The sequence below is a fragment of the Camelus ferus genome, chromosome 7, assembly GCF_009834535.1.
Source record: "Camelus ferus isolate YT-003-E chromosome 7, BCGSAC_Cfer_1.0, whole genome shotgun sequence".
In the NCBI taxonomy this organism is placed as follows: Eukaryota; Metazoa; Chordata; class Mammalia; order Artiodactyla; family Camelidae; genus Camelus; species Camelus ferus.
The window spans coordinates 5745803-5853245 of NC_045702.1; the positions used below are offsets into that span (position 1 = coordinate 5745803).

At 38.9% G+C, this 107443-nt stretch overlaps 4 protein-coding genes and 1 pseudogene across 12 annotated transcripts; 1 reads left to right on the forward strand and 4 right to left on the reverse strand.

The window, feature by feature from the left end:
* Positions 1 to 3028: 3028 nt before the first annotated feature.
* On the reverse strand, positions 3029 to 7640 carry GIMAP2 (GTPase, IMAP family member 2). The gene is made up of 3 exons (XM_014568453.2): positions 7503 to 7640; positions 5923 to 5958; positions 3029 to 5328 (listed from the first exon to the last, which is right to left on the reverse strand). The coding sequence occupies exons 2-3, from the start codon at positions 5948 to 5950 to the stop codon at positions 4322 to 4324; spliced, it is 1035 nt and encodes a 344-aa protein (XP_014423939.1). The 5' UTR covers positions 5951 to 5958; positions 7503 to 7640; the 3' UTR covers positions 3029 to 4321.
* Positions 7641 to 19172: 11532 nt separating this feature from the next.
* Positions 19173 to 19679, reverse strand: LOC102515250 (annotated as a pseudogene).
* Positions 19680 to 28287: 8608 nt separating this feature from the next.
* On the reverse strand, positions 28288 to 34504 carry LOC102516275 (GTPase IMAP family member 7). 3 transcript variants are annotated; one of them, XM_032483163.1, is made up of 2 exons: positions 34387 to 34504; positions 28288 to 30753 (listed from the first exon to the last, which is right to left on the reverse strand). In XM_032483163.1, exon 2 carries the CDS (start codon positions 30718 to 30720, stop codon positions 29827 to 29829), a length of 894 nt encoding a protein of 297 aa, XP_032339054.1. In that variant the 5' UTR covers positions 30721 to 30753; positions 34387 to 34504; the 3' UTR covers positions 28288 to 29826. The 3 variants fall into 3 exon arrangements, with proteins under 3 accessions (XP_032339054.1, XP_032339053.1, XP_032339055.1); XM_032483162.1 differs by having other exon boundaries at positions 34353 to 34468; XM_032483164.1 differs by having other exon boundaries at positions 34361 to 34457.
* A 7155-nt stretch (positions 34505 to 41659) lies between these two features.
* GIMAP6 (GTPase, IMAP family member 6) lies at positions 41660 to 49234 on the forward strand. Of its 2 annotated transcripts, XM_032483165.1 has the most exons (4): positions 41740 to 42015; positions 43636 to 43832; positions 44068 to 44152; positions 46540 to 49234. In XM_032483165.1, exons 1-4 carry the CDS (start codon positions 41955 to 41957, stop codon positions 47184 to 47186), a joined length of 990 nt encoding a protein of 329 aa, XP_032339056.1. In that variant the 5' UTR covers positions 41740 to 41954; the 3' UTR covers positions 47187 to 49234. The 2 variants fall into 2 exon arrangements, 1 of the variants encoding a protein (XP_032339056.1); XR_004321229.1 differs by lacking the exons at positions 43636 to 43832; positions 46540 to 49234 and having other exon boundaries at positions 41660 to 42015; positions 44068 to 45942.
* On the reverse strand, positions 46982 to 90702 carry LOC102507638 (GTPase IMAP family member 7). 6 transcript variants are annotated; one of them, XR_004321234.1, is made up of 5 exons: positions 90627 to 90651; positions 84858 to 85152; positions 80941 to 83824; positions 60801 to 61002; positions 46982 to 47120 (listed from the first exon to the last, which is right to left on the reverse strand). XR_004321234.1 is itself a non-coding variant. In XM_006195789.3 (2 exons), the coding sequence occupies exon 2, from the start codon at positions 86960 to 86962 to the stop codon at positions 86084 to 86086; it is 879 nt and encodes a 292-aa protein (XP_006195851.3). In that variant the 5' UTR covers positions 86963 to 87001; positions 90627 to 90702; the 3' UTR covers positions 85609 to 86083. The 6 variants fall into 6 exon arrangements, 1 of the variants encoding a protein (XP_006195851.3); XR_004321230.1 differs by lacking the exons at positions 46982 to 47120; positions 60801 to 61002 and having other exon boundaries at positions 79991 to 83824; positions 84858 to 84964; positions 85091 to 85152; positions 90627 to 90687; XR_004321231.1 differs by lacking the exons at positions 46982 to 47120; positions 60801 to 61002 and having other exon boundaries at positions 79992 to 83824; positions 84858 to 84964; positions 90627 to 90685.
* Between the last annotated feature and the right edge of the window lie 16741 nt (positions 90703 to 107443).

Consider the following 107443-nt stretch of genomic DNA (forward strand, 5'->3'; position numbering starts at 1 on the left):
ATTCCGAGAGTCTCCTGACTCAGAACAGAGGACAAGATTAGCTATTCTGAACAGCTGTCCAGTGACTGGCCATCTCTTGGGGTCCAATCTGACAGAAAAATCCAGAAGCACAGTCTCACCTGAGAAAGGAATTTCTTCTCAGCGACGGAGGGACTTGAAGCTAGCTGGCCTGTGGAGCATGAGTCCCTTCACACAATTCCTGGTCAGCCGTGTGAGGACCGAGTCTGGTCACCTGTGTTGATGTCACCAACTCTAGTTTTTCTGTCTTCTCTCAAGATGGTCATGAGAACGAGGTCAGCAAAAGAGCCAACTGTGTCATGGACAGGCTACAAAAGGACTGGCCCTAGGACTGGTCATATCACCAACCTAAATCACTTAAACTTTCTGGAGTTGACTGTCCCTATGTGTGGGAAGAAGGGCTGTCCTGAGCCCTAGTCTACTGTCTGGGACCTGATTTTCATCTCTTTCTTTCGGTCCACTATTTTCAGGTAGGGAAGAGACTCAGCCTCCACTATTTCCCATTCTTTTTTTTGGGTACAGAGTCTCTTGAATGTCTGACACTCTAGTTGTTTCCATTCAGCTTTGTTGAAGGCAGGAGTCTCTCATTCTGCCACTAGATCAGAAGGACCAGGACTAGCATGACACAAGTTTGGTGTCCAGGGCACACCATGTAAGGAGGCAATCACCGCCAAGGTCACTCAAGTGCCAACCCTACAGGTGAGTGACGCTGAGGCTGAAGACTGCTTTAAGACTGAGGTGTATATGGCTCCTCACTAGCCACACCCTAGTCCAAGCCATGCAGTTCAGTCTTGACCAAGACTTTGATACCCAACATGTACTGTTCATGAAGATGCTTTCAGTGCCTCTTGCACAGATCCTCACCATTCAGGGTTCTCACGCATGCATGTGGCATCTTCCTTCAACCACTTGTAACTCTTTGCCTGAGGGATTACCTGGTTACCAGAGGATGCTTGGTTCTTGCATGGAGCAGCCTGAAGTCATCAGAGAGCTAATGTCCCCAGGAGCAGACCTCAATTCATGACAGTTAGAAGTTAGTGGATAAATACTCCAATTTCCTTGCTTATTAAATTGTCCACTGCCCACCAAATGAGATTACTCTGAGATGTATTCTGTGCCAATTGCTGAGGTCCCCAGCAGGACGGAGACCCAGATGTCTATGTTGGGAACCCCTCCATCATTGTCTACAGGGGTTATATGCTGCTCAGTACAACCTGGGTTGGCTCCTTTCCCTTCCCTGCCTTACATTCCCACATCCCTACTAGTGCTTTCTGGGATCTCCTTCCTATCCAGAAGTAACTGGTTCCATTTCCCCCAGCATTCCTATTAGTTTTCGATTATTTGCCATTGTCTCTGGGTTTGATCCCCTGTTATTCAGACTTGCCATCCATTGTGGAAACCTATCTAAGGCCAGAAGCCCTGAGACTCTTGGGTCTCAGAACTATCTGGGACTCCTGCTTCCTCTCCTCCCTGCCTCCACTCTTCCTTCTTTCCTTTTCAGAGTTACATGTTCATTGTTTTCTTCTCTACCCTTATAAATCCAGTAAAAGTGACCTAGAATGAAAACATCCTTCCTGAGCAGAATAGTAAGTTCAACCCTTCTGGGATCATTGACATGGGCAGAGCTCAACTATTAGCATCCCCAGAGCCACAAAGGAATAAGAATGATCCAAATATCATCTCAGGAGAGGAGGTTATAGGGAAATAACTTCTTCAATGAAATACTTACTATCTGAAAGACATTGGCCCCACTATGCCCCAGCATTTAGAAGCAATATTTCAGTGTCATATAGATCCTAGCTTCTTTTTTGTGGGGGAGACGAAGGTTGTGGCAATCAAGATTTACTTGTTAGAAGTATCAGCCAAGCAGGTGTTATCCAGGATTCAATCTCACAGGACAAGAACCAGGCAAGCATCCTAGTTTGACAGAATAACATAAAAGGAAATGGAAATTTATAAGCCAAATCAGAAGTTAAATGCTATGTGTTTCATCTTCCAGTGTTATGTACAATGGGACACTGAAGTCAAAGAGAATAAAAGTTCTGAGTGAGAGAGATGCAAACATTAACACAAACCTAGACTTAAGTGAGAACCTAGGATGAATTTCAACTAATAAAAGACAGAGAAAGGACTCTGGTATGGGTATATTTGAAGAAATACCAGCATGACATTAAAGACAAATGAATGGGGAGAAACACTCAGAGAAAATGCGTAGGACATGAAGAAAAGAGGACTGAGAATAGAATTTCAATTACCTCATAATTCTGGAACCACCAAGGGGAAAACAGTGCAAATGTTCAAAAAGTGGGACGATAGCTGAAAATTGTGTTTCTATTAAAGACAAGCTGCAGAAGGTTTGAAAAGAAAAAAAATCAATTAAAATGAGGGATTTTTTTGCTTCTGGTTAAGTTGGAGAAAGATTCAAAAGCTCTCAGTGTCCACACTGACAAGAAGAATTGGACAGAATAAAAACATACTTCTCTAAAAGGGAATCCTCCTACACTGCTGGTGGGAATGTAGTTTGGTGAAGCCATTATGGAAAATAGTATGGAGATTCCTCAAATAACTAAAAATGGACTTACCACATGATCCAGCAATCCCACTCCTGGGCATATATCTGGAGGGAACTCTAATTCAAAAAGATACATGCACCCCAATGTTCACAGTATCACGATTTACAGAAGCCAAGACATGGAAACCACCTAAATGTCCATTGACAGATGACTGGATAAAGATGTTGTGGTATATTTATACAATGGAATACTACTCAGCCATAAAAAATAATAAAATAATGCCATTTGCAGTAACATGGATGGACCTGTCATTCTAAGTGAAGTAAAAGCCAGAAAGAGAAAGAAAAAAAACCATATGATATCACTCATATGTGGAATCTAAAAAAAAAAAAAAAAAAGACACAAATGAACTTATCTACAAAACAGAAACAGACTCACATTGAAAACAAACTTATGGTTACCAAGGGGTAAATGGGGTGGGAAGGGATAAATTGAGAGATTGAGAAGACATTGTTAAAAACAGGCAATAAAATGGAACAGAGAAAACATAAAGGAGAAAAATCAAAGTTAGAGTTTCATAAAATTTAATAAAATTAAACCTCTAGCCAGGCTGATGAAACAAAAAGAAATAATCATAAATTACCAATATCAAAATTCAAAGAGGAATGATCACTATTGTTCTTGTATTTATTAAAGAGATAATAAAAATATTTTATGTTTCTGCAAATAAATTCAACAATTTAAACATAATGGAAAAATCCCTTGAAAAGTACAGCTTACCTAAGATAAGCATAAGAAGAAATAAAAAAATCACAACAGCCAATAGCCTTATATATGTGGTTAAAAAAAGAATTCGTAATATTAGTTTCCTAGGAAAGGCTTAATTTAATATGTGTTTGTGTTTGGGGATCAGAGAGCTCAGAATCTGCTCTTTAACTTTATCGACAACACAAGGTTGAGTTTCTTGATCTCAAGATTGATGTAGGCATTTATTTTGGGGCAGCTCTGCCTTCCATGTTTGCCTGTCCTCATGGCTCTCAACTCCCCTTTTAGCTTCACATCATTTTTAGGTGGATTGTTTGCTTCATCTTTGGAGTTTTCCTTATTTTCTAGTGAGCTTGTCAATCATAGAGATTTTGTTTACTTTTAATAAATTCAACTTCTATTTGCATTTAATGATGCTTCAGGAGATCCAGTCCGCCATCTTGTCTGGAGTGTAAAGCCTCTAGGTATGTTTCAATGCTAACTGTGACTGGGGGCCAGGGATGAAAGCTGGCTGAGCCTCTTTCAGTGGTAAGCAAATTTGATGCACATAAAACAGACTATTGATGTGTGAGTGTATCTGTGTGTGATTGTTGAGCATGAATTTGTTGTGTTACAAAAATTAGCCGTGTGTCTACTTACCATCTGCTGAGGATAAAACCATAGAACAGAATTAGAGATGTGCCCTCAGGAACTTTACAGTTTACTTATTATTGTTATTTTGTTATAGTTAATAGAAATTTTATTATTATTTTTGTTGTATTCAGTAGAAATAGTAGTAGTATAAAGAAGAAAAGGGGTTTTCAGGAACATAACACTGATTTTAGAGATTTGCAAATGAGAGGAAGTTTATGCTTATAACTTTCAAAAGATTTTGGCATTATATTTCAAAACAATAACTTAAAATAATTTGGTTCATCAACAAATAGGATGATGTTAAGATTTAAAGACAACAGAATCGCAAACATGTACTCAGGCACCGTTTTTCACCCCCTCTACAACAGTGAGTAAGGAATCACTATCTGTAACTATAATCTATGAGTCTTGCAGTCCAGTTGCCTGGTTTTTCTAAAAATTATCATTAATTTTGGGGGTATAATTAACAGTAAGCTGCAGAACAAATTGCATATATGAAAGGGTAAACGATAAAAGAAATTGCACATTCTGTGCAATACACAGAAGAACTGAATTAACAATTTGGCAAACACCTGAATACACAATAAAATACACAATAAAATATACATTACTGTTTTGACTAGGGCTTTTCTTAGGCAATTTGCTTTGGCCATGGTTGTGCAATGTCTCAGAATTTCCACATACTTTATAAAGCTCCCTTTGAAATCTTTTAATCTATTCTCTGACTGCAGAGGTCCGGATTGTGACCCAGTCACTAGACTATACAGCCTGTTGGTATAGTGGTCACCCCTTTTCGTCATCACGAAGCTCTCAATCAAGTCCATCAGCTCCTTCACTTGGTCATCCCGATTGCTCCCTTCAGCACGGTTATTAAAGGCACACACTCGCCCCCCACATGCAGCCACCAGTGTGCTTAAGGCTTTGTTATCGGAGCCATGGATGTAATCCATCAAGGAGTCTCCCTTGAGGTCTTCCTTGCGGGTGAAGAGGACAATTGTGTGTCTCATAGCATCCTCTCCAAAGATCTCCTTCACCCTCTGCACAGCCTGCTGATCTTTGGTGGTGAAGCGGCCCAGCTGTGTCACCAGAAGTAGCACGTGGGGTCCTGGTGCAGAGAGTAGGTAGCACCTCTGTACTTCTTTGTACAGAGAATCAGAGTGGTCCTTCTCAGAAAACATATCTGGTGTGTCAATAATGACCATCTCTCTCTCCCCCCAGCTTCCCCGACTTTTACTGCAAGTCTTAGTCAAGGACTGGGCACTCAGCCTGGACTCAAATGCCTGCTTCCCAAGGATGCTGTTCCCTGTAGCACTTTTGCCAGTCCCTGTTTTGCCCACCAGAATGATTCTCAGCTCTGATCCTCTGGTGTGTGGAGCATGTTGACTCTTGGTAGATGGTCCTATTAAGAGCAAGTGTACTTTGTTATTACCATACTGATCATACCAATGGAATATTTGTAATGATAATGAAAGATCTGGGAAAAGATACTCTCACAATGTATTTATGGAATAGAAGCTAACTCTGTTATCAGATAAAATAATGATTTTTAAAACATCTAGAATTCTCTAGGTCTGTGGGCACTGCCCTTTTAGGAGCCTAGAAAAACATACTTGGGGGATGAGATAGACTTGGAAACATATCTTATTACTTAAAGGTTGCCGATACCACCCAGTTCTGGCCCTGTAAAGGACAAGTTTTCTGAGGATCAGAGATGGGTAGCCAAGACTGGGTTCCATCTCCAGGTGGGATAAGTAACCTGCCTCTGTTCCAAGGAGAGATGACTCCTCTGCCCTTGGCTGGCCGGAAGTGTGGTCATGACCACCAATGAAACGGCTGGACCAGGGAAGTGTCGGAATGAGCAGTGTGAAATCATTCTGTCTAATGAAGAAACAGCTAATAGCTTATACTTTGCTTGGAGAGGGTAGCATGATTTTTATATAAAATAGGCCCAGAATATGGTAAAACTGGTGCACACATGTAGTCACTTCCTTACCAGACTGACTGCATTCATTTTGGCCCATTGCTGTTCCTAAGGGACAGAGAGACCAGAGACCAATTAAAAAATATATTATTATCATTATTATTATTATTTTAGGGGCAAATAACTCTATAACTTTATTTTTAACTTTATTTATATTTAAAATTTTTATTCAAGTGTAGTTGATTTACAATGTTAGTTTCAGGTATACAGCAAAGTGATTCAGTTATATATATACATACACATATATATTTTCTTTTCAGATTTTTTCTGTTACATGAAAAATGATTTTTTAAAATTGAAGTATAGTCAGTTTACAATGTTGTGTCAATTTCTGGTGTATAGTACAATGTTTCAGTCATACATGAATATACATATGTTTTCATATTCTTTTTCAACATAAGCTACTACAAGATATTGAATACAGTTCCCTGTGCCATACAGCATAAACTTATTTATCTATTTTATGTATACCAGTCAGTATCTGCAAATCTCGAACTCCCAGTGTATCCCTTCCCACACCCTTCCCCACTTGTAACCATAAGTTTGTTTTCTGTCCGTTTCTGTTTTACATATAAGTTCATTTTTTTTTTTTTTTTAGATTCCACATGTGAGTGATATCGTATGGAATTTTTTTTTTCTCTTTCTGGCTTACTTCACTTAGAATGACATTCTCCAGGGCCATCCATGTTACTGCAAATGGCATTAGAAAAATGATTATTTTTTAGTTCTGACTCATGAAAGACCCTTATATTTCCAGAGCACGTTCACAGTCCTGCTTCGCTTGCTTACAGGAAGCTGACGAGATGGGAGAATGAGGATTACTATCTCTATTTTACAGAGAAATTGAATCACTTGCTCAGCGTCAACCCAGTGAGTAAGAAAGTAGGCTTCATTTGTCAGCTACACCTACTTCTTATTTCCACACCCACCTCATCTAATTTTCTTCCTTCCTTCTCAGGACTCTCCTGCCCCTTCTCTTGCTTTCCTTGGCCACACACCTCTGCTTTCCTCATGTCCTTTCCAGGTCTGCCTTGGATCCGAGGTCCAGACACCTCTTTCCTTTGCTCCTTCCCCTCCTCTTCCCATCTTTCCTTCTCCTTGTCTCCAACCCTCCTCCCTTCATTCTGAGTCCTTGCCCAAGAGACACAAGGAAGTAAGAACATGACTCCGGAAAAGTACGTTATCCTTTAATCCAGAAACACACTTCAGTGGATCCATTCATTACTTGAATTTTCACTCATTCCTCAATCATGAAGAAGTCTTACCGTTTAGTTCTGTTTACTATGCAGAGAGAAGTATCTTAAAACCGCGGCCTCAACCAAAGACACAAGGCCGAAATATGACCAAGTATTGATCGAATTCTTCCCAGTTAGCATTTTTACTGGCTCTATGCTAAGGAAATTCTCTTTGTGAGTAAACTAAATTACATGAAGTTTACATTTCCCATAAACTGGCTTCACTTAAGCAGAAAGTCATCACTCTAAATTGTTCCCCTTAAAATAGGGCACATTTGTTTCAAAAAATTATTTTTTCGGGCATAGTCAGAGAACTGGAAATCAAGACTGCAGAACTTCTTGTGAATGTGGGCTTACCTGATTTACTGTCGAAAGGAACAGATGGCTTCCTGTTGAAACCTGTGACTTGCCAACTCTGCCCCGAAGAGAAAACAAAAAACAAAACACACAAAACAAACACCTAGTCTGCCTTCTTCCTCTCTTCAATCTCCACCGAGCTTCCCCACTGCAAAAGAACCCCACCACATGCCTGTGTCTGAAACTCTCGTTTAAAAAAATAAACAGTTAAAGTGGGAAAACTTAATCAGGAGTTGTTTGTTTACGTGTTGACTGCCTTTTCTAGGCAATAGTGAAAAACCAGTGTTTAAATCCTTTAAACTGGACAGGAAAGCAAGGGCTGCTGGGGCTGCTGGTAGATCTGATTCCTTTCTCCCTGGGCTGTGTCCTTACAGTTATGGGTTTGCCTGAGTACAAACCTCCCTCTTCCCCCACCCGCAGGGGAAATTACATCTCATGAACACTGGTAGCAGTGACTGTTCTCAAGACTAAAGGCCAATGCTGCTGTGGGGGCAGAAAGAGCGGGGGCGGGGGGCGCACAGCACAGGGAGCTGTGCAGGAAGGGGGAGGGTACACAAAGAGGAACCCAAGAGATACTCGTGTTGTCTGAGTCTGTGAGGAACAGTCACGATCACGAACGCATTTTGAAATAACTCACTTATGACTTCCCTGCTTTCCCTTCCGGTCCAGCTCTGCAGTGTCAGGGAAGCACCTCTGGGGAGCAATGATCAGGGCAGTGGCTACAATAACAATCTGAGCGCCACATTAAGGAAGAATGACCCAAAGAGTTAAAGTTGAACTCACTCAAACGCTCTTTTTCCGTATTTATATGACATTCCCCAGAGCCGGGGAGAGAGGATATGGGACTTAGATTGCCTTTAAATATCCCATTTGAATTCTTCCAGATCCGTTACTGCTGCAGTCTCCTGCTTAATACAAGTAATCTCTTCCTAAAAACAAAACATTCTGTCAAAACACTAACAAGACCTATTTCCTATGGTTTTATATGAAAACAAATATAATGCGATATCAAACCCAAAGCCCATCAATTTTCTAAATCACATATAAAATTCAGTAAAGCACCTATATAAAAACATTTTTAATAAAATATTTAAAATATTGTTTTTTAATCCCCCAGATATTTTTGGTTAACAAAAGAAAGTTATTAGAGAATGTAAGTATCCTGACAAATAGTTCCATTTTAAAAATGAGCAAAGGATCTGAATAGATTTTTTCCAAAGAAGACAGGCATATAGCCAACAGGTACATGAAAAGTTGCTCAACATCACTAATTATCAAGGAAAGACCAACCAAAATCACAATGAGATATCACCTCACATCTGTCAGGATGACTGTTATCAAAAAGACAAGTATTGGTGAGGATGGAGAGGAGTCCAATGTTGGTAGGAATGTAAGTTAGGAAAGCCACTATGAAGAATGGTATGGAGGCACCTAAAAAAAAATTAAAAGTAGAACTACTGAATGATCTAGCAATCCTCCTTTCTGGGTAGATATCCCAAGGAAACAAGTCAGGATTTTTGAGGTGATATCTGCTCTCCCATATCCATTGCAGCATTATTCACTAGCCAAGATATGAAAAAAAAAATCTAAGTGTCCATCAATGGATTAATGGAAAAAGAAGATGTATAAGCTGTATAGACTAGAATATTATTCAGCCACAAGAAAGGAGGAAATTCTGTTATTTGTGACTATGTGGATGAAACTTAGAGCATTATGCTAAGTGAAATAAGTCAGACAGAAAAAAACAAATGCTCCACATATAAACTCACTTATATGTGGAGTCTAAAAAATGAAAGTGGAACTCTTTAGAGCTTAGAGAGTATAATGGTGATTACCAGGGGCTGGAGGTTGAGGGAGATGGGGAGATGCTGGTCAAAGAATAAAAACCTTCAGTTATAGGATAAGTAGGTTCTGGGGATTTAATGTACAGCATGGTGATGCTAATGATAATACTGCATTGTATATCTGAAAGTTGCTAAGACAGCAGACCTTGGTCATTCTCACCACATACACAAATAAAGTAACTGTGCGGGATAAAAGATGTGTTAATTAACGTGATTGTGATCATCATTTCACAAAGTATACATATATCAAATCATCACATTGGACACTTTAAAAATACACAGTTTTATTTGTCAACTACATCTCAATAAAACTGGAGGAAAAAATTAAAAATTAAAAAATTAAAAATAAATACAGACAGCAAATGAGGCTGTGGAACAACCAGAACTCTGCATTGTTGGTAAGAGTGTTAAGTGTTACAACATTTTTGCAAAATGGCTGGCAGTTTCTGTGTCATTCACTAGAATATTATGTCTTTCTATATGTAGAGGACATATATTTCTTGTCAACTTTATTTCTGAGGATTTAAGTTTTTGTGTTGCTATTTTAAATCAGAATTTTCTCTTTCACTCTGCTTTCTAAAGCACTTCTATTTTGTACAGAGGAGTACAATAAGGAGTGCTGCATACCAGGAATTAACACATTATAAACCAACTTCAATAAAAAAATTAAAAAAAATTTTAATAAATTAACTACATCTTGCCAATTTACTTGTTTCAGTATTTCTAAAAATAGTTTTAAAACAACCCCATTTACCATCACATTAAAAAGAATAAAATACCTAGGAATAAACCTACCTAAGGAAACAAAGGACCTGTATTCCAAAAACTATAAGACACAAAAGAAATTGAAGACAACACAAACAGATGGAAAAATATACCATATTCTTGGATTGGAAGACTCAATATTGTTAAAATGGCCATACTATCCAAGGCAATATACAAATGCAATGCAATCCCTATCAATCCCTGCCAATGATATTTTTCACAGAAATGGAACAAAAAATTTTTTTTAATTTGTATAAAAACACAAAAGACCCAAATAGCCAAAACAATCTTGAGAAAGAAGAGTGGAACTGGAAGAATCATACTCCCTGACTTTAGACTATACTACAAATCTGCAGTAATCAAAACAGTATGGTACCAGCACAAAAACAGACACATAGATCAGTGGAACAGGATAGAAAGACCAGAAATAAACCCACGCACTTATGGTCAATTAATCTATGACAAAAGAGGCAAAAATATACAATGGAGAAAAAACAGTCTTTTCAACAAGTGGTGATGGGAAAGCTGGATAGCTACATGTAAAAGAAAGTAGAACATTCTCTAATGCTATATACAAAAATAAGCTCAAAATTGATTAAAGACCTAAACGTAAGACCAGATACTATAAAAGAGGCAGCACACTCTTTGACATTAATTTCAGCAATATTTTTTGAACCAGATCCTAGAGTAATGGAAATCAAAGCAAAAATAAACAAATGGGATCTAATTAACCTTACAAGCTTGTGTACAGCAAAGGAGATCATAAACAAAACAAAAAGCAACCTACAGACTGGGAGAAAATATTTGCAAATGACACAGTTGACAAGGGACTGATTTCCAAAACATACAAATAGCTTATACAGCTTAATATTAAAATACCAAACAACCCAATCAAAAATGAGCAGAAGACCTAAACAGACATTTCTCCAAAAAAGACATTGAGATGGCTAAAAAGCACATGAAAAGCTGCTCAGTATCGATTATTATCAAAGAAATGCAAATCAAAACTACAATGAGATATTACCTCACACCAGCCAGAATGGCTATCATTAAGAAGTCTACAAATGATAAACGCTGGAGAGGGTGTGGGGGAAAAGAAACTTCCCCTCCTACACTGTTGGTGGGAGCATAAATTGGTGCAGCCACTATGGAGGACGGTATGGAGGTTCCTTTAAAAACTAAAAATAGACTTGACATATGACACAGCAATCCCACTTCTGGGTATATATCTAGAGAAAAATATAATTCAAAAAGATACATGTACCTCAGTGTTCTTAGCAGCACTATTTACAATAGCCAAGACTTAGAAACAACCTAAAAGTCCATTGACAGATGAGTGGATAAAGAAGGTGTGTATAAGGTGTGTGTGTGTGTGTGTGTGTGTGTGTGTGTGTGTGTGTGTGTGTTGTGTGTGTTATATATATAATGGGATGTGACTCAGTCATAAAAAATAAACTAATACCATTTGCATCAACATGGATGGACCTAGAGGTGATAATATTGAGTGAAGTAAGTCAGAGAATGGTAAATATCGTATAATATCACTTACATGTGGAATTTTAAAAAGATACAAATTCTATTTACAAACCAAAAACAGACTCACAGATATAGAAAACAAACTATGGTTACCAAAGGGGAAAGGGCAGGGAGGGATAAATTAGGGGTTGGGGATTAACAGACACGCATTACTACATTATAAAATAGGTAAACAACAAGGACCTACTGTACAGCATGGGGAACCATATTCAATTTCTTGTAATAACATATAATGGAAAAGAATCTGAAAAGAAAAAAATGTATGTATGTATATGTATAACGGAATCACTTTACTGTACACCTGAAACTAACATTGTAAATCAACTACACTTCAAAAAAAATTAAAAAATTTTTTCACTTCTTTTGATTATCTTGGGATTTCTAGGTTTATCAAAGACTCAGCTGCAAGTAGTGATATTTTATCCCCTTATTTCTCAAAGTGGACCTTTTATTGCTTTTCCTTGTATAATTTCCATTGGTTATTGCCATTTAAAAAAGGTGAGCTAATTTTGTTTCTTACTTTTTATTTTAACTTCATGGCACCTAGTATTTTATCATTAACACTGATGCTAGATTTTGACATTTAATTAGTTTATTTTGAAATCAGTATAGTCTACTTCTTGCAGCCTTATTTCATTAAAGTCTTTTTATCTGAGATGTAAGTTTGTAAAAATGTCTTTTCATGTTGATTGCAATAATTCCACGATTTTTTCTTTTAACCTATTAATATTGTAAATTATGTTAATACATTTCCCAATATAGGTGGTATATGTGTGTGAGTATTAAAGTCTGGGCTCCAAGGAACGCAGACTGCTGAGATGGAGACAGGTATGCAGGGAGTTTATTTGGGAGCCATCTCAGGATTAACACCTGAGCTGGGAGGAAAGAACACAGGATCAGGCAGAGGGAACTTAAACTGTGATGCTGTTACAACAAATGCCCACTCCACAAAGATGCAGAGATCTAAAGTCTGGTTGCACCTTTAGAGTGAAGGTGAGTGGCTGTGCTTTATAATCCCATTTGCCGGTTTTTGGATGAAAACTCCCCCTGGGAAGGACTTACATAAGGCATCTCTCCTCAGCACAAGCCAATTTCTGGACAGAGCTGACAGCTAGCAGCAACCCCTGCAGCTGGAGAAAAAGAACCTTCTGTTTTTATACCACTCCTCTAGGTTTTGAGCGACAAATATTATTCTTCATTACTGGGCCATCTGAAGAGAAGTCCCAGCATACTTTTAAAGACACCCCTGATGAAATTTCTTCTTGGCAATGATGTTCAATTGAATGTTCTGTGATGACAAAAATGTTCAATATCTGCATTGCTCAACGTGGTAGCCACCAGCCACATGCGACTATTGAGCCCTTGAAATGTGGTTAGTGTGGTGGAGAAAATGAATTTTAAATTTTATTTAATTTTAATTCATATAATTCAATGATCTCATGTGGCTAGTGGCCACCATATTGGACAGCACAATTATAGAGTATATCCTTTTTAATAAGATAATACAAAACATTATGTTTGTTGATGGAGAGGGGTGCACAGGTAAAAATATGGTAAGAAAATGCAAAGTAAAAGGAATAAATTGTTTAACACCAAAGAAATTTCTAAAAACTGGAATGGGGAGGTTTTTATTGAGAAACTTAAAAATTGAAGTGGTCTCTTTTAGGCCTGTTGCGATTTTTGCTCTACTAAGCAACTCACTATTTTCAACTCACTATTATGTTTTAATCAGTAAGAATTCAGAGAATGTTTAACTTCAAGTTATCCCTCACCATTCAAACACCCATAATTTGAGTATTTGCTATACACAGCTTTACCCAAATTCATTATTTGGATTGAAAACCCATATAGCAAATCTGACTGTGCATGTAAATCTGACTGTGCATTCAATGACATTGCATGTGAGCCTGGGAAAGAGGATATAGAGTGAACTGTGGGCTTATCTCTGTTGCTTTCTGACAGCATCATGTCTTGTGCCCATGTTGTTTGGATGTGTTTTTAATTATTGGAATCATATTCTCCATATCATTAAGTAAAAATTTATCCTATGAAAGGTTAAATGTACATTATGAATTCAAATTACACTCCCAAATTAAAAGAAAACAAGATAATTTAAAACACATTTATGTACTGATTAGAGTTGCTTGAAAGAGGTTTGATGCTTGAAAAGATATGTGGACCCCAATGTTCACAGAAGCATTATTTACAATAGTCAAGATATGGAAGCAACTTCAGTGTCCATTCACAGATGAATGGGTGAAGATGTGGTATATATATGTGTATATATATATACAGTGAAATATTACTCAGCTATAAAAGGAATGAAATTCTGCCTAGTGAAGTAAGTCAGTCAGAGAAAGTCCAATACTATATGTTTACACTGATATGTGGAACCTTAAAAATAAATAATATAACAAAATATAGATAGAGAGAACAAACTTGTGGTTACCAGAGCAGGGAGGGGTCGGGGGAGGGACAAGATAGGGGAAGGAGATTAAGAAGTACAAACTACTAGGTATAAAATAAACAAGATACAAGGATGTAATACACAGCACAGGGAATATAACCAACAGCTTATAGTAACTTTAAATGGAATATAATCTATAAAAAGTTTGAATCACTGTGTTGTACACCTGAAACTAATATAACATTGTAAATCAACAATACTTCAATCAAAAAAAAAAAGAAGAAAAAGAAAAGAGGTTTGGTGGAGAGAGGAGGGAAATCAAACACCAGTCACAATGGCTGTTCAGTGTGTGGGGTGAACTGGTGAAGGAGGAAAGGAACAGTGGATGCCTGATGTCCAGAGTTTCACGGAATTGGTGGGGGCAAAGCAAAACAAAACAAGAACTCAGTGAACAAATGAATAAACCTCAACAAACAAACAAACAAAACCAACCTGGATCTTTTTAAAGAGGCTGAATTTAGTGACTTGTCCACTGAAAAGTGTGAGGAACTGTTAGCTTTACATGGCAAAGAACTTACTGCCAGAGAACTGGTCCCAATTGATGCTCACAGTTTTAAGAAGGGTCAAACTCATGGAATAATTGTGAAGATTTATGACTAAATTTTTAAATTAGAAAAATTTTCAAGAAAATTTACATCAAACAAATGACACCAACAGAAGCATTCCACTAAAAGATGTGATTACAGCAGTGTTACGTTACCAAAAGAGGTATGTATGCAAGCAAGGGAACACAAAGAGATGTCTATTTTGAGTTTTATTCCATTGCATTGCTTTGTCTATGGTTTTAGATGATGGCTTACAATCATCTCCTTCTGGAGTTAATGGTACGTCACGTCCCATGATGTAAAGATAGTTCCCAGCTCCTCGGAATTGGACCTGGGCCTACCCCAGGGATGGACTGTTTCACCCTCTCCTTTACCAGCTCATCCCCGCACAGTGTCACCCCCACTGAATAACCGCTGTGACTGCTTACCTGCTCTTTGATTGCCCTCCTCTCTTAGTGCACAAAGATGACCAATAACTCCTTTAAATTCCTCTGACTTTACATTACTGTGGTGAACGCTGGAATCAAAACCACCAGGAGTAAAATGCTGTCACCTTGGTGAACAGTGAAGACATTCCACCTCCAACAAATACAACACAGAGAAGAATCGAGGGACACAGCTGACAACCAGAGAGGCACAGACATGTGGCTCTAGTCCAGTGTCCCAGCCATTTGAGCCACTCCTACCGAAGCCCCGGGCTTCATGGAGCAGAGGCACCTGGCACCTTCTGTGCTCTGCTCGACTTCCTGACACACAAAATAATGAGCATAATAAAACTGTTGTTTTATGAGTTTTGGAGTGATTTGTTATACAGCAATAGATAATTGGCTCACCTGAATAGATTCCTAGAAATGAAATTGCTAGACAATTGGTAGATTCATTTGCAATTTTGATAGATGCTACTAAATTGTCCACAATAAAAAAATTTAACCAAATTAGTTATACCGGCATTTTATTAATTCCCCCATATCCTTGCTCATGGTTTTATCTGTCAATTTAATTGATGAAAAATTATATCAGTGTGATTTTTATATGTGTTATGAAGTATGAATGTGGTTGAATCATTTTTCCTCTGTTGAAGATCTATGACTTTTTAAATTAATGTCTGTCTTATAAATCTGTTGCTCATGTTTAAATTCTCTTGTTAGTCTTTTTGATATTGATTTGTTCTTTATGCAGCCAGAAATGATCATCTTATCCTCTTGGATTTTTTTTTTAAATCCAATTTTGTTCACTGTTAGTTTATTGTGACTTGTGTCTAAAAGAATATGAAATAATCACAATATGGTAGGTTTCCTTAACTTGTTCTTAACTTTTGTGGTAATACCACAGTGTTTCCAGTTAAACAAAGTGCAGGCTTTGAGGTTGAGATGGAAATTTTTATTATGGTAAGAAAGTAATCAATTATTAGATGCTGAATTTTACCAAAGCAGATAGGAAGGAATTTTTTCTTTTCATCAGCTAAGGAGATGACAGAATTATGTTTCTCCTTGGCTTTATAAAACATTAAATTATATGAAAGTATTCCTGATACTGAATCATCTTTGCATACTTGGGACAAATCTTTATCATTTAAGGTATTGCTGGATTCTATCTGTTAATAGCTAATTAAGAATTTTTGCATTTCTTCATGAGTGATCTTTCCATTTCTAAAACAAAGTAATTCTTCTTCCTTTGATTTCCCTGGTTCTAGCTGTATCTAGTTTGGGTGTCTCATCTTCCTTCCAAATTTCTCAGTCTGGTGTTTTTCTGAATAGATACTTCCTCTCCAGAAGCATTCTGGTTCTATCTTTTCAGAAAATAAGATTTTTACCATCACCACCTTTCCCCATCACCTCTTCCTTTCTTAGGCAAGCCTGACATTGAACAAAGACTATAGCATGGTGAATGTTATTAAGGAAAATGCCAGGGTGCATTGGGAGTGTGTAAGAGATAAGCTAAATTAACCAGAGGTGGGTAGTCAGAAAAGACTGCTTAGAAAAAGACTTGGGGTTGAACTTTCATGGTCCCAGCTGTGAGCTGTGCGAAAAGCAGATTCAAAAGCCCTGTCCTTTATCCTGTTTTGCATGCTCTGCATTTGGATATCTTTTGCGGGGGGGTGTCCTCCTCAATGTCCTCTTTCACTTCCTTTGCCTCCCCACCCACCCCACCCCCTCAGTGCATGAAAGCAGAACTATTGTGGCTCAAGTGAGCTGTAGAAGGACCCTATTTGTGAAATTTGGGGTGAGCCCACTGAGGTCTCCACCCAATCTATTTCCTGACCCCTCCCCTGGGCTCAGGAAGCCTGTCCACCCTTCATTTCCTTTCCAACCACTTCCCACACAGAACTCTTATATTTTCCAGGTTTGTTCTATGTTCAGCTCTATCTTGAGAAGAATTTGGTTTCCGGGTGTTTTCTTTTTATTTTAACCAAAAGTGAAAAATAACTGTTTCTATCATATCTGTGAAAGGAAACCACAACCCCAGAGCTGCACCTGAGGCAAGCTTCATCCTCTGAGAGGGCAGAAAACCAACTGACTTGGTGTCATCTGAAGGGACTGAAGTCCCCCTGTGCTGAACATGCACCTGCCCATTCTCCCTGAGCTGTCATTCCTCTCTTCTGAGTAAAGCTCTTCCACCAGGAGAGTGGTTAGGTAAAGATAACAACACACAGGGAGAGACTGTCAAAGAGGTCAAAGGGACTGAACATAGATCGAAATAATTCCAGCGAAGAGTTAAAGGTTCAAGTCCTCAAACACCAGGTGTAGGCTGGAAGATTCGTTCGCTGTAGTCTATGACCCATTGCTCTCAGACATGCAGGATCTTTTAAAAGAGGCACCTCAGGTCTCACTTGCTACCAGATCCTGGGTTTGGATATCATTCACAGAAATTGTAGACAAAGCTCAATTTGCTCTAGTTCTAACTTGCCATCTTCCTCCTGCCCCCCACTCCCAGTTTTAATAACCCAGAGCCCATCAGGGACCATAGATGGCCAAAACACATCCTTTGTATATATACACAACAGGGTTTTGGCCCCTGACCACAATGGCCACTGACCAGTTATGTGTCCTTGGGCAAATATGACCCTAATTTCCTTCATCTTAAAATGGGAAAAACTTAAACTACTTATAGGATTGTCAGAATTAAATGGAGAAATGCATGTAAAACCTGTAGCCCCAGTGCCTAGCACAACAGTTTCCAAACCTTAGCCTGCATCAGAATTGCCCGAAGAGCTTGTGAAAACATCTATGGCCAGGCAGCACCCCTGGAGTTTCTGAGTTAGTAGGGTTTGGGTGGAGCCTGAAGAGTGGGATTTCTACAAGTCCCCGGGTGACACTAATGCTGCTGGTCCAAGGACTGCATTTTGAGACCACATGTCATCATTTACATTGTTGAGGTTGGGTTACCATCATGTCTGGGTTCCAGCTGTAGAGCTGAAGCCCTGTACCCAACTGTAAATAGAAGTAAGAGGTTTATCTCTGAGGCACCTTAACTTTCTGGCTTTGCTCCCTACATAGGACATTTAGGCCATTTCTTCATTGTCCAAAACACCCCTACATTTTCTTTCTTTTAGGTCCATCTTAGATGAGAGGGTCCACTGCTGACTTTCTCAACTAAAACATTTACATTTCAGATGTGCTTTGTTTCTCTCCTCTAAGCTCCCCCTCTAGCTGATTTAATCAGAGGTGAAAGACCTTCAGAAAATGCCTTAGCTCAGTGGTTCTCAATCTTTACCGTGCGTCAGCCTCACTTGGATGGTTTGTTAAAACACAGATTGTTGGACTTTACTCCCAGAGTTTCTGGTTCTGTAATGGAGCCCAAGACTCTGCATTTCTAACCCATTTCCAGTTCATGCTGCTGGTCCATGGCCCACACTTTGAACCACTAGTCTAATCACAGTAAGTCTACAAAGTAGCTAGCAGTACTGGTTTCCATGGCTCTGGGGACCATCAGAGTAGGTAGTCATCTACATAAAGTCAGATGTCTCTGATGTGTCTGTCACGTGTCAGAGGATGATGTAAGGGGAAAAAGAAGAAACCAGTGTGGCTTCATCTCTACAGGTGTCCTCATATGTTAATGAAAAGACAAAACCAACATATGTGGAAAAATGGAGTCCAAGAAACAATGTCTGACCGACAGGGGCGGAGGATTGACCAGATCTCAAGCGACCATGTAGGAGGTCATAGAGGAGATTTTCACTAAAGGGTGGGAGGATGGGATGTGTGGAGAGCTTTGGGGACAGACAAATAGACAGGTAGGAGGAATGAAGGCTTGATGGTAGAAGTGTTTCATGGGCGGGAAAAAGTACACAGCTAAACTGTGAAACAGATGCCTCTACCATGTGCTTAGTTACTTCTGGCTAAACACTGTGCTTTATATCTCCCTCTCATTTCATACTTACAGCCATACTGGGAAGTAGAGATTATTAGCTCCATTTTTTTTTTTTTTGACCGACAGATCCTGCCTCAAGTTTATTTGTTCAAACAGCACAGGTAGACATGAGCCCCATGCAGACAGCAGCACAGGGGTCACACTAGTCCTTCTATCCTCACATCAGAGATGAAAGCCTCTACTCTGGAGCCTGTGTAGGGGCCTGGGCACCTTTGGGAGCCTGAGCTGCAGCTGCAGCTGCAGCTGGAGCTGCGGCCTTGGTCTGAGCCTTGGCCTTGGCCTTTGGCCGACAGAGCCTGAGACCCTTGGTGATGCTGCAGACATGAGCACATTTCCTGAGCTTGGGGTGAGCAATGTCGGCAAGTCGACTGAGCTCGCAGCTGCCGCCCTGTGGGATCTTGGGCTTGACCTCCTTAGGCTTTATGAGAGCCTTGACGGCCTCAGCACATGCGCTTGTGGCCTTGGTGTTGTTGGCCTGCATCTCCTTCAGGCCCTTCTTGCTGTGCTTCTTGGCAAAGCGCATGTTCCTCAGGAACTTGGGGTCCACCCCCTTAAGAGATTCATATCGTTGTGGTCAGGGTTTTTTGATGCCATTTCTGTGCCATTTTCAGGACTGGTTGTGTGTGGTGTGGTTCCTCAACTAGGCCATGTCTGCACCGGAGCCGGGAGATCCCGAATCACCTGGGACAGGAAGAGAAAGAGCTATTAGCTCCATTTTAAAATAAGTAAAAACATTATTCAGAAAGTTGAGTAATCGACCAACGTTACTCAGAGAATGAGTGTGGGGCCAGTGCCTGGAAGGGAACTTTCATGACCCCAAGCCTATCGCTTGTCTCTTACTATAAGGTAGCCAAATAGAAAGTCTGCAGCCTGATGTAAATCTGTCAATTCCAGGCCAGGAAGCACAAACTGACCTATAGTTAGGGTCTCTTGAGCAACAGACACATGATAAAGCTGGGTTGCAGGAACCTCAATTTAGTAAATGACGGTCACATTTAAGAAATGAAACTGGTGCTGGGGAAAGGGGGTGGGAAGGGATAAATTTGGGAGTCTGAGATTTACAAATGTTAGCCACTATATATAAAAATAGATTTTTTAAAAGTTTCTTCTGTATAGCACAAGGAATTATGTTCAATATCTTGTAATAACCTTTAATGAAAAAGAATTTGAAAACACATCTATGTATGTATATGCATGACGGGGACATTGTGCTGTACACCAGAAACTGACACACTGTAACGGACTGTGCTTCAGTTACAGGAAAAAAAGAAGTGAAACTGAGGTAAGAGAGAAGTTACCATCTAGCTACACAAAATCCCGTTTTTCTCCCCCTTCCTTCTTTTTTTCTTACTTCCCCAGCCATGTGTTACCCAGTATTAGACTGCGTCTCTCTCTCCCACTTCCTTTCCTTTTTCTCTTTCTTGCACAATGTCTTTTAAACAATCCTGACCCCAGTTCCGTACCCCACTATGTCAGGGATACTAAAGTATGCAGCCTTACAAGAACACACCCTTCCCTTCGATCCTGGCTCGGGGTCCTGATAGATTCCAGAACTGAAGGTCACAGGGAGGAGGGCAAAGGCACTAGCTTTTCTGGAAAGGCTGCTGTAGACTCTGCACAGGCTGCTCCTCAGAGACCTTGCTCACAAAAGTACACACACACACACACACACACACACACACACACACACACCGTGGTCCTCAGCTCCCAGCCTGTTAGCAGCCTCTCCTGCTTTCTGAGGATTAGCACCTCTATGGAGGAATTTGCTTCAGAGGTTAATTTAATCTGGACACTGGGCAATGATTTCCTTTTCCAAGAGATGAAGGACATTTTGGGGAGCAGGCAGACTGTTAGGCTAAGGTGGTCAGAGATGACTGCATGAGCCTCTTCCCTGTAAGTTTGGCCCCCTGACCCTGAGACATGCTCACACAGGGACAGGAATTTGAATTCCTGCCTAGGGAACTGTATTGGTGTTAACAAACCATTGTAGTGTATTAACTCTAAAAGCCCTTTTCTACTGCATTAAAATATATAGGAACTTTTTTTTAGCCTTCCCCTAAAGTCATCTCTGTCTCTCCCTATTAATACATGAGATCGTCCCCCTGAGTATTACCACAGAACGAATTATGACTATGAGTGACTTAAGAAATTTTCCATCAGCACAGTGTTGCTGGTTTCCCCCTGCCAGCCCCCTCAGCTTTGGACTTTCTCGTGTTGCGTCAGCATTTGTGCCTCCTGTTAAGACACAAGGAAGTGAAAAGAACACGAGTCTGAGGGTCAGATGATGAAGGTTTTGGGCATCAGGAAGCCACTGTGCTTTCTGGGCAAGACTCATAAAGCCTCTGAGTGGCACTTGTTTACAGTTAAAGTGAAGATTGTGGCAGAGGATCTAAGGTCTCATCCTACTGGGACCTTAGAGTTCCCCCGGGCTTCTCACTTCACCCTGTGAGCATGAGAGCCCTGCTCACCCAGGAGCTCAAAATGCAGCCCAAGACCCCAACGAGGCTGACTCAATTCTCAAGGAGCTAGGCAGAATGCAGGTGTAACCCTGCAGGGCTGGTTCAGAGGGCTAGCCATCCCTGCTTGGAGACCCTAGAGGGTGACCAGACCAGTGAGGGACAGTGACAAACTGGGAAGCTTGGAGCAAAGGGCTCTGGCAGAGAAATATCAGTATAAGTCATCTGGCCCTGGGGTTTTGACTCCACGTTCATCAGAGGAGTGTTGAGTTGGAGACATTTAAGGATAAATTAAGTCAACTTAATCTACATTTTAGCACAAAATAATCAAGGAGGCAGGGAGTGCACAGCCCATTCCTGGTAGTTCAGGTCTTTTTCTCGTCTCCCTGCAAGGAAGAACATGCATTCAATAGCCCCTGAATTCTTACCTTTCCTCTGTCAGCAGTGGGAGCAAACTCCGTCTAGGAGATACTGGACAGTAATAGAAAGATCAACAGTCAGTGATGTCCCCTCCTCCAAGGTCTCGACACAGGGTTGGGACCAAGTCTTCCAAGGTCTCCATTTCTCCCCTTGGCAGTTTGTTTGATGACGGGTTCTCCATCACTCTCTAAAGTCTGTACACTTAATTAGATATTATCAAAAGGTCAGAAATATCAGAAGTAAAACCAATGAACCACTGAAGTCATAAGCAGTAAAAGATTATCTTGCACTCACCAAAAATATAGTTTGCAAGCTGGGAGCACTCAGATCAAACCATGGGAGAAGCTCAGGGCTATGTTTTCACATAGCAGCTGAGGTAATGACAAGGCAGTGACTATTTATTCTTTATAGCAATAGTCTAGAATATTAGGATTTTCTTAAATGATAGGGAATTTTTTAGTGATTATCTCATATCAGTTTTGGGGAAGTTTAATTTTTGCTTATGGTTTCCAGAAGCATAAGCAAGAAATGGCCCAGTTCGTTAGTCTTGCAAAATAAGCTAAATGAAGCTTTGTTTGTATCACTACTGGTTTTATCTACTCAGGGAGTTTCCAAGCCTGGTCTCTGGTTGTTTTTCACTTTAACAGTGTGATATGAGGTTTTGTTCATGTGCATCTCAGCAAGTCCCTGGAAAGTCTGTGTGTACAATTGAGGTTAGACCAGTTACCAGAACTGCTGTAGGAACAAGACTGCTGGCAATCGACCTGTGTGTGCAGCCACACTGCCTCTTGTCTTTGCCACAGCTGTTTTCTATCTCACCTCCTCTATCGTTTGTCTTTCCTGTCACATAATGTTATGGTCACTTCACAGGAGAGAGTTAGAATGTTGTCTCATGTGTCCATGAGACAGTGCTCAGAATGAGAGAAAGCAGGTGAGCAGGGATGAAGAGAGATCTCACCATGGAGAGATCTGATCTCAATGTGGAGATCTCACAGAACAGTTTTTCCCCCCAAGTCAAGAATGACACCCAAGGAGGGGGATCAAGATGACAGAGTAGGAAACTGTGGAGCTCATCTCTTCCAACAAACACAACAAAAATATATCTAAATAGGGAACAATTAGTTACCATATGATTTGGGATTCCCACTTATGAGCATATATCCAGAAAAGATGAAAACACCCTAATGTTCAATGTTCATGGCAACACTAGTTATAATAGCTTAGACATAGAAACAGCCCATATGCCCATCTACAGACAATTGATTTAAGAAGATGTTGTATACATATATACTCACACACATATATGCACACACAATGGAATATTACTCAGCCATAAAATGAATGAAATATTGCCATTTGCAACAATGTGGATGCTAGAGATTATCATACAAAGAGAAGTAAGTCAGATAGAGAAAGACAAATATTATATGATATCACTTACATGTGGAATCTCAAAAATAATACAAATGAATCTATATACAAGACAGAAACAGACTCACAGACATAGAAAACAAACTTATGGTTACTAAAGGAGAAAGAGAGTGGAGAGGAATATATTATGAGTATCGAATTAACAGATACAAACTACTATATATAAAACAGACAAACAACAAGGATTTACTGTATAGCACAGGGAACTGTATTCAGTATCTTGTAATAAACTATAATGGAAAATAATCTGAAAAATATATCACTGAATCACTTTGCTGTATACTTGAAATTAACAATACTGTAAATCAACTATACTGTAATAAAATAAGAAAAAATAAACAAAGAACAACAAACAAACAAACAAAAAAAAGAATAACACCCAAGATCTCCAAGTGACCTAAGAATATCTTTTGATTAAAAGAAGCAAAGCATTATTGATTAACTTCAATTATTATTAAGTTTATATATTTATATATTTAAAATTTAAGAGTAAACTTTAAGAGAATAAAAATATAACCTATAATTTGCAGCATAAAGGGGGATTAAAACAATTAAGTAATCTAATCTAAAAGGCAGAAAACAGAAAAAAGAAAAGAAAAGAAACAAAAATCAAAGCCCACGCTTATAGTTTAATACTGAAACACCTGAAGTTTTCACTTGAAAGTCAGCAAGGATATCCTGTACCACCACCTTTATCCAATATTACACTAGCTGTCTTAGCCAAAGCAATAAGACAATAAAAATTAGTCATACCATTTAGAAAAGAAAAAAACAAATCTGCTACTACTTACAGATGGTGTAACTGTCTGAAGACTCTCTCAGGCTGGTGCTGGCCTGAGGGTGAAGCAGGAGTGTCTTCCTCTGAGTCTCCAAACTCACACCAGGGCCTCACTCAGAGAAGGCACAGCAATGAGCATTTTGGACTCTCTCTGGAGCAAATAAATGACCACTTACTTGGAACGGGTTCTTCTACCCTCATTCTGCCTGTCAGCCTGAGCTGAACGTGTAACTAGAAGGGCCAGAGCTTAGGTTGTAGACAAGTAGGCTAAACAGGTGGGCATAGTTTGTTGAATGTGCACAACTGTTCATGTTGTGATGGAATCTGTCAGCCCTGTTTCTAGGAGATTACTGCTTACTGGCAATTTGGAAAATAACTGTTTCTTTGGTATGTTTTTAAAAATTCTTGTTCTAGTTTAACCATTTAAAAATGTTAATTGTCCTTTCCATTTCCCAATTAAACCTCACAATATAACACAGTGCAAAAATAGGCAAATACTGAGAATATGGGCAAAACTGGGCAAATACCACTAGAAGACCAGAAAACAGAATCCTTTATAGTCAAGTGGGGCTATACTGCACAAATTCCCCCATTCAGCACCTCACTACTCAACCTTCAACCCTGCATCTCAAGTTTGACTTGAGGGGGTACTGCCTTCATATGATCTCCTTAGGGCCATGTGGGTGGGATGGTTCTCCTATCACTTAGCACAGAAGTGAAAACCTGGCCTCCTCATGTGCATAACACTTTCTCAGGCCCATTCCTTTCTCCTCTCAGATCCCGTGCCTTATTCCCTACAACCATGCCTCAATGTGTTAGTAAATATTTAACATATATTAAACCAGGGGTTTTATGGAGTCATTAATTAATAAAACCCTACATGAGTGATTCTCAAGAGCTAAAAATATAAGTACCAGAGCAGATTTGCAGAAGAGACACATTTGATGGTGAAGAGGGCAGATTAAAAATTTGGCTTTCAAATCCTGCAGAAATCCTATGTTGTCCTAATACTATAGATGACTTACTGCTAGTCTGAAATCAGAATTATAAATTATAAAATGGGAAAGCAAATTAGCATTCATTTATAGAATTCTCCTAAGCAAGCTCTACCTCATTTTACACATGGTTAAAATCATCAAGCTTTATAAGGTCTCTGGTCAAACTGTAAACTTCTCTCAGTGATGGTAGCCTCTTCCATTTTGAACACCTTATTTAGATTTTCCTTTATGGTGAAGAAGTGTTGAAATATGTGCCCATATGCCTGTTTTCTACTTTGCACATCAACAGACAGCAAATTTCTTCAGATCTGCATAACTGCAAAGTGTCTTCTTGAAACTTTTATTCAGTTCCTTCATTATTTTCTGTCTAATTATTTTACACACTTTAAAAATATTTCTAGCTATTCTCCCCTGAACTCTCCAAATTATCAATACCACCCAAGATCTAGTCCCTGGAATTGGCCATCTATTTCTACATGTGGTCTGGTCAACTCAAAGAGTTAGGAGTATTATTTTCTGTCGGATCTGGATTTGTGATAAGAAATCCTGAGTTAAAAGGGCTTATTTTTGATGAGAGCTTTTGTATCATCATGAATGATTTTGCATCATTGGTTCACCTTGAGTTTTAGCTCACTGAAAAGCTCTGGATTATGTCATACTGAAAATATCCTATTAATAACACCTCCAGTCTGTTCATCTAAATTTATTTTTGGAAAACGTATCGTTTAAGAATTTTCAAAATAATTATCCAGCTGGTTTTAGTGCAGGGTTCTAGCTTGGCAATATCATTTTGTTTCCTGGCCTTAAAAGGTCTCATGGCAAATATTATTTGAAATAATAGGGTTTTTTTCCCCTGGAGAATTAAGGAGAACATATGAAAAATAGAAACCTGGACTATATGTCAACTCCATAACTGTGTGACCTTAATACATCACTCAAACCTCAGATTCCTAATATTTTAACAGAAATTTTAGTATCTAATTGAACCATATAACAGGAATCTTGCAAGAGCAATGAAAACAATGGAGATAAGACAATTTTCAAAAATACAAATTTCTTCCTGGAGGAGAATAAATAGGAAGGTGATAAAGATGATGATGGTAACATTGTTGATAATTCATTGCCACCATCACTATCTTTTGAAACATGGCAATTTGTGGATTTCAACACCCAAAGAAAATAACCAAAATTAGAAGAAATTTTTAGGAAATAAAGAGAATACCATTGATCATGGAATAGGACATTATAGAATGTGTTCTATGGCCATGCAGTGAGAACTCCCACATCTTGGCCTGTGGGATAGTTCTTGGGGGAGCTCTTTAGAACTTCTGGCTTATCTTTTCATCCTCCTTTCTGTGCTTCTATTCCTGATGGCAATGTCTCATCTCCCACTCTCCACCACTGAAGGTGCAGAGCTCACAAGCTCTCTTTTGGTGTCTTGGTTGCCAAAGAGAAAGAGCATGGAAACCATTATTGGTGTCTTCTTAGCACACTTGAGGCAGACTTCCTGAGAACAAGGTGGCTCTGGGAGGTAGAGGGAGCCTGGTCCTGAGGGCCTGAGGCTTTGGCCAGAAAATCTTGGATACATGACTCAAATGTCAGTTCCAGAAGCCCTGGGGAACTGGAGCAGTGAGGGGAGAGGAGGCCCAGGAGATTGTGTCAGGAGAGGGGTCCCGGTTAGATTGTAAAGTGGGAGGGATGGGGCATGGATGCAGTGGGAGCAACCCCAAAAATAGGACCACCATTTCTCACCTCACAGTTTTTTGCCCATGGCTACCCTTTGCCGGCAAGTTTATGCCTCATAAAGGACATAAGGCCATGGTGTCAAACACAGAGAAAGTTGCTCCCTGCAGTAGTCAGCGTAAGGTCATGCCTCACAGGCAGGACTGGCTCTGCCAATCCCACCCTAGCCCTCTCCTTTCCATTTTATTCCATCTTATCTCATTCTTTCATACAGCTCTTCATGGGCACCTTCTATGTGTTCAGCTCTGTGTCATAGTGTTTGTAAGAGAAGATCTCAGTCTAACTGGGTGGATGAGTCTCATCCAGGGGACATAAAGAGAGGATAAAACAAAGCAGTAATAAATGTAAGGGCCCAGAATGAGTAGAACAGAAATCAGGGGCTGGGGGAGGGTAGCAGGAGGAAACCAGGTAGCTGGCCTATATCACAGGGATGGGCGAGGTGAAAAGGCAGGAGATGGTCCTTTGGGGAGTAGGGGTCTGCTGGTGGCCCTGAGAACCTCAGACTGAACTTCCCCTTCTCTGCCTTTCTGTACAGCACACTGCTCTGGCCCTGCAAGAAAGGCTGAAGGGAGACAACTCCAGTTAGAACACCTGTGTGCTGTGTGTGAATAAACCAGTGCCTCCACCCCAGCCTGTGCCTCCCCCACCCCTTCACACCCTGTGTATATCCATAAACTACCTTTATGTTTCCTGCCAATGTATAAACTTTTCACTGGAATTTTAAAGATGTATCTGAAAATGGAGTAGAGGGACTTCCTGTTTTGTGAGAAATCAGAGCTGACTGTTTGCTATTCTCTTGATGAATAAAACTATATTTAGAACTGAATAACAATGAAACAATAAAAATTTATGGACTAAGCTACAGCAGTATTTAGAAGAAAATTCATAATCTTAAAAATGTACACTTGAAAATAAGAAGTCAAAAAAAAAAAAAAAAGGAATGGGAGTAAAACCAAAGAACACAGAAGAAAGGAAAGAAAATAATATATTTAGGAAAAGAAATCAATGAAATGTAAAAGAGCACAAATGAGTATATCAAATTTAAAGCTAAAGCTGATACTTTGACTAATTAAGTTCTATTAAGACTGATCAAAATAAAAAAGAGTGAGCACAATAAAAATACTAGGCATAAAAAAACAAATATGACTATATATTAAAAGATTTTTAAATTTTAAGAGAATTTTATGAATAAATTTATGTCAATAAATTTGAAAATACAGATGGATAGATAATTTAAAAAGATAAATAAACTATAGAATTTCAGGTAACAAAGATAAAGCAATGGCCCTATTAATCCCATAAGAAGAAACACTTTCTTCCTATTTACCAAATTGTGTCCTTTAAATACTTGATTCCTTTAAATTTTCTATACATATATAGACCTATTGTAAACAAGACCAATGTTTTAAGAAACATACCAGCAATTATGCATCCATGTTCAACAACTGCTTTATTTTAACAAAGTTTTGTTTTGTTTTGTCAAATTATTACCATTGCTCAAATTTGCCCCCTTTTAGCTAAGGCACTTGTTTTAACACTTTTTTGCCTTCTCACAATATATCTGGAACTCCTCTAGTGGCATTGCCTTTAGGATTAGGAATCCTAAAAGAAAATTAGTCTCTTTATTTTATGGCTACCTATTATAGTTTGCCCATTACTCTAATCACCCAACTGGGGCATGTTGGAAAACTAAAATTCATTCTCAGGTCAAGTTGTGATCCCTGGAAACAGTCAAAAGTTTTGCTGCAGACATACCATAGGCTTGGCATGACAAGTTTCCTACACAGCCATATTTTACTAATAAAACCTGAGCTTTGAGAGCCACTGATGCCTGTGGCTGGACCTTTGATTGGAGGTGGCAGCTGGTCAGATCCAACTAGGCAGAGAGAGATCTAGGAGATAAATTCCTTCATCTAATTCTCTGGCTCCCACACATCTTCTGCTGACCTCCCCTCAGTGGGGACTCAAGTAGGAGTCAAAGGACACTGGACCAATGTGGTCCCTGACCAAAAAGGGAAGAGAGTGGATTCTCAGGGGGAAATACAGAACACTGCTAACACAGAGCTATTTTAATTTAAAGGCAGGGGAATTTTTAGTTCACACTTAGAAAAGGAGAGAGAAGAAAAATAAGAGACTTGGCCATTTTTTTTTGAAATGGGCCATTGGAATTATTGTTTATTGGAGGATATTAAAAATGTTATTGTTTGTCTTTCTGTTCACTTGTTAAATACACTATACTGAAATAGATCAAAGGGTCTATAGTAAAAAGTAAGTTTCCTCCTACCCTTGATCCCCAGAATCTTAAGTTCCCTTCCCCAGTGGCAAGCACAGTGACCAGTGTTTAAAGAAATATATAGTATATATACATAAATAAACATACATCTTGTATTTGTTATCTACTGCTGTGTAACAAATTACCCCAAAAACCTAGTGGCTTAAAACGACAAATGTTTACTATCTCATCTCTCACAAAGCAGAGAGCAATGCTGCTGAGGCAATTGGGTGTTTTATTGACAGTTACAAAATTCTCACAAGGAACCAGGGTAATGTGCTTTGCAGGTGGTGCTAACAATCAACAGAGGATGCATTTCAGCCTTGAAATTCCTTACTTTTTAAAAAAATTAAAGTATAGTCAGTTACAATGTTGTGTCAATTTCTGGTGTACAGCTTAATGTTTCAGTCATACATACACATATATTCATGTTTATATTCTTTTTCATTAAAGGTTACTACCTGAATATAGTTCCCTGTGCTCTGCAGAAGCAATTTGTTTTTCTAATCTACTTTGATATATAGCTATTTCTTACATTTGCACCTTTAAACTATGTACAATGAACTAGCTCTCAAACAGAGTAATTTTGAAATTTCTTAAATTTTTGGTGTTGTGGGGAGGGGCAAGCAAGGAGAGTGGTAGGGAGTGAGCTGGAGACATACTTAACTAATCACAGTAAACTGAGAAGAAAAAAAAAGTTATTTCTTGAACAAATTTGATACTTTTGAAAGCAACTTCCTAATTACATCAAATATATGACAAAAGATATTCTTTTGGGCCTCCTCCCTAACATTTTTTAGTTTTTCATTGTATTCCATCCTGAGTGATTTAATTTTTCTCTCTTTTTCCTGTATACACTTATTGCATGCCTCCACACACTCCTTTTCCACTTTTTGGATTGCTTTTTCTAATTGATCAGCATAGATTTTCTTCAGGACTTCTTCCTTCTTTCTCAGCCTTTCCTCTGTCTCCCTGTATATGGCATCAGAAAAGTAGGTCCCGTCGTTGCTCTGCACCATTTTCTCTATCAGCTCCACCAGCTCCTGCACCTGGGCCTCCTTCTCAGCCTGGGCTGTTTTGCAGCTGTTACTGAAGGCACAGTAGCGGTCTCCACACTCCTGAATGAGGCTCTTTAGCTTCCCATCCACATCTGCTATAAAGTTGCTTAGGTTCTGGTCCTCCAGATCATCTTTGCGCGTGAACAAGATCATCATGTACTTCTTGGCTGAGTCCCCAAACACAGCCTTGATCAATTCCACGGTTTTCTGCTCCTCATCTGTGTGGCGGCCCAGTGGCAGAACCAAGATGATGGCGTGAGGCCCGGGGCAGGACCGGAGGACACATTGGCTGATTTCCCTGCAGGTGGTGTTCAGGCTGTCCTCGGTGTCAAAGAGCCCCGGGGTGTCAACAACAAGAAGTTCTCTCCCCTTCCATGTCCGGGAAGCTGTCTGACATGTCTTGGTGACAGCGTGGGCAGAAACCTTAGATTTGAATTCTTTTCTCCCGAGGATGGTATTTGCTGTGGCACTTTTCCCACTGCCGGTCTTCCCCACCAGCACAATCCTCAGAGTGTTATCTAGGAGGGCAGCCATGTTCACATCAGAGGCTGTGGAGTGTAGGCAACTCTACGATTTACAAAGAAAAGGAAAAAATGTATTTAGATAACGTTGAAACCATTCCCAACACTTCTTTCTTTCTTACCCTCCTGAATATATAAATCATTCAAAGTCTTCTAAGGCAGGTGAAGTTTTATTTCACTTAGGATACACCCTCTGATATCTTCTACTTACTATTCTAGTTCCTATCACATCCTCTTCTTATATTGCTGTGATGAAAACAGTGTTTGCAGTTTTAAAGTCTGGTATTTTACTATTTTTTCCATTTGTGTAACATATACTTTATTCTAAACAGATCCAAGTTTGATTTTTAAGATATGAAATCTGAGAGATTTTGGTGGAAGCAGTTAGCATTCATCCTATGAAAGAGTGTTCATTAAAAAGCACTAACAATCTGGACACAAACAAGAAGAAAGTCATGACTCGGGTAGACAGAAGAGGGAGCACAACTGTTATCTTATTTTGTGCAGCTGCCCTGCTCTGGGGACTCTCAATACAGAAGGAAAAAAATCCATTTGGTGAGACATGTGAAAACTGTCTTTATATTTGTGTATGCTACAGAGAGCACACTTAATCTTATCTTCTCAAACTGCACAGAGAAAGGAAGATAAATTTGATGTCATTATTCTAAAAATACTTTAATATTTAGAAACAATAATGGGTCCTTTATAATCTATAGTAACAAAAATGTTTGAAGTTAGCTTGATGGTCTTCTGGCTTAATATTTAGAAGGTAATCTACATTAGGTGAGAAAATAGATCCTCTAATGTCTAAATTTAAAGTTACATATACCTATTGTAGGTAAATGCAGCTTACCAATATTGACCCTGGTAAAGACATAAAATTGAAATAGACCGTGATGAAAACTCTCTAGAACATACTTCAACATAATAAAGGCCATGTGTGACAAACCCACAGCTAACATCATACTTAACGGCAAAATGCTGAAAGCATTTCCACTAAGATCAGGAACAAGACCACATGTTGGCCCACAAAGCAAACACTTCATCATAAATGAATGCTGATTTTTATCAAAAGCTTTTTCTGCATCTATTGAGATGATCATATGGTTTTTATTCTTCAATTTGTTAATGTGGTGTATCACATTGATTGATTTGGGGATACTGAAAAATCCTTGCATCCCTGGGATAAACCCCACTTGATCATGGTATATGATCTTTTTAATGCATCATTGGAGTTGATTTGCTAGTATTATATTGAGGATTTTTACAACTATATTCATGGGTTTTATTGGCCTGTAATTTTTTTTCTTATATCTTTTTCTGGTTTTGATTTCAGGGTGATGGTGACCTCATAGAGTAAGTTCAGAAATGTTCCTTTCCCTGCAATTTTTTGAAATAGTTTCATAGGTTGATGGACATTCAAACTGTTTCCACATCTTGGCAATTTTGAATAGTGCTGGAATGAACATGGAAGTGCTAATATTTCTTTAAGACCCTGATTCCCATTTTTTGGATAAATGCCCAGAAGTGGAATTCCTGGGTCATACAGTACTTCTAATTTTAATTTTTTGAGGCACTTCCAAACTGTTTTATGGGTAGATCTCATCATAAGTGTTCTTACCACAGTAAAATAAAATAATTTTTAAACCATGATTAATGCAGTGATTATAGCAATGGCTATAGAACCATAGGACTGAGAGGTAAACAGACCACAATACTATATAATAGAAAACAGAAAGTTATCAAGATGAAAAAACCTAATGCATCAATAGGGCAAACACCACTCAAAAATGAAAAGGGAAGAAGTTAAACAAAATGTACACACGTGCACACACGTCTCTCTACACATACCTGTATCTGAATACATAAAATGCAATCCAACCACGGAAAAGTAACCCAAAGTAGGGAACATTCCCACAAGTGCTTTGCGCTATAAAACACTAGAATAGTGTTGGTAGATAGAGATGGTAGAACAAAGAATGAGAAGAAAATGCAGACCCAAAGAAACGAATTGAAGATGAAAAGCATTATCATTACAGGACCAAGAAATGAGTTTGAAACAAAGGGGTCAGAAAAGGTATACCTCAAAAGTAAATTTTTGATTAATAGGCTTAATAACAAACACAACAAATGCAAATCTGAAAGACCAGAAGATACAACAGTTAGAGAAAAACTAAAAAATGAATAGGACCACCAACAAATCCAACTTAAAAATGAGTGGTGTTGCTCAGGTAAACAAATAGATAAATGCAACTCAAGAAGTATAATACAATAAAGAATTTCCCTGAACTGGGAAAACAAACAAACACACAAACAGAAATCTGACTCATTAGTACAAAAGACCACATTTCGTTCCCTGGAAACTTGATACATAATACTCAACACCGAATTCTCATTTAGTATAACATATCACGTTCCAAGCACAAAGAATTCTGAAGTTATCCAAGAAAAAAGAAATAGTGAACTGGGGAGGAAGTAAGGCTAGTTTCCCAGTTTTCCACAAGCAGCATGGAAACAGTAGAAATGGTGGTTTCATAACAAAATATTAACATTCTACACCTGGAAGATGTAAAAATAATACATCACAAAAAGTAGGAGATTGAAGAGAGGAGATTGAAAGATCTTCACATTTTGTTATTGTATAATATATAAGAGAGAATTCTGTTATTAATTTCAACCACTTAGTGTCTTTCATAAGTTCTTAGTCTTAAGACTTTCAGGAATAAACGAATCATCATCAAGGTCTGGCTCTGAGAGTAAACATGTGCATGATACACACTGATCATGACCTTCAGCTTGTTCCCTTGCTTTTAAGTTGCGTTTGCTTCCAGAATATGAATTGGAAATGGACATATTTTCAAGAAAAATACAGTGGAATCACTTAATGTAAATTCATTTATTAGCATTGCATCTATTACTCTTGAACAGAGGTTGGCAAGTTTTAAAAAGACCAGCAGTAAACATTTTAGACTTTACAGTTTCAACCATTCAGCTCTGGTGTTGGAATGCCAGAGCAGCTGTACATCGTAAATGAGGAAATGGGCGAGGTAGCTGTGTTACATTGAAACTTTATTCACAAACAGGTAGCAGGCTGGCTATAGCCCAGGGGGGCCAGTTTGAGCACCTTGCTCTAGAATCACAATTCTGTGTCTATCATGCCAGAAAAAAATCTGTTTTTTCTTTTTAGTTAGTGTCTTTAAGTTTTAAATTTTCTAAAAACACTAACCTTTTGTATACATTTTGCGATAGATGTTTGTCATTAAAATATGTGCACATTGTTGAAAACCCAGTAAAATAGTAAAATGGCAGTTTGAGAAGAGAATAAAAATGATATATAATTCCATTCCAAAATTGGAGGCTATTCCATATGAACTGTTAACATCATCTCTTCTTTTTCTGTCTTATTTTTGCAACAGTAATGTATTTTAGATCCTGATTTTTACATCTAACAATATATTATTAAGAATTTTTATAAAATTTAACCTTTTGTAGACATAAGAAAAAGGTCTGTCCTGTTAAAAATGAGATGTATGGACATCACACAAATGAATCTCTTAGCTTCCCCTCCCACAACCTTTCCACTCCCATGCAGGCCCCCTCCCTAGGGCCCACCCTTCCCGGCCCCCTGGCCCCCAACCCACTCACAAGCTCACTTGTCTCTCTTCTTGGCCAGTCTCACCTTCTCTTGCAGGACTGATGTGCTCTCAAGTTCTCTCTAAGAAAGCTACCAGAATTGTTATTTGCTTTAGTGGGAAGAAAATTATGTTTGCTCCCTCAGAAACCTCTGACCACAGAAAGTTCAGATTGGGTGGGGTCGACAACAGTAACATTTTGTGTTTAAGGAGAAAAAGAAAACACTTCGCAGTCATTTGATTGGTGCCACCGTGTTGCCTAGATGAAATCTTTTCCTCCATGTACCTGCTGTACTACCCAGATTTCCAAAAGCAGTCATTGCTTTGAATTTTAGTGTTGGCTCCAGAAGACCCTGAGAAATGGCCCAATTAAAAAAAAAAGTTGAATTATGGGTGATTTACAAAGTTGTGTTAATTTCAGGTGTAAAGCAAAATGATTCAGATACACATATATATGTTTTCATAATCTTTTCCATTATAGGCTATTACAAGATATTGAATGCAGTCCCCTGTGCTATACAGTAGATCCTTATTATTTATCTATTTTATGTATAGTAGTGTGTATCTGTTAATCCCAAAGTCCTAATTTATCCCTTCCTCCCCTTTCTCCTTTGATAACCATAAGTTTGTTTTCTATGTCTGTTAGTATCTTTGTTTTGTAGATAAATTCATTTGTGTCATTTCTTTAGATTCCACATGTAAGTGATATCATATGGTATTTGTCTTTCTCTGTCTGACTTACTTCACTTATTATGATAATCTCTAGGTCCCTCCATGTTGCTGCAAATGGAATTATTGTATCGTTTTATGGCTAATATTCCATTATACATATGAAATATATATATGAAATATATATACCATGTCTTCTTTATCCATTAGTCTGTCAATGGACATTTATTTTGCTTCCATGTCTTGGCTATTGTAAATAGTGCCGCCATGAACACTGAGGTGCAGATATCTTTTTGATTTAGAGTTTTCACCTTTTCCAGATATATGCCCAGGAGTGGGATTGCTGGATATGGTAACTCTATTTTCAGTTCTTTAAGGAAACTCCATACTGTTCTCCATGGTGGCTACACAATTTATATTCCCACCAACAGTGCAGAAGTGTTCCCTTTTCTCCATACCTCCTCCAGCATTTATTATTTGTAGACTTTTGGAAGATGGTGGAATGGCCCAAATGTTGCTCAGTATAGTGTATGCTGTGGTCTGCCACTGAGATCCACCCTCAACACCATTTCAGGACTGAAGCCCCCAGTCTCCCAGCTGATAGGAGGGTTGATGACTGATAACTCACAGCTGACCTCCTCCCCATAATCTTCAGCCAGCCCCTCATGATCACTGTCAGCAGAGGAGATTCACCTCTTCCAAGATCATCCCCTATTCCCAGGGCAGTCACATCTTATGACTGGTCGATGTTGAGGTAAAAAGGCCTGACCTCTTGCCCCAGGTTGGGACAGCCCTCACCACCATCTCAGCTGGAGCTCCTAGTGAAGCTGATGGCGGCCTTTGTTGTGACTTATCACAGCCCAGTGTCTCCTTCTGCCCAGTCCTGCTTCCTTCACTCTCCCTCAGGTTTTGCTCCCGAGAGTACTCCTAACTAACCTTCATGCGTGTACATCTTCATCTCAGAATCTGCTCGTGCTGAACTCATCCAGTGACTCCCACTGAAGCACACAGTCTATTCTTCCTCCCTGACTTGAATGGGAAGTCAGGGAAGAGCCAGGGAGGAGAGTCCTGACTTAGCATCATGGGGACCCAGGTGTGGGAAGTAGAGCTTGGGGCCTTTCCTTGGTGACTGTATCATATGAGATTATTTTAGTCCTTCTGGAAGCTGGCTATACTTACAGGTGCATTTATATCTGTAATTTAGAACCAACTTCCCTACCCAGTATAAAAGAACAAAATTATAGGGGCTTTTTAAAAAAATCAGCATTCAATTAAGTGGATCCCTACACCTAGGAAGAATGTACCAAAATTTTCATGAGAGATTTCTTTCCAGGCATATTACTTACATTTGCATTTTTTGGTTTATGTCCTTATGTGTGTTCATTAGTTATGTTTTTCTATTATTGTTTTCAATTTTAAGTTTTGGTTGAAGTATAATTGTATACATAGGGTAAAGGGCTCATTTATGTTTACAGCTCACTAAATTGTCCATTTTCACAAACTGAACAGACCTGAGTAACCAGTGCTCAGCTAAAGACACAGAACGTTGTTGGCATCCCAAAGGTCTGCTAAGGGAGACCTGCAGCTGAACTTGCAATAGTAGAGGTTAGTTTCAGCTCTTCTTGTACTCTACATCAGTGGAATCATGCACTGTATGTTCTTTTGTATCTGGCTTTTTTCTTTTGCTTACCATTATGTTTTGAGATTTATCCATATTATAATATGTAGCTATAACTTGAGCATTGAGCATTCTCTTTGCTGTATACTATTCCATTGTAGGAATATAACCTGGTTTATATGTAATTTATAATTATCTAAATTTGTAATTTAAATATCTAAAAATACTTAAAAAATATGAAGATACAATTTATATAACTAATCCCATTAATTTGGACCATACATTTTTGTTTTTTCATTTTCCAGATTACTTACTTATTTATTTATTTATTTATTTATTTATTTATTTATTTAAATTTCCAGATATTTTACTTTCCTGGCTTTTTTGGGTATAATTGACAAATTATAATTGTATTTACTTAAGGTATACAGCTTGGAGCTTGATATAGGCATACATTGGAAAATAGTCACCACAATCAAGCTAATTAATATATTGCCACTTCACATAGTTACTATTTTTCTTCTTTCTTTCTTCTTTGTTTTCTTTCTTTCTTTCTTCCTCTTTCTTTCTTTCTTTCTTTCTTTCTTTCTTTCTTTCTTTCTTTCTTTCTTTCTTTCTTTCTTTCTCTCTCTCTCTCTCTCTCTCTTTCTTTCCTTCCTTCCTTCCTTCCTTCCTTCCTTCCTTCCTTCCTTCTTGTGGTGAGGGCATTTATATTGTTTCTAATTTTTTGCTATTCTGCATATCCCACTATAAATATTGCAGACAGTACCTATTGTTGGCACATGCACACATTTCTGCTGGGTATGCACCTCTGGGTAGAATGGTGAATATTGACTACATGTAATATTCAGGTTTCTGAGACACTACACAGTTTTCCAAAGTGGTTCTGCCAATATACATTTTCATTAAACATGTGAGAGTTCTGTTTGCTTCATATCCTCAGAGTTTCTTAAAGCTTTCTTCATGTAGATTTTTTACACAAGTTTAAAGTGTATTCTTAGGCATTTTTGTTGTTATTTTAAAAATCACAAATTACACCTAACTGGCTGTTGTTTGTACATTAGACAATTTTTATGGCTTTTATTTAATTTTGTATCCATCAACTTATTAAATTCTCCTATTGTTTATAGTAGCTTATTGGTTTATTCTCTTGATTTTCCCAGATATATACTCATAGCATCTACAAATTGTGATCATTTCACATCCACTTTTACATTCTTTATACATGCAGTTTCTTTGTCTTTTATGGTTTCAGTATATATTTCCCCCAGTAAAAAGTTTAAAAGATAAAATGGTGTTAATAGTGAACATTTTAATCAAGATCCCCATTAACCTCCAAAATCTTTATCAAAATCATTTTATTAATAGAATATATTCCCTGGGAAGCATTTTGGTTCCAGCTCTTTACAGCAGTTGCACAGAAAAAAGATGTGATGAAGCATTCAAGTAACTGAAAAGAGTCCTTCGAGGCCAGAGGAATATACAGGAAGAGCAAGACACTGTGGTAAGATGAAGTGGAAAATGTGAAAAGTGACCAAATTCGGCCAGTATCACCTAAAGGAGGAAAAGCTAAAAAACAACTGTGTCTTATCTTATATTTAAGTCTTTAAGTCATTTTGAGTATATTTCTGTGTATGGTGTGATGGAGTGTTTTAACTTCATTGATTTATATGCTGCTGTCCAGTTTTCCCAACACCACTTGCTAAAGAGACTATCTTTTCTCCATTGTATATTCTTGCCTCCTTTGTCTAAGATTAACTGACCATAGGTCTGTGGGTTTATTTGCAGGCTCTCTATTCTGTTCCATTGATCCGTACATTTGTTTTTGTACCAATACCATGCTGTTTTGATTATTGTAGTATTGTCTGAAGTCTGGGAGGGTTATTCCTCCAGCTTCATTCTTTTTCTTCAATATTGCTTTGCAATTTGGGGTCTTTTGTGATTCCATATAAATTTTAGGATTATTTGTTCCAATTCTGTGAAAAATGTCCTGGGTAATTTGATAGGGATCGCATTAAATTTGTAGGTTACCTTGGGCAGCATGGCCATTTTAACAATATTGATTCTTCCAGTCCACGAGCATGAGACATCTTTCTGTTTCTTTAAGTCATCTCCATGTATAATTCTTTCACCTCCTTGGTCAGATTTATTTCTAAGTATTTTATTTTTTTGGATGCAATTTTGAAAGGGATTGCCTCTTTACTTTCTTTTCCTGCTAATTCATTGTTAGTATAAAGAAATGCAACTGATTTCTGTATGTTAATCTTATATTCTGTTACTTGCCAAATTCTTTTATCAGCTCTAGTAGTTTTTGTGTGGAGCCTTTCGGGTTTTCTATATATAGTATCATGTCATCTGCATATAGTGGCAATTTTATGTCTTCTCTTCCAATTTGGATCCCATTTATTTCTTTTGCTTATGATGGTGTGGCTAGGACTTCCAAGACTATGTTGAATAGAACTGGTGAGAGTGGGCATCCTTGTCTTGTTCCAGATTTTAGTGGGAAGGCTTACAGTTTTTCACCATTGAGTATTATGCTTGCACGATAAATCTCCTAGAAAAAAACATAGGCAAAAAATTCTCTGATGTAAATCTTAGCAGTGTTCTCCTAAAGCAATCTACCCAGGCAATAGAAATAAAAGCAAACATTAACAAATGGAACCTAATTAAACTTATGAGCTTTTGCACAGCAAAGGAAGCCATAAGCAAAACAAAAAGACAACCTACAGAATGGGAGAAAGTATTTGCAAATGATGTGACTGACAAAGGTTTAATTTCCACAATATATAAACAGCTCATATAACTTAACAACAACAACAAAACAATCCAAAAATGGGCAAAAGACGTAAACAAGCAATTGATGATCATACTAAACTAAGTGAAGTAAGTCAGACAGAGAAAGACAAATATCATATGATATCACTTATATGTGGAATTTAAGAAAAAAGAAAATTTTTATTTACAAATGAAAAATAGACTCACAGACATAGAAAACAAACTGGTTACCAAAGGGGAAGGAGGAAGGAGGGATAACTTAGGAGTTAGGGACTAACAGATACACACTACTGTATATATAAAATAGATAAACAACAAAGACCTACTGTAGAGCACAGGGAACTGTATTCAATTTCTTATAATAATCTATAATGGAAAAGAATCATATATATAATTGAATCACTTTGCTATACATCTGAAACTAACATTACAAGTCAACTACACTTCAAAAAAAATAAAATTTAAGAAGAGAGAGAGAAAAAAAGAAGGGGTTTTAGGGAATCCCACAGACAGAAGGGGAGACAAAAGAAGGGCACCAGAGAAAACTGAAGCCTCCAGCACCTACAGCTGCAGGAAACATTAAACATAGCCCAGCTCTTAGCCAGATGAACATAAACCTCACACCAGAGGTCTATGTACCTCACTTTTTAATATCTGACCTATCATCTCCAGCTTTATATAAGGTGACAAGGCATGCTAAAAGGCAAGAGAAAACCCACAAAGCAAACATTAGGATTGGACTCAGGTATGACACCGATTTTGAAATATTCAGACACAGAATGTGTGTGTTTATATACACACGTCTATATAAGGAGATTTACTACAAAGAATTGGCTCAGGCAGGATATTCAAATAGCTCATACAACTCAATAACAAAAATAAATAAATAAATAAACAACCCAAACCAAAAATGAGCAGAAGACCTAAACAAACCTTTCTCTAGTGAAGATATACAGATGGCCAATAGGCACATGAAAAAATGCTCAATATCCCTAACTATTAGAGAAATGCAAGTCAATACTACAATGAAGTATCACCTCACACCAGTCAGAATGGCCATCATTCGAAAGTCCACAAACAATAAATGCTGGAGAAGGTGTGGTGAAAGGGAGCCCTCCTATATTGTTGGTGGGAATGTAGTTTGATGTAGCCATTATGGAATACAGTAGGGAGATTTCTTAAGAAACTAAAAATAGACTTAACATAAGATTCAGCAATCCCACTCCTGGACATTAATCTGGAGGGAATTCTGATTTGAAAAGATACATGCACACCAATGTTCATAGCAAAACTATTTACAATAGCTAAGATATGAAAGCAACAAAGTGTCCATTGACAGATGAATGGATAAAGAAGTTTTATATACAATGGAATACTACAGAGCCATAAAACAGAATAAAATAATGCCATTTGCAGTGACATGGATGGACCTGGAGATTGTCATACTAAGTGAAGTAAGCCAGAAAGACAAAGACAAATACCCTATGATGTCACTTATATGTGGAATCTAAAAAAATGATACAAGTGAACTTATTTACAAAACAGAAACAGATTGATAGACATAGAAAAAAAAAACTTATGGTTACCAGGGAAAAAAGGGAGGGTGGGTGGAGAGATAAATTGGGAGTTTGGGATTAGCAGATACACACTAATGTATATAAAATAGATAAACAGCAAGTTCCTACTGCATAGCACAGGGAACTGTATTCAATACCTTGTAATAACCTATTGAAATACCTTGAAATAACCTAGTGAAAAAGAGTATGAAAAGGAATATATATGTATAACTGAATCACTGTGCTGTACACCAGAAATTAACACAACATTGTAAACCGACTATCCTTCTATAAAAAAAGAATTGGCGCATGTGATTATGGAGCTGATAAGTCCCAGGCTGGAGGGTCAGCAGACTGGAGACCCTGGAGAGCCAGTGGCATAGCTCCCATCTGAAGACTCAGGATGACCCCGTGTGACAGTTCAAGTCCAAAGCCCTTGTGTGGAGAGAAAATACATAAAGGAAGGAGGAGTTAGATGAGGCCGAGATACAGTGAATATCTGTGATGTTAGGGAAGGCATGGGATACCTGCAGGAAGTGGCCAATTCTCCAAAAAAGGGAGGAAATCGGTAAAAAATCATTCCCCTGGCACAAAATTTTCTGAAAGATCTGTTGCTTTGTTTTAAGCCTCTAAGTTCTAGTTGTCCTACTTTAGGATAAAAAGAACAATATGCGTGTTCTGTTTTTTCTTGTTGATGTTACCACGGCTGCTGACAAAATGCAACCAGCACAGCTCTCTGACTCGGCGGGGGTGGCGGGGGGAGGTGCCTAGCCCGGGTGTTCCCACCGCTTCCTGTTCCCTCCACCTCACAGCTGACAGTCGCTCTTCAAGGCCAGTTCTTGAGCTGAGCCTTCAGCTCACATTTTGCTCCAAAAATGGAAGCACTGTCCTCTATGTATTCAGCTGCCTGGAGCACTGTAAGCTGTCTCTTCCGTTCAGGGTCCCCGGTAGCCTGCAAGGCATCACCTCTGCAAGGAGAAACCAAGAGCTCGCGAGAATGCGGGCCCCGAGGAAACAGGAAACATGGCCGTTCTTCCTGCCCAACAGGCAGCAGGGTGGTAAGTCCAGTGTGTGGTGGAACTGTGTGTGTGTGTGTCATGTTTAGATGTGTATTGTGTGGGTGATGTGGGTGGTGTGTTTGTATGTACGTATGTCTGTGTGTGTGTAGATGTGTTTTCTGTGTCTGTTCTGTTTGTGTGTGTGGTAGATTTGTTTATATGTGTGTACGTTTGTGAGTGTATGTGTGTGAGTGGCATATGTGTCTTGTGTTTTTGTGTGTGTGCTGTGTATATATGTGTTTGTGTGTTGATGAGCATATATGTGTGCTATGTTTGAGTATATGCGTGTTGATGTGTGTTGTGTATATATGTGTATATTGTTTGTGTGTCTTTGTACGTTTGTGAGTGTATGTGTGTGAGTGGTGTACGTTATGTTTGTGTTATGTTTCTGTGTACGTGTTTATTGTGAGTATATTTGTGTGAGTGGTGTATGTGTTTATGTTTGTATGTGTGTGTGTATGTTGGTGAGCATATGTGTGTGTTATGTTTGTGAGTATATGTGTGTGTCATGTTTGTGAGTCTGTGTGTTGTGTATATCTGTGTATGCTATTTGTGTGTGTGTACGTTTGTGAGTGTATGTGTGTAAGTGGTGTGTGTTGTGTTTGTGTATGTGTGTTTGTGTATTCATATATTTGTGAGTGTGTGTGTGAGTGTGTGTTTGAGGTACAATAGAAAGAGCCAGGACTAAAAAGTCAGGAGAACCTTGTCCCCTTTCTGCTTTGCCTCAAACTCTCTGCTTACTCTTGGGCAAGATGCTTCTGTGAGTTTCACTTTTATCCCGAGAAACCTCACAAGGGTGATGTGTCCCCTCTGCGGTCCATGTTGGAGACAGAAACATGTGGAGCGTGGCAAACACGTGTCACTGTTGGTGGGGAGGCCCAAAGAGCTGGGGTGGAGCACAGGGCCCGCGGATTTCACTCCCCAGGTGCCTCACACACCCTTCCCTGGTCCTGGCCCCGCCTCTACCTTCAGTTACACGTGCCTTCTCTCTAAAGGAGGGATGAGGTTTCACTGGTGAAGGACTCCCTCAGTTTCTATCAAGGATGTAAGGGAGCCAAGGACAAAGAGATTGAGGGTCTACAGTTTGTAGAGACAGAAGCCCCTTTGAGAGGTAAAACCCTGCATCCTTATAAGAATGTTGCTAATCAGGTCTGGGTGAAGATGTTCACTTGGTGGGTCACTCTCTTTCCCTGGGAAGTCCCCAGACTTACTGGGCTGGGCCATGGGTTAGAGCTGACAGTACTGAGCCCACAGACCTGCAGCCACTCTGCCTTCCCCCGCCAGCCCTGGGATCTGGCCAGGACTGCTGTGGGTGGCCAGGTTACCAGAGAGCCATAGATACTGTAGTGATGGGAATGCTGGGTCTATGGAGCGCCCCCACCCCTGCCCTCGTAGTTAGGCTTCCCTTCAACCCACAGCCTTCATCTGTGGCCAAGCATCTAACTGTGAATGTCTCTGAGTCCCAGAAAAACAGTCGTGGGGCCCTGCGATTCCCTCCCTAGAGGGAAAAGATCTCAGGGTCGTTCAGTTCAGGCCCAGGGTTTCCACTTCCAGGGACACTGTGGCCATCCTAGTCAGTGGCCGTGGAGATGAGTACAGAGGTCCCCTGGCTCCCAGCAGGCCTGGGCTCCACACGGAGAGGAAGCCTATGTGCTGCTGTCGTCTCCTCCTTGCCCAGCTCTCGCCTCCATGATCATCACTGCCAGGCTCTCCTACAGATCATTCTGGCCCCAAGAGCCCCTCACCAGCCCCACCAGCACCTTCCTGCTCACACCCTCCCAGCACGTCGGGCCCTGCTCCCGGGACAGTCTGTTGGGGTATGTGTCTCCTCCTCCCAGAATTGCTCCAAAATGGAGACCCCAGTGCAGGGGGAGAGAGGGGGGAAACAGGGTCCCTGAAGGAGGTAGAGGGCATCTCAAACCTTCCTTCCCACACCCAGTCTGCTTCCCACCAAACCAATACAAACAACTTCCTTTTGACAAGAGAACGGCCAAGTCAGGTGCCTCTTAAAACTGGGTGGAAAAATCAGTGAAACATATTCTTTTTTTCTAGATGGAGGAAGGAGAATACAAACTGATTCTCCAGGAGAATCTTGGAGCAGTGCTGTCTCTGGATCCCACACAAGATGTGTCCGGAGGTAGAATGTGAACTTGAGAGAAGCGTGGCCAAGAGAGGCTGTCCAGGGGACATATGAGGGGCACATGGGGCATTGGGAGAGGCAGCGGGGGTCCCACCTGGTAGATGTGCCCACCTGGGCAGCCATCAGAGGGCATTTGGGGGTGGCCTCTCTTCACCCCAGCCAGATAGGAGGGAAGAGCCCCCTGTAGGTGCAGAGAGCACCAACAGCCCCTTCACTGAGTCTCAGGAAGAACGTGGCAAGATGACACCCCAGCCAGAGGTTGGAAGCCAGACAGATCCCTGTGTAGGAGTCAGGTGGCTCAGGTGTAAGAGCCCTCAGGGTCACAAGGGCTGCAAGTCTTTAGCAAACATACAGGGTGTGCTACAGTGCCCGCAGGACTGGGCTCCATCTTCCCAGGTGACTCCTTTCCCCCCCAAAGCTGTTGCATCAGGACCCAGGGGCTTAACTTTTATGGGCTCAACTCTAACCTGGGGAGACAGAATTTAGGAATTTTGGAATGCTGGAAATCTATCCACTTTCCTGGCCAGAAGAATGTATGTGTGATTCAGCACAAATGATTTACTATATGAACTTCAATGGCCTGATCCAGTGAGAATCATATTAATTAGCTGCATAGGAAAATTATAGTGCAATTGCTGACAACTATTTGCCCTTTTGGGCAGCATTCAAGGTTTAATATTACTTTAAAAATCCTCTTTAGGGCTCAAGGGATGTATTTGGCTTTAAAGTTGAGTGATAGGAGTCCTTTAGGCTTGTCCAGATGGGAGACCACTGTCTTCGTCCAGCTTTGCACTGGAGGGAGGAGATGAACCTTTCACCTTCCCTGCTTTTGTGAAACTCCCACCCGTTCACTCCAATTCCTTTCAAGCCACCTGGGGGAAGCTGGAGTGAGCTGATACTATCCAGTCACAATTGGTTGAGGGGTCAGCCAGCTGATGCAGAAAGGTAGCAAGAACATGTCGTTGCCAGGGAGATACAGAAGAAGGCAGTGCCAATCCTGCCTTCAGGAAGCTGAGGGCTCTGTCACTGAGACACATCAGTGTCTTCAACGTGGAACAGACTTGGAAACCAGCTAGAATTTGGCACTTCTCTAGATGCTCTGGGTCTGGGGACCTGCAAGGCCAGGAGAAAGGAGTTCTCTTCCTGCCTCTCCAGCCCCAGTCATACCTAAAAATCTGGGCACTGTGTTTCTCAGTATTAGACAGGCATGACCAAGTCTTCTCTGAGCTGGTGGTTCTGATACTCTGCTGGGTGAGAATGTCCAGCCCAAATTTCAAGAGTGTCATTTAAGAATGTGACCCCAGTATACTTCTGTGCTGTGGAGCTGGAGGGCTGTCTAAAAAGGCCCCATCCTCACAACACTCCCATTTGGGAAAATTGACATGGGGTGATGTGGTCGATCATGTCAGGGAGAGGACAGACACGGAGGCTGCGTCTTTACAATCTCACCACTCTTACTGAGAAGGGTCTCCAATCAGTAGGTGAATAGCTCAGGGTCCCTATGCAGGATGGGATGATTCCCATGTGGATGAGAACAGGTGACCCTGAGAATATGGTTCAAAACCTAAACATAAAATGTGGTCTTCCACCATATGACCCAGCAGTTCCAAAAAAATTGAAAGCAGAGACTCAAGCAGGCATTACACAAATGTATGCTAAGTTTCATAGCAGTGTTATTCACTATAGCAAAAAGGTGGAAGCAACCCAAATGTCCATATAGATGAATAAACAAAATATGGTCTATACCTACAATGGAATATTATTCATTCTGAAAAAGGAAGGAAATTCTGATACTTCCTACAACATGGATGAACCTTGAAAATATTATGCTAAGTGAAATAAGCCAGACACAAAAGGGTAAATATTGCCTGATTCCACTTATATGAGGTACCTGGAATAGTCAAACACACGGAGACAGAAAGTAGAATAGTGGTTATCAGGTGTTAGGGGAAGGGAGGAATGGGGATTGAGTGTTTGATGGGTACAGGGCTTCAGTTTGGGAAGATGAAAAATTCTTGAGATTTATAGTGATGATGATTGCACCACCATGTAAGTGTACTTAATGCTCGTGAATTGTACACCTAAAATGATTAAAATGTTAAATTGTATGTTATGTATATTCTACCATAATAAAAAAAGAAAGGAAAGGAGGAGGGGGGGAGAGACGGGGGGAAGAGGGAAAGAGAAAGAAAGAAAGAAAGGAAGGAAGGGAAAGGAAGGGAGGGAGGGAGGGAGGGAGCAAAGGAGGGAGGAAGGAAGTGAATCCAGGGCAGGTCCCGGGGCTTCCTCTCTCCTGTCCTCACCATGACAGTCTGCCCCTGATGAGGCTAAAGTGGATGTCTGGGCTCTAACCCCAGTCCCCCACCTTCTCTCGGTGCTTCTAGGTTTGAGGGAGGATGAACAGACTCCACAGAGGCTGAGGCTGATCCTGGTAGGGAAATCCGGAAGTGGGAAAAGTGCAACAGGAAATAGCATCCTTGGCCGGAAAGAATTCGAGTCCAAACTCAGTGCTAGACCGGTGACCCAGGAGGTCCAGCGGGGGCGCCGAGCGTGGGCTGGGAGGGAGCTTGAGGTCATCGACACTCCCGACATTCTGTCCCCTGGGGTGGCGCCGCAAGTGGCCAATCAGGGCATCTGCGAAGCCATTGCCTTCTCCTCCCCGGGGCCCCACGCGGTGCTCCTGGTGATACAGCTGGGCTCGTTCACGGAGGAGGATCAGAATGTGGTCCTGCGCCTCCAGGAGGTCTTCGGGAAGGGCGTCATGGCCCACACCATCCTGGTGTTCACGCGGAAGGAAGATCTGGACGGTGACTCACTGGGAGAGTACCTGCGAGAGACCGATAACCGGAAACTTGCCAAGCTGGACTTGAATTGTGAGCGGCGACACTGTGGCTTCAACAACAAGGCAGAGGGGGCGGAGCAGGAGGCCCAGCTAAAGGAGCTCATGGTGGAAATCGATGCAGTCCTGTGGGAAAATGGTGGCCATTATTACAGCAACAAGGCTTACCATTACTCCCAGCAAAACATTTAGGGCAAAGAAGAGCAGGAAAGGGAGGACATCCAGGCGCCCGGCTTTGAGGAAGGGCTCATTGAGGAGTCCCAGCTATAAGCACTGCACCAAATCCAGAAGGACTCTGAGGATGCTCACAGACAGCTCCTGGAGAAGACACCCATCTGAGCATGTGCTGGACTTCAGCGAGGGTTGGCTGCTTCCTGCCGGCCTCCCTCCAACCCAGTCCGGCTTCCAGACCCTCTCTTGCTCTCCATCCCATGGGTCCCCGACCATCCCAGACTCCAAGTCAGTGTCTGGTGTGGCAAGAGGGGTGTGGGCTCCACAGTTCCTGGGTCCTTCATCACACCTTCCAGAAGACATGGGCCCTCTCCTCAACCCCCTTCCCCTCCAACCTCACATCTCATTGGCGTTACATCTCTGTACAAGATTACTGAGAGAACCGAAGCTTCTGGAGGACATGCTTGTGCCTCATTTGTCCATGTAACCCTCACAGCATCCTGGCTGCTGGAGTCACTGGTTAAATGTTGAGATAGCAAATCATGGTGGGATGTTGACCAGTCAATTCTGCATCTCTTGGGCTGTGTCCTTGCCCCCAGTGGGGGCAGGCCTGAGGACTTTTAAAGTATGCTGTGTGTGGTGGGTCAGAACATAGCAGTGGCTTTGTGACATATGGGACAGGACAGGTGCTGGGCTAGGGAGGAGGAAGTAAGTAGAAACAGGGAAGTGGTAGAAGGAGCAGCCCTTTTATTTATTCACTGTGGAAAGAAGCCACCCAGTCTCAGCAAGCAAGCCCTGTGGGAGCCTCCTGGCAGGATGCTGAGCAGAAGGGGGCAGGCCTGATCAAGAAAGTGGAGCCTAGACCTGACATCAGGACATGGAGGCCCAGGGAGGTGCCACGTGGCTTGGGCAGAGGAGAAGCACTTCCCTGAAGCAGGCTCGGACTAGGTTATACACCTGTCACTCCTGCCTCGTGATGCTGGCCCTCTGATGTTAGAGAGCAGAGGTGATTTTCAGCCCTGCCTCTGCCTTACCTGCAGCCCCTTCCCGTCTCCCTTGAGAGTGGGGAGAAAGAGTGGGTGGGATTTGTCTGTAACTGGGTCCCACCGCAAGGCATCTTGGGATATAGAATGGAGGGAAGCAGAGAAAAAAAGGGAGGTTGCAGAGGAAGCAGGTGAATGGTTTAAACATCTAAGGGAGCAGCCTACTGGGCTGATGGGGAGAAGCCTGCAACATGTGGGTGTCTTTCTGGAGAGTTGATGGTTCTGAGGAAGTGAAATGGGACAGGAGAAGAGAGCAGCACGTTGGTCTGGCTCTGGTCTCTGATGGGTGCCATCTGTCTGCACAGGGAGACTGATGCATCTCAGACGCACTTCAGTTTCTTTGAGGTTCAGGATGCTCCTGGGGCATCTGACCAATAATGGAAACAGAGTAGGAGAAAACAGGAGGGAAATTGCCTCCCAGTGTAGCCACCTTTTCCTTCCTTCAAGCTGTGCAGCAGAGGGGTGGGAAGTGGAGGTGAGGGTGGCGTTGCTGGAGAACCATCAGAAATCAGAGGATGCAGCCTCAGGTCTCCCATAATCTGGATGCTCATCAGCTGATGAGAGATTCTCTTTAATCAAGCAGCCAATCTGGAGACCATGGCACCCATGTTCTCCAGACACAGCAGACTCCTAAGAAAGCTTAAGCATTTCTTATGCTAAAAGATTCAGAAAAGTGTCTCAAGGCAGAACAGAACTTATTTTGGTTATGCTATCTTAAATAGCCTCTGTGCCAGACCATTCATTTATTAAGTAGGTGATCCATTTCCTGCTGAACTGCAACACAACATTTATCATATGTTAAATTTTCATATTCCCTAAGATCCAATTCAGGATTTTCAATTCTGTTCTTGTCTTCCTAATTTTCTACTCCTGTATGAATAAAATATTGATTTGATTACAGTGGCTTTGATTATAATATGACACACCAATTCCCTCCTCAGTCAACATGTTTATATTTCCTTTGTTATTCTCAGGCAGTTATTCTTCTATGTGAAAATTAAAGTCACTTGTTTAATTTTCAAAAAATAATCTTATCGGTATTCCAGTTGGAATTGTCTTACACTCGTGTATTAAATTTGGGAGACCTGGAAGCAGGTAAGACAGAGTACTGTGTGATATCACTTAGATGTGGAATCTAAAAAAGTCAAACCTGTTTTAAAAAAAATAGCAGAGTAAAACGGTGGTTATCAGGAGATGCGGGGATGGGAGGATAAGACTGACCGTGTTTAAGGGTACAAACTTGTAAAGAGTACTAAATAAGCCACAGAGCTCTAAGGTACAGTATATTGAATGTAGGCAATAATGTGAGTATGTAATATGATAAATATTGTTCCAACAGCAACCATATTACAATATATAAATTTACCTAAGTAATACCATTTACATTTTAAATTTACACTTCAAATTTATCCCATTATAAGAAAAAGAAAAAGTTACATTAAAAATCTAAAACATAAAACATTGGGAGAGTTGGTAAATATTTCAAGGTTAAGTGAATCAAGGCTATCTTTTTTTCTAAGTGAATAGATTCATAACTTCAGAGCTATTGATGTAAAAGCTAAAATTGTTTGCATTTCCATTAGGATAAAAAGATAAATGTCTTTAATTTAGGTATTACTATTTTACCTCTGTTAGCTTAATTGATTTCATAATAGAAAATACAAGCATTTGACCAAATGATACCCATTCAGTGACTCTTAACTGGCAAGTCACTCAAAACCGTCTTTTGTTAAAAGTTCTAAAAGAATTGTTTTTAATTATATCAGACATGGGGTTTTCTCTCTTACTAGAAATCAGGGAAGATGCCTCCCACAACATTTCTGGGGGAAGAATAGACATCGTTCCACACCATTACTCCCTCAACATCAGAGAACAGGGAGGGCAAGTGTAGGTATGTTCTGGAAATTCCATGGTCTGTATACCAGTAAGAAAGAAGTGGTTTGGGTGGGGGGTGTGCAAGGGGAGGAGACAGGATTGTCTTGGCCAAAGCTGAAAATTGTCAAAGTGAAAATTGTCCAAAAATATCTCTGCACTGGAGCAAAGCATGAAAAGCAGGGATCTGGACAATCTGCAGTGCCCAGTGAGTACACGGCTACTTTTTCTTTGGTGGGTCAAAGCAGTGGGTAAAAACTTCAAGGAAGGTTTCCAGCTCCCAATTCTCCTGTAATAACATTCATAAACTATGTAGAAAATACAAAATAATGAAAAATTTAAAACAACTGTTTGAAGATATTGAGAAGTAACCAAATACAGTCCGACACCATAGGGAAATTGACCCTTAACATGAGGGTACCACACTGCTGCCACATTTATGTGACCTTCCCCCTGAGAGTGTTTTCCTGTCCTGCGGACACAGAAGTAGCACTCAAGCAGAAATTCACAGTGATCTGAGAGTAAGAGAATGGAGTTTGAGGGCAGCCAGAGCAGCTAAAAACTGGAGTGGAACTCCCCGAAAGAGTCACCGAGGGAGTGGGCAGCTTTAGAAATTCTGTATATAAATTCCCTTCAAATCTTTGGCTGACCCATGAACTGCAATTTCTAAAGAGTCCAGGGGAAATTTTTTCTAGAAAAAAGGCTGGAAGGCTAATTAGAGGTGTCTGCGGTTGTGGGCAGCAGCAAAGGCAGAATTGGAGATTCCATTTCTCCAAATATTCTACTGAAATACCAACAGGAGTGAAAATCACACCATGACCAAGGGACTTTCCGTCAAAGAGGAGCAAGACTGGGAAAGTCCCTTGCTAACGACATCTAAAACCAAGCTTTCCCATGTTCAAAGGGATTTGCAGTAATTTAAATGCCTGCTTGAACAAACTCAACTACAATATCCGTAAACTATTAAAAATTCTTCTTTTCTAACATAAGCTATAAAATTTCCCTCTATGCACGTTTATCTAAATGGCACACATTTTTGTGTATTCTGTTTTCATTATTCAATCTACAGTATTTTCCATATTCTTTGTGTTGTCTTTTATCATTCATGGATTATTTAGAAGTATGTGTTTAATTTCCAAGTATTTGAGGATTTTCTAGAAATTGCAGTATCCGATATAGTAGCCACCAGCCACATGTGGTTATTGAGCACTTGAAATGTAGCTGGGGAACCTGAGAAACTGAATTTTAAATTTTATTTAATAATAATCAGTTTTTAGTAAATTGAAAAACTGAAGCACTGTAAAATATTTTACCATGAAACACAGCTTTCTTGTTTGGGTAGAAATACATTTCACTCTAATTGTTGTATCACATATTATTGCTGTATTGCCAGGTAGATTTTGATCACTTTTATTCTTTATAGCACAAGAACATAAGCACATCATTGATCTAGTCAGTGTCAATAGATTGATTCCATTTGAATAATCTTTCTAGTGGAGTGACATAATACTTTTATTTGAATACTTTGTGTAGACAGTGTGAGTTACAGTGACACATATCTACATAGTAGTTGGTTACTAAGTACTGATTATTATTTTTTATAATATAATTAAGTTAATTTTTAGTTTAAAAATAAGTATGGACAAAATTTTAACTTTAAAATGAAGGCACGATTTGCAGCAACAGGGACGGACCTGGAGATTATCATTCTAAGTGAAGTAAGTCAGAAAGAGAAAGAAAAATATATGATATCACTCATATGTGGAATCTAAAAGGAAAAAAAGAGAGCTAGAGAAGGGGGAGGGAATAGCTCAAGTGGCAGAGCACATGCTTAATGTTCACAAGGTCCTGGATTCAATCCTCAGTACTTCCTCTAAAAATAAATAAATAAATAAACCTAGTTACCTCCCCTTCTGCCCCCACCAAAACAACATAAAAAATAAAAGACACAAATGAACTTATTTACAAGACAGACTCACAGACATAGAAAACAAATTTATGGTTACCAGAAGGAAAGAGGGTGAGAAGGGATAAACTGAGAATTCGAGATTTGCAGATACTAACTTCTATATATAAAACAGATAAACAACAAGTTTCTTCTGCATAGCACAGGGAATTATATTCAATATCTTGTAGTAACCTATAATGAAAAAGAATATGAAAATGAATATATGTATGTATATGTATGACTGAAACACTAGGCTGTACACCAGAAATTGACACAAACATTGTAAACTGACTATACTTCAATTTAAAAAAACTTAAGAAACTAAAATGAAGGCATGATACTGATGCAGAATGAATGGAGATAAGCAGGTACTAAACAAGAACAAGGGAGAGAAAGAGACACTGGAAGAAGATATGGTACAACATTTATGATGAATGGCAATAGTAATTTGCTGTAATGCAGCAGAACCAAAAAAAAAAAAAAAAAAAAAAAGCTGTTAGGTATTTCAGCATTTTTCAGCAAATACATAGGGAGTTTGATAAAATACTTCCTCTCAACAATCAAAAGCAGAGGTGACAAAACTAGTAACTGATGCCAGAATTAAATATCCAGCAAAAAACTGTAAATAACTTTTAACAGGATTTGAGCTTGCTAATTTGGGCCAGCTATAAAATAGCTTGAATTATTGCATTAAAAAAAAAAAAAACACTTTTAGTTGAAGGGATGGTAAAAAAAAATTTTTTTTAACTTTGGTTATGGAAAGTTTTGTTGCCAATTTTTAAGAAAAAACTAAAAATTTTAAAGTATACAAAACATGAAAGACCTTCCATTAGGCACCAATTGCCCAGAAAAGACAAGAGACCTTTTTAATAATACCAAAATTCATTGATTTAAAGTTTGAAAATTTGAAAGTATTTTTCTTTAGAGCTATATAAGGAGTGTGATTTAAGACACAATCCAGAGGGGCCAAGATGGCGGAGTAGAAGGATGCTCATAGCTCACCCTCTCCCACAAATACACCAAAACTCACATCCACGGACCCACCCAGGCAACCAGAGCACTTGCTGAACTCCAACAGAACATCACCCTCTTCAAAAGACAAAGACGCCATGAATCTGCTAGGAGAAAAGAAAAAAAAAAAAGAAGAAGAAAAAGCAAAACAGTGTGGGACTGGTCCCGCAGGAAGGGAGAGGCAAAGGAGGAATGGCGCTTGTTCACTGAATCTCCACCTCTCAAACAGAGAGGCCAGCGGGACAGAGGGGAAACCTCTGAGGCTCAGATCTGCAAGGAGCACACACCTTGACTGACAGAACTGAGTTAAACAGGTACAAAGGGTCCCAGCGACACCCAGCCTGAAATGTGAGCCAGCAGCTGTGGCCCGGGACTGGCTGCCTAAGCCAGGCAGAGGACTGGGGCACCTACACTGAGGCAGCCCCAGGGGACTGCAGGGTGCTATGCCGTGGCTGGGAGGAGATACAGAGCAGAACAACCTGGGTCCCCCATAAACTACGAAAGAAGCAAAGCAACACTGCTGGTGTGCCCTGGGGGGAGGGGCGCCATAGTCTTTGTCTCCTCAGACACACGGCACCATTACTGGCACTTCTCACAAGAAGAGAGGTGGGGCGCAGCCACAGCCACCGTATCTTCCTGTGCGCAGTGCCCGGGCGGGGGCAGGGCTGAGACCTGAATCTGCTCCCAGGGGCTCCACAACCTCCTAGGCAGGACTTAGACTTGTTTACAGCCCAAGGCAGAGAGAATCTTTCTGCCCTGGAACCTCAGAGAACTCGCACTGCCAAGACAAACAAGGAGCTGGGTTTTGGCACAGAGCAGGGAGGGGCTGTTATGCAATGTTCCCCGAGACCGCCAACGGAGCACCTGCCCGAGGCGGAGCAGGCAGCTGCACAGAGCAGCAGAATGACTTGCGCTGGGAGACAGCTGGTGGCCACTCGCCATCCTGGCAGGAGCGCAGCACCTGACCATGGTGCTGGGAGGGGGCACAATCTGCCCGCCTACCTTCCCCGAACTCAGAATCTGACTGCGGCATTGGGAGGGGGAGTAACCTGCCCACCCACTGGGTAGGAGTTCAGCACCTGATCCAGTGTTGGCAGGGGGCGCGATCTGCTAGCTGACAGGCGCTGGGAGTAACACAGACAAGGGGGCCAACGGAGGGCATCTGGAAATAGCAAGCTGAGTTCATGAAACAAGGTTAAGACAGAAAGGCCTCTCAATATAATCATTCAGAGCACGCTGTCTCCAGAACACATCCCACCCTCCTTTTTTTCTTTTTTAATGTCTGTTCTATTTTCTATTACATTTTTAATTTTTACTTTTTAAACAATTGTATATGTCTACAGTTTTAATCCCTTTTAAATTTTTCTTTTAAAATATTTTTATTTTTATTACTTTAAAACATCCACCTCATTTCATTTTTATTTCTCTTGGTTTGATCTCCTGTTATTGATTATACACAGGTTTTAAATATTGTTTTCTGATTTTTTCCTCCTTTTTAAAAAGGTTTTTAAAAGATCTCAAATCAATTGCTATTCTGTTTCAATGTGCTCTTCTATTATTGATTATACACTGTTTTCAAACATTTTTTTCTCCATTCTTTTAAAATACTCTCTCTCTCTCTTTTTTAAGTTTGATTCTTGCATGGGCTTTAGATAGATAAATAAATAAACTCCTTAAGGACCACAATAGATAACTGATACATCTTAAACCACAGTGACAGAGAGATATGAGGAATATGAAGAAGCAGAGAAAACACTCCCAATTAAAAGAGCAAGAGAAATCCCCTAGAAGCATGATCAATGAAATAAACATTGATGTCCTACCAGATCTAGATTTCAAAAAAGGAGTGATCAAAGTACTGAAGGAACTAAAAGAGATAGTGTTTAGAGATATAAAAATATGTCAAAAATGAAATTGAAGCTATAAAGAAGAACCAAGTAGAATTAGTAAACTCATTTGCTGAGATGAGAGCTGATCTAAAGGCTGTACAAGCAGGCTAGATAATGCAGTGGAACGAATAACTGACCTGGAAGACAGGACAACAGAAAGCACCCAATCAGAACAGCTGAGAGAAAAACAAGTAAAAAACAATGAAAAGAATATAAGGGACCTATGGGATAATATAAAGCATGCCAATCTATGCATAATAGGGGTTCCAGAAGGGGAAGAAAGAACAAAGGAGATTGAAAACGTATGTAAAGAAATCATGACTGAAAACTACCCAAACCTAAAAAGGAATCAGATATCCAAGTACAGGAAGCTCAGAGGGTCCCAAACAGGAAGAACCCAAACAGACCCACACCAAGACATATCATAATCAAGATGGCCAGAGTCAAGGATAAAGAAATGATCCTAAAGGCAGCAAGAGAAAAACAAAGAGTGAGTTACAAGGGAACCCTCATAAGGCTCTCAGCTGATTTCTCTACATAAACACTACAGGCCAGAAGGGAGTGGCAAGATATATTCAAAGTCCTGAATGAAAAACAGATGCAGCCTAGGATACTCTATCCAGCAAGGCTATCCTTTAGAATAGAAGGAGAGATAAAGAATTTCACAAGCAAGCAAATACTAGAAGAGTTAAGCAACACTAAACCCATGCTAAAAGAAATATTGAAAGGTCTACTCTAAATAGAAAAGAAGCAGGATGCTACAGAAATGAGAAACTCATAACTGGAAAGGTGATAACTACCATGAGTTACAAATAGAATAAACATGAAATTGTAAGGAAGACATCTAAATCATTAAGAGTGGGAGAGGGAAGAAAGAAAATATAGAGGGTTTTTTAAAAAAATATTTTGTTCTCGGTAGGATGGGTTTGAGATTATATTACTACCTGTTTAAAACAAACAGTTATAGTAATGGGTTAATAGACTTACAAAAACGGGTAACCACAAGCCAAAAACTTACAAGTGAGTCACAAAAACTAAATAAAATCCAAGATAATACAAAGGAAAATTACCAAGCCACAAAAGGAAGAAGAAAGGAACACAAAGGAAATACCAAATCAACTTCAAAAATAAGGTCAAAATGGTAATAAACACACATTTATCATTAATTACTGTAAATGTTAATGGACTAAATGCTCCAGTCAAAAGACATAGCATTGCAGACTGGATAATAAAGCAAGAACCTTCAATATGCTGCATACAAGAGACCCACATATACAGACACATATACATTGAGAGTGAAAGGATGGAAAAGGATATTGCATGCAGATGGAAAAGCCAAAAAAGCAGGTGTAGCAGTACTGATTTCAGACAAAATAGACTTTAAAACAAAGGCCATAAAGAAAGATAAAGAAGAACATTTTATAACGATTAAAGGAGTACTACAAGATGAGGATATTACACTCATTAATACATATGCAGCCAATATAGGAGCACCTAAGTACATAAAACAATTACTAACAGAGACAAAGGGGGAAATTGATGGGAATACAATCATTGTCAGAGATTTTAACACTGCATTAACATCACAGGACAGATCTTCAAGACAGAAAGTAAATAAGGCAACAGAGAAATTAAATGATACAATAGAAAAATTAGATTTGGTGGATATTTTCAGAGCATTATACCCCCCAAAAATAGGATGTACATTCCTTTCAAGTGCACATGGAACATTTTTTAGGATTGATCATGTACTTGGGCACAAAAGAAGCCTCAACAATTTTTAGAAGATAGAAATTATCTCAAGCATCTTTACTGACCACAATGCCATGAAACTAGAAATCAACTACAGAGAAACAGAGGGAAAAAAAAAAAAAAAAGGGAAAGCATGGAGATTTAACCACATGTTATTAAAAAATCAATGGGTCAAGGATGAAATCAAAGTTGAAATTAAAAAATACCTTGAGACAAATGAAAATGAAAACAACCACACAAAATTTATGGGATGCAGCAAAGGCAGTGCTAAGAGGGGAGTTTATAGCGATACATGCCTTCCTCAACAAAGAAGAACAATTTCAAATAAACAATCTAACCCACTAACTAAAAGAATTAGGAAAAGAAGAGCAAAAAAACCCCAAAAGGCAGCAGAAGGAAGGAAATAATAAAGATCAGGGAGGAAATAAATAAAATAAAAATTTTTTAAAAATAGAAAAAATCAATCAAACCGACAGCTGGTTTTTTTTGAAAAAGTAAAAAAAATGAACAAACCTCTCACCAAACTCACAAAGAAGAAGAAGGAGAGAGCACAAATAAGCAAAATAAGAAATGAAAATGGAGAAATTACAACCAATAAAATAGAAATACAGAATATCATATAAGAATATTATGAAAGACTATATGGAACCAAAATGGATAACCTAGAGGAGATGGACAAGTTTCTGGGAACATACTGTCCACCAAGACTGAACCAAGAAGAAACTGACCACTTGAAGAAATCGATCACTAGAAATTAAATCAAATTAGCAATAAAAAAAACCTCCCTACAAATAAAAGTCCAGGACCAGATGGCTTCACTGGGGAATTCTACCAAACATACAAAGAAGAACTCATACCCACCCTTCTCAAACTCTTCCAGAAGATTGAAATGGAGGGAATACTCCCAAACTCATTCTATGAAGCCACCATCACCCTGATACCCAAATCAAGCAAAGACACTACCAAAAAAGAGAATAACAGACCAATATCACTGATGAACATAGATGCAAAAATCCTCACCAAAATATTAGCAAATAGAATCCAACAGCACATAAAAAAGATTATACATCATGACCAAATGGGGTTCATCCTAGGGACCCAAGGGTGGTTCAACACATGCAAATCAATCAATGTAATACATCACATCAACAAGAGAAAGGACAAAAACCACATGATCATCTCAATAGATGCAGAAAAAGCATTTGATAAAATTCAACACCCATTTATGATATAAACTCTCATTGAAGTGGGTACAGAGGGATCATATCTCAACATAATAAAAGCTATATATGACAAACCTACAACCAGCACAGTACTCAATGGTGAAAAACTCAAAAGCTTCCCACTAAAATCTGGGACAAGACAAGGATGCCCACTATCACCACTTCTATTCAACATAGTCTTGGAAGACCTAGCCACAGCACTCAGGCAAGAGAGAGAAATAAAAGGGATCCAAATTGGAAAAGAAGAGGTAAAAGTGTCACTATATGCTGATGACATGTTACTATATCTAGAAAACCCTAAAAGGTCCACACAGAAACTACTAGAGCTGATTAAAGAATTCAGCAAGGTAGCAGGTTACAAGATTAATGTTCAAAAATCAGTTGCATTTCTTTACACTAATGATGAATCAACAGAAAAAGAAAATAAAGAAATAATCCCCTTTAAAATAGCACCCAAAGTAATAAAATACCTAGGAATAAATATAACCAAGGAAGTGAAAAACTTATACAAGGGAAACTATAAAACACTGATGAAGGAAATTAAAGAAGACTTAAAAAAGTGGAAAGATAGCCCATGCTCCTGGATTGGAAGAATCAATATTGTTAAAATGGTCACATTGCCCAAGGCAATCTACAGATTTAATACAATTCCTATCAAATTACCCAGCACAGATTTCACAGAACTAGAACAAATCAAAATAAAATTTATATGGAACCACAAAAGACCTAGAATTGCCAAAGCATTACTGAAGAAAAAGAAAGAGGCTGGAGGAATAACTCTCCCAGACTTCAGACAATACTATAGAGCTACGGTCATCAAGACAGCATGGTATTGGTACAAAAACAGACATATAGACCAATGGAACAGAACAGAGAGCCCAGAAATGAACCCACAAATTTTGGTCAACTGATCTTCGACAAAGGAGGCAAGAATATACAATGGAATAAAGACAGTCTCTTCAGCAAATGGTGTTGGGAAAACTGGACAGCAGCATGTAAATCAATGAAGCTAGAACACTCTCTTACACCATACACAAAAATCAACTCAAAATAAATCAAAGACTTAAACATAAGACAAGATACAATAAACCTCCTAGAAGAAAATACAGGCAAAACATCTCATATACATCTCAAAAATGTTCTCCTAGAACAGTCCACTCAAGCAATAGAAACGAAAGTAAGAATAAACAAATGGTACCTAATGAAAATTACAAGCTTCTGCACAGCAAAGGAAACCATAAGTAAAACAGAAAGACAGCCTATGGAATGGGAGAAAATTTGTGCAAATGAAACCGACAAAGGCTTGATCTCCAGAATATATAAGCAGCTCACACGACTTAATAAGAAAAAAACAAACCCAATCCAAAAATGGGCAGAAGACCTAAACAAGCAATTCTCTAAGGAAGGCATTCAAATGATCAATAGGCATATGAAAAAATGCTCAATATCACTAATTATCAGAGAAATGCAAATCAAAACTACAATGAGATATCACCTCAAACCAGTAAGAATGGCCATCATCCAAAAGTGCACAGATGACAAATGCTGGAGAGACTGTGGAGAAAAGGGAACCCTTCTACAGTGCTGGTGGGAATGGAGTTTGGTGCAGCCACTATGGAAAACAGTATGGAGATTCCTCAAAAGACTAGGAATAGACTTACAGTATAACCCAGGAATCCCACTCCTGGGCATATATCCAGAAGGAACCCTACTTCAGGATGACACCTGCACCTCAGTGTTCATAGCAGCACTATTTACAATAGCCAAGACGTGGAAACAGCCTAAATGTCCATCAACAGATGACTGGATAAAGAAGTGGTATATTTATACAACGGAATACTGCTCAGCCATAAAAAACAACAACATAACGCTATTTGCAGCAACATGGATGCTCCTGGAGGATGTCATTCTAAGTGAAGTAAGCCAGAAAGAGTAAGAAAAATACCACATGAGATCACTCATATGTGGAATCTAAAAAAAAAAAATCATAAATACAAAACAGAAACAGACTCATAGACATAGAATACAAACTTGTGGTTCCCAAAGGGGGCAGGGGGTGGGAAGGGATAGACTGGGATTTCAAAATGTAGAAGAGATAAACAAGATTATACTGTATAGCGCAGGGAAGTATGTACAAGATCTTATGGTAGCTCACAGCGAAAAAAAAATGTGACAATGAATATATGTATGTTCATGTAGAACTGAAAAATTGTGCTCTACACTGGAATTTGACACAACATTGTAAAATGACTATAACTCAATTTAAAAATGTTAAAAAAATAAGACACAATCCAAGTAATATTTTGAGTGTCTTAAAGTATTCTCAAATCTATGAAAAGATGTTTTAAACTCAGGATAAAAAAACAGATTAATGGTACAGAAATTAAAAAAAAATTTTTATTGAAGTGTAGTCGATTTACAATGTTAGTTTCACGTGTACAGCAATTTTTTTTTTTTATGTTTAGTGACCAACTCTTCTTTGTTTTAAAAAATTTTTCTTTTTTGTTAATTTTCTTTGATGGCAGGGTAACTAGGTTTATTTATTTTTAATGGAGGTAACTGGGGATTGAACCCAGAATGGGTTCAGTGCTAAGCATGCACTCTACCACTGAGCTATACCCTCCCCACCAAATATTTTTAAACCTTTTAAACCTATCAGATGAGAATTTTCATAGACATTTGGCACAAACCCCTCCGGATGGAAGCACACGCAATAGTCTTCAGCGTCACACTCATACTCTGTGCCCCAGAATTTCTGGACCATGCTCTCTTCCACTTCTGGATTCTGCCTTTCTTTTGCCTTGATTGTTTCCAGAAACATTTCATCTCCCTCCACTTATACAGAGTATCTGATTAGGAAAATGGAAGCCAATCTAGGTATTAAAAGTAGGACATACTTTTAATCCAGGGAATGAGAGATTTGCCCAGGCCTGGGAAGCTGGGTGATTTCCAGGAGCCATCAGCTGTGAATCACATTGCTGTCTTCACGCAGCGGTACTCCTTGTCGTCCCCGTTCCAAATCTCACAAGAGTGCATCTCTTCTGCAGATTCTAAGCTGGACTTGTCAGGAAAGGGCTAGTGTTGGTCCAGTCTCTTTCCCTGTGATGCAGAGAACACAGAGAAAGAATCAGTGGTGCAAGTTTACAACAGAGAACTCAGCACAGCTGAAGGATTCATATGGAAGGATTCACCTTATGTCTTACCTTCTTATGGAAACATTTCCCATCTCATCAAGACAACAAATAGGAGTTACACCAGTTTGATGATGTGTATGCCTTGGACAAAGAATTAAAATATTACTTGAATTTTCATTACTTGTTGCCCCAGTATACTGACATATACCACCACAGTAGTCGGTGGCAGCGAATTCTTCCTCCTTCACTGCTGTGTACCAAGTTCTTGCCACACATGAGGCACTCACTAAGTACGTTTTCACTCTGCCCTTTGGGGAATTGGTAAGACTTGGCTGAAGCTACATTTCCCCAGCATGGAGAGCCCAAAATCTTTCTTGTTCTTTTTTGGGAATTTCCAGGGCTTCCTTCCTCAGGCTTCCCAATACTTCCTAAATTGTACACCACAGTTCTCTCATGTAGACTTGAAATTCAGTTCTTTAGCTGGCTTTTGCAATAAATACATATTCTAAGCATTTTGTAGGCTTTACTAGAGATTTTGAAAGTCACAGGGTGGGGTCACCTAAGCAGCACTTTGCCCCATTACTCCAAGTTGACTGTCCTCCTCTGGCTCGGAAAGAAGTGTTTGTCCCTCCATAACCCAGGACTGAGAAACTCTGGGGTGACACCTCGTCAATTCTCTCCCTCTCACAAAGGCAGAGGGATTGATCTGTTTGGGGATGTTAGCATGCTGGGAGAGCCTGACACCCATTAGACCATTTCCTGCTATTCTTTTCATTTTCAGAAACAGGAAACAAACTGCAATCTCTCCCTTTTGGCTTACTGTGACCAGATATGACTAACGCTTTTGGTTCCTTGTTTCATTCTATAAACAGACCGAAGTTCTCCTTCTGGCTGTCCAGCAAGTCTTCGCTTTTTGGTTTCATCTTCTCAGACTGACTCTTTGATAGTCGAGTGGCCTCCTTCTGCATAACTAACTCTTTTTCATTCAGGGAGGAGAAGGAAGACTCCTAGCTGTGGTTTCTGGTCCCTGCTGTGGTCTCCACTTCATCTTTACTAAGAAGTCCTAGAGTTTTGGTAAAAATATGGCATTTTGCCTTATTTGGTTCAGCTTTTTGTGTGTATAATTTTCCTTCAGAATACGGGTGGGGAGAAGGATCTTTGGCACTCTGGATCTAGCTGGTAACATTTGGAGCAGGAGAAATGCCTTGAAAATGATTGAAGTGACTTCCTCTCTTCCTTTTTTCCCCCAAACACAGTATATTTGCTCCTATGTAGTCAAATGTCAAAGTACCACCCCAGACTAATGGCATCAATAACCCCAGGGAATTTGCTAGGAACGCAAATTCTCAGGCCTACTGACTCAGAAACCTTATATTTTAAAAAGCCTTCCAGGTGGCTCTGATGCATACTAATACTTCACAAAATACAGAACCAAACCTGAATACCCATATCCTAATATTAAATAAAGTTAATAGAATTTTTGTCAAAAGATGACAGCCTTGTAAACCTGGATGTTTCCTTTAGAATGGATTGTCTATATTTTATCACTTCCCCGATTTGCATAAAAAGACTCAGGTCCAGTCACTAGGCAATAACATTTTATACACTGGAAGTCCAGCTAATAAGAGATGGAAACATCCCTTCTTCTTATAGGGGAGAGGAAACAGAGGAAGGCAGAGGGATAAAGCAATCAGATATGTGTCCTAAATTTTGTTTCTCCAGGTTTAGGAAACAAGAGGTATATTAGATAATTAAGTTCTGGTCACTTCTTCAGCTGTGATCTGGGAAGTGCCCTCTGCGAAAAACCTTTTAAACATGGACATCACCCTATGTTGGCCTTTTTTCAAGAATCCAAACCTCTTCCATTTCTATCTGGTTTTGGTTGCTCCCCAGTCCTTTTCAGTATTTGATTCTTTGTAGTTTATCCAAAGTTTATCTGTAGGATATTTAGTATGTTACAAGCCTGTTACTTCTGGAACCTGACTCGAGTCTTGGGGTTTTATTTTCTTGTCCTTTCCTTGGTTTGTGTTTAGAATGATTTGAAAGTTTGGTTGGGGGTATTGTCAAGGGAATTCACTAGTGGGGTGGGAGCAAGGTCACTCTAGAGCGAGGTATAGAGCAAATTCACCCCAGCTGCACGTGGCGTGGGCTGCTGGTCATCTGCTGACTAGCATCTGCCTCCTCTTCCTCACTAACAAAACTACAATTTTGTCTATAACAACAATGGACTCATGTGAAGTACTAAGTTGCACCGTGTTTCTTGCAGCCAGGGTAACCATACAAGAGGTAGTGGCAAAAATCCTGTGGAGATTTCTGGGTTGGCTTTGCTTTTGTAATTTAAGTGCCATTCTGTCTTCCTGCTTGTTTCTATGTTCTTTCCACCACAATTCAGACCTGAGGCTGAAGGTCAAGTGGCCATCTTGCCACACTGAGGACAACAGTTACTTGCAAAGAATGATGGGAGAAAAAAATAGCAAGTTCTTTGGATAGTTACATCGTCTCTGGACTCATCAGCTGTAAACTCCTTGTTGTATCAAAATTGAGCCCTTTGTTAAGCCGCTTTGGTGAAGTTCTCTTACGTGCAGTCAAACATACTCTCTAGGTGATATTCCAGGGCTGATTGAGAGTCACTGCCAGACCAGCCATAGGGAATTTAGACCATCAGGAGCTGAGCTATGAGGATGTCAGCCAAGGAGCCCCTCAAAGGGCACAGTCTGGAGTGAGAAATCAGCTCACTTCGTGAGATTACACCAGCTCGCGGGCTTTCTTGTTGGAGGCCAGTGGGAATTCAGAGACCTGACAGACATGGGCTATCACCCAACAACTAGAGGAGACAGAGGCCAAGGCTTGGAGACCTCATCGTCCTCCAGAAACCACATCATGTAAGTCATCCATCCCCCACTGAAGGAAAGGAACACGATGGTTGAGGGGTCCCAAAGTCACCAAAGTGGAGACACTGGACACTATCTGTGGGACTCTTCAACAGATCAGACTGGGCTGGTTTTTAAACAAGAGTAAACTTTTAGTTATATATTTCCCCTAGAAGTAATGTATGGGATTTACGAAAGATTATAAAATTATAGACAAATTAAACGTGGACATTTTTTCTTTATGTCCTATATATAGCATATGTTTAGTTTTGACACATAAGCTGTTTCCAGTGAATTCCACATTGTTCCACAGGAAGCAATTGACTTATAGTCTCAGGGGACTCATTTCCACAAGCTTGTTCAAAGCATTTTGTCTACAAAGGCAACTATTACCGCAAGAGGAATCAAAAGTAAAGTTAAAAATTTCCTTGTCTCACTCTCCTTTCTTACAAATCCTGTATTAGAGATATGATGCTTAAGAAAATCTATACACCATATAACACAGTAATCTTGTTTATGAAGCAAAAACTACAGAAAATGCAAGGACATATTGATTAAAATACCCTAATAATAGAAGACTTTAATATACTGTTGTCAGAAAAGACATACCAAGTAGACCAAAAATAAGTAAGGAAGGAGAAGACCATTCCTTTGTTATAAGAATTAACAAAGTGAAGAAAGTAGCTCTCATGGGTATATAGAGAATACACTCTCTTTGCATAAGAACAGAATACATCCTTTTGCAGATGCTCATGAAACATTCACAAAATTGATCAACTATTAATAAAAGTTAGCAAACATCAGTGAGTTCCATAAAGTAGAAGTATTACAAAAAACACTTTCTGATCACAATGTGATAAAGCCAGAAGTTATTTTTGGGAAAAAAAGTCCTTCCATCTGGAAATTAAAACACTTCTATTAAACAACTTTTGTTGAAAAGAAAAATATAAGCTGACACTTCAGGATTTCTTAAAAATCATACTAATGAAAACACTAAATATCAGAAGCCATAGGATTCATATAAAGAAGTGATCAGAGGAAAATGCATTGCACAAAAGACTGTCAATAAAAATAAAAGAATGAAAACAAATTAGGTTCTCATTTCAAAAAACTGGCAAAAGTACAATAATTAAAGCAAAAGAAAGCACAAGTATGAAAGACAAAAATTAATGTAGTACAGAAAAAATTAGACCTAATTAATAAAACGAATCATGGTTTATTGAAAAAATTTAAAATTAACAAACTACTAAGTAAATTGTTCAGGAAACAAGAGAAAAAGGCACAAATAAACTTTCAAAATGACAACACAAATGACCATTGAAAAAGAAGAACACTTTAAAATTTAAAACTTTTTTGTAAATAAATTTGAAAACCTAAATGAAATGGATAATTTCCTAGGGAAATACAGATTACCAAAATTATCTCCATTAGTGAGAAAAAAATTAAATAGCCCAATTTACATGGAAGAATTGGAGAAAGCTATTAAGGAACCACATCACAAAGTAGGCACCAGGGCCAGATTGTTTTGCATGAGAATTCTTACAAACCTCAAAGTCCAGATTGTTTCAGTGCTCTTTAAATTGTTCTACAGCATCGAAAATGAAGGGAAATTTCCTAATGGCTTTCTCAAAACAGATATAATATTGATATCTAAGCCTAATCAAGACAATACAAAAAGATAAAACTACGGACCAATATCTCATGAATATCAAAACAAAAATTCTAAATAAAATATTTAGCAAATAGGTGCCAACACCACATTAAGAATGCGATACATCATGACCAAGTGGGCTATAAAACAGAAATAAAAAATTGGTTCAGTGTTGGGAAACCTATTAATATCATTCACCTTGATTATTCTCATAAATTATTTTTTAAAGACTTTAATAAAACTCAATAGCCATTCATGATAAAAACTCTCAAGAACATAGTGATTGGGGAATACTTGCTTAATACGATTTACACACACACACACACACACACACACACACACACACACACACACAAATACATTTAATATACTACTGTAGTCCAGGAGACATCTCACTTACTTAATTGGGAAACACTGAAGGCATGTATACCCAGGAACAAAGCAAGTGTGCCCACCCACTACTATTCAACATTATAATGGAGATTTTAGCCAATGCAATTAGACAAGAGAAATCAATTAGGGACATAAGCATAAGTGAAGGAAAACTGATCAACTGTGGTGTATCTATAAGATGAAATACTACTCAGCAATAAAAGAGAACAAACTATTGGTGCATATAACTTGAGTGATTCTCAAAATCATTATGCTAAATGAATGAAGCCAGTCTCAAAAGGGACTTTGTTTTACTTATTTCTAGATTCTCAGTGTCTAGCATAAAACCTACCACCAAGTACAAACAATTAATGAATGTTAATAAATAGATGAATAAATATGAATTCCCAAAACTCTTAAGAAGGGAACATGTTTCATTTTTCTAATGTATTCATCGCAGTACTTAGTATATATCAAGGACCTTCGGTGTGGGTTCTGTCCAGCAGAAGTCCCACCGAGATGGAATGAATTACTCAAGACTCTGTGGAAAGTCAAGAGAATGAGAGGGAGTTGGAGACCAACTCCTCGAGCCTCTCAAACACTCTCATATTTATTGCGTACAATCAAAGAAAAGGTCACAAACAATTGTGTCATGGAGAGCAGGAGCTTAAGGAAAAACAGGATTGGGTAGGGATCATAAAATCCACAATGAGTACAAAGGCTCAATTTATCTTCAGGGCAGTCGGGAGAGGGGGACTAAGTACATTCTTCAGATATAAGATGTTGGTTACAAAACAGACCACCAGACCAGCCAGTTCCTTGTCTTGGGGGTTACAGACTATCTAAACAGCAGAAAGCATGCCCAGTGTTTATAGCTGAAGGCATGGGTCATCGCTTTGCAATGAACTATGGACCTATGGTTAAAACAAGCCATGTCCTGCATTTATAGTAAGGGACACACAATGGCTTTGCCATTGTGGAAGCAGCCCTAAGCTAGAATCTCAACTATGCAGGCAAGGCCCTGTCTCTGCCTTTTACGGCAAGGAGACGGGAGTGCAGATGCACAGGCACCTGCTAGCAAAGCACATTTGTTCTTCTAAAAGGTCACAAGCGGCTGGGGTCTATTACAATTTATTAACCTGATCATGGGCCCCCACACTTCTGTCTGCCTTCTGCCCTAGGAGACGAATGGGCAATGCTCTCAGGATCTGTCACATAGGCTTCTTATCTCCTCGTTGCTTCTCAAGAGCAGAGCCTTTTTCTTTGCCTCATCTACAGCTTTAACCTGGATGCAAAGATAAGAATAACTGAATGCGTTTACACAGAAAATAACCCTCGGAGTTAGACTTTTTTTCATATTAAGCTCTTATTTACTTTTTTTCATGTCTCATAGTTTTCTTTATTCTATTATTGAAGTGTAGTTGATTTACAATGTGTATTTCTAGCATACAGCACAGTAATTCACATATATATATAGAAATATATATACATTCATTTTCATGTTCTTTTTCATTATAGGTTTCTACATAATATTGAAATAGTTCCCTGTGCTATGCAGGAGAAACTTGTTGTTTATCTATTTTATACATAATAATTAGTATCTGCAAATCTGTCTGTCAAGATCCACACCCCTAGGTAGGTGACCCACAAACAAGAAGGTAATCACAAGCACAGGCATTGTCACCAAAGAGCAAGGGGAGAACCCACTTCTGAGTCCCCAGCCTGAACCAGAAAGATGAGTCCCCAGAATATCTGGCTTTGAAGGCCAGAGGGGCTTTCTATGGGAGAGCCAGAAGGCTGTGGGAGATAGAGACTTCACTCTTAAAGAGCACAAACAAAATCTCACATGCTCTGAGACCCAGCACGGAGGCAGTAATTTGAAAGGAATCTGGGGAAGCACAATACCCTCTTGATCCATCCATGTTGCTGCAAATCTCATTATTTCATGCTTTTTTGTGGCTGAGTATGTATGTATCTCACATCTTCTTTATCCATTCATCTATTGATAGACTCATGTTGCTTCTGTATCTTGGCAAATGTAAAGAATGCTGCTATGAACATTGGGGTGCATGTATCGTTTTGAACTAGTGTTTTCATTTTTTCAGATATATACCTGGAAGTAGAATGGCTGGGTCACATTATATCTCTATTTTTAGGGTTTTTTGAAAAACATTTTTATTGATTTATAATCATTTTACAATGTTGTGTGAAATTCCAGAGTAGAGCACAATTTTTCAGTTATACATGAATATATATATATATATATATATATATATATATATATATATATATATTCATTGTCACATTTTTTTCTCTCTGAGCTACCATAAGATCTTGTATATATTACCCTGTGCTATACAGTATATTCTTGTTTATCTATTCTACATTTTGAAATCCCAGTCTATCCCTTCCCACCCCCTGCCCCCTTGGAAAGCACAAGTTTCTATTCTATGTCTATGAGTCTGTTTCTGTTTTGTATGTATGTTTTGTTTGTTTGTTTGTTTTTAGATTCCACATATGAGCGATCTCATATGGTATTTTTCTTTCTCTTTCTGGCTTACTTCACTTAGAATGACCTTCTCCAGGAGCATCCATGTTGCTGCAAATGGCATTATGTTGTTGGGTTTTATGGCTGAATACTATCCCACTGTCTAAATATACCACATCTTCTTTATCCAGTTATCTGTTGATGGACATTTGGGCTGTTTCCATGTCTTGGCTATTGTAAATAGGGCTGCTATGAACATTGGGGTGCAGGTGTCATTTTGGAGTAGGGTTCCTTCTGGATATATGCCCATGAATATATATATATATTCATGGCTCATATTGTAAGTCTATTCTTAGCCTTTTGAGGAATCTCCATACTGTTTTCCACAGTGGCTGCACCAAACTGCATTCCCACCAGCAGTTTAGGAGGGTCCCCTTTTCTCCACAGCCTCTCTAGCATTTGTCATTTGTGGATTTTTGAATGATGGCCATTCTGACTGGTGTGAGGTGATACCTCATTGTAGTTTTGATTTGCATTTCTCTGATAATTAGTGATATTGAGCATTTTTTCATGTGCCTATTGATCACTGGTTTTTCTTTATAGCTTCAATTTCATTTTCATACCATTTCCCATAGTGTCTGCACCAATTTACATTCCTACTAACAGTGTATGAGGGTTCCCCTTTTTCCACATCCTCACCAACTTTTGTTATTTGTGTTCTTTTTTGATGATGGTCATTCTGACAGGGGTGAGGTTATATCTCAATATGGTTTTGATATGCACTTCCCTGATGATTAGCAATGTGGAGCATCTTTCCACATAACTCTTGGCCATTTGTATGTAATCTTTAGAAAAACCTCTCTTCAGGTCTGCGCATTTGTTTTATTTGCTGCTGTTGTTGTTGTTGTTGTATGTTCCATTGTGTGAGCTGGTTGTATATGTTGGATATTAACCCCTTATTGGCCATATCACTTGCAAATATTTTCTACTACACAGTAGGTTTTTTTTCTTTTTGTTGGTGGTTCCTTTGCTATGCAAAAGCTTTTAAGTTAAATTAGGTCTCATTTGTTTATTTTTGCTTTTTTTTTCAGGAGCAAAGGAAAGCTTTATTCTTGGACCAAGGAATGGAGAGGTGTGAGTGAGCTGTACCACTGAGCTCGACCTTCCCACTCCCCGATACCTTCTCCTCTCAGCCCACTTCCCTGACAAGAACCCTATAAAGCAGCCCACCCATAGCCTGTCAGGAGGGCTTGTAATCTAAGAGGGAAGTTTATAGAGATATAAGCTTATCTCAGGAAGGAAGAAAAATCTCAAATAAATAATCTAAACTTATATCTAAAGGAAATAGAGAAAGAAGAAAGAAACAAAACCCAAGGTTAGTAGAAGAAAAGAAACCATAAAGATTAGAGCATAAATAAAATAGAGACTAAAGAAATGGCAAAGATCAATAAAACTAAAAGCTGGTTGTATGAAAAGATAAACAAAATTGATAAACCTTTAGCCAGACTTATCAAGAAAAAGGGGAGAAGGCCCAAATCAATAAAATCAGAAATGAAAAAGGAGAAGTTAAAAATGACACCAGAGAAATACAAAGGATCATGAGACTACTATGAATAAACATATGCCAATAAAATGGACAACCTAGAAGAAATGGACAAATCTTAGGAACATAGAATCTCCTAAGACTGAACCAAGAAGAAATTGAAAATACAAACAGACCAATTACCAGTAATGAAATTGAATCTGTAATTTTAAAACCCCCAGCAAAAAAAAGTCCAGGACCAGATGGCTTCACAGGAGAATTCTACCAAATATTTAGAGAAGAGTTAACACCTGTCCTTCTGAAACTATTGCAAAAAATTGCAGAGGAAGGAACACTTCTAAACTCGTTCTATGAGGTCATCATTACCCTTATACTTAAATCAGACAAAGATATTACACAAAAAAGAAAACTACAGTCCAATATCACTAATGAACATAGATGCAAAAATCCTCAACAAGACATTAGCAAACTGTATCCAACAACGCATTAAAAGGATTAACAACACCATCAAGTGGGATTTATCCCAGGGATGCAAAGGTTTCTCAATATCCACCAATCAGTCAATGTGGTAACCACATTAACAAATTGAAGAATAAAAACCATATCTCAATAGATGCAGAAAAGGCTTTTGACAAAATTCAACAACCGTTTATGACAAAAAAGAAAAACTCTCCAGAAAGGGCATAGAAGGAACATACCTCAACACAATAAAGTTCATATATGACAAATCCATAGTTAACATCATATTCAATGGTGAAAAGATAAAAGCATTCCCCCCTAAGATCAGGAACAAGACAAGGAGGCCTACTCTCACCATTTTTGTTCAACATAGTATTGGAAGTCCCAGCCACAGCAATCAGACCAGAAGAAGCTATAAAAATAATCCGAATTGGAAAGAAAGAAGTAAAACTGTCACTGTTTGCAGATGAAATGATACTATACATAGAAAATCCTAAAGACACCACCAGATAACTACTAGTGCTCATCAATGAGTAGCAGGGTATAAAATTAATATACAGAAATCTTTTGCATTTCTATACACTAACAGCAAACTATCAGAAAGATAAATTAAGGAAACAATCTCATTGACCATCACATCAAAAAGAGTAAAATCCCTAGGAATAAACCTACCTAAGGAGATAAAAGACTTGTACGCAGAAAACTATAAGACATTGACGAAAGAGACTGAAGACAACCCAAGCAATGGAAAGATATCCTGTGCTCCCTCAGATTGGAAGAATTAATATTGTTAAAATGACCATACTACACAAGGCAATCTACAGGTTCAATGCAATCCTTATCAAAATACCAATGGCATTTTTCATAGAACTAGAACAAATAATATTAAAATCTGTATAGAAATAGAAAAGACCCTGAATAGCCAAAACAATCTTGAGAAAGAAGGACAGAGCTGGAGGAATTATGCTCCCTGACTTCAGACTATACTACAAAGCTACAGTAATCAAAACAATATGGTGCTGGCACAAAAATAGACACATAGAGCAATGGAACAGAATAAAGTGCCCAGAAATACCCATGCATTTATGGTCAATTTATATGTGACAAAGGAGGCAGTAATATACAATGGAGAAAAAATAGTTTCCTCATAAGAGGTGCTGGGAAAAATGATCAGCTATATGTAAAAGAACAAAATCAGAACATTCATAACACTGTATACAAAAATAAACTCAAAATGGATTAAAGACCTAAGTATAAGACCAAGTACCATAAAACTCCTAGAGGAAATCATAGGCAGAACACTCTTTGACATAAATTGTAGCAATGTTTGTTTTTGGATCTATATTCTCAGGCAAGGGAAACAAAAGCAAAAATAAACAAATGGAAGCTAATTAAACTTAAATGCTTTTGCACAGCAAAGTAAACCATCAACAAAACAAAAAGACATCGTACTGAATGGGGGAAAATATTTCCAAATGATACAACCAATAAGAGATTAATATCCAAAGTATATAATCAGCTCATACAACTCAACAACAAAAAACAAACAGCTTGGTTCAAAAATGGTCATAAGACATGAATAGACAATTTTCCAAAGAGGACATACAGATGGCCAACAGGCACATGAAAAAGATGTTCAACATAGCTAATCATCAGGGAAATGCAAATCAAAACCACAATGAGATATCACCTAACACCTGTCAGAATGGCTACCATCAAAAAGAACACACATAACAAATATTGGCAAAGATGTGGCAAAAAGGGAGCCCCCATGCACTGTTGGTGGGATTGTAAATTGGTGCAGCCACTATGGAAAACAGTATGGAGGTTCCTCAAAAACCTGAAAATAGAAGTACCATGTGACCCCACAATTCCACTCCTGGGTATATATCCAAAAGAAACAAAAACACTAATTCAAAAAGATACATGCACCCCAATGTTCATAGCAGCTTAATTACCAAGATATGGAAACAACCTAAGTCTCCATCAACAGATGAATGGATAAAGATGTGTGTGTATATGTATATGTGTACATGTGTGTGTTTGTGTGTGTGTGTGTGTATATATATATATATATATATATGGAGTACTACTCAGCTATAAAAAAAGAATGAAATTTTGCCATTTGCAGCAACATGGATGGACTTGGAAGGCATTATGCTAAGTGAAATAAATCAGAGAAAGACAAATACTGATATCGCTTATATGCAGAATCTAAAAAATACCACAAACTAGTAAATATAGCAAAAAAGAAACAGACTCACAGATATGGAGAACAAACTAGTGGTTACAAGCAGGGAGAGGGAAGAGGGAAGGAGGAATATAGGAGAAGGGGATTAAAAGATACAAACTAGTAGGTATAAAATAAGCTACAAGGATACATTGTACAACACAGGGAATATTTATAATAACTATAAATGGAGTATAACCTTTAATAATTATGAATCACTATTTTGTACACCTGTAACTTATATTGTACATCAACTATACTTCAATTAAAAAAAAAACCACAATGAGATATGAGCTCATGCCTGTTAGGATTGCTATCATCACAAAGCCAATAAATAATAAGCTTTGGTGAGGATGTGGAGAAAAAGGACCTTGTGGATTTTTAATAGGAACATAAAATGGTACAGTTACTGCAGAAAACAGTATTGAGTTGCCTTAATAAATTAAAAATACAACTACCATATCATCCAGCAATCTCACTTGTGGGTATTTATCCAAAGAAAACAAAAGCACTAACTAGTAAAGATCTCTGCACCCTCATGCTCATTGCAGTATTATTTACAGTATCAAGTTATGGGGACAACCTAAGTATCCACTGAGAGATGGATGAATAAATAAATTGTGATGCAGACACACACACACACACACACACACACACACACACACTCTCACACACACACACACATACACACACACAGGAATAGTATTCAGCCATAAAAAGAAGGAAATTGCCATTTGTGGCAATATCCATAGACTTCAAGGGCATTATGCTAAGTCAAATAAATCAGACAGAGAAAGATAAATATTGTATAAACTCACTTATATGTGAAATCTAAACAAAAGCCAAGCTCATAGATACAGAGAACAGATTGATGGTTGCCAGAGGTGGGGGGGGGGTAGGGGTGATGGGGAGGGCTGAGGATGGGAGGTGGTGGTAAGAGAAATGGATGATAGGAGTCAAAAGGTAAACATAATAAAATAAATTAAAATAAAATGAACACATGTTGTAACATGTATACACATATATAAGCTAATGGGAAATACCAAAACTTGGAAATATTTTAAATGATTATCAAATCTACTAAAAATGCATACATTTTATTTTATGCAAGTTAAAACTAAATAAAGCTGAAAACTTGCAGCCATTTAGGTACAGTTGCATATAACCAGGGTAGTCCATTCTGGTAGACTGATTGTAAAACTGGTTGTCACACTACCTTGTTTCCAAGCCCTTTTACGGTATGAATTTGTATCTCCCTCTATGGAGTGTTGGAATCTATTTTTAAGCCTCTTAAAGCTCAAAGTCACACAGGCTTTGCAGTTTTACTTTCAACAATTTCTGCTCTTTTACGCATTTCCTGGTTTTGCTTCCCAATTTGACACCCTTTTTTCAACCCACGTACTACCTTCTAATGCATGTAAAAATATATGTACCACTTTAGTAGACATTAGATGGTGAAGAGACCAGAGGATGATTCTCACACATCACACCACAGTCCCCAGGAAGTCTGCAGTCCACGATTAATGTCAGCCCATTTCTCAGAATCTTCTCAGTAACAAAAATAGCTGTTATATATCAACCTGCACACAGCAACACTCTTCCCTGTCTCAGCCACTACCATTTCCTGCCTCACGTCCTTCACCGTTATCTTACCCTGTAGGTGTGGTCACTTCATGGGATAGAATTGTTAAGATGCAAGGTCCACGTCCGCTACTCTACATGTGGTCATGCTCGCAGTGGACTTGAACTTGGGGAGGCCAATTTAAGGACAGTCACAGCTCTGTCTTGAACTGAGTAAAATACCCCGTGCCATCAGTGGATGCCAGTCATTCTGTCTTCCTATGACTTTAAGAATCCTGACAATGGAGCTTTAAAAGCCTAAACTCCTTACAGAAAACTTAACAAGTCAATTTTTGTTATCATTGTTTATTTTGAAGTAATGGCAACTTGAAATTTGTATTAAAATTTCTCTATTCCCAAGTTGTGAATGGCCACAAATAATTCTGTGTAAATATAAAATATGTGAAAGTAGTTTGTGCATTCTCTTATTATATTTCATTTCTATTTAACAAGAGATCAGGGATCTCAGAGTCAAGATAGTAATGTGGCCATATGCTAACCATTCTGGAAAAATTGACATGAATTATAAACCACAGACATTCTCTCTCTGCAAACCCTAATAAAATCATGATGCCATAGAGAACTTAAACGTATAAGCTTCATATAAACAAAACAAAAAGACAACCTATGGAATGGGAAAAAATATTTGTAAATGATGCAACTGACAAGGGCTTATTTTCCAGAATATACAAATAGTTCATATGACTTCATAACACAAACAAACAACTCAATCCAAAAATGGGCAGAAGACCTAAACAAGCAATTCTCCAGTGAAGACATACTAATGGCCAATAGGCACATGAGAAAATGCTCAATATTGCTAATTATCAGAGAAATGCAAATCAAAACTACAATGAGGTATCACCTCACACTAGTCAGAATGGCCATCATTCAAATGTCCACAAATGATAAATGCTGGAGAGGGTGTGGAGAAAAGGGAACCCTCCTACACTGTTGGTGGCAATGTAGTTTGGTGCAGCCATTATGGAAAACAGTGGGAGATTCCTCAAAAAATGAAAAATAGACTTACCATATGATCCAGCAATCCCATTCCTGAGCATATATCCAGAGGGAACTCCAAGTCAAAAAGATACATACATCCCAATGTTCAAAGCAGCACTATTTACAATAGCCAAGACATGGAAACAACTTAAATGTCCATCAACAGATAACTGAATAAATAAGATGTGGTATATTTATACAATGGAATACTACTCAGCCACAAAAAATAATAAAATAATACCATTTGCAGCAACATGGATGAACCTGGAGATTGTCATTCTAAGTGAAGTAAGCCCGAAAGAGAAAGAAAAATACCATGGGATATTACTTACATGTGGAATCTAAAATAAGACACAAATGAACTTATTTACAAAACAGAAACAGACTCATAGATGTAGAAAACAAACTTATGGTTACTTGCGGGGAAGGGGGTGGGAAGGGATAAACTGGGAGTTCAAGATTTGCAGATACTAACTACTATATATAAAATAATAAACAACAAGTTGATACTGTATAGCACAGGGAACTACATGCAGTATCTTGTAGTAACCCATAATGAAAAGAAAATGAAAATGAATATACGTATGTAAATGTATGACAAACATGCTGTACACCAGAAATTGACACCACATTGTAAACTGACTATACTTCAGTTAAAAAAAAATAGTATAAGCATCAGAGACAAGAGGTTTCAACAGATTGCTGGGAAGTAGAGAAGATGAAAGATGCATGGGGGCAGAACACCCACAATCAACATGGCCCCAGAGAGCCTATAGCTGAGGCGGCCACAGATAGTATGGGGGCACCTTGGGAAGGTAGGTTTCAGAAATTTCAGCTACAGTGGGATGGGGCTGTGGGGCTAAGAGCAGGGGATTCGTTGAAGATGTGACTATGAGACAATTGATCCAATGATCTCCTTACTTCCCCCTAATTCAGAACCTCCCACTTCAAGGTTATCCCAAGTGAGTAATTGGAGAGTTCTTCCCTACAGATAAGACCATCTCCAGAGAAAAACCTCTGCATTCTGGCATTTAGAATTCCCTCTGCATAACAGCCTGTCCTGTGGTCACCTCAGGTGAAGCCTGCAGTCAGAACCCTCAGTCATGACATGGAACCTCCAGCTTTTCTAATAATTTATTTCAGAATACAAAAAGGCAATCAGGGAGAATTGACATTTAGGGAAAAACTGCAATATGAGAAAGACAAACATAAACAGAAAAAATAACCTTAAAGGGAGCTACTATTAATGTAGGGAAAAAAACAAAAAGAGGAAAAAACCAACCGAACAAATAAAAATAAACATCTCTTTCAGATATCTAGATTATTAATCCTCCCCACTGAAATCAGCTAAAAATACTGACAAACACTGCATGTATTTTCTTAAAAGCACAGGTGAGCAGGCAAGAAGACAAGCCTTCTCAGACACAGAGCTAACTAAGTGAAGGTAGGAACGCAGTTGGTGACAGGAGTATAGCCCCTGGCTGTCACACTGAGGATATATTACCAACCATTGGAGAACTTAAACTTCTCTTCTTGAAGCCACATTGACATGAAAATGAAAGTCAAAGGCATTCAAGGGAGCTGGAGGGGGTAGGGGGTGGGGGTTAACCATAAAGGAAATTTTACCAAAAACTCCAAAGGGCTATTCCCTCAGTGAAGTGTGATACGGAATTCAATGACTTCTAGTTAACGAACTAGATAATAGATTTGAAAAAGAAAAAACCCAGAATGCAATTTAAAGAGGCAAAAGATGCTTACAGAAAAAACAAACAAACAAACAAACAAACAAAAAAAAACCAGAGAGAAAGGGAGAATAGGGTAGAGGAAGTCTTTAAAGTGATAAACAGTTGAATTTCTTCTGAAATGATGAAATTTACCAATCCACACATTCAAGAAAACTAATACCAAAGAAGATCATGAAGAAAGAAATCATACCTTAACCCATAAAAGTGAAACTACGGGACAGCAAAGAGAATGTTTTAAAAAGTTATCAGGAAGAACGGACAAATGACCTTTGAGGAAGAGATGGCTGAAACTATGCTGATTTCTTAGTAGTTACAAAGGAAGCCAAAAAACAGTGGAAGCAGATTTTCAGAGTGCTGAAAGAAGATAATGGTCAACTTAACATTCTACACTCAGGGAATATAGCTGTCAGAAATAAGAGATAAATAAACACATTTCAGACAACAAAGACTGACAGTTCTTGCTACCAGTGCAACCTCATTAAAAGAATTTCTAATGAATGTAACTGAGGAAAGAGTAAAGTACTCTCAGGTAATAAATCAGAGGTAAAAAAAAAAAAAAAAAGAGAGAGAAAGGGAGGAAGAAAAGACTAAGTCTAAACAAACATAGATGATACAAAATAATGGTAATAATTTCTAGGGCTTCAAAAGGAAAAAAATAGGAAAATTAAAATACACAACAACAATAAGTTATAGATGGAGTGGAAGGTGGGAATGGAGTTTAAATGTTCTAAAGTAATTTGTTATAGATAAACAAGATTGTACTGTGTAGCACAGAGAAATATAAACAGGATCTTGTGGTGGCTCACAGCAAAAGAATGTGACAATGAATGTATGTATGTCATGTATAACTGAAAAATTGTGCTCTACACTGGAATTTGACACAACATTGTAAAATGACTATAACTCAATAAAAAGGTTTAAAATTAATTAATTAATTAAATAAATAAAAAAGTAATTTGTTGTATAAGAGGAAGATTAAAATACAGATTACCTTTAGACTTTGACAAGTTAAGAATGTGTATTGTATGGTGAATATAGACAATATTATGTAATAACTGTAAATGGAATGTAATCTTTAAAAAGTATATAAAAAATTTAAAAATTTTGGAAAAAGAACATGTGTTGTAATCACTGGGTGGCCACTAAGAAAATTAGGAAAAGTGTATACAATTTTCAAACTAGTAGAGAAAAAATTAGAATGTAAAAAAAATCACCAAATAATCCAAATTAAGCCACAAAGAAGAAAGAGAAAACAAATTGGACAAGTTTGGACAAGTAGTTGGACAAGTAGGAATCAAAAAATAAAATGTTATTATGCATCCAAATAGATCATAAGTTGTAATTATGATAAATACACCAAAAGTTTCAGTTTAAAAGATAAATATTTTTAGAGTGGATTTCAAAAGAAATCCAAATCTAAAACATGAGAGATAGGTTGAAAGCAGATATATAGACAAATATGGCAATCAGATTCTAAACAACAAAGAAGACATACAGATGGCCAACAAACACATGAAAAGATGCTCAACATCATTAGAGAAATGCAAATCAAAGCTAAGGGATATCACCTCACACCAGTCAGAATGGCCATTATTAAAAAGTCTAAAAACGATAAACACTAGAGAAGGTATGGAGAAAGAGGAACCCTCCTGGACTGTTAGTGAGAATGTAAATTGGTGCAGCCACTGTGGAGGACAGTATGGAGGTTCCCCAAAAAATTAAAAATAGACTTACCATATGATCCAGCAATCCCACCCACTCCTGGGCATGTATCTGGAGAAAAATATAATTCAAAAAGACACATGCACCCCAGTGTTCACAGCAGCACTATTTACAATAGCCAAGACATGGGAACAACCCAAATGTCCATTGACAAAGATAAAGAAGATGTGGGGTGTGTGTGTGTAAATATATATGTATATGTGTATATATGTGTATGTGTGTGTGTGTGTGTGTGTGTGTGTGTGTGTGTGTATAACACAGCCATAAAACAGAATAAAATAATGCCATTTGCAGCAATATGAATGGACCTGGAGATCATCATTCTAAATGAAGTAAGCCAGAAAGAAAAAGAAAAATGCCAAATGATATCACTTATATGTGGAGTCTTAAAAAAAAAAAAAAGGACACAAATGAACTTATCTACAAAGCAGAAACAGACTCACAGACACAGAAAACAAACTTATGGTTACCAGGAGTGAAAGGGGATGGAAAGGGATAAATTGGGAATTCAAAATTTGCACTTCTTGGGGAGTGATGGAAATGCTAGCTATCTTGATTGTAGTGGTGTTTTCATGGGTGTATACATCTATCAAAATTCATCAAACTGTGCATCTGAAATATATGTAGTTTACTGTACAGGGACCATACCACAATACAGGTGTTAAGAAAATATTTACATAACCCTAAAACATTTGCTTGTGCTCTTTTGCAGTAAATGCTATCCCCTCCTCTTCTCATCACCTGAGAACCATGGATTTGTTTTCTGTCCGTATAAATTTGAATGTTCTAGAATATTATATAAACACAGTTTTATAGCATGTATTTTTTTTTTTTCCACTTAAGCTGATGCTTTGAGAGTAAGCCAGTGTTTTAGGCATCAGTAGCTTCTTCTCTGTGTTACTGAAGATTACCTGTTAGATTGCAGAGATACATGACAGTCTATCTAGTCACCAGATGATGGGCATCTGAGTTGTTTTCGTTTTTTTATTATTATGAATAAAACTTCTATGAACATTTGAGTTCATGTTTTTCTGTGAACATTTGTTTTCATTTCTCTTGGATACATTTCTAGGAGTGGAATTACTGTGTTGTATGGTAAATATATGTTTATGTTAAAAACTATCACAGTGTTTTCCAAAATTGTTGTACCATCTTCACCTGTACTAGCCATTGTGAGAGCCCCATAATCCCACACCCTTGCTGACACTTGGTGTTGTCAGCCTTTTCTTTTTCAAAGCATTTTAGTGCATGTAGAGTGGAATCATCTAATTTATTTTTATTTTTCATCTTTATTGAGGTATAAATGACAAATATAATTGTATACATTCTTAAAGAAATTCTAAACAAACAAGAACAAAATAGTAAATGAGATAGAATTTTCATTTCATGTTTACTGAGAGCCTGTTATGTGCCGAGCACTGCTGTAGGCAATGGGATTTATTAGCAAATAAGAGCAGGTAAAGATCCTTGCCTTTCCAGATCTTTCAATATTCCTTGAAGGGGCAGAAAATAAAGGGAAAAAAGTAATACATTTTGTAAATTATAAAGTAGATGAGAAGATGTTCACTTATGTAAAAAAGAGAATCATAGAGCATGGAAAAGAGGACCAAGAGTGAGAAGGCAGATTAAACGTCAATAGTGAAAAGAGAATATCTACAAAGTCCTATTCTGCAACATGGCAATTTGTTGATTCCAAATCCCAGAGAATACAATCCAACTTAGAAAGAATTTTAGATAATTAAGACGGTTTTTAACAAGAATAAAGAACTTTGAGAACAATTGCCTTATATATTTCATTTTTTATATTTGTTTATAGAGACAGATGAGACTGGTGTTTAAAAATTAGGTTGGTTTACAACCTCCTTGAGGTCTTCCTGGGTGTAACCTGAAACCTGATGATGAGTCAGACCACCCAGGTTGGTGGGTGGCTGGTTAAATAAGCAAGGGAACTTACTTACAAGGCTTGTCTTGGGCGGCCACAAGAAGAACAGTTTTCCCACCTGCCCGCCAGAATCAAACTTTTATATAGAAGCCTTAAGTGCGTTCAGTCACTTATATGGTCCAGATAGTCTTCACCCCACATTTCTATCTCAAGGCTGGATCCTTGCGGCAGCTTCTGAGAGTGGGGAAGGCAAACAGATCACACATTCCAAGGACAGGGGAGTGGTTGGGGAGCCCCTAGTTGCCTGGGTGTGGCTCACCGATCGGACACGTTCTCCTCTTCCACTGTGCACCCTGGCACTCGGCAAGGGCTTTCACTAGCATGGAGGTGGCTCCTCTGGTGGCTATGTGACTGCAATGGAGGCAGACGCCACAGCAACAATACAGGCACGTGCAAGAGAAAACAAAGGTTAAGGCAACGATTCCCAAAAATCAATGACAACTTTTTCTACTAAGAGTCTCATAATCCAAACCACTGGTCTACTAAGTCCCCAGGCAGGGGGTTGGATCACTCAGAGTGTTCCCTTGTGTCCTCATGTGACTTAGTAGAAATGACACATTAACAGTCTCATCGGGTAGGAACATACTACAATTTGTTTGGATAATGGTACAGTGCGTCCTTGCAAGACAGTGATAATGTCCAAGGCCATTCTGTTTTGGAGAACAGCTTTGCTCCGTAGAGACATCTCAGTGTTCAGTAAGGACCGGCTTTGTGGACTGTCATTCAAGGCTTGCTTGGTGAATTTATTAAGGGCTTTTATGTCTGCTATAGCTTCCAGAAATTATGTAATTTTGCACCTATATTCAACAAATTACTATTCCAGGAAACTTTTGGTTGTTCATGGACTATGAACAAATGTTTGCTGTGTCTCAAATGTGCCTCCTTTGACCTTAGGGGCTCATTACTCAGCATCTCTGGAACTCCTCTAGTGGAATCATCTTCGGAGTTAAAAGCCACATTGGAAAACGAGTCTCTGATTTATAGCTTCTTTTTATTTTCAACCATAAATGTGCTTTCAAGTTGGGTCATTCACCACCCTAGTCACCAGATTGAGACTCTGTCAAAAATTAAGTCCATTCTCAATAGTTAAAGCTGCGATCTCTAAGAAGGGTCAGAAGTTGTGCCACAGACATACCAAAAACTTGCCCTTGAAGTCTCCCTCCCATTCACAGCGGTGATCTGTGCCTGTTCTTGCTTCGGCCACAAGGATGTGGAGACCCCACAGCACAGGTGTTTAGCTGGTCAAGGTTTGGCTTTGATTGACTTTGAGTAAATAAGGCTCAGGGCTCTTGGGACACTTCTCCCCCTTCAGATGTTGCAGGCCATACTCCACCTCTGAATCTCTGACTCTCTGGGATTTATACATAAATAAATAACCCTCTGTGGTAGGAATGGGCTGACATCAAATTCGCTCAGTCATCTGCACGAGCCAAATGCCTCCCCTGGACTCCTCAACCACTCCTTGAAACACACAAGGCCACTATTCCAGATTGGCAATATCTTGGGGTTCTTCTCCAGAGAGATCTCCTTCACAGCAAAAAAGGTGCTCTAGATATAAACATGTGATTAAATGAGACAGACTTCACAGGGCCGAGGAGGAAGGCATTTATTCTATTCTCCTACTGGCCCTTCAAACTGGCTCCATCAGGGCCTCATGGAGGAAATCCTAGATAGGTTTTGCCCTCAGCACAAACCCTCTCTCATCACTGTGAGTCACATTTTTGTAATTAAAACATCCAACCCAATAATCAAACTGAATTTCATTGAAGGAAAAAGGCTCTTCTTCCCCTGACATGTAACTGCTCCCCCCGAAGGAGCTGCAGTGTGGACCCTGCCCTTCTCCCCCTCCTCTTCCAGTCACTTGCTTTGGTTCTGACTCCTTGTGGGTTACAGGAGAAAAGGAAGGAACATCAATGACAAGTCGGGTGTAATCTGGCCTTTAGGGGGTGGAGACCCACTTAGTGGCTCTTTGCTTCATGGGGCACCATTAATGACTCAGAAAGTCTCCCCTGGAAATCTCCAATTACAAGTCCAACTAATGGCCATGCTGTCTCCTCCAGCTGGTTACATTAACTCCAGATCCTGGCACCTGGACTTCCAGAGATCTGGTCTGTACGTCACAATTGGGATCCCTGTTGGATTCCTGGGCAAGTCCGCCTCAAGCTGGCTTTGGCTGGCTCCCTCCTGTGTGGGCCACATTTAATTTATGGGGAGCACATACTTTTGCCCCACAGTCAGTGAAACTTATGGTTGTTTCCAATCAGCCTCCTCCATCTTTACCGTGCTCCCTCTGGTGCTAAGGGTCATTGTCCTTTTAATCGAAGTGCCCTCTTTCAAAAGCCCTTTCCTCTTGTCCTCTTCAAATATCTATCGAACTAGCTGAAGAACTCAACCTTACAGAACTGGTTTCTAGCTCCTTCCTTTGCAGGTCCCACACAGATCTGCTAGCACATAGCTTTGGGATGTGGGGATATTGGCAATACTGAGGACTCAGCTGAAACTGACAGAGATATTTATGTTAATATCCTGCTACATTCACCCCAGGCTTCTCACATAATCTTCAGTCCAAAATTTCAAGTTAATGTAAGATGTTTACATGGGACCCTCCCTTTGACATCTGATACTTCTGATAGCTTATCACAAGCCTAGTTGGATGCTGCTGCCCTTGAGTCTACATTTCCCCTGTTAATCTTCCCTGCAGGCCCTAACTTTCTTGTTTCTGAAAAGAAGCTTGATTATCATTCCAATCACCCACATGGACACACACTATACATCCTTCATAGTAGACTTCAAGCCCTGAATTCTCCCTCAGGTCCTCTCCTGTAAATCCTACTTTAATGTCCCAATTATGAGTCGCGGCTATCACATGTTTCAACATTAGAAATATGTACACAATAAATGCTGGAATTTCCAGAGACCTCAGAATTCAGTTAGAACCACCTTCAGAGAAAATTTGGATATAAGAATGTGAAGATAATTGGGTGGGCAAGACTTCATTTGTCAAGGGAGAAAATAATGTCAATATGATTTATTTGATTTACTCATTTTTCCTCTGGTTATGTCTTACCTTCCACAGTACAATATAAAATTGGAAGGACAATCACCTCCCTTAAGTTGCATCTCCAGTAGGCCCCAATACATGCCTAGACACACACAAGTTAATTGAATTAATAATGTTTCTGCAAGTCTCTGAGAGACAATATCTTTTAAATGGTTCTCAAATGAAAGTTGTCAGGACAGTGCATGAATAATTTGCTCTCTAGAGATAATATTGCACTGATGAATCCTTCACAGAGAACTACCTCTAAATATGAGAATTGTGTTATGGGGAATAGCAGTTTGGGTTAGCAATGTTATTTCACATATGTTATAAATGTTTTCTCACAATATTTTTTTCTTCTATGTTGTCTTTACTCCATTCATAATATTTGTGATGAACCATAACTTTTTTTTTTACTCTATTACACTGGGGGCATGGGGAGAGTAATTAGGTTTATTTATTTGTTTCTTAATGGCAGTTCTGGGGCTTGAACCCAGGACCTTGTGCATTCTAAGCATGCACTCTACCACTGAGCTATGCCCTCCCCTGTGATGAACCTTCGAATGAGCAGGTGTTTGGCATCTTATTTTCTCCATACTTAATCTCTAATCCCTGTCTTCCTAAAAGTCACTGAGGCAATGAATACTCTCAGTCATTTTCACAGACAAAACAAAGGACAACTGTAAAAATTCCAATAATTTGACTTTAGGTTATCTGCAATCATTACAAACGACATAAAGTCATCCCTCTAACTTTGAGGTTTTGCAGTTAATTTAGCAAGGCAGAAACTTTCACCTGCTCACTGTCCATGTCACAGTTTGTGAGGGTAAACTTGTCCTAAAGATTTTAGCTATCAGGAGAGATTTTTCTGCTGGCACAAAACACTAGAGGGATTTTTTTTTTAATGAAAATAAAAATCAGGAATGCTCTGAAAGAGAAACAGAGGTAGGTATCATAAGATTTCTCCATCAGGATTCAAGCAGAAAAGAGACAGCTTACTACTATAGCAGTACTATAGAAGTACTACTAGGTACTTGGAGGAAAGTCTAGTGAAGGGGCTTCCTACAAGCTGTGGACACAGGGTTTGGAACTGACGAGGGAGAGGGCTAGAAACAGTGAGGAAATTACATCCTTACCCTAAGGGGTGAACAAAAGCTGGAACCCAGGAGGACAGTTGGGTAGAGAGGCCACCAGGGGAGGAGCTGTGACCTTTGGCTTCGGGTTGCAGCAAGTCAGAGATAACCTTGCAGGGAGAGAGGCAGGAGAATAAATACCCTGGCCTTGTTTTTTTATCCTCAAGAGATCTTCTGCTTGGATTTCCCACTGGCAGAACCCAAGCAGAAATCAGAGAGCAAGAGATTCTACTGACGTTGTCCATGTAGATCATCCTCCTGGGCAAAAAGCTAGGGCGAAGATGGATGAAGTGGGCATCTGCAGAAGCAAATGAAAAATATTTGGCACAGAAGAGACTTTTAAGTTACAGTCAGGGACATTTTAAGTTAGGATGATACGTTAAAAGAGAGAGAAAGAGAGAGGGAAAAATAATAAGAGAATTTGTCAACTTCCAGATCTCCATGAACCACAGCATAATGGTGCCAGAGAAGCCTAATGCTTCACTAGCAAAGTACTCATAGAAGTGGATTGAAATAACACACATTACCAGTGGTGTTTACACTTAACGTATGCAGGATTTCTTCTTTGAATTTTCCTGAATTAAGTATTTGAACTCTGTATAATAGATCATTCCTTGATTATATCAATTTTATAAATTTTGAAATTTGTTGGCTTTGTGTGGAAGGATAGAGGGGAGCCCAGAGTTGCAGGAAATGAGCTAAAAATATATTTAATTCTTGTTAGCTATCACTACATAGCAAAACCTCCCAAAACTTTGTGGTTTAAAGCAAGAATCATTTATTTTTCTTATGAATCTGCAATTTGGGCGGGTCCTAGCAAGAAATGGCTCATCTTTGCTCTTTGCTAGCTTCATCAGTTGGTGGTGGGTGAGTCCATTTCTGTGTTGCCTCGCTTGCATGGCTGGCAAGTTGGTTCCAGCTGGCAGATGAAATATCAGCCAGAAGAGTGGGCCAGGGACTTCATGTCTTTTTCATGTGGGCTTCTTGACAGGCAAATTGGACTTCTTTACAACATGGTGGCCAAATTCCAAGGGCAAGCATCTCAAGAGAGCAAGGAAGCATTTTCTCTATCTAACCTTAGAAGTCATATGGTGTTGTTTCACCCATCCACTATTTATCAAAGCAGTCACAAAGTCCATCCAAGAAGATACAATTTTAGCCATCTTTGGAAAATACGATCTACCATATTAACAAGTTATAGTGAATTAAGAAGAAAAATAAAATTTACATTACTTCCAAAACTTTTCCCATATTTTTGAAAGCACATTTTTAACTGCCTTGATAACTTCTTCTAATATACTTCTCTCAGCTTTTTCTCTTTTCTTTTTCATTTGCTCATTATACTTCATTTTTAGCATCTTTAATTTTTCATCCTTTTCTTCCTGTGATATATTGGTGTCCTTTTCTATTACATTAATTCTTGTTTCGAATTGATCAGTGATTTTCTTCAGGTCTTCTTCCTCCTTTCTCAGCCTTTCCTCTGTCTCCCTGTATATGGCGTCAGAAAAGTAGGTCCCGTCGTTGCTCTGCACCATTTTCTCTATCAGCTCCACCAGCTCCTGCACCTGGGCCTCCTTCTCAGCCTGGGCTGTTTTGCAGCTGTTACTGAAGGCACAGTAGCGGTCTCCACACTCCTGAATGAGGCTCTTTAGCTTCCCATCCACATCTGCTATAAAGTCGCTTAGGCTCTGGTCCTCCAGATCATCTTTGCGCGTGAACAAGATTATCATGTGCTTCATGGCTGAGTCTCCAAACACGGCCTTGATCAACTCCACGGTTTTCTGCTCTTCATCCGTGTGGCGGCCCAACTGAAGAACCAGGATGATGGCGTGAGGCCCGGGGCAGGAACAGAGGACACATTGGCTGATTTCCCTGCAGGTGGTGTTCAGGCTGTCCTTGGTGTCAAAGAGCCCTGGGGTGTCAACAACAAGAAGTTCTCTCCCCTTCCATGTCCGGGAAGCTGTCTGACATCTCTTGGTGACAGCGTGGGCAGAAACCTTAGATTTGAATTCTTTTCTCCCGAGGATGGTATTTGCTGTGGCACTTTTCCCACTGCCGGTCTTCCCCACCAGCACAATCCTCAGAGTGTTGTTCTGGAGGGCAGCCATTTCTATAAGGAGGCTCTAGGGCTAAGGTACCCTCAAGACCTTAAGAAAAGGAAGGAGAGGGAAAAATGGCCAATTTAGGTAAATGGGAACCATTCCTAACTCTCTTTTTCCTTTCTTTTCCTCCCTGAAAATTTTCTATATGATCCCCATATAGAAAAATGAAACACTTCCATTACCATGGAAGAAATAGCAAAGTGGCTAAAGACTTTCCCCACAAAAGAGTACCAGGTTCAGATGGTTTCACAGGAAACTCACTGAAACCTTTAAAGATCTGATTATCTCAATGTTACTGAAACTATTCCTGATCACATAAAAAAGAAGGAAAATGTTCAGTTCTTTTATGAAGCAAGCATAATATTGATCCAAAAAGCCAACAAAGATTTCACCAATAAATAAATCTATAGACATGTATCATATGTGATTACTGATACAAAAATCCTAAATAAATTATTAGATACTAAATAGCAATACACCATAATGAAGTATGATTGTTTCAGAAATATTGGGATGGCTCAACATGAGGAAATTGATTGTTAGAACATATCCCATTAATAGATTAAGAAGAAAATTAACTAGGTGCAGAAGATATTTGGCCAAATTCAACACTGAATCATGTTTAAAGCAGCTCATAAAATTTAACAATTTTAAGCAACATGATTTTATATAACACAATTTGATATAAATAACATGATTTTACTGATTTGACATAGAGTAAGGAAAAAGACTCATAAATTTGATTACATAAAAATCAAAAAGATAAGGTGAGGCAAAAAAAAAACATAAACAAATTAAAATACAAATGTCAAACTAGGGGAAAAATTTTTTCCAACTTACATCAGAGAGGGGCAATTTTCCTTTTACACAAAGAATATCTATACAGATGGCCAACAAGCACATTAAAAGATGCTCAATGTTGCTAATTATTACAGAAATGCAAATCAAAACTATAGTGATGATCACCTCACACTGGTCAGAATGGCTATTATCAAAAAGTCTGCAAATAATAAATGCTGGAGAGGCTGTGGAGAAAAGGAAATCCTCCTAAGCTGTTGGTGGGAATGTAAATTGATGTAGCCATATGAAAAACAGTATGGAGCTTCCTTAAAAAACTAAAAATAGAGCTACCATATGATCCAACAATCCCACTCCTGGGCATGTATCTGGGAAAGATGAAAACTCTAATTTGAAAAGATACCTGCACCCCAAAGTTCACAACAGCACAGTTTACAACAGCCAAGACATGCAAGCAACCTAAATGTCCATCGACAGATGGCTGGATAAAGAGGTTGTGGCATATATAGATATATACAATGGAATACTACTCAGTCATAAAAAAAGAATGACATAATGCCATTTACAGCAACATGAATGAACCTAGAGATTATCATACTAAGTGAAGTAAATAAGACAAATACAAATATTATATGATATCACTTATAAATGGAACCTGAAAATATAATACAAATGAACTTATTCACAAAACAGAAACAGACTCACAGACATAGAAAACAAACTTATTATAAATAAACAAACACAGTTACCAAAAGGGAAAGGGTCAAGGAAGGATAAATTAGGAGTATGGAATTAACAAATACACACTACTATAAATCAAATAGATAAACAACACAGGGAACTATATACAATATCTTGTAATAATCTAAAATGGAAAAAATTAGAAAAAATATATGTATAACTGAATCACTTTGCTGTACACCTGAAACTAACACAATTTTGTAAATCAAATATACTAGTAAGAAGAAAAAATTTTAAAACAAAGAATATCTAAGAGTAGAGAAACAAAAGACCAACAACTCAACAGAAAATGGAGCAAGAGATATGAATAAACTCAAAGAAAAAATGTAAATATTCCTTGAATATGTAAAAATATATTAATAATCACTCATAATAGAAGAAAATAGATCAAAACATAGAAAAAAAGAAAAATAATTAATTAATTACAATTACACTCAGATACTATTTCTCACCTACAGATTTGGCAAAAGCTTGCTGGCAGTCTATTGCTAAAAGGTATAGGGGAAACAGGTCCTTGCCCTCATGGTGAGTAGGAATGGAAAAACAGTCAAAAACATACAGAGGAGAAGTGAGCAATATCTTACAAAGGTTCGTATGTATTTACCCTTTGGTTATCAATCTCAATTTTAGGATTTTTATCTTTCAGACATATATACTCAAATATTTATTGATAAAATGACACACTGATATTTGCTTCAAAGTCATCTGGGCTGGCTGGGGAGTGGTGAATATATAAATGAAACAAGACTATCATAAATTGATAATTGCTGAAGCTTGATACAGTTACATGGAAGTTCCTTGTATCATTCCCTTTATCTTTGAATAAGTTAAAAAACATTTCCACATTAAAAATTTTAACCTGTAAGTGGTAACCACTACTGAATGTATACTGTATACAATGCACCCTAATAAATGTATTTTGTATATTACAGTCATCCCTCTGCATCCGTGGGGGGGGACTCCCCACATATTTCAAAATCTGAGGATGATCAAATCCCTTATATAAAATGACTAGTACAGTCGGCTCTCCATATCGGGGGTCGGGAGTTTCACATTGGTGGATTCAACCAAACTCGAATGAAAATTTCCATCCTGGCTGGTTGAATCTGCTAATGCAAAACCAGGGAAATGGAGGGTCAATGTGTATTTATTGGAAAAAAAAAATCCATGTATAAGTGGATCCACACATTTCAAGCCCATGTTGTTCAAGGGTCAATTGTGTCTCACTCCCAAAAATAACCTGCAAGGAAGCTAATTTTATTACCTGAGTTTTTTAAATGAGGAAACTGAGGTGGCTCAAGAATTCTGAGACACTTGCCCAAGGTCACTGTGCTAATAGGTGTTAAGCAGAGAGAGATTCAATTCAAGGCCTATCTGATTCTACCATGCTCACTCTTAATCACTGAACACTACAGCCTCTTCTTGTTCCTTCTCAAGCCCATTATTCTATAGTTTCAGTTTACATCAGGTCAGAGGTAGATTGGGGGAAAATAGTCCATACACTTTCCTGAATGGTGAACTGGTAGCAAGGCTGTAAGGGAAGGCAAGGAGGAGGGTTTCACATACATCATTTCTTTAGAATAACTAGTCCTCTCCCCGTGGCTCCCACCCCTCCACTCATCTGTTAGATTATCAGGAACACAGCTTCTCTCTGTGAAATGTTGGAAAGAATTCAACAAACTGAACCTAGATTTCCTCTGCCAGTAAGTGACCTGGGTCACCCCTGGAGAGTCACCACATTCTCAGGGATTCTGATTCTTTAGACTGGATGGATTCTAAATTGCCTTCCAGCTCTAAAGACCTACCTTGGGACCACTAATTTCCTATTAAGGGAAAAGGACGGGTTACCGAGCTGCACTCAGTGTCTATCACAGTAGCAGCAGGATGTAGGTACACTATTCAGCAAAAGTTTGTCATGTTAAATATGAGATGTATGGACATCACACTAATAAATCTCTCTCTTCCCCTCCCTACCCTCTGCCACTACCACTCTGGCAGCATCCTCCTTGTCATGCTGCTTACACAGCACCTGGTCCCTTCTCAGACCAGAATCCACCCCCTATGCAGACTCCCTGCTCCTACTGCCCATCACAACTCTATCACTCTAGGGCCTCTTCTCAGCCAGGCTCACCTTTTTTTGAATGAGTTGATGAGTTGTCAAATTTCCTCCAAAGAAGCTATTTGAGCTGGTGCTTTTGCTTTAACTGAGAGAAAAGTGTTTGCACCCTTTTAAACCTCTGAGTCAGGAAGCAGATTGGGTGGAGCCAGTGGAGGAACTGCTTGCCTTTAAAGAGACAGAAATATTGCCCCATAATTTGATGGGTGCTTAAGTTTTGCCAAATTGAAACCTTTTTATCCATGTGCCTGCTATCAGACTAAAATTTTCAGAGTTATTCTTGTTTTGGGTTATAGTGGTAGATCCAAAAGGCCTTTATTACATGACCTAAATCTTGTCCAGAAAGCCCAACGTGGTGTCTGGTCATCTTCCCTGGTGCAGTGGGACACTGAGGGCGCTTCAGGGAAAAAGGAAGTCAGACACATGGTTTGATGTATCCTGGGGATACTGCCTAGTGGTTGTATAATATGGGTTTTTAATATGGTCTTTCAGGAAGATCTCAAATTAGTCACTCAAAAATTAACAGCACTCAAGTATAAAGCCAAATGGATCTAAACCATTAGGAACCAAGAGAAAATCAGTAAAATGTGGCCTGGGAAAAATCTTTCAATGACCACACAGCTTCTCTAGTTTTTTTCATTATGGTTCTTGCAAGCTTGAAAATATGCATGTAAATAAAGATGCACCCAGGAAGCAGACTCAACTTTCCCCCCCAACGTTCCTACCTTAGGCCCAGGTAGAGGTAGGTTATCCTAGATTTACCCAGTGGATGATTCCAACCTGCTCTAGAAATTATTTGAGATGAGAGACAGGTTGTCAAAGTTCCCAGGTTGACCAGATGTTCTAGTTGTCTGCTGCATCATCATAAGGATATTGTTTTTGAGTACATATTTTGGTTCACTACACAGAGAAACTGGATCAGTCATTTCTTAAGCTGGGGGATAAGTACCAAGAAGACCAGATATGGCAGGAAGTAGTGGACAATAGAGTGGCTACCCATTGAGGGAAGCAGCTAGATTTGGATACTATTACATTAATGACCATATGATCAGTCCATATCACTGAACCAATTATTGGTATTAATGACTTGGGTCACCCCTAAGGGCCCCATGTAACATTTCCTGACTTCCGGTAAAGGCACAGATGAGGACCAGCTATGTAATTTGCAAGGTCTGGCACAAACTGAAAATGCCCTTTGTTCAAAAATCACTAAGAATTTCAATATGACATCAACAGAGCATTAAACCAAGTGAAGGGCCTTTCTAAGCACAAGGCCCTGTGAGCTGTACTGGTCACATACCCTTGAAGCTGCCTTGACAGGGCTGCATGCATATGAGTCTAGAAGAGAGCCAGAACCACATCCCCTGCTCAAAATATCACCACCATGGCCCACTTTCATTCATTCTTCATATGCCTTGAATGAAACTTGCTCTGTAAGAAGCTGCTTTGAATGTTTTCCTGGTCAGCTATTGCTTCTCTGGGTATTCTGCTCAGGGACACTGGCAAATTCCCTAAAGGGAAGGGGGAAGTGGTTGAAACAGAATCCATGGATTTTATAAGGACTAAGGTGCAGGTCTCGAATGGTAACAGCCTTGAGGCCATTGGCCAAGGGGGAGCATCTGGCACATATCAGTCCAACCCCTAGATCCTAACTTAGGAATGACCTCCCTATAGATTTTTGATAGGAGGGTGGCCTCATATTTCCCCTGTATTATTTACCTGGCCGTACTCCTCATCATTAAGAACTCCTTTCTACTTCTAGCTCTACTGTGAGCCATCTGTCTCTCTGCTGTTCCCCACCCCTACCCCCACAACTCCAGGTTGCTCCCTTCACCCAGAATGCTACTCCATCCACATGGTCCTATATCAGGAGCAAAAAAGATGAATGTGGGAAAGCCACAGCTTCCTTTTCCACATTTTCCTTTTATTCTTTATATCATATACACATGTGGCAATGTGGCTATATATGAATTTTCCAAAAGACTGGAGGTCATCAAAAGACATTTCTTTAAATTCTATAGGAATCCACCTTGTTGAGCTCAGGGCTTTTTCTGCTGCTATGATCTAGATAAATTCAAAGCTGAACTTATCAAGACATTGCAAAAGTAATAATAGGAGATGAAAGGAATGGTTCCTCACATTGTCCAGGCTCTTCCACAGATTAACTATGTAACCTTGGTATATCAACTACCTATTGCTCCCAGAACAAATTACCAAAATAGTGGCCTAAAACAATACAAATGTATTCTCTTTACAGTTCTGAAAGTCATGAGCCTGAAATTAGTCTTATGGAGACAAAAATAAGGTATCAGCAAGGCTGGTTCTTTCTAGAGGCTCCAAAAGAGAATTTATCCCTTGCCTCTTACATCTTCTAGAAGCTGCCAGCATACCTTGGATTGTTGCCACATCACTCCAATCTCTGCTGCCATCATCACATTGCCTTCCTCTTCCTTTGATCTTCTTGCCTCTCTCTTATAAGGATCTATGTGATTACATCTATGGTCCACCTAGATAATCCAGGATAATCTTCCCATCTCAAAATCATTAACTTAATCACATCTTCCAAGACCCTTTTGCAATAAGGTAACATTCACAGGTTCTGGGGACTAGGACATGGCTATCTAAGGAGCATTATTCAGCCTACCACATTTGGATAAGTTAACATGTCTGCAACTCACTTTCCTAACCTTTAAAATGGAGTTACTTGATAGGGTTGTTGTGAAATTAAATACAGTAGTGTATATAAAATGGTTAGAATGGTACTCAGATTATAGTAAATGATCAATGAGTGTTATCTAGTAGTAGTAACAGAACTCTTGATGCCAGTCTCAGGTCATCAATTACCTTCTTTAAATTCACCTACTGTATGATTTTACATCATAAGTGCCTGTATTAGTCAGCTTGGACTGCCAAAACAAAATATCATAGATTGGGTGGCTTAAACAACAGGAATTTACTTCTCACAGTTCTGGAGGCTAGGAAGTCCAAGATTAACGAACCATCTAATTTGGTTCCTTGGTGAGGGCTCTTCTTCTGGCTTGCAGAACTTCTCACTGAGTTCATACATGGTTAAGAGAAAGCAACCTCTCCAATATTTCTTCTTATAAGGGCATTAATTCCATCATGAGAGCCCCACATTCATAACCTTATCTCAATCTAATCACTTCCAAAATGCCCCATCTCATATCATCACATCTGGGGGTTAGGACTTCAACATATATATTTGGGACCAGGAAACACAATTCAGTCCATAGCATATTCAAATACATAAATAGAACTGAAGACCCTATAGGGAGAAGTAAATTCTTGGAAAACCCTTATTTTATGTTTTCTATCCACTGCAGAAGGACTTGTCCTCCAATCTCGAGAATGGCTGTACATAATTAGCAGACATAAAAGTTCTAGGACTCTATTGATTTCTGGTTCAGCTTCTCTTCCCCTGTCTATGCATCTGAAAACACTTCCTTCCTAAGTCTTCAGAAAAATTAAAATCACAAGCTTTTGCCAAGGAACACCCCTTCCTTCAGCCAGGGATAGATGCAGGGACAGACATTGGGCCCCACCCAGTCTGTCATTTAGCAAAACAATCAAAGAGATCATGAATAATGACAGAAGCCAGGGGTATTGGAGCCCTCCATCTGCTACCAGGTAAAATGATCTTAGTTATTTTCACTTTTCAATAGTCTCCTTCAAGTTAACTACGTGGCTTTTGGATGTTCTTCAGGCTTCTGGGTTTCTCCCCACTCACTCTTCCCCCAAATGGTACCTGCATGAAAAAGAAGATTCAGCACCTTCACAGACTGTCTACCAGGGCAAGAGATCTGGATTATTTATATCCCCACACCCATAAGTCTTTGTTGAGATGGTTTTCTGGCTACCCAAGTACACAAGAGGTACTGCCTTTTGTAGGCTGAGGGTAGCCTTGTAACAAAAGAGACACAGGTGCTGGGTTTAAAAGTGCACTTGGAATTGGATTGCTCAAGGGAAACACTGATCAAACCCTCATAAATTAAATACCATGCCCCAAAAGAGACTTTTACTCTCCTCTCCTTTGATATTTTTGGTGACTCTAATAAATTAACCATAATCATTCAGTCTCATTATCAAACAGGTCTCTGTTTCCTTCTTACACTTGCCTGAAGACTCTGCTATAAGCTACCAGTCAGAATTTGTGTCTCAAACAGAGACTCAACATCTCAGAGCTTCATGGAAAAACCCGTACTAGGTACTCTGAAGCTAGTGTTACTTCAACAAGTAGACTCTTAAGATCAGGTTTCCAAGATGCAAATACTTAGTCAACACTCAGACTGCACCAGTGGAAGGAGCCAGGATTTCCAGGACTCTTTCAAGTCTAGAAGCAGATGTACTTCATGAAATCAGACTCCTGACCTATGATCCAGCAGAACAACAATTAATCACACAACTAATTATGTGGGACTGAATGAACTGATTAAGGAAATGTTATTGAGATCATTTATTTGCAATATTGTTGGTATTATTTTTAATATTCTATTTCTATTGGATCTTTGAGGAAACTCATTCTCCTTAAACTATCTCTAATCCACAACTTACTAGAATATGTATTTGTAAACTAATATCAACTACTTTTAAATGTTATCTGATTTTCACTCACATTCAGAATTCAAAAACAAACACTTCTCCTTAGCCTTTCTTATTTTTCATGACACTATAATCATTTACATTGGTTCCACACAAAAAAATCTATCTTCTTTTTCATGAAGACATAATTAGAAAAACAAATTCTGCATGAAGGCCAAATATAGAGTGATATTTGAGAGTAATTCTTATTTAACCACGTATAACCAGGAATAATGGTTGATGTTCTATACGGAGCTAATGCCTACAAAACCCTCCCAAGAAAACTAACATGATACCTGGCTTCCAGGGTCCTAGTCTCGGGTAGTAAGGAAACCCACTCTGGTGGCCTAGGACCCTCAACAAATTTTGGAGAGCTCAAAAAGAGGGAAAATTCACTTAAATGTATGGGTACAACGTGTAAAATTTATTGGAGAAAGTGCTTGGGTCTTGGTTCTTACACTTGGGACGGAAGAACAAATAGAGACTTTTAAAAGTCTGATTCAAGATTTGTTTTTCAAATTTCCAAACAGAAGTTAATTCTTTGGAATCAGTACCAGTTTCATACTGTTAAGCTCTAGATTTGCTGAGCAATCTCAAGGAGACCTATCTGGTTAATTAAAATTCTTGCTGCATCTATGTAAGGACTCAGGCTGTGCATAGTAGGACCAGTCTTCTAGAGACCAGCTGTAATTGTTGGAGGTTGTTTATGATCACAAGATGGAGAATGCTACTAAAATGATCCAAACTTTAGAAACAGGCAAAAGAGATTACTTTGGATGGAATGCTAGGCTTGACTACTGAGACATTTTACAATCCTATAAGGACCAAGAGGTATTCTGCACATTTTTGTCTTAGACATGCAAATAATTTCTGTCTGGTGGAATATATAACCCAAAAGTTACTATCTTATGACTGTCTTGGACACTGACCCTAGATTCGTAAATGCTCTTTAAACTAATTATAATACCTTACTGGGCCCCTCATTAAACAATGAGTTGAGCAAAATCTTTGACCTGTGTTTATTTTACATTTGCACGAGAGTCATGATTTTGCCTTGTGAAAATCACACTCTTAGAAGAAACAGAGGGAGAACTAGCCTGAGCAAAGCCTTGGAGGTAGAAACATATAGGACGTGGGCAGAGAACCATAAGCGTTTGGAGTGGAGGGATCATTACCAGCATTTATTAACAGCCTACTGTGTCCTAGGCACTATCTCTACCATTCTTACAACCATGTGAAGTAGCTACTAACAGGAACTATGGCTGGACATTTAGGTTGAAACACAGTATTAGATTCCTTCTCAAGGAGAGTGGAGGAAAATTGGCCTTGGAAGAAAAGTTGAGCCAGACTGTAATGATTATTGGCCAAGGAATGGGGGCTCTAAGTTTTAGGCAGTAGATGTCTAATAAGCGCCAGTGACGTAAGGAAACTATTTACAAGGGCTTAACCTGCTAACTGCACCTAGGACTGGAAGAGATCAAGGTATTTCACTCTTAAACTACATCCACTGTCCCCTTTTTGCCACATATTATAGGTTGAATTGTGTCCTCCACAAAAGACAGGTTCAAAGCCTAACCCCTAGTACCTGAGAATGTGCCTTATTTGGAATAGAGTCTTTGAGATGTTATAAAGTGAAGATGAGGTCTTTAAGATGGGCCCCAATTCAATGACTAGTATCATTATAAATTGAAGGAAATTTGGAAACACAGGGAGAACACTGTGTGACAAAACCAGGTAGAGACTGGAATGATGCAGCTACAAGCCAAAGAATGCCAAATATTTCCAGCAACCACCAGAAACTAGGAAGAAGTAAAGAATCCTCCCCCAGAGGCTTCAGAATGAGCATGGTCCTGAAAACATCTTGATTCTAGACTTCCAGCCTCCATAGCTGTGAGACAATACATCTTTGTTGCTGTAAGCCACCAGTTTGTTACAGCAGGCCTTTGAAACTAATACTGCTTTTGGTACCAGGAAGTGGATTGCTGCTGTAAAAAATAGCTAAAATGTGGAAGTGGTATTGAAATCGGCAAATGGATAGAAGCTGGAAGAATTTTGAGGCACATAATAGAGAAGTCCTAGACTGCCTTGAAGAGACTGTTCTAGGAAAATGAATATTAAAGGTGCCCCTGGTGAGATCTCAGATGGAAATGAGGAAAAGTTTGTTGGCACTGGAGGAAAGGTGATAACTTGTTATAAACTGGCAGAGAAGCCAGCTGAATTATGTTCTGTTGTTGGGTGGAAGATAGAACTTGGAAGTGATGAATTTTAATATTTAGCTGAAGAGAATTCTAAGCAAAGTGTGGAAGCTGCAGCCTGGTTCCTTCTTGTTGCTTATAGTAAAATGCAAGAGGAAAGAGAGTGGCATAATGCATCTATAAGCCAAGAAATACCAAGGACTGCCAGCAACCACCAGAAGCTATGAAGATGCAAGGAAGGATCCTTCCCTAGACCCTTCTGAATGAGCATGGCTCAGCCAACATTTTGAGTTTGAATTCCTAAAACTATAGGACAATAAATTTCTGTTGTTTTAAGCTATGTAGTTTGTAGTCAACTGTTAAGTGCAGCTCTAGGAATCTAATATATCATCTTTCTCTTTCCCTTTACCTTTTTTCTTGCCTGCTTTCTGTTCTTCTTAATGATCCAAAAATTCCCCCTTCTGGGTTACACAGTCTGAGCAGTACGAATTTACTAGAATGTCTTCTTCCTCATAACCTACCCACGCATCTGGCCCAGGTGGACCGTGGAAGTCTCCGTGATGAGAAAAGTTGTGACTGTCTCAGGGAAGTTTAGCTTTTGAATTCTCTGGAGAATCTAGCTATGGTCAACAATTTATACAACACTGTCAACGGAAAAAAATTGCACAATCTAAAAGTTGAGAAGTATGTTTTATTCAGCAGACTTTCTGAGGACTTCAAGCCCAGGAGGCAGTCTCTCAGATTGCTCTGAGGGACTGCTCTGAAGAGGTAAGGGAGGAGCCAAGACGTATAAGAGTTTTGCAACAAAAACCAAGTAGAACATCAAAAGATTACTGTTAGTTAAAGAAAACCAGACATCTCAAGTTAGTGAATTTAGCACTTTTCTTTATAGGGAAGATGTAAGAGTCTGGGTCCATTGAAATAATTCCTTTGATATGAACCTCAGCTCTCTCGGGTCAGCGTCCTGTTCTTTCACACACTGAGGGTGCAGCATTGAGGGTGGCAGCAGTGACTGAGAGCTTGGCAGAGGGCAACCTGTTTGCTTCCATCCTGAGTTCCCTCAGGCTCACCTTTCAGATGGCAGCAGAGGCTGATGACTTGATGGCCACAGCATCCATTGACTGGATGAACATTTTTCATCTAAAACACCAAAACAGAAACCAAAAAAGTGTCCCTTTCAAAGAGAGACAGAAGGAATTAAGGCCCAGGAGTGCAATGAAGGCCTCCTGAACTCTTAAGGGGAACAGGCTGACTGCCAGGATAGTATGGGCTGAATGGGTTATAAGAGCACCTGCCTAAAAGCATGTCTCAGTCCCACCAGCAAGAGCCCATCCCACACTCTTATGGAATACCAATTCACACAAAAGAATTGTTTTATCTACCAGAAAAAAAGAGGGGGGATTATCCCTCTAAAATAAGACAAGATTTAATGCATCTAAATATACGGGAGACTTCTCCTAGGCTACACAGGCAGCATAGGATTACCAACTCTGAGTAGATTAGCAGCAATTAGCATCCTTCTGTTGGCCCAATGACACTTGTCTTATTCCAGGAGCTTCGGTCTTGGATTCCCATATTAGAGACTCTGCACTGGATCTCGCCATGTATATACGAAATCCAGCCAGTGGAAAAGTGTGTAGGTCTGATTCTGCCACTTTCAAGGTCTATGATTTGGGAGGAAAACATACCCCTTCTGAGCCCCATTATCTTTACAGATAAGATGATAAGGAGGTATTACATTATTTAAGTTTGATGCCTACTGTGTAACTGTATCATACTCTAATATTTGGGCCTCACCCAATGAGAACAAATCCCCAGACTCTCCTACTGGCACGAATCATGAACCCTGGCCTGATTACACACACTACTTCTCAAATGTTGGTTGGTTATAGTTACAAACCTCCAGCAGTGATGCAGTGAACAGTGGTCCCAAAAGGGAGACCACGATGTGGGGGGACCATTCCTAGAGCTCTAGGCTTGAGGGGTCTGATGTGGGGACTGACATTGGTACAAGCCCTCTTCACCCAGTATTCTTGGGTCCTGGGGGTCATCAGAGCAACGGATGGTTACAGACAGTTACAGGTATCAGCTTTGCTTATCACTTGGCACCAGTAGCCAAGAAAGCAAGAAGCAAGGAAACAAATTTTTCTCCCAGTTTTCTACTACTCTCAGGAAACCTCCACTTCCCTTCCTTATTTGCCTACCTAGATTTCTTAGCCCACACCTTCAAAACCACAGTGTTTGCTTATATACTCCCTGGATCCTTAGCCATTCCATGATACTAATGGTGGAAGAGGCTGCTTAGGAGAACAGGAGTTGAGAAGAGACTTTAGAGCTGCCATAACCATCTGATGGAATTCAAAAATATGTCCTCTTTCTGGGATTTGCAATTTAGTTTGCACAATTTCTGTTATTATCTTCATTTCTTCTTTTTGGTTTCGATTTGACAACTCTTGTTGTTTCATTTCAATCGTCCCATAAAGAGAATGTTCTGAAGTACTTTCTTACTAATGGTAAATATGATAAATAAAACTTTAACAAGGGATAAAGGAAAATCTGTAATGTATATCTCAGCATATCACAGCAAAAACTTCTTTTTGTTTCCCATAAACCCCTATATTTTCAAGAAATGGGCAACAGGATGACATTATAAATTCACCAGTGCAGAAAAACACGCAACCAGCCTCGGTCGCAGACATTTCCTGCCACGACTCCTCCTTAGTCTCTTATTCATCACTTGAAGTTGTGGTCACAGCACAAGCTAGAAAGGCCAGATTACAGGACCCATGTTCAACTACCCGAATTTTTTAAAAAAGGTACAATCATCACATTGATCTTGATCATATCCACTGAAGTGTTCAGAGAGGATCAGAAGAGAAAGGCTGGGCCAAGAAGAAATCTCACCATAGAAATCACACTGACCTGTCTTTAGGCTCCTCTTCAGACCCCCACTCAGGCTGGCCTGGCCTGAGGATGAAATGGAAGGGTTTCCCTCTGAGTCTCCAAACCCACATCAGGGCCTCATTCAGAGCAGGCATGGCAACATTTTGACTTCGACATGAACGAAACAAAATAAACTCTGCTCTAAACTGGAATAGGTGCGTCTGGATGTCACTATCTTTCAAAATTCTAACAATGAAGTTTTCAAAGCCTAAGTAGCTAATAAACAGCCAAGCAGCCTCATTGTTTCTGACTACTGTTGACCATGAACAAATATTACTTGAAAATAGTACTTCAATGACTCATTTCTAAGCTTTGAAAGACCACACATGACTATCTGAAAATATAAGGAGATACTAGCATTTCTCTTACCCTCTGCAAGTATAACATATTTGCATTATCGGAAAACCAAAGAGTCCAGGTAAAATAGCAATCTGGAAGACAATGGCACCTGCCACTTAGGTCCCCATTTAGCTACTACATTTCCTTCCAATACAATAAAGAACAACAAGAAGGGAAAACTAAACTATGCAAAATCCATGCACTCAACAGGAAGGAAGAAGAGGGGAGGTAGCAGCGTGGTCAAAGTTTAATCTAAAACTACTGACATGATTTCCAACTCCAGAAAGCATCGTGAGGAACCCTGCAGACCTATTGCTGGTGAGACAACCATAACTGGTGGAAATTACTTTTTTAAAACAATTGCAGTCTCTAAAAGTTGTCCTAAGATCTATAGCAAATGAAGAAATATTTATTCATAAAAAAGTCAACTGAATCTTAGTAAGAACAGTGAAAGTCTGCATCATACTTGACCCATGACCTTCTTCCTTCTTCCTCAACCCACCCTTGGTTCTGCTTGAAGGGAGCTCCATTCTGGGCAGGGGTGGCCAAGGAGATGAGACTTCCTCTCCCACCAGCTAGCTATCTGAGTATAGTATCTTACCAATGGGGGAAGGCTGGTAACATTTCCCATCTCCTCCAGCTCTGAGCTGCAGAGACTAAACTCCTAGTGAGTGCAGCCAACCATACCCCAATCCTCCTCTATTCATAGGGGAAAGGCTCTACCCCAGGAATGACCTGTCCCAATTGCCTATGCTCTAGCTCCCTCATATGATAGAGGTTCCATGCTGAAAGAGGCAAATTGAGAAGACCAGAGGCTACCATCCCCTGCTTTGGACCTGGTGCTGAGGCTCAAAGATTTTGTCCAGGAAGAAAGGTATTTCAAAGTTTCTGTTATGAAAACTCCAAAGCCCTCCCCAAAGGAAATAATTATTTGAAATAGAGTATGGGAAGTTCAAGTCAAAGTGTACTCTGAAAATAATGAAGATTTTAGTGGTAAGCAACTTATAGGAGACTGGCAACCCTATGAGAGCCATAAGAGAAACCACAGGCCAACAAGTTTACCAGCAAGACCCAGAAAAATAGACAGGTAAGAAGAGTCCTTCTAGGTCAGAGAAAATCTGAAAGACTGGCCACAAAAACTACCCCTGCAAAGGAAACTAAATTTAATTAGATCAGACTGGAGCAATTTATGTCCATAGGCATTGTCAAAACTGGAGTGCAATCAACAGGCAATTAGTAAGACTAACAGCTGGGTGTAATACCAACAGAGACACACAGACTAACAGAGATATTAGGGAAAAAGATATTCAAAGAGAACACTGCTAAAACTATTGTCATCTCAGGTGACTATACCCTGGCTGTGCCCTCTGAGGAGCAATGTCAGAAATTTCACACTGCATGGGAAATTTCACCAGAATAGTCTAGCCAAGGCACTAAACAAATATGGAACAACAGCAATTCAAGCCCCAGAAAAGCAGTAGGTGAATCAATATCCAGAGTTTCTACACTGTGTTACCCAAAATGCCCAGTTTTAACAAAAACTACAAGACATACAAAGAAACAAGAAAGTAGGACAAATATACTTGAAAAATCAGGCAACAGAAAACGCCTATCAGAGGGCCCAGATATACGACTTCAGATGGGGCTTCAGAGCAGCAATTATAAATATATTTAAAAGAGCTGAATGAATTACACTTAAAGAAATAAAGGAAGCTATGATGACATTATCTCATCAAATGGAGAATGTCAATAAAGAGGTAGAAATTTTTTTTTAATGGAAATTCTGGAGTTGAAAAGTATAACTGAAATTTAAAATTTTACCGCAGGGAGCTTAATGGCAGATTTGAACCAGCAGAAGAAAGAATCAATGGATTTGAAAAAAAAAAAAAAAAGAATCAATAGATTTTAAAATATAACAATTATAAATGTATGAACTTAACAACTGAGCCCCAAAATACATGAAGCAGAAAATAACAAATCACAGGGAAATACGCTATTCAACAATAATAGTTGTAGACTCCAACACCCCACTAAGAAAGTCAACAAAGAAGTAGAAGATGTGACCAACACTATAAATCAACTAGGTCTAACACAAGAATATTGCACCCAGCATCAGCAAAATATACATTCTTTTCAAGTACACAAGGGATATGCTTCTAAATAGACTACTGATAAGACCATAAAACAAGCCTCAATAAATTTAAGAGGCTTGAAATCATACATAGTATATTCTTCAGCCAAAATGGAGTAAAAATAGAAACCAAAAACAGAAAAAAGGGAAATTCAGTAATATGTGAATATTAAACAACACAATCTTACATAACCAATGAGCCAAAGAAGAAATCAAAAGAGAAATTATAAATACTTTGAAATGAATGAAAATAAAGAAACAACATAGCAAAACTTCTGGAATGCAGCTAAAGCAATTTTAGTGGGGTATTGGAGTCTACAACTATTATTGTTGAATAGCGTATTTCCCTGTGATTTGTTATTTTCTGCTTCATGTATTTTGGGGCTCAGTTGTTAAGTTCATACATTTATAATTGTTAATATAAATGCTTCAAGGAAATTTTATAACTGGAAATACTTATATCAAACAAAGAAGAAAGATCTCAAACCAGTAAGTTAATACTTCATATTAAGGCAGTAAGAAATTAAGAGCAACCAGAAGTAGAATATAATAAATATAAGAGTGAAAATTAATTAACTAGAATATAGAAAAACAATATGGAAAATCAATAAAACCAAAACATGGTTCTTTGAGAAGATCAACAAACTGACAAATCTCTAGCTAGTTTGGGAAAAACACACACACACACACACACATACATACATACACATATACATATATGGATGGAGAATTAAATTACTAAAATCATGAATGAAAGAGGAAACATTATTACTGAGCTTACAGAAATAAAGCAATTATAAAAGGAAATAGTATGAACAATGTCATGTCCCACAAATTAAATAACTTAGATAAAATAGACACATTTATAAACTACCAAAGCTGAATCAAGAAGAAATAGAAAGTCTGAATAGATCTATAACACGTAAGATATTCAATTACTAATAAAAAAAAATTACTAAAAAAAACCCCCACAAAAACCTTGGCCCATATGGCTTCGCTGATGAATTCTACGAAACATCTAAGAAGAATTAATGTCAATTCTTCACATACCCTTCCAAAAAATAGAAGAGGAAGAACACTTCCCAACTCATTCCATGATGCCAGTATTATCCTGATACCAAACAAGAAAAAGACATCACAATAAAACTACATACCAATATATTTTATTAATATAGATGCAAAACTCCTTAACAAAATACAAGCAAAGGGAATCCAGCAATATATAAAAAGGAGTATACATCATGAAAAAGTGGAATTTATCCCAGAAATGCAATATTGGTTTAACATCTATTAATGTAGTAAGCTATATCAATCATATAAAGGAAAAAAGTTATCATTTCAATAGATTTAGAAAAAGCATTTGAGAAACTTGAACAGCATTTCATAGTAAAAAACACTCAACAAACTAGGAAGAGAAAGAAACTTCCACACAGTGGTAAAAGGCATTTGTGATAATTCTACAACTAGCACCATACTTAATGATGAGAGACTGAAAGCTTTTCTGCTAAGATTAGATATAAGACAAGGATATCTGCTCTTGTCGCTTCATTTCAACTTTTATACCAAAGGTTCTAGCTAAGGTAATTAGGTAAGAAAAGACACTGTTCAAAAACAGGGTGAAAAGGAATGCAAAGACGGTTCAGCATTCACAAATCAATTAATGTAATATACCAAATTAACAAAATGAAGAATAAAAATCAGCTGATCATCTTAATAGATACAGAAAAAGCATTTGAGAAGATTTAACATCCTTTCATGATAAAAACTATCAACAAACTAGGTATAAGGGAAACATATCTCTCATAATAAAGGCCATATTCAATAAGCCCACTGTTATACTCAACAGGGAAAAGCTGAAAGCTTTTCCTCTAAGATCAGGAAAAATACAAGTATGCGCACTCTTGCCACTTTTATTCAATATAGTAGTGGAAGTCCTAGGCAAAGCAATTAAGCAAGAAAAAGAAATAACAGTCGTCTAAATCAAGAAAGAAGAAGTAAAATTGTCTTTATTTTCAGATGACATGATCTCATAGAAAAATTTAAAGAATCCACACACACACACACAAAACCCTGATAAGTAAAAGCAAATTCAGTAAAGTTGTGGGATACAAAAATCATATACAAAAATCAGCTGCATTTCTATACACTAATAATGATTTATCAGAAAGAGAAATTAAGAAAACAATCCCATTTACAATAGCATCAGAAAGAATAAAACACCTAGGAGTGAATTTAACCAAGGAGGTAAAAGATCTGTACACTGAAAACTATAAGACATTGATGAAAGAAATTGAAAGACACAAATAAATGAAAAGGTATTCCATGCTCATAGATTGAAAGAATTAATATTGTTAAAATGTCCATCCTACCCAAAGAGATCTACAGATTTAATGCAATTCCTATAAATGGTGTTTTTCACAGAAATAGAAAAAGTAATCCTAAAATTTGTATGGAAACACAAAAGATCTTGAATAGCCAAAGCAATTTTAAGAAAGAAGAATAAAACTAGAGGCATCACACTTTCTGATTTCAAACCATATTGCAAAGCTATACTAATCAAAACAGTATAGTATTGACACAAAAACAAACACATAAAACAGAACACAGATCCCAGAAATAAATTCATGTATATATGATTAATTCGTTTATTACAAATGAGCCAAGAATATACGGGAGAAAGAAGAATGTCTTCAATAAATGGTATTGGGAAAACTGGATAGCACACGCAACAGAATGAAATTGAACTCTTATCATACACCACACACAGACATGAATTCAGAACAGCTTAAAGACATGAACATATGACCTAAAACCATAAAACTCCTAGAAAACATAGGGCGTAAGGTCCTTGACATAAGTTTTGGCAATGATTTTTTTTATTTGACCCCAAAAGCACAAACAACAAAAGCAAAAATCAGTAAGTGAGACTACATCAACCTAAAAAATCTCTACACAGCAAACAAACAAACAAAAAAACCAACAAAATGAAAAGACAACTTATGGGATGGTAGAAAATATTTGTAAATCATATATCTGACAAGAGGTAAAAATTCAAAATGTACAGGTAACTCATACAACTCAGTAGAAAAAAAACCAAACAATCCAATTTTAAAATGGGTAGACAAACTAAATAGACATTTTGCCAAAGAAGACATACAAATAGCCAAAAGGTACATGAAAGTGTTCTTAACATCACTAATCATTAGGGAAATGCAAATCTCAAATCACAAGATATCACCTCATGCCTGTTAGAATGGCCATAATCAAAAAGACAAGAGATAACAAGTGTTGGTGAAGATGTGGAAAAAGGAAACCTTTGGGTGCTAGTCATGGTGCAGCCACTATGAAAAACAGTGTGAGGTTTCTCAAAAAATTTAAACTAGAACTACTATATGATCCAGCAATCAGACTTCTGGATATCTATCTAAAGAAAATTAAAACAGGATCTTGAAGAGATATCTGTACTCCCATGTTCATTGCAGCATTATTCACAACAGCCAAGATATGAAAACAATCTAAGGGTCTGTGTATGGATAAATAGACACACGCGCATACACACACACATGCACACACACACACTAGAATATTTTTCAGGCATGAGAAAGAAGGACATTTTGCCATTTGCAACAGCATAGATAGACCTTGAGGGCATTTACTAAGTGAAATAAGTCAGAGAGAGAATGACAAATACTGTATGATATAACTTTTTGATGTGGAATTTTTAAAAGCTGAACTTCTAGTAATGGAGAGAATAGTGTTTACCAGGATCTGGGGAATGGGAGAAATAGAAAAATATTGGCCAAAGGGTACAAACCTCCAGTTAGAAGATGAGTAGGTCTGGGGATCTAATGCACAGCACAGTGATTATAGTGTAATTCTGTATTATATACTTGAAAGTTGCTAAGAGAGTAGACCTTAAGTGTTCTCATCACCAAAAAGAAATGGTAATTATGTGACATGATGCAAGTGTTAGCTAATGTTATGGTGGTGATAATTTTGCAATATATAAGTGTATCAAATCAATACATCATGCACTTTAAACCTACACAATGTTATATATCAGTTATATCCCGATAAAGCTGAAGGAGATGCAGGGGTGGGGGAAATCAGGTGCAGGTCATTGGGATTTGGGGTCTTTACTAGAGATAATGAGCTGGCAAGAATGGGTGAAAATCAGACCCTAGCCATTAGCTTCAGATTAAATTAATCCCCTCACTGCATACATGGAAAGTCAACTCCAGACAGTTGAAGTGAGTTAGGCAAGATCACATAGATTGTTAATGACTTAACAACGTCCAGGGCCCATATTGAGACAGGCTGGGACCTGAGACCTGGGACCCTTTGCTGCAGTGCTTACACCTGGACAAACATCTCCTCGAGCAACAGAATACAAAGAAACTAGAAGGGGCTAAAAATAACTGTGTACATGTACAGTTGGGGCAAATTATTAACAACAAGATACAAAAAGACCAAAAACCCAACTGCCACTTCTGAGGTGTTCAGAGCAAAAGCAGGGTACTAAGCATGATTTCTGCACACAGCATCACCAAAGGGGCGGGCAGACCACCTCAGCTACCCCTCTGGCCCAACCAGTAGATCCGCCCCTACCCTCCCCATTTAAAGGA

Excerpts from the sequence above, each read along its gene's own strand:
- LOC102516275 (XM_032483163.1), bottom strand. The coding sequence starts at position 30,720 with ATGGCTGCCCTCCTAGATAACACTCTGAGGATTGTGCTGGTGGGGAAG.
- GIMAP6 (XM_032483165.1), top strand. The coding sequence starts at position 41,955 with ATGCGGGCCCCGAGGAAACAGGAAACATGGCCGTTCTTCCTGCCCAAC. Across the intron at positions 42,016-43,635 it reads GCCCAACAGGCAGCAGGGTG|GCCTGGGCTCCACACGGAGA; the intron begins GTAAGTCCAGTG and ends GGCTCCCAGCAG. Across the intron at positions 43,833-44,067 it reads TCCCGGGACAGTCTGTTGGG|ATGGAGGAAGGAGAATACAA; the intron begins GTATGTGTCTCC and ends CTTTTTTTCTAG.
- GIMAP2 (XM_014568453.2), bottom strand. The coding sequence starts at position 5,950 with ATGGGCCAAAATGAATGCAGTCAGTCTG. Across the intron at positions 5,329-5,922 it reads AAATGAATGCAGTCAGTCTG|GACCATCTACCAAGAGTCAA; the intron begins GTAAGGAAGTGA and ends TGCTCTTAATAG.
- LOC102507638 (XM_006195789.3), bottom strand. The coding sequence starts at position 86,962 with ATGGCTGCCCTCCAGAACAACACTCTGAGGATTGTGCTGGTGGGGAAG.